This window comes from Uloborus diversus, unplaced genomic scaffold, assembly GCF_026930045.1.
Source record: "Uloborus diversus isolate 005 unplaced genomic scaffold, Udiv.v.3.1 scaffold_284, whole genome shotgun sequence".
Classification (NCBI taxonomy): Eukaryota; Metazoa; Arthropoda; class Arachnida; order Araneae; family Uloboridae; genus Uloborus; species Uloborus diversus.
In genome coordinates this window covers 95,563-198,967 of record NW_026558444.1, presented here as the reverse complement: position 1 = coordinate 198,967, position 103,405 = coordinate 95,563, and the positions used below count along the sequence as shown (strand labels likewise).

At 33.3% G+C, this 103,405-nt stretch overlaps 1 protein-coding gene across 1 annotated transcript; it reads right to left on the bottom strand.

Moving 5' to 3' along the window:
- Nucleotides 1-4,981: 4,981 nt before the first annotated feature.
- On the bottom strand, nucleotides 4,982-77,221 carry LOC129233245 (electroneutral sodium bicarbonate exchanger 1-like; the record flags this gene model as incomplete). The annotated part of the gene is given in 17 exon segments (XM_054867298.1): nucleotides 4,982-5,158; nucleotides 8,566-8,634; nucleotides 10,135-10,207; nucleotides 10,318-10,496; nucleotides 16,766-16,933; nucleotides 17,129-17,242; nucleotides 23,930-24,220; nucleotides 26,715-26,855; nucleotides 26,858-26,894; nucleotides 43,492-43,625; nucleotides 44,310-44,484; nucleotides 46,822-46,919; nucleotides 48,413-48,559; nucleotides 50,263-50,508; nucleotides 52,729-52,889; nucleotides 69,433-69,687; nucleotides 77,191-77,221. Coding segments are annotated over 17 exon segments (2,496 nt in total), but the record flags the coding sequence as incomplete, so codon positions are not given.
- Between the last annotated feature and the right edge of the window lie 26,184 nt (nucleotides 77,222-103,405).

Sequence of the window (103,405 nt, the reverse complement as noted above, 5' to 3'; positions counted from 1 at the left end):
ACAGAAGAAGGGGTATGCATTTTGAAAAATGCACGCAATTTGTCACAAGCCTGGTTAAAAGTCATAGACTCCAAGCAACTGGGATTGGTCGCAAAAAAATACAAGGCAGAGCCAGAAAGTTTTGACTTTAAAAACATAAGAGTCGTGGGATCATCCCAACCGTTTAAATTCTGCAAGTCCTTAATTTGTGATATAAAAAATTCAACAGTTTCTGGCTCGCCTGAATATGAGGGAATGGGGAAGTTAAAATTCCTACTCGCCACAGCACCTTGAGGTGACTCATTGGCCATATTCACACCTTGGGGTGGGTCGGTTTGAGTACTATCAGTTGACATGGCAACAAATGTGCCGTCTTTTACTTTAGCACAAAAATCAATGAGCATCTAATATAATTTTCACTTAATTCACACGGTGCAATCATGAGAAACAAAAATTTTTAAATGCAAATATTGTTGAAAGCACATGCACACATGAGAATAAATGCAACTAATAAAATAAAAATTGACATCAAATTTTTGAACTAAATTAAAAAAAAAAATTAATATATCCCCCCATTAACATCACAGAAATACAAAGAGCCATATGAAAAAAACAACAAAAGTGCATATGCATTCAACTTCAGAAAAAAAAAAAGGCATTCAAGACCTGGTCAAAAACGGCGCCATTTTGTCGTGATGCGCGCGATTAATTTTGTCAAATTATACGAAAACCAAAGAGAAAGCGATTTTAGGCCGTGGAAGTGGAAGCATCGCTGCCGCGCATAACCTCAGACCAACGACTGCCTTGAATGCCCAAGAACAAAAATTTAAAAGAGACTTACCCGGGGGTGGTGTGTTAGTTGACGATAGGAAGCACAAAAATAATTACCATACATTCTTTATTCAACGTTACTTCAAAGCAGACATGAAGATAGGCACTAGGCGTGGTGATCACCAGAACATTTCACTTAGTATAAAAAAAACAAATGTGAGGAATACAGACTTAAGAGTTCATGAATGGAGCTGGGTTTTGTTGCTAAGTTCGTTAACGATCAAAAAAAGGTAGAGTTCTCGCGGAGGGTGGTGGAATATTTAAATTGAAATGGAAGAAGGACGTACAGTTCGCTATGAATATGGTGGGATGTTATCGAGGGATGGCTTTTGATAAAAAACATGTCCGTTGCAGGCCGATGTACGTTGAGACGAAAATGGTGCAGGCTGTAATCACCATGGTGACAACGTTGAGCTCGTCACACGCTTAAAAAGGAATCAGGATACATTCAAGGTAATTGCGGATCCATGCCGTCACCTCATGGTATGTAGATCATCGAAGAAGTAGTTACATTAAGGGGACGATTCAGGTGCACTCTGCGTGCCGCCATCGGACGCCATCATTCAAACAGGTGATGGATCATCAATGCACTCATCTTCAGCTGCGACGAAGTACGGTCTTGATTAATATATTTTAAACATATATAAAAAAATGAAACGTTCACCTCATGTTGAGGTTATTAACGATTTTGCGGCGAGCAACGGCCGTCCCCAGACGCCGTGCACCGATATTTCATTATCGCCATCGTAGAACAAAAACCGGAGCCGCAGAAAATTGCGACCGAGCGGACAGAGAGCAGCAATTAGAGTGAAGTGGGGTGGAAAAATGAATCGGCAAATGAGCGATCAGATCCGGGTACGCGGTGATGCGCGGGAACCAATGAGTGCGTTTGGCGCCCAAACAACGAAGGGAAGGGGACGCTACGCCATTTTAATGGCCGACAAGAAGATGCAAAAAATCGGATCGACGCTTGAAAAATTGACAAAAAGCTAAACGATGGGAAAAGTGAATAAGTCATATTTTGATATCGTAAAGTGTGCGAAATTTAACGGGGGAACGCGGGGAAAACGTGGAATGCACAAGAAAATAAAAAAACAACAAAATGGGGGAAGAAAATGATTAAAATGACCGAAAACATGGGAAAAATGTAAATGGGTAAAAAAATGTGATATGCATTATCACACTTTCTTTTACAGAGGAGAATTGAAATAGTGAAAATGAATCACCATGACAAATTTGATTCAAGGTTTTTAGTTGTAACTAAATTTAAAAGGAAACACTTTCCGCAATAATTTTAGTAAAGAATAACATGCAAAGTGCATTACCAACAGTGTATCATAAATTATATTACTAACAAAATGAAATATGATTAAAAACAACCAATTTATTGGTAATTTTACTTTCATTTAGTTGTAAAATACAGTTTTCAAAGTTGAACATCTTAAATTGTTTTTTTAACAACATTTTGAGTACTATCTTTTAAATACATTTAAATCCAGATTCAGTAAAACTTTTGTTTCAGCAGGACTTTCGTAATCCTCGATTCATATTACATAGAAACATAGCTAGATAATTAGAACATAGCTCGATATAATTTTACTTTCATTTAGTTGTAAAAGACATTTTTCAAAATTGAACACATTAAATTATCTTTTTAACAACATTTTGAGTACTATCTTTTAAACGCATTCAAATCCAGCTTCAGCAAATACACTGCTCGACATTGAAAATGCAACACCCAGAAGGAGTGGTCAGAAAGTGATGAAATTTGGAAAAAAAGACAGAGACAGCAAGGAAAAATAAATGATCTTAATTTCAAAATGATAGGCAGAATACAGAGCGAGAACGGAGTCGGCTCAGTAGGATCACCGCAGACAGCGATACACGAAGAAACACGCCTAGGCATAGAGTCAATAAGGGTGCGGATGGTGTCCAGAGGGATGGCTCTTCATTCCCTTTTAACCATTTGCCACAGTTCCTCTTCTGAACAGGCAGGGACAGAGTCTAAACGGCGTCCAATCACATCCCACTCATGTTGGATTGGTGACAGGTCAGGAGAGTATGGTGGCCAGGGAAGCATCTGTGTGCCTTGGAGAGCATGTTGGCAGCAGCGAGCACTGTGTGGTCGGGCGTTATCCTGCTGAAAAATTGCATTAGGTAGCCCTTGAAGGTAAGGGATTGCCACCGGCCGCAGCATGCGGGATTCATCTGAGAACACGACATTTTGCCATTCTGTCATCCACGTCGCTCTAGTCTGGCATCATACTAAACGTTGCTGTCTATGTTGTGGGGTCAATGGCAGTCTTCTTAGCGGACGCCATGATTGCAGACTACGTGCGACCAAACGACGGGAAATGGTTCTGGTTGACACAAAAACATCCAGGGTATCTTGCACCTGCTGCAGAATCGAGAAACAAGTGACTTGTGAGTCTGCTACAGCTTGTTGGTTGATGCATCGATCAACGCGTTCTGACGTCACTCTGGCTGCCCCTGCACCCTCAATCTTGCCACATTTCATTGTTCCAACCATCTTCGGCACAGTCAATGCACTGCGTTCACATCCATGTGGGTATCAGCTGTGATTTGACGTACAGACCAACCTCCCCTTCTCAGTCCGATCACCATACCCCTCGTAAAATCGTCTATCTGCTGGAAGTGCCTTCGTTGATGGCGGTCTGGCATTCTCTCGTGTTACACGTTATCCTCCAAGACAAAAACAAAATTTCTTCGATAATTCTCCAATCAGAAATAACGACACGAATATTGCCCATTCTGCAAGTTCCTTCCCTTATATCTTACTTCATGTGGGTCGGAGAGCTGCGCATTTCACATCATTTACATAACTCAGTTATGTTAGTCTACTCTAAAATTTGCATAAATTTCTGAACACTCCTTCTTGGTGTTGCATTTTCAATGTCAAGCAGTGTATTTTGTTTCAGCAGGACTTTCGTAATCCTCAACTCATATTAGATAGCAACATAGCTAGATAATATAGACGCACACACACACGCCATGGGTGGATACATTTGATGCTGTGCAGATACATTTGATATAGATAGTGCCTGATAATTTTGAATCAAGGGGGTCTAGAAATTCAAAATAAAAAAAACGATTTTTTTCCCTTTCATATTCCCAGAGTTTAGACCTTTAAGAATAAGTTTCTAAGAGGATTTATGGAAATTCAAATTGTTTTTGGAGTTACAGTTAATTTTGTTGAAATAAACTCTTTTGCTGAAATGAGACTGCAATTTTTAAAAGCATTTTTCTCGAAACTAGTTTCTTCAATACGGTTGACAAGATATCTCTAGTTCTAATACACCAATTTACTTGAAATTTGGTAGACTTTCTTAGTACTATCAAAATTGTCCATATGTAGGGGTTTTGAAATTTTAAATTTTTATTATTTTTAAAAAAATACCAAAGTTCAAAAAAGGAGCCAGAAAATAAACTTTTGTTTTCAAAAAGATGCCATTTTGTGAAAAAAATTTTTTTTTTCAAATCGGCTACGTCCAGACAATTCTACATCCTTGTTTAGAAATAATTAACCTTGACTTTATGTTTCAGATCACCTGGAGGATTGGAATCACGTTAACCAGGAGAACCTCCCTTTTTTAGAGTCTCACTTTGCCAGCCTCCTCCAACTACAATTTTGAATTTTTTTTCAACTATTATGCATTTTTATACTTTTAAAGTGTTAATAAAAAACTGATAAAAATGGATAGTGAAATTAGCTGCTGTTTTTTTTCTATTACGCCTGTAAAATCACCTTAAAATTAAGCCTCTAGACTAGAATACCCCTTAACATAACTATTAAACAATGAAAATGTAGATAAAGTAATGAAAAAGTTCACATTTAGCTTTAAAGGACACCTTTACATGTTTGAAGGCAAAAGACACTCTTATTAGAAATTTTGCCCACCCACTGTATACTGATTTCTATGCCTGCAGATACTTTTGAGCTGTGTGTGCAGATAATTTATATGTTTATCTTTTACTATGCATAAGGACAATGTCTATATTTGTAACATCAGAATAAAAGAATTTTCATTTTATTGGTCCCTTGGACTTCATTAAAATAGGATTCAATTCACTCTTAACCCTTAAAGAAAAATTCAGTTTAACATTTATAAATATGATTAAGAAAAGCATAATGTTGTTTAAAAGAACTTACCATTAGAGGAAATCCAATGGATGTTGGTTTATAAGACTTAATAACCCATAAGATAATCAAGCATGTTAACTGAACAGCAGTAAACAAATGGACGCGTAGAGTTGGCACGCTGCGCAAAAATACATGATCTGGTTGATACTTTTGTGGCATAAAAATGATCAACATTCTGTCGAAGAACTAAAGAAAATATAAAAAAATTAGCAAAACAGCACAAATATTTCAAACTTTACAATTCATTCAAGCACTAGAATAGCCAGCATTTTCTCCAGGGTGGGAGAGGGGAGTGGGAGTGAGCAATACAGTTTATACATTAACTAGGACTACCCGCACGGCTCTGCTCATGCTATAAAACTAAATAAAAAAAACTCTTAGAGCAAGTGTAAATTTCTCTTTCCACTCCGAAATAAAAAGAAAGATCCTGTTCCGTTAGTTAAAATGTGCACATATAATTTTTTCTGAGCTCCAAACATAGTCCATAAAGTAATTTTAAGAAAAATCCTGATAAAAAGATTACACCTGTCCGTCAAAATTCTCTCGAAAGAATTTTTTTTTCATTAATTTATTGGAATAATTTTGTTAACTATATCACTCATTAAGCCTCATTCATTATGCAATGGGGGCCTTCATGGCATTGTGGTAGAACTTCGCTTCCAATGCCGGTAAATGTGACTCCGATAACCTCAGATGCTCTGAGTGGTGTATTTCCTTTCTTTACACTGAAAATCTTTCTCATGTTGTCTATGTGTGAATAAATAAAAAAGTCCAAAATCTCGCTGCAATTCCCCTCAATCCTTCCATGGTTATTAACCTAAAAGGCACTATTTTCTCTATTGTAATTAAAATAGCAGGACTGTGGACATTACCGTATGCAATGGATCGCTGTAAAATAAAATCCCAACAAAACATGAATGTGAAAAGGAGCCAAGTTCGATCAAAATGAGGTACTGGGTAGACGGTGTCACCGATAAAATAATTCAGCTCTAAACGGGTACCAAGTTCCATAGCTGTTCCTCAGAAGTTGGATTGTCCCATGTTTTCCAATTCATTCAGAAGACAATTTTTTTATTTTCTTTGTTTGTGGATTTTAAACTTCCGTCAAGTTTTGATCGTCAAAAAACAATTTCCAAAAAATGGGCCCACTCCAATTATACAGTAACTTGGCAAGTTTAAATCTGGGATGAAAGAAAGTAAAAAATTGTTTTCAAAATGAATTGAAGAACATGGGGCAATCCGATTTCCATGAGGAACTGCTATGGAACTTGTTATCCGTTGAGATCTGAATCTTGTCGGTTACACCGTCTACCCAGAACCTCATTTCGATCGAACTTGGCTACTTTTCACACTGATATTTTGTTTGGATATCATTAAGTTTCGAAAACTAAATCATAGTAATGTTCTTCTTTACAATTAAATTTAAAAGCGTGTACAAATACAACTTCCATCCCCTCCTGCTTTTTCGATGGAGTGGTTTCTTTTCATTAGTAATTTCGAAAATATTTCGATAACTGGGGGGTTTGGCGCTATCGTCAATTATGGGCTATAATCGTTTGCTTCTGTAACTATCAGCAAGACCATAGCCGAAATGCATTAGCCCTTTGTCTTTGGCGGCCACAAATTTGGCGATAACTGGGAAAATTGCTAAGTCTCCTAGTTTTCAAACTCTTCCCACAATTTCTACATTGTCCGGGGGAATTATCATAACCTAGATCGTAAAATATGCAGAATTCGCGAAAACATTTCCCCACTGCTTAATAATTCCGTGGCGCCAAGTTTGTGGACCTTTAAGAAATTAAAATGAAGCGAAGCTAAAACACCGTAACCATAGCAATGTAAAACAAAACATCAGCAATTTTAATGGAGATTAAATTTATTCGAAGTTTATTTTTAATGGCTTGTAACTTTTTTTCCTTTGGAGATAGAAGGTTATTTTTTCGACCATAGGTCTAGATATTTCTGGAGTAAAAAATGTCGCATTTTCCAACGGTGTCAAAAAGAAAATTGTGGGACAATTCTTTCACTTTTTATTGATAAATTTAATGAAGAAAGTATTGCTAAAATTTCAGCTAAGCCTAAAAAAGTTCGAGCTAAAAACGCAAATGAATGTTAATGTAATGAAGTTAGAGCATTGAAACAAACTGCTTAGAACCCGAAAATTCTACGCTTTTCCACGATATAAAATATTAATATGTGCAAGCAATTTTCACCCCTTTTAATAGCCAATAATAGGCAATTTACGTGAAATTTGGGCCTAAATTGAAATGAAAAAAGAACTATTTATCGGATTTTTTCGAACTATAGCCTATGTTACTCAGTAAGAAAGCACCTTTCATATAGTGAAAGAATTTTTCAAATAGGTGCAGAGGTTCCGGAGATTACCTCGAACATATAAACACACAAATATCCGCCCTCTCTCTTTATAATATTAGTAAAGATTTTTAACAATTTAGGATTGGCAATATAGATTAAAACCAATGATTTCAGGGGAGGGGAACCACCAAAGCTCCCTACTGTACTGTACCCTAGCAACCAAGTTCAGATCATTAATAGGGTGAAGTTGGAACCCTATAACATATTGCAAGTCTGATTCAGAGAATATTCTTTTACTTAATGTACCAGACAGTAAAATATTTATAAAATAATGATACTTGAAATTATTTGTGCTTATAAATATAGGTTGTCATTGTTTTAAGACACTTTATATACAAATTATGAAATTAAAAGTTAGGATACATACATGAAGATCTTTTTTTAAAGCTAAATTTAGGTTAAATGAATGAAAATAAGCATTTGAATGATAAAGGTCACTAGGACATCAATGTTTGTGAATTGGCATATTTTTTTGCTTCAGCTGTACAGAGTGGTCTGAAAGTGAACTCCTCCCCTCCCCCCCCTTTAAAAAAATGTTCTACATTATATTAAATGCAGTGTTTGTTATACAAAGACTACTTTGAAGTCAGTCATTATACATCAGTAGAACACCATCCATATCATAACACAGCTGAATTTTGCTCTATGTTCTCGCAGATGTTTTGCGGCTAAACAACTCTGAGTCCCCGAAATTTCACAAAACATCTGCGAGAACATGGTCCAGAATTAACCTGTTCCACGACTTGGATGGTGAACAGAAACCCAAAACATGGATTTGTGTATGTGTGACAAGCACAACCTCGGTGTAAGAGCTTTTTTTTTTTCTGCATTGTGTGCATAATACATTTTATAGTTTTTAATTCCAAATTCAGAAAATTAAACAACTTTAATAAGGGAAATTTTAGTCATGCTTTTGTTTATCAAACATTTTTCACTGAATTTTTGAATTTCTTACAAAGTTTGCTTTCATTTTGAAGTAGCTAGTAAACTAAAGGCTTGTTTTTATTGGTAAAAAGCATGAAAATGATTTTAAAAACAAAACTGCAAGAAAAGTTATGAGCAAAAAATAAATAAAATTAAATACAAATAAATAAAGCAGTTGAAAATATAAGTCATATACTAGATACATAAAAATGCATATTATTTTAACAATAGTTTTCAGTTTGTATGGGAAAGCTAGGCATCCACTAAAACAAAACTTATAGCAAATCACATACCTGTGAGCCTTGGAGTGAAGAAGCTCCCATGTATAAGAAGACTCCATATAAAACAGGCATTGGAATATACTAAATTATAAAAATCATCATATGAACCCAAAATATAATTAAATACCTAATTACAAATTACATAGAGGACAAAAAGAATTTTTTTTTTTCAAACGCCTTTTATGCCCAAAGGCATACGTTTGATCCTGGCTCAAGTTGGTGGATTTTCATGAGGCAGAAAATTGACAATGTCTTTGTTGTAAAATTATGCAGCATCTAAAAGATCCCTCGAGTACTGATTTGGTTTGAAGTGCTCTTTGCAAAATAAAATTCTTAATGCAGTTTCGCACCAAACGAGGGGAAAACAGCATCAAAATTCTTGTGGTAATGGCATCAGCCCATAGCGGTGCCATATCAAAGAGTCGATGTTTTTTTGGGTGATTATTAGAACTGCAAAAGGTAGTGCCTCTAACACAGCTACATCAGAAAGAAAAAAACGCTGTTTGAATTCCATTACGACAAAATTCCTGTTACAACTAGCCGCCTGGGGCACACCTGCCTCGACCTTGCCTCCAACGGCGGCTCGCACAATACGCCTCTGGTGGGTTAGTGTACAACTCTGTTCTTCCGAAATACTAAAGTACAGCGCCTTCGGCGATGTACTTCCTTTGGCTTCTCTTAGCAAAAGAGACTTAAATGACACACAGTTTCGGTATACAAATTACATTCTTCCAAAGGAAAAGATAAAAAAATATTGCATCAAGAAACACATAGCCTACGTTGGTACATCAATTAACAGTGTATTAATTTGTTTCATGGCACAGCTATAGAATCATTTGATTCTGAACTATTCAATAACTTCCACTTTAAACAGAGAAAAAGAAAAACCTTCACTCTGTGAGTAACTTGCGCTTGGCTGTTTACCAAATTGATGGGAAATATTATGGGAGAAGCGATCTGAAAGCAGGGAAAATTGTTCCGAAGAAGAACCGCCAGGGTTCATTAGGGGTTAGGGTTTTAATCGTTTTTAATTAATATATCTGCTAATTGAAGTCTCATAGATATGCTCCAAGAAACTTATAAATTTATCGATACCTGGTTCGATGCTGTTTTTTGTCCTTCACCAGAAGTAGCGATGATATAGATAGATAGCCACATACAACAACTTTTATATATAAAGATGAACAAAATTTGTGGTACCTTGAAGTTTTGTAACAGTCTTTAACCGTATCATTTGTACGTCATTAAGAAATCTGTAACACCATTGCAAAATAGTTCTTATACACATCTGTTACTCCCAAATAGTATACTGTCTGCCCACGATTGCATGGAATTGGCTAACGGCCAGTTTAAACAAGTTTATCTGAACGAGGGAAAAAAGGAAAAATTTAATGATCATGTTTCGTTTATGTCAACATGTCTCTGTTTAATTTAAAGGCTAACAAACATCTGCAAAAACAGTAGATGCGTTCATTTCCACCTCTAAACTGGATAATAACCTCCGCCTCCCTTTTCCATCTCAACAGTGGTTAGACAATATCAAAGTAATCAGTATGAACAAATTAACACAAAAAAATATACCTGAAGGACAGAAGTAAATAGAACTGACAAGCCCACTAAAGCAAAGATGCAAATTTGTGTAACTCTCTGTTCTCTGAAAAAGAAAAAAAAAATAAAACGCATGAAGCAAGACAGTGAGTTAAAAGCCATTTAGTGACCTGATAGTCAGTACATGATAAACGTAAGCCTGAAAAAGCACAATACCTGACGCCTAAAAACTGAGGTTTTTCTCCAGGTGCTGAACATTCCGATTCCATGCGAAGAGAATTGACATGGGTCATTGCAAGAACAGTAGCTGCCACGAACCAAGGAAGACCCAATACAGAACATATAACAATCAGTAAAGCAAGAACAAACAAATCCAAGTGATAGCCACAACCTTTCTGAAAGTAAAATAAAACAAGATTGACAAGATTATAAAAGCAAATTTTCAAACATTTAATCAATGATTATAATTTCTGAAATACATCTATAGGCAAGGCAAGTACATTTAGAGATGATATGAATCTGTATGCATACGAGAAAGGATACCTGTTGGCTCAAGCCCCGATTTTTAAAGGGAATTCAAATTCAGATTTCAACAATACTTGAACATTAAATTTTTTTTTTGTAAATATATGTATTTCAGAAGTAAACCAAATGAAAGCAGGGTTGGCAAAAACCCGGGTTTTTTTAAAAAAGCCCATGGACCCAGGGTTTTTTGGGTTTTTTTAAATAAAACCCAAATAAACCCAACTAAAGCTGGGTTTTTTAAAAGAAATGTGGGTTTTTTGTCTTTTTTTAGGGAAAATGTAGGGTACTTGTAGCATATTGTAGCGTAAGTATATGAACAAAGCACAAGAATTGTCTTGGGATAAAAAAAGCTGGAAAACTAGTTAAAATTCAGCGTTTTCTGAAGAATAGTATAAAAGCCGACAAAACCGAAGAAAGTTTCAGATTTTTTAGTTTCCATGATGACCAACAGTTAAGGCAAAATTACTTCTTGAGTGATAAAATCTATTGTTTGTTTTTAATTACTACTTTTTTTTTTTTTTTGCATTTTACTTTATTGTATTTCATTTTTTTTATGCAAAACTACTGTAGAACCTCAAGTAGTTTAAATCCCTATTTACTGAATTCCAGCTTAATCAAGACATTTCTTGGAATTTTATGTTGCCTGTTTTTCTATTTCTGTGTACAGAGTAAGAAATATTAAACTTTTTTGTAAGATAATGAAAATACTGTACATCCTATTCTGTTTTCTGTCCGACCATTTGTAAAACCTGTTAATTTCTAAAAAAAAAACATAACTTGTTAATTCGAAATTTGTGACGTGTCGGGTTGCAGAAAATAATTCACACGAAAGCCTTTTGGCTAGAGTAGTTTCCTCTGTACAATCTACAAATATGGAGAAAACCAGACGTGACAGGACTTAGTGAAGATAATTTGAGTTATTTATTGACCAGTTAAAGATAAAAGGTAAATATATATTTTTTAAATCTTTGAAGTATTTTTAATGCAGTTAAGAGTTAAGAAATACTATTAAAGTTCAAAATTCATTTTTTATGTCCATTGTTTGTGGTGAAGAACAAATAAAATAGAAGTTTAAATTGTAAAAGTATTTAAATTAATTACTTTTTTAAAAAACTTCTCAAAAAATTTTAAAAAAAACCCAAAAGTAGGCTAAATAATGGGTTTTTTAAATGGGTTTTTTCAAAAAAACCCATTGGGTCCAACCCAATTGGGTCCAATCCGGCCAACCCTGAATGAAAGTGTAAGAAAATGTACACTGCAAAGGTAAAACTTTAGTAAGTATAAGAACCATATTTAAAATGAAGAATAATTGACTGGAACTAATTAGGGCACAGCACGAGTTATGTCAAAAAGGAAGGGCGTTTAGTCAGTGTTTAAAAACTCATCACAACACACACACCATCAATCCAGCTTTAATTAGAAGAAATTTTCTGTTTTAGTTTCGGTTATTAGCAGGGCATGATTACCGAGAAGAAAGACTAAGCCATGGCCCTAGGGCCTGTTTTTTTTAGGGAGGCCAAAAAGCCAAATTTTTTGAGTTCTAGTCTCTTATTTAAGAAAGAAAAAGAAAATTTAAGATTTTCTCCTTTATTTATTTCCTTTTTCTTCTGCTTACTTAAGATCCGAGATTCTCTGCACTCCAACATCTATTTTGAGTGTGTATGAGAGCATCTGAAGTTGGCTCTCTTAGTTTCCTTCAAATGTTTGCGTTTTTAAGGTTTGATGGCAGAGAACCTCGAAAAAGTATGTGACCTAGGGCCCTACAATGTCTTAAACGAGCCCTGTCTATCAGAAGCACATTTCTCAGGTGAGAAAAAAAACCATTCTAATTTTAGAACCAGAGCTAGATAATGTAGACGCACGCGCGCACGCCGTGCGCGGATACATTCGCCGCGGAGTTGCACGTCGTCCGATAATCGTAAAAGTTCTTAAATAAAAGATAAAGATTAGATCAATTTGAAACGAATAAAAAGTAAAGGTAGTTTCTTTACTTCTAATTCGTTTTGAATTGATAATGATGTTATTTATTTAGATTGTAAAAATTATTACAAGTTGTATATGGTACACCCGCACGTTTGCTGTCCGTATACATTCGCTGCGTGTACGCGCATCTCGCGATAATCGTTTAAATTCTTACTGCTTATTTCTAGATTGTTTTAAACTGATATTTTTAAATTAATTTGTAAAAGTTATAAATAGATAGTATACACGCAAGCGCATAAGGTGGATGCATTCGCCGTTGTGCGGATACATTCGTTGCGAGCACGCGCATCTCGCGACAACCATTCAGGTTCTCCTTCTTTACTTCTAATTTGTTTAAAATTAATATTGCTAGTATAAACGTAGTAATCAAAGCTAGATAATATAGACTGCTAAAAGAAGCTTAGTTTTAAAATATTGAAATTTAGCTTAGGTCTTCGCATCCATAGGCTCACATAATCGGAAAGAAAATTACTTCCTTGTAACCTCAAAGCATATACCTGCAAGTATTTATTTCTTATGATTAAAATTTTTTTTTTTTTGGAATCCAGACCCCCCCCCCCTCTTTTTCCTCTCCCCCTTTTTTTTGTATGTGATAGACAATGATTAGCTTGCAGATACCTTTGAGTTGCGTGCGCAGATACTTTATATTTTTATCTGAATCTGTTTAGAACCACCATTGACTGGATGGTTGCTAGGCACTCAAAGAAGATTAACAAAACCTACTCTGCATGGAAAAAATAAATAAATAGTTATTGTAATAAGATAAACTTTTTGTTTACATAATTAAGAGATTTCCATAATTTAATTCTAAAGATCACTTTATAGCTTTATTATTGCAGAGGCAAGTTCAGAAGATGCCTAAGAGCCCCGAGCTGTTAAGAGCCTTCCTGTTTGCAAATACAGTAAAATCTGTAAAGTTGACCACCTTTGTAAGTTAACCACCTGTCTAAGTTGACCACTTTTGTCGGGAACAGAATTAGTCCTATCTTACATAATGAAGGAAAACCACTGTAACTTGACAACCTCTCTATCTTGACCACTAATTAGTGATGTGGATCGGGTAAATACCCAGCGGGTAGGTAAATATTTTTTGGGTATTTACCCAGGTATTTACCCAAGGCCTGGGTAAATACCCAAAAAAACTGGGTATTTTATAAAAAATGCAAAAAAGTGAATGAAAATTTTTTTTAAAAATCTAAATATGAAAAAATTGGTAAAACTGATATATACATATGTATTACACAGTTTATAATTTTTATTGAAAGACTTGATGAAATCTTGAAAGAAACATATCGTGAACCAAAGAATCTTTCTTTTCAATGTCATAATTGGAGAAGTATAAGCAATTCATTATGAACTTCAGGATTTCAAAATCACAATCTATTTTAGTCATATCCAAAATGAAAAAAAAAAAAAAAGGAAGCATGAGGGATGTTTGGAAGAATAAACTGAGAAGTTATTAAGACACTATGGTGTTATTTATTTTACTGATATATAAGTGATAACATGGAAAATATAGAAACGGTTTACACATTAATAAGCAAAAAAAAAAAAAAAAAGCAAAATTTTCTTTTCTGTTGCCTTGCTCATTTGCATTTGCTTCCCTGTAGGGTGGGAAGGTAAATATTTTCTTGGGTATTTATCCGAAGACAGGGTAAATCCCCTAGTAATTGCGCATTTTGCAAAAAAATTTTAGGTAGTATTAAAAGGTGAATATTTTCTTTTTTAAACATAAACCCTAAAATAAAAGATTAAAAATTTTAAATGTTTATGTATATTATGTGTGTGTATATATATATATGTGTGATACAGAATACACCTGAACAATTGAACTAAGTTTGGAGGAAATTTCTGCATAAGATATAGGTAAATAAATAGTAATAATAAATTGAGCGACACTTCGTTACATTTTGATGTCATGCAGGGACATATTACTGGGTTATAAAAGACTAGGACCTTAAAAAATGATGTTTGCTTTTTTTTGTAACCAGTTAAGCTTTTTTCTTCTTGTAGAATGACTTTTTATATCTGAAATTTGGCTATCAACATTGATTAGACATATCCAACACATTTAATGTGAATATCATATTAGATTGCTAAGCTGTTTCGCACAATAATTCTTTAAATATGTGATCAAAATACAATTTTTGGGCAAAACTTTATTGTTTTGTATATGGTTCATTGTATATATACATAATGGAATACATACAGAAAAGTATTTTAGTTGAATATAAATTTTTGAAATAAATACACGGGTATTTACCCATTTTGGGTATTTACCCGGGTATATACCCTGGGTATTTACCCCTAAAAATAAATACTCTGGTATTTTACATCACTACCACTAATATACACCAGCTTTGGTTTGGAGTATTGTAAAAAACCTTTTCTAAGTTGACCACAAGGCAAAAGCATTAGATTGTACTAAAAGTTTCATCAGTTATGTCTCAAATAAGTAACCAGACATTTTTGAAAAACCTGTGAAGATTTATGTTTCCATCGAAAACCATTGGGCTAATGTTAAACCCCAGAAAGTGCGCCAAACTTCAATAAGGAGTTATTTTGTTGAAAAATAGATTACCATAGTTACAAATGTAAAAGAAAAAATCAAATTAACAATTTGAGTCACTTTTGATTTGTTATGAATTTATAGGAATTGTTAATATCAAGCAAGTAGTTTTTCCTAAGCAATGAGGCTTTCTTTTTTTTGATCAAGTCACAGAATTTTTAAATTTGTATAATACTTTACACGTCATTCTGGTAAATATTCTCTAAAAATATTTAAACATTTTTCTTATTGTTTTAAAGTAATGTTAAGCAATGAAAGTGAGTTTAAAATATTCCAATTAGTTAAAAAAATGAATTCATAGGACAAGAAATGACAAAAAAAAAAAAAAAAAAAAAGAAAGAAAAAGAAAAAAAAAAAGTTTTGTTACTACCCTCTATAAATTGACCACCTGTCTAAGTTGACCACCAAAGTACTGCACCACAAGTGGTCAATTTACACAGGTTTCACTGTATCTGCATTTGAGGCAACGCTCTATTGCTGCTTAATTTCACAAATAAGACCAACAATCTGACAAACAAACCCCAGTTTCAGCTTCCCCGTTTCTGATTTTACAAGTTTCTTGTCAAAAATTGAAAATTTCTGTAACACTAATTCGAGTTGATGCACTGCTATTTAAAATATAAAATGTTCATAAAACATACCTTGAAAACTAGTTCTATTTAAAAAATAACATTTCTTTAACATTTTTAGATGATAAAATAAGTCCCATACCCCCGGAGATTTTTTGAATTTTGTACCTTGAAAATGCCATTTTACATATTTTCTGTGCCACACAAACCAGTAACATGTGACAAGGCGTTTTCAAGACAAAAGAATATAAAAATTGGTTTATAAATTTTCTGGTTCAATTATACCATGCCACTTGTCTTACGGGACATTTTCACAGTTCTATTTTGTGGTGAGACATGCAGTGGACATATATTGTTTGTGGCTGTAAATATAAAACCAACTTTTGAAGTTCACCGAACTTCAAAATATTCCATTCTCGTACTTGACGTGTCATCACAGCAGTCCTCTCAAATCCTGAAAAGGCAAGTTTAAGCGTACGAGAACATCTTTTAGTATAGTAATTAGAGTCTTTGCCTTGATATTGGAGTTTAAAATAAGTCTACAAATTCCTCAAACACTTCAATTATCACTGACACTCTTCAAGTGAAAAGAAACTAATCCTCCAGTAAAGCACTCCCGACTCTCCCTAAGAAAAGACACACACAAATTATTGGGGGTTCCGAGCTCACCCCCCCTCAAGCCCCTTGGACATGGAGTCTGTGCTACTGTTGTGATGTGTTATCTATCTATAGGTTTGAACACATTGGCTGTCATATGAGAGAACCTTGAGAAATTCTTGATATTCCTCTAGAACCCCCTCCATTATCTCTTTAGGTGATTGCTGAAAGCTGAATTTTGCTTCAGCTACTGGTCTCTTTTTAAGACTTTGTTTGGGGTTAGGTAAAATAGACCTATGGTCACAGTGCTTAGTTATGATCTTTCATTTTATTGCCTTTGTATCAATAGTGAGGAAAATCAATAACATTTTCTAATATTAAAACTGAATGAAACGTAATCAAGAAATACAATAATGCTTACTTTCAATTTATTTTCCCGCCTATTAATAATTACAGCTGTGATTTGTTGATCCATAAAAATCAAAATAGTGGCTAAAAGTGCCGGTAAAATTGCACCAATTGCGGTCCACCAAGGATTCTTTTCTCCAAAAAATGGAATAAGCCATCCTCGTCCAGTATTCCACGTTGGCTGAAATAGGTAAATAAAGATGTCAAACAAATTTAGAAACTTTTTGAATACTTAATACAATATTAGTAAAAACAAACATTAAATTCTATAGGAATTCAATTTAAAAATTGGAAGGAGATTTTAATTTAAATTTAAATTCTAATAAGTTTTTCAATTTACGTTCAAGCAAAGGTGCATTTAGGTATGTGTACTTACTTGAAATTTAGCTGGAACTTGTAACTTTGGTGTAGGGAGGCCAACGCTTGCATCAACAACTGTCATTAAAAGGATGGATATTACCACTGCAAAATCGCTTATAGTGCTTCGTATCTACAATCAAAACTTTAATTAATATTATGAGAGAAAAATAACAAATAAATAAAATGAAGCAATGAATTACTATTTGTTCTAAAATACAACTTAAAAAATTAAATTGTCCAAATTAATTAATTAATTTGGACAATTTAATTTTTTAAATTGTCCAAAAATTCTTTGAAAAAAATATTTAATTCCAATTGATAAAATTGATCGAACAACTTTATGGTTTGGGCAAATAGCAGAAAACTTTATTAAAATATAATGTTACAGAATAAATATATTAAGTCTATAAATTAAAATCTGATTTTGGTCTTTTAAGTAGCTAATATTGCTTAGCAAGAAATTTTTGAGCCATGGTTGCAAAATATGCTTTCATGTAATATTTTTGCAATAAGAAATAAACCAATACCTATAAGATGAGAAGTAAAAGATAACATTGCAAAGTTTAAATGCAAATTTGCAGAAAACTGCAGACAAGTGTTTTGGGGTTACAAGGAACTTCTTTATCAATGCAAAAGGGTGCTTAAGAATGATAAGACAGCTGAGAAAAAAATCTGCAAATTAGAGAATTTTAATATTGTTATACAGTTGGATCCCGACTTACGTGAGGGATGCATTCCAAGACTTCTCGCTTTAGTCGAAATTTCATGTTGTGGAAAAGTGCTGTGTATATGATTTTTTTTAATTAACATACTCAATCATTTTCGACATTTTTAAACGGTTTTTGAACTGTTTTAGGAAATTTTTTTAACTATATATTACCGTTTGTTACATAAAGAGCCGAGTTTTTACCGTTTTTTAAAATTTTAAGCTGCATTATTCAACATAAAATACGGTTACAATGCACAAAATCAATGATTAATGGGAGAGAGAGACATAAAAATAAAACTACGCTGCATACAGTATTGTAGTAATTGTAAAGCACTGCACTGTAAGAGTATACAGTAGATACAATAAGTTATTTTTAACTTTAAAATTAAAGATGATTTATGCTGCGCAGTCTGATCGTCATTCTAATATATTTTTTAATACAGTAGCTTTGTATTTACTTTTATAACATTTACATCTATGGTAACACCATTCTTTCAGGGTCTCTATAATCTAAAATAGAAGAGCAGATTCCAATTTCATATTGTGCATTTTGCTTAAACACCACTCTGCATGTTTCATATTAAAACTTAAGGTCTGAACTGATACGGATTGCCTTCTCTTGATTTTTAATTATCCATATGAGAGATTCACTTATTCCTTTCGACTTACTTTCTAGTTGTTCAAGCGTATCAAGAATATTTACCTTTCCTTAAATTATCACAAACCTTCGATTTTTGTTTCCATCTTCAAACTTTAGATGAAACAGCGTGTCTAGGTGCCACAATATTTCATCAGCTTTCATATTTAGAATAAATGAATGAAAAATATGAGGAATGGTGATACACTAATAAAGCTATGTTGTGCGGTGTGTTGGAACTTGCACAGTCAGTGATGCTGAAAGGATGAAAGTACATTCACGAAGTCAATGTTTAGTAGTCAATAACAAGGCCAAAACTTAGCATCATGATTCCTTTCCAAATATTTTCATGTTGAGAGCTAGAAATTCGTTTTAGCTCTAAAACTTCTGCTCGTGTAAAACTTGCGTTATAGCCATTTCGCGTAAGTCGGTTCGCATTGTGTAGTGGTAGTCGACTGCATTATCTTTTACTCCTGTTCTAGTTCATAATAATTAGATATCACAAATTGTCAATAATTTAATCAAACTTTGATTATTGCTAGTGCTGTAGTTGGGGGGGGGGGGACAACTGTTTCCTGAAATATTTGCTTCGTTATTGTAAAAATAATGCAAATTCAATGTGAATTGGTTTCAAATCATTCTTTTAAAAATGAAGGTCTGCTTTGAAAATAAAAGCTGGCTAAGTAGTCTTAACTGACCTTTTTTTTGCCCTAACAAAAATTTATCAATCATGACAGCTACCCAATAAAAGGATGAATTTTCCTAAACATTTTTTTCCCTAACTACCGCTTTGTGTCAAGCTTGAGCAATGACCAGTCTTTCTATTTAATGTAAACAAAACATCAAAAAGCACATAGAAACATTTCTATACATAATATCTTTAATTGTGAGGTCGTGTTTGCAAATTGATTATACAAAACCATACCTCCTCATGAGCTTGCATAAAATTTGGAAGAACAATTATTCCCAATAGGAAAATCACAAGAGGTACCATTTTATGATTTAGTTTGCATTTGCTTGATTTCATATCATCCAATACTTGAATTACTTATTCCATACATCTTCAATAATCCCCATATATTGACTTTCCTTGCATCGATTATTAGAGTACATCGTCGGCACCACGCTAAACTAACAAATAAAAAATCCCGTTTTTCAAATTTGACGTCCATCATAGTAATCAAAAAGGACTACTGGCTATAACTACTTCAAATAATAGTTTTTTTACTCTTAAAGTTATCTATAAACGCTAAAACACTGAAATTAACTATACGTGTCAGGAAAGAATTTTAATTATATTCAGTGTTTTGGCTCTCCTGAAAAGAGCCAATTTTCATATTTATTAGCTTAATATGGTACCAACAATATTGCGTTTTTCCTTTGCCCCCCCCTCCCAAAAAAAAAAGTTTAACCGTATCTGTTTAGATGTGAGCTTACTTCAGGGTTCATATTCACTTCAGATTAAAAAATTCCACGACTTTTCCAAGACTGTTTCATGACTTCATAAAAAAAAATTTCATGACCTTGTTACACGAAGAGAATAGTACTATTTAATGTCAAACTCTCCAATTTTCGGAAATAGGCATTTAGCAAAACTTTTTCTAAATGCTACTACCTCATCGAAGCGCTTACTTGTGCTTATGATTGAAAAAACGTCAGTGCACACTGTAGAAACTAATTATAAACTGTTCTTATTTGTCTTTAACATATGAATTTAAGTGAAGTAAAAATACAGAGAATGCAATATACTGATGTTTAAATGTCTAATGAATAGGGTAGAATAGTAATGAATGGAACAAAGTTTGCATGAGTCATTAAAGCTTTGAATAATAAATTTACTTTTTGAAATATTGCCCTTAGGTGTCAACAGTGCATCTAACCATCCATGTAACTAGACAGTATTTTTGTTCTTTAAAGTAAAGCAATGTTTTTCAGTAAATTCATTTATCTAAACCAGATATTTTAGCTGGCCCACATGGGAATCCATTTTGCAAGTCGTAGGCTGGGCACCACTATTTTAGAGTATTAGAATTCCCCTATTTCAATGTTCTATCCCCAGACAAAAGTATTGATTTTCTAAAGCCTTCAACAAATTAAGATAAGCTCTAATTAATTTATAAATGATTTTCTTAAGAGTGGTTTAAATGAACTCAGATGCAATTGAATTACTTTCTGAGTGAGTGAGGCAAAATCAAGAACATGTAATTCTACCACTATAGAATATAAAATATATGAGTGACTTATATTAAAATATATATAAAGGGTATAATAATATATAAAAAGTGCTGAAAATAATGGTAAATTCAGAACTAGTAATATCCCAGTAGTAAAATCAAATTACAAAAAAAAAGGTGGGGCGACTGTTACAGATGCAACAGACTGTTACAAATGCAGCAAATGCAACAGGATTCCAAAACTCAGATTTATTTTTGGAATCATTCAATTTTTCAGTAATAATATCTTTTACAAGCAATACTTTTAAATCACTCAATGTTTTTACTGCTCTTTTAGCTACTGTTGCTTTCTTACTGATCAACAAATTTTTCCATGACTTGTAAAAAAAAAAAAATCCATGACTTTTAATCATAATATTAATTTTCCATGACTTTTCCAGGTCTGAAATTTGTTTATTTTTTCCCCATGACTTTCCAGGATTTCCATGACTCGTACAAACTCTGTTACTTATAAGAAGATAACACATTGTATTTCTAAGAAAAAATTATTTATCTTTTCTTTTTTGGTAATCTATAAAACAGGAGTGTTAGCAACTTCTCTGAATCTACTGCAACTCAAGTTAATATTATTTGAATTACCATTTCATTAAAAACCAATTTAAATATTTTTAAATTTCTTTCTGCATTAAAAAAACAAACAATGGGCCAATACTAAAAAAAAAAAAAGAAATTTTTCCAGGCTTTTCTTTTGGTTTAGTACACTCATACTTTCTGAAAAAAATTGTTTCAAACTGTTATTTCTGGGATGTAATGCTTTTTTTTTACTTGAAAAAAAACAACGTAAAACAACAATTCTTAGACTATTACACAAGGTCCAAACTTTTACAAACTAGTAAAATTTAAAGACTTTTCTGAATTTTCCTAGTTGCTGATCCCTTTGATTAAAAAAATAACAAAACATTTAATAAAATAATTAATTTCATAATTCAGCACTCACTGTTCTACTTAAGGGACCTTTAGGACAGTCTCACCAGACTTACCACCCTATAACCAGATTTCATGACAGTAAGTGCAATATTCTGCACATAGCAAGCACACTATACAGACACAGCCTTGTATAACATTTAAAAAAGTTATGTCTGGCTAATGCTATGATTTAAAAAGCTTTTTATGGGTCATTCCATGTCAAGTGATCTAAAATTTGGGAAATTTTTTCCCTCACACTTTTGTATTTCTTTGAAATTTGGCTCATCGATTGTACCCTTCAAGGTAATCAAAAGTCCAAATTTTTAGATTTTTATCTCTATTATTTTTTTATTTATGACACTTTGATCTTTCGAAAAACCCTCTTTTTTTCATGAATGCTTGAACATAAAATGGACGATAACTCAGCACCAAATATAGATAGAAAGATTTAGTACGAAGCATTTTAAAGTACATTAGTTGCTGTTTAATGGGATATGCAACATGACTAATTTCAAAAAAAAAAAAATAATAATAATAATAATAATAATAATTTCTAAAAAATGAAATTTAAATTTTAAATTTAAATTTCTCAGAAAAGGTATAATGAATTTAAAAAAAAAAAACTCTCAAAAATTTGTGCGTACTTTACCTTTATTTGTGCAAAGTTTCAAGTTGGGATCTCAATGGGATCATATTTTTATGAATTTTTAAATAAAATTTCACTTATAAAAAATAATGACATTTTTCAGATTCTAATTAGTTAAATATGGGGTTCTCTTACTGGGGATGGACTAGTAAGTAATTGATCATGACTATGCTTGAAATGAGCTGACATGAATTTGTAGATTGGTAAGCCCCCCCCCCCCCCACCACTTTTAATATTTTTTTTATCAAAACTTTTCAAAATGCAAAATAAATAAATAAATAAATAAAAAATCAAAATAAATAGTAAACTTATTAAAAGTTGGTAAATGTTCTTCTCTAAAGCAAGAAAAGGCCCACCCCCTCTCCTCCCCGCACCACCACTTTCATTTTTTTTTCAAAACTATTTTTAAAATGTAAAAAATAAATGAATAAAATAAAACAAAATGAATAGAAAACATATTAAAAGCTGGTAAATGTTCTTCTTTAAAGCAAGACAAAGTACATTGCTCCCCCTCCCCCACCCAGCCACACATATGATTAACACTATACTAATATCACGCCTCACCTGATACTTTTTTTTTCAGACCAAGTGTTTCTTTTTCAATCCGACCTTTACAAAGTGTACTTGATTAATTCAATATCTGATAAGGAAGTTATGATTCATTTTATCCCCTACCCCAGCACCAACTTTCAATTTTTGAGGGAGGAAAGAAATAGTTTGCCCCAAGATCATAGCAAAATAGGAGTGTTTCCCTCCCCCTCCCTCACGTTGTTCCATTCTTTTTACACTAAACTAAAAATAAATCTAAGTATCAGATCATATGTCTGTCGGCATAAAACTAACTGTCTTTCTACAACATTTGGAGTGCAGCTGAAAGAAAAGATACAAATGAGTGGTTCTATTTGTCTGTTAAAGTTTTACTGACTTATAGTTTTTATGACCCCTCCCCCATTTATAAGCCTTAGTCAATACTGATGTTTAGCAGCGTGCGTCCCAGTTTGTTATGATTAGAACTCTTGGAGGGGGGGGGGGGTGGTACTAATCTACAAATTCATGTCAGCTCATTTCAAGCATAGTCATGATAAATTACTACTTACTAGACCATCCCTAGTAAGAGAACCCCAAATTTAACTAGTTAGACATGTCATTATTTCATAAGTCAAATTCTATTAAAATTTATAAAAGTATGATCCCATTGAGATCCCAACTTGAAACTTTGCACAAATAAACATAAAATACACACAAATTTTTGAGAATTAAAAAAAAAAAAATCATTATACCTTTTCTGAGAAATTTAAATTTAAAATTTAAATTTCTTTTTTTTTTAATTAAAACTTTTCTGAAATTAGTCATGTTGCATATCCCATTAAACAGCAACTAATGTACTTTAAAATGCTTTTTACCAAATTTTTCTATCTATATTTGATGCTGAGTTATCGTTCATTTTATGTTCAAGCATCCATGATAAAAAGAGGGTTTTTCGAAAAATCAAAGAGTCATAAATAAAAAAATAATAGAGATAAAAATCTAAAAATTTGGACTTTGATTACCTCAAAGGGTACAATTGATAAGCCAAATTTCAAAGAAATACAAAAAGGTGAGGGAAAAAACTTTGGATCACTTAACATGGAATGACCCTTATACATTTCTTGCTTTTATAGTTTAAAAATTTTACATTGACTAACCTTTGATGGGAAAAATGGAGTGAACTTGAATTCTTTCAAGAAGACGGATATTGAAAATGTGGAGGCATACAAAATTATGGAAAATAAGTAGACATCAGGATAAGGAGGTATACAGCCAGGTCCAGTCAATGTCCCATTGAAAGAACTACACATTGAGCTATTGTACGAACTGAAGACATTCAATGTGGATTCATCCAAATCTGTGCTATTGATTGGTGTACATACACATGTGCCAGGGAAATCTTGAACTGATGGAGAACTTAACGGATAATAATGGCCAATAGCCAATACCTGTAAAAATAGTACATGGAAAGTTGGAAATACCTCATAAGTTAAGATTTCATAAACTCAATATGTTTCAAAATAATATTTTGTATTCACACAATCTCACATGCATTGAAAAAGTTCACTTTGAGAGCATGTAATATTTGTATTGCAACTGCCAAGTATTCTCTATCAATAACTGGTAACAGGCTTAGTCAGAAATTTATTTGTAGCAATGTTGTGCAAAGAGTTCAAATCCCTCATAATAAAATGTTAATTCAAAATAATTTAAAGAATAAATTGTTATTTTTCACCTAAAATCATTTTGAGCTTTTGATAATTAAAGTTTGCTTTTGTTTTAACAAAAGTGACATTTCACTCAATTAAAGTAATGCAATTTAGAATTTGCCTTGAATGCTATTACCCAATACAGAGTGCTTATCAAAACTCCAATAAACTGAACTTTCAATTATACGAACACCACATCTATCTCAATTTTGTAAAGAAAAACATTAGTGCATTCCTTAGTTATGGCATAAAAAAAAGCCATGTTGTGAACTTTACATTGGGACAAAATACTGTGAAATGGCCCTGTCTCCAAATCCATTTCGATCAGTTTTGTCCTGAAAGTTGTATGTATGTGTATGCGATATCAAAGTACAAGTACTTTGCACACTACAAAATGTTAAGTCACAAAAGGGTAAAATTTCATAAACACCAGTTTTCACTTTTCTTGTTGACTGCAATCAGATATTCCAAAAAGGATTTCTATTTGTACTTTGTATCAAAACAATACTAGTTTGAAATCTTTTTTTGTATTAATCCCTAGTAGTCAATGAATATTTCAAACTATCTGACAAGTGTTGTTGACATTCACATCTAAATACCTTATTATTTTTTTGTAGTAAGGTAAATATTATGCAGTAGCAAACTATTTTGATTTTCAGATTTTAATGCAACTCATTTTTTTAGCTATTTTTCCTTCACAAAAAAACCTGAAAATAAAAATAAAGCACTTTGAATTAAACATAAGCTCCAGATTTTGAGACTCGGATTTTCAAGCATCTATTGCAATAATAAAAACATTCTATGATAAGAACTGGTATGGTTCACAGCAATATCAAGGGAATAAATGCTTGGCAAAAAGGGAGTGAAATCAAGACAGAGACAAGAATTTCTGTTTCTCATACACAATATTTTACTCCATACAGTAAAACATTCCTCTACACATATTTTCAATGAACAGTAAATATACACATCACGCTGCTCCAAGAAAGTAACCAAACCGAAAGAAAGTAACCAAGAAAGTGCTCCAAATTGGTAAACTTCATGTCTGGCAGCTTGGAACATCTCAATCTCTAATACAAAAAGTAGGGTAAAACACTTACAGTTAACACTTACAAATAAAAATAAATTATCAAGAGAACACACAGGTACTCCCCCCCTCCCCCCCCCCCCCAAAAAAAAGAAGTTAAAAAATGCTGAAAGGTAAACATTAAATTTAAATACCATTTTTTAAAATAATTTTTGTACAATTTAAAAATTTTCTTAGTTTTTTTTCTTTTATATAAGTGTTAGGTAACTACTACTGCAGGTGTCAACAACTGGTGGTTTACCTTAATTAAAACTTTTAATTAATGTTTCCTTAATAAAATTGCACAACATTTTTATGAGAGTTAATAATACAACTTACATGCTCCAAAAACATTTAAAATATGTTTTCACATAAAGTTTTAAAATTATTATAAATTTTAAATGTATACTTTCTCAAGTTACCAAAAACATAATTGTTAATCATTATATGGATATGGAAATATCATTCAACATGCAAAATTACTTGCTTATTAAACTGACAACTTCAAAAAAGTTATATTTGAAACACCTCCTGTTATTATTGTTGCTTTTATTGTGTATTAACAGGGCACTCATACATAGGATAAGCAAGAGAGCAGATTTCTTCACAGCACTCTGCTTTTAGACAAGTGCAATGAATATTTTTTTAAGGCATAAAAATATTGCTTCCATTAACATTCAAGTCTAACCTCTTCGTCGTCCACAAAGCGTCTAGCGCATTATTTATAAAATTTCACAGACAATCGAGGATGGTAAAAGGGTTAAACAACTTTATTTTCAATAACTTTGAATACTTATTTACAGCAGTGTAACTTTAGTGAAAGCAACCAAGTAACCAACAAGTTAATTTTTTCAATTATACATTCTGAAAAGAGTTTACAAAAATAAATAAAAAATAAAGAAACAAAAAATAAAGTAAAATATTTGCTAAAAAACAGTTAGTAATTCAAAGAAATTTTAGTTGAACTATGCTTAGAAAAGCCTCTGATTCAGTCTAATAATTCAAATTTCTTAAAACTAAACAAAAATAACAAAACTAACACTGACCATTTAAAGAATGATATTTACATTACATTCAAGAAATCATAAATAATAATGCATTCATCAGTAGATGTTTTTTTTCATTAATAATACTTGTAAAGTGTCGATAATTAAATAGAAAGCTTACCTTTTCAACTGATTTATAAATAAATATTAGAGAAATTAAAGTAGCAAAATTTTCTTCTGTGAAACGAGTAATATAACAAACTAATGCACTAGCATCGAAAGCAACCAGGACTATCAAAATAAATGCGGTCCACAAAGCCACATCCACAACCGAAGAGGCAAATATTCAAGATCATTTTCTCTAAAGTAGGGAGAAAAAAATTTAATGTTTCAAACTGAATGCATTTTTCTTATCAATATTATTATATTTTTACAAAATAAAAAATCCTCACATGTCACAATCTAACCCAATCAATGCTGAAACGGATCAGAATTTACAGTATGATTCATGAACAAAGACTGCTTAGTAGTCTTAAGGACTGTTTATTTTCCGTTGCCAAAATTTTTCTTTTATGTGATTGTGGCCAGGTAAAATAAACAACCCTACAGGCAAAGAAGCAGTTTCCCTTTGAATTAGAGATGGGAAGCCATTCTTTTTAATGACCCTGTTCATCAGATAATCTTTTATTTTTTTAATCTGTACACTGAACTTGTTCATTTGAACGACTTCGTTCATTCAAAAACGTTTTTGTTCAGTGTTCGGCTCAACTATCCGTAACTTGGGTCCCAGGGACCCATTAATGAAATAGATTTGGGTCCTTTGGTGGAAAAAATGAGTCCCTTAAATTTTAAACAGAAAATCTTAGCATATAATTGAATAATATACAACTATTTATACTTAGGGAAAAGAAACTATCCACATAGTTATTTAAAAAAGGTATGAAATAAACTAAATTGGTTAATTTTGCCCTTTTTTTCTGTGATTATCATATTTTCAAATAATACACTTGCAAGACTTAGTTATTTGAGAAACTATTTAGTCAGTTATAATGAGGTAAACTCAAAATTTACTTTTAAGTTGGATTTTTACCATGAAATAAAAAACAAATGCCTTTGATTGATCAAGCAGAAAGCACTCCCTTAACCTTTGCTTTCATGAACATTTTTCTAGGTGAAAAAAAAAAAAACAAACAGCCCCCCCCCCCCCCCCCCCCCCCCCCCCGTCCATGAATTATCATTGGCGGTTTCATAGAAATAGAAAAAAATCGCAAGCGAATTAACCCAACTCAAAAAATCGCGATCGCAAAAACGAAACATTTTCTCACATGAGTATGAAAATTGCTCATTTGCAACCTTAAATTAGAAAATTTGACTTCATTTTGACTCTCTCAAAATATCTGTGTTGGCTTTCGTGCTATTTTAAAAATCTCGCCATTTTAAAAATGGTGCGATCGATTAATACGTGACTTTTGCAAGTCCAAATAAAAATAGCCCATCAGAAATAGGTGAATTACTAGAAAGTGAACAAGGTTAAAGTGCTTTTGTATAAAATTCATATTCATAAGCAATTTAACAAGAAAAATGTGAAGTTCAGAACTTTGTGTTTTGCGCGATCGGGAAAATGTTCACCATTTTTTTTTTCACCCCTCCTTTTATTGAGGATGCAAGATAATGATTTTTAAAAGTAATTCTGGTTACATGAACGTAGAATAGATAAGCTTTTACTACTCAGTTGTCCTGTATTAATCCTGAAGATTGCATTGAAACCACTCTTACTTTTGATCTTTATTGTTGTTTTTAGGAATTTCCCCAAGATAAAAGTTGAGGGAGAACTTATTCTTAGAATACAGTACAATGGGCTATTTATGAACATGCAATATTTTGCTCCTTGAGCTCTGCCCAGGAGGTCACTGTAAGCTCCAGTCTTATCACTAAAATTCCATTGACTGGTCAACAGTAGAGGTATGTTTGAATAGCTGATAAAGAGATAGGGTCATTTTAATCCTTTTCTGTTGATTCTCCTGGTTATTGAAGCTTAAAAGCATTCACAGATAGATCTTCAGCTTTTTCCACAATTTTTTTCTGGTTTTTATCTTTTGGGTGTTCTGGGTCCCTAAAACCTGAATTTTCGCGGAAGTTGCGTCCCTTTCCCGCAATTTTGCGTAAAAAACCCCCTATAGCGCGTAAACGCGAACCCTGTTGTTGATATTGCTCCGAGAGTTACTCACATACATTGAAAATGTTTCACTGGTTTTGTAATTATTCTTTTAAGTAAAAGTTACTAAAGCTACCAACAGGGCCGGATTACTAAATAGGCAATGTAGGCAGTTGCCTAGGGGCCCCGAGGTTCTCAGGGGTCCCGGAGAAATCTTAAAGTTGAAAATATGTAAGAAAAAAAGTTCTTTTTGACCAAAAAAAAAAAAAAAAAGAAGAAAGAAAAGAAAAAGTTTTTAAAAAAATGAGGCTTCCTTCCTTTTTTTTCCTCTCTATCTCATCTTTTACTGCTGTCAAACAGGAAATATTTTATGCATGTGGGATCCGGGGCACACACAACAGCAATGGGGCCCCTACCAAAAGGTTTTGTTATTCATTTTTCAAAGGTCATGGAGACCATGGCCTTTTGTTTTAGCTGATAAAGGGCTGACAGTGGCAGATTTTCCATACCTCAATCGTTACATATGGGAGGTTCCCCACAACATAAGGACCCCAAGAAGGAATTAAAATAGAACATGAAAAAAGTATTTACGTTATACAAGTTGCCAAAAAGAAAATGGGTAGATCCGTCATTGTGGCCCAACGGCATCCAGATCATTAAATATTGGCTAACATTAACTACATAACTCAGTGGTGTAACTACGTAACGTAAGACACCGCACCACGGAGGGGGGGGGGGAGTCAGGAGGAGCCCGAAAATTGTTGAGCTTTGTTTTCATTTAGTTTTGTAAAAATTTTCCAAAAATCAAACTTAGTTTAAATATTTTTTTGCTGGGGCCCCTAAAACCCAAAAACTTATTGATCCAGGGCCCCAAGTATGATATTGGGGCCACAGGTCAAACACTTTTTCGGTGCCCTCTTGTAGTCAAACAATACAATTTTTTCCATTTGCTAGAAAAGTTTTAGCCAATTGGAGCCCCTAAATAGCAGGGGCTTTGCGAAGGCCTAGTACGCCTGTTCAGTAAACAAGCCCTAAGTAGAGAGAAGAGGGCCCACAGTCCAACTTCCATGTGCAAAAACCAAACTTTGGCTTGGCGATTTCCTAGGCCACCAGCCATGGACAGAAGTGAAAATCCCTGAAAGAAAAGGAAAAAGTCCTGGCCGTATCGAAGCCCGGAAAAAGCAGCCAAGAGAAGTTTTTCGGTGGATCTGGATTGGAGAAGGAGAGGGGGATCGAAGTTGGAAGGGCCCCGAAAATGTTTGAGCTTTGTTTTCAATTTTATTACATTTTTCCGTAAATCAAACTTAGTTTCAAATGCTTATATTAGTTCTAGGGACCCCTAGAGCCCCAGAACCTTGACGACCAAGGGCTCCCAATTAAGATATCGGGGGCCCAAAGCCTTAAAATTTTTCGGGGCCCTCTTGTAGCTAAACATTAGTTGTTTTTTTTCATTTGCTAAAACAGTTTTAGCCATTTTGGGGCTTCAAATAGCAGAGGTCGTGGTCTAATTTTCCTATTCAGTAAACAGACCCTGATTGAAGAGAAGGGGGGCCCACTGCCATACTTCCGTACGTGAAAACCAAACCTTGGCTCATTGCAAAAAGTATCATATTGCCCTCCCTAGACCACCTGACACAGGGAGAAGAGAAAATCCCTGAAAGAAAAGGAAAATCCTGAAAAGGGGTAAGATCTGGGATGGAGCCAAAGTTATCAGCTGTATGCCCCAGTTTCCTACTCGTTACACTTTATTAAGAGAAATCTCGCAAATAGCTATGCTCGCGGAAATTTGTCAAGGACCCAATTAACGAGTGATAGGGGCCCAAACTTAGCAAATTTCATCAATTTATTGTAATTTTCAAAATTTCATGCATCGGGGGGGGGGGGGGGGAGTTGTCAGTAACGCAATTTTTCGTGCGTCTCTGATAGTCATAATAAAATATAACCAATTCTAACAAATAAGTTTTTGTTTTAAAACCTTAAATTACTTCTGGGCATTTTTTTTTAAAGAGGAGTGTTTTGCTTGAATAAGTTACTGCTAAATCTCTATTGTTTATCAAAAACGTAGTTGAAGATTATGCACCTGTGATCAAGTAAACTTACTGAATCTCTTATACATAAAATATTATGTACATAGAAATTTTCAGTTACATCTACAATTGATTTGCCACAAAACAATTAATAGCCGCGAAAGACTATTAATTGTTTATTTTTTTATTTAGCAGCGTATTAGAAATTTTCTTAATTCTGATACAGTGAAAATCTGGCCGAATGTACAACCCTTAAGCACAAACACCCCTTATCCTGACGCAGACACAGCTTTTCTTGTAAAAAGCTCTTTTTAAAATATTTTAGCAAACCTCTCTGGTTTCTCTTTGAAAAAAAAAGAAAGGAAAGAAAAAGACAAGGGAATCAGAAAATCCTTTGCTTCCACCATATTTAGCTGCAGGTTGTTCAACACAAAGGAAAGAAACCATAGTTAACATTTCAGCTCCTGGGAACCCAGGGGCGGATCCAGACTATGGATTTGGGAGGGGAACTTTTTCAGCAGTTTATGTTTATGGGGGGAGGTGGGTATGAAATTACTCATTAAAAAAGAACTGTAGAAATTGAGTTTTACAACTCATCCTTAACGCTTCTTATATAAAATCTTAACGCTTCTTATATAAAAAATTTTTACTTTACAAATTTTGCAAGTATAATTTTCAGAAAATATTTGTAAAAAACTGTTATTTTCATTGTTATATTTATATATTTTTTAATTCTAAAATTTTCGCCGATTAAGGGGGTCTGGGGGTTCTGCCCCGGAAAAATTTTGAAATTAAAACCCTAAGAATGCAGTTTTAGACGGCATCTGATGATGTTACGGGGAAGAAAAGTTCGAGGGGCTTTCTGCGAAAATTTTTAGAAACTGAAGCTTTAAAAACGCGATTATAGGCGATATTTGTTGATGGTAAGGTAAAAGACGGGACTTTTGAGGGCTGCCTCAGATCGATTTTTTTTTTTTTTTTTTTGTAAAATAGATCGAAATCGATGACCCCACCACCCAATTTTTCAAAATTGAAGTTCCTAAAGCGCAGGTACAGACTAATTTTGATGATGTTACGAGCAGTGGGGTTCTGGGGCTCTTACCAAAAAATGTTTCGAAATTGAAGTCCTAGGAAACTAAGTTTTTAAGCGATATTCATTGACGAAGGATTTAAATGCTCTCCCCCCTAAAATTTTTCGAAATTGTAATTTTTTCATTTTTAGATTTCTTACGAGAGCATTCGGGCCCCTGTCCGGAAATTTTTCGTAATTGATGTCATAAAAACGTGACTGCAGACCATATTTGGTAACATTATGGTTTGGGCAATTTTTCAAATTTGAAGCTTCAAAAAAGCAATATTACACGACTCTCGATGTCTTTAGAATACGAGGTGTTAGGTAGTTATCCCCTGGAATTTTTTCAAAATTCAAGCCCCGAAAACGAGATTTGAGACACTATTTAAAGGTTTCGGCGGGGAAAAGGGGGCTTCCCAATTATGAAGACTTTCTTATTTTGAGACCGACTAGGAAAAAGAAAAAAAATGGTGGGGATGCAATTAACTGATCAATAAACTGCCATGATTGAAAATTTTTATTTCAAGGTTCTTTTCAAAAGGAATTTAGATTTTTTCGCGACATTCTTTTTTTCAACTTATTAAAAGAATTTTGTTTTTCCAAGGTCTGTTCTATTATTCTCTTTAATTGTAAGAAATGCTTTTGAGAAACATTCTAGTCAGCATTCTGGGGTGGTCTCTCACAATTTAGAACTGAAGAGTTAAAAAAACGTTTTTGATGTTCATTTAGTGAGACATAATTCGCCATTCCTAGCAAAGTGCCTTCTTTAAAAAAATAAAAAGTAAATTAAAATAATAATAATAACTTTTTCAATTTTTATGTAGTGTTACAGAATGTGCTGCTCCATAGCAAAGTGCCGCCCGGGGCGAGTGCCCCCTTTGCCCCCCCCCCTACGTTACGCCACTGTCTCTCACCCCCTCTGGTTGCGCTACTGAATTGTAGAAGCTTTAAATTTTTTTGATGAACTCTACACCAAATGAATACAAAAGACAGTTTAAACAAGTTTGTGTTGAAAAAGACTTATTTTGAAAGATTACTGGAAAACAGATGCAAAAAGCAAGTACGAAAATTTGGGAGACTGGAAATAACCCTAAAGTGGATAAATTGAACTACTACTCGGAAGCTGTACTGCGCCATATCAATGAGCCTTTTAGTACGATGAAAAATATTTACTTAGTCCCCAAACTCGAATTTTTATATGAACTTCTCATAGTCTTATACTCCCTATGACGGAAGCATTTAATTTTTATATTTCTCTATAACTGTCTTTACATTCCTGCATGCCGGATCTTCGATTTTTCAGAACCGGAGCAAAAGCTAAATACTGACACCCTTTATCCACCTTCGTTGAAATTTTATATCGAGGTTCAACGAGAAAACAACAGAAATAGTGTAAATTTGCATCTTCCTAGAAGTTGCCTCTTGGCAACTGGGGGGGGGGGGAGGGGGTTGCAAAGGGTATTGACTATGTAAAAAAGGTAAGTCAAGGGCTTGTTGCTGCCTAGATCCGGCAGTGCGATTCCTGTTTTCACACAATTAGGCACGAATTCATTTATTAAGCAATTCCTGTTTTTCTGTATCAAAGTATGTATCAAATACTGAAAACAAAGTGTGTCAACAATAGGATGTTCTCGTTTTAGTTTAGTCTCAACTCCTACCCAATGTCTTTTTTTTATTAAAAAAAAATGTGCATTCGTTTTATTAATCTAATTTTGTTGCATTATAATAGGGGACTAGATGGTATTGTTATCACTTATTAAATGTTTCTCCTAGGATGAATTCCCTCCAAGCTATGTTAACAAACAGAAAAAATTAATCTTTAAAATGTCAACTACTGGTGGTTCTACCTTACCATGTTTTCTGAACAGGTTTTTGGTTTACTTGGGATTTTGTGCTTTGGAAAAGGACATTTCCCAGTTCCCCTCTTTGGATCCGCTTTTGCAATTCTCTCCTCGCTTTTCACCGCGCCTTGCTCCAAGTTCAATTTCTATAAAACAGAAGTATTTTCCTGCACTCTGTTCTAAAAGTTTTTAGGTACATATGAGATTTGGGGGGGGGAGAGGACATTCCTCCAGTTCCCCTCGGTGAATCCGCTTCTGCTATTGTCTAATTGCTTTTCCTGGAGCCTTTCGTCAAGTTCTGAAAAAACAGTAAAAAAAATTCATGTACGTTGTTTTTTGAACAATTTTAGGATCACTTGGGATTTTTTTTTTTTTTTTTTTGAGGGAAGAGGAGAACATTCCCCAGTTCCCCTCCTTGGATCCGCTTTTGCAATTCTCTCTTAGCTTTTTCTTGTGCTTTTCTTCAAGTTCGAGCTCTATAAAACAGAAGAATTTTGCTGCACTCTATTGTGAAAATGTTTAGGTACACGTGGGGGGAGGGGAACATTCCCCCACGGATCCGTCATCCGCCTATTGCCTATCGTTTTTCCTGGAGCCTATTTTCAAGTTCAAGTTCTATCAAACAATATCTTCCTATTCTCTGTTCTAAAACCTTTTAGGTACACATGATATGTTGGGGGAGGGGAGCATTCCTCCAATTCCCCTCCGTGGATCCGCTTCTGCTGTTTTCTAATCGCTTTTCCTGGAGCTTTGCTTCAAGTTCAAGTTCTATAAAATAGAAGAATTTTCCTGCACTCTTGTGAAAATTTTTAGGTATATATGGGATTTGGGTGGGGGGCATTCCCTCAGTTCCTCTCCGTGGATCTGCTTCTGCTGTTGTCTAATTGCTTTTCCTAATACCTTAGTTCACGTTCTAAAAAACGGAAAAAAATGTCTGTACTCCTGTTTTCTGAACTGTTTTAGGTACACTTGGGATTTTTTTTTGAGGGGGGGGGGAGGGGGACATTCCCACAGTTCTCCTATTTGAATCTGCTTTTGCAATTCTCTCCTCGCTTTTCCTGACGCTTTTCTTGAAGTTCAAGTTTGAAAAAATGAAAGAATTGTGCTGTACTCTGTTCTGAAAATTTTTAGATATACTTGGGATTTTGGAGGGGGAACGTTCCCCCAGTTCCCCTCCCGTGTTTCCACGCCTGTGGGAACCCGATTTCTGATTCCAAGAAATGCAGCTGTTAGCAGGACTGCAGTATTTTAAGGTCCTGGCTGTTATTCGTGGGCATTTTTTGGAATGGCTACTAATAAGTGAACACTTCACTTTGCCGAAATTTTTGATCTCCCCAGAGTATAATAAACTGCCTTCCAATCCTACCGCCTTTACAACTATGGTCCTGCCTTTACAATAGAGGTTGAACAGGCGACTCTGGTGGTTGTAGTCTAAAAAAGCATGGGCGGTTCATCAAAGAGCTTGAACACATGTATTTGCGGAAGGGCGCGTTGTGTCCCCTTAGGTTAGGCACTTGCCGAAATTCGAAGCGGATTTTTTTTTTTTGGAAGAACACTTTATGAGAAAATGTTCTCTGGTCCACTTATTATTTACACCCTTTTTCTATAGGAGCTCTTGGTTAGACGCCTGCAAACCATTTCTTTTATTTTTATCATTTCCGCACCACTTTTTCCCAGAATGAAAGGTGGTGTTTTTAAGAAGAAAGGTTTTTCACTCTAACAAATTCCTGGTCCTCTTCAGTTTTTATATATGCAGGGTAACCAAACTTTAAAGTGGAGTTCTTGTATAAAGCTAGTTTTTGAGTTGATATTTTGTACCAGTATTGAAGTGTTTATTTTTTGCTTTAAAAATGAAGCATCAAAGCACAACGATATTGAAATACTTTCTAAGAAGCAAAAAGTTTCCTATGAGAAAGGTAAGAAAACAATTATGTACTGATTAAAAAAATAATTATAAAAACAAGCAAGAATTCGTTTTATATATTATTCATTTCTGCTGCAGGCATATTATTTGTAACAAGATATTAATTTTTTACCGAAATTAACTTAATTAGCTATCAGACGTGGGTAGAAATAGTTTTGGGGAGGATCATGAAAAGGTCAAAAATGTAACCTCCTCCATATAATGTTTTGTTAAACAGTTTTTGTGAGGTTCCTTTAAAATGTTTTAAAATAAGTCTTGAAGCCGATTAATCTGCTTTAAAGTACATAATTTTTATGTTCTAATTTACTTCAAATGTGGTGGTAAAATATATTTTTTAGCATTTTAAACCACTTAAATCTTAAATAATTTCACCAAAACGGTATAATAATGCTCTGTATTACTTTGAAAGATCGTAATTAAAACAAGAGGGTGTTAAAACAGAAAAATCAAAATTTTCCATCAAAGAAGTATTAATGAAGAAATTATGACATTTTGTGCCTTTGAATTCAAAATATATGTTTTATGTGTGTGTGTTTTTCATTTTTTAGTTTTTACTTATGTTCTGAAGAAGTAACTTAAAATTTTATAATGTAGTTAAGTTATTTTCATCTCTTCGGGAGGGAAACGGTCCTCCCCCCCCTCAAATCCGCTACAGTTAATAATAATGGTATAAATGGTTTAGAAATATTTTACTGAGTAATGCTGTATACATCTTTTTCTCTAGCTCTAAAATGAAAAGTAAATATAAATACATTTTAGTTACTGTATTAATTGTTAATAAACTTTATTGGTAATACTTAAAATTGTAGTCAGAATCTAAAACTATAAGCTTTAAAATAAGGGGTAAGTTATGAAATTTGACAAAGGAATAAGGAATATTTTGCGTGGTGACAGAAATACAGGCTAGAGAAATAATATATGAGATTATGTATAAAATACATGTGTGAGGGGGCCCCAACACTTCTAATGCCTATGGGCCCCGAAATCCTTAATCCGGATCTGGCTACCAATAGAAAGAAAATATACGAATAAAAATTTAATCAAAATATATTTTATTGGGTTTAGATGTATAAAGCAGTTATAAATCATTTTGCAAGCTATTTCTCCCTAACCAAATTTTAAGACATCTGTTAAACATGCCAAAAGTCTCCTATTCGTGTTTCTGCTCGGTCTAAAATATGATGATTAGATTGGATTCAATAAAAAAAATAATAATAATAAAATTAATAAGAGGTCAAAAAAATTTGCAAAATTGATCTTCCAAAAACAAATCACCAAATACAAATACAAAAGTGACGACCAGCAACAGGCTCTGGGCCCAGCTAGACTGGTCCTAGACAATTTACAATCCCCAGTGAAGATCAATGGCCCCCGTAAAACTATCTACTCCCGTGCACATTACCACCTCTTCCGGTAAGCTGTTCTAAGGTTCCACTACCCTGCTATAATGATAATTTTTCCTAATATCCATGTTAGCCTGAGATTTAAATAGCTTAAAACAATGACCCCTTGTCCTGTTTTCAGTACTAAACTTCAGCCCCGTAATATCTTTCATTTTAATGAATTTAAACAACTGAATCATGTCCTCTCGGTCTCTTCTTTGCTCAAGACTGTACATTTTTAGCCTTCTAAGCCTGGAATCATAGTCTAAATGAGAAATACCATTGGATAAAACATTTTGAAGGTGAAAATAAACAAAAAATGACTTTGAATGAGTAAAAAGAAAGTAATATCAAAAGACATAAAAAAAATAAATAAGTAAAAACAAGAAATCACATGAGAGAAATAGAGAGTTATAAAATAAAAATCTTTAAAAAAAAAAAAAAAAAAAACAGCTGTTATCTTTTGGACACCTTCCTTTATGAAGGACACATCTCTACTTTGAATTAGCAGTTTGTTTGAAAGTTGAAAGATAGTTATGGATTTCTTATAGTTGATTGAGCTGTTTTATATCCGTGCAGAATTAAGAGTGTTTGTGGGTTCTCCCTCGAAAAGTTTTTTTGTTAGGAACGCATTTTTAGACACCCTTTGGTGGTTAATAGGTGGAAAGGAGGTTTGAAGGAACCTCTCTGGAAAATCTTTGAAATTTAAAGGTATATTATCGAAAATACAATTCTTTGCCATCTTTTTTGGATTGAAGGAAGAGGATGAGATTTAGGAATTTTGCCTAGTTATTTTTTGATATCAAAAACTCAATTTTAGAGATCTGTAATGATGCTAAAAATGAGCGGTTTCAGGGCTTTCCTCCAGAAAAACTTTTTGAATCGAAGTCCTGAAAACACAGTTGTAGGCTGCATTTGATGACGTAGCAGAAAACAGAGTTTAGAATTTTTTTCTCAGGAATGCTTCGAAGTTAATAGTTCCAAACACACAGTTTTAGTCGATCTTTGAATGATCTTGAAAGATGAGGAAAGAAAGACTTGGGCATCCTCTCCGGAAATTTTTTCCTCTCGCGAAAGTGCAGTCCTGAAAATGCAGTTGTAAGCCATCTTTTATAACATTGGGGAAAGGAACGGGGTTTGGAACTTTGCACCAGAGTTCGAAATTGGAGTCTTGAAAATGTGACTGTTGGCCATCTTTGGTAGCATTAAGGGAAGGGATGAGGTCAAGAGCTGTTCCACAACTTTTGAATATTGAAGCATCAAACACGGAATGTTAGAGGATCTTCATTGATGTTAGGGGAAGTGCTTGGGGGCTCTGCCAAGAAAATTTTTTGGAATAGAAGTCCTAAAAACACAATGGATGGCCCTCTTTAAAGACATTAGGCGAAAGCATGATGTTCAAAACACTCTCCCGTTTATACATTGATATTAAAGTTCCAAAAACAAAGTTTAAAATCCTTTTGTAATGTTAGGAAGAGGTGAGGTTTTAGTTTTTCTGCGGAAGTTTTTTGAAACTGGAGTAATTGTAGGGTGACTTTGATAATATTAGGTAAAGGAATGAGATTCAAAGAATCTCACCGGCGATTTTTTCGAAATTGAAGCTCCAAATATTCAAAATTTTTGACAATCTTCAATGACAATGGAGAGAGGGGGCTCAGGGGCTCCCCCCTGGAAAATTTTTGGAATTAAAGTCTTAAAAATATAGTTGTAGACTATTTTTTGAGGGAGGGAGGTTTGTTGGTCTTCTCCCAGAAATATTTTGAATTTACAATCCTTTTTTTCGGGGAGGGGGGGGGGAATGCCCCCCTTCCGTGAATCCGCGACTGCTATAATCAGGGGAGTGCACAAAATTTTGGGACCAGTCACAAATGACTTTTAAGGGTTCGCCCGCAATGTTTATTAATCGTAATTTGTCGTATAATCGTAAGTAAAAGAACAACTATGGATAATTTGTTTTCTTCCATTTACAGTTTAGATTTTTGGGAATCTTACTGCATCTGGAAAAATTCTACTTTATTAGTGAATGATTTGTCGAGCACGACCCCTTTCCTTACAGTTTGGAAACCCTTCCTTTAATAAAACATTTTTTTGGTCTATGACATTTTTCCTAAGCACAGATGTCCTTGCTGTTTTCTGTTGACGTCACACTTCCGGTTCCGGCCACTTCCAGTCTATTTACTCACGCTCCTGACTTTTTCTCATTCATTTGTCCGGTGTTTGTCTTTGTGTTACATCGTTCTTTTATGCACTGATGAAGGGTTTGGTTTATAGCCCCAAAACAGCTGCTTGGAGAGATTTTTAACTTTTTTTAATTGATTTTATTTGTACATGTATATACGTCGTCATATAGTTTTACTTATTTCATTGTACAAAGTTTTCGACTGCTTCTTTTGCATACTAACTTGTTTAAATGAAATTATTGAGTTAAATTGATATTTAAGCTATTAATATGGGATGAATACTTTTAAAAAATATGGAAGTTTCATGTATTTATTTTTAAAATTGCATTTTAGAAATTATAGGTGACACTCAATCTATATAGACAAAAATGGATGTATGTTTGTGTGTGTGTTTTTGTCAGGGTTGTTTGGTTTAAGCCATGATTTAAACACAGTGGTTTTTTAAGAAAACCATGCGTTTTTTTTTTTTTTTTTTTTCAAAAATTGTTTTTTTTTTTTTTTTTTAAACCTTCATCGTTTTCCCCAAAATATTTTCATGAATTTTACATATGATTGCAAAGGGTAAAATCTAATTGATGCAAAGCAACTAGCAAAGCTTTATAAATAAATTACAGTAAATTTAGAAACTTATATTTTTCAAGCTAAATTTAGCAGGTTTGTTAAATAGCTTTTCTTTTCTTTTCCTTGTTTTAAAAATTAATGCAGCTTTCCTATTAGGTACATAAATATACAAGGGATACCAAATAAGTTTTTCTAAAATTACATGGAAAAAAAATCTAAGTAGTTCTTTTTTTATTTATTCAATTATTAATATTTTTCAGTCTTTTGCATTTTAAAATAGTCCGAAAAGCATATTTCAACCAAAACTTATTTACTACCTAATTTGCTTGATTACTTAAGATTTATTGAAACAGATTATGTACCATTGAAGCGATGCATTGTGTATATGAATCTAAACGCTAGAATATTTAAATGACAAGAGAAAAAAAATAACTAAAGAAGTCCAAGAACTAAGCATTAACTACGCATAAATTCTGCTTATACCTGCATTCCCGATAGACGATGCAGTCGGAGCAAGAAAAGAAAATAGATGAAATTACGAAAACATAAAATATTCATGTAACTTGGTGCTCTTGTTGAAAAAAAATTAATGCCAAATTTTCACCTTTCAAAGAACTTTTTTTATCCCAATATAATAAAAGAAGTCTCATTTATGAATGGTGGAAGAATCAATAAACATTATTTTTTATAACAGTCTTCATTATTAAAATATGTTAAAAAAGTATTTTCATACTGAGGCTTTTAATTATTTTTTTTTTCTTTGGTTTAAAAAAAATTGTATTCCTAAATGTATTAAAACAGGAGAAATAATGTCTTTAACCAAAAACATAATGATTTTCTTAAAACCTACTTGTCTTGTTTCTATAATTGTTGTCACTGATACATTAAGTAAATAAATTACATGATTTGTAGCTCTTTTTTAAAGCTTTAAACAAAATATGCGTTGATCTTTTGATTTTTAAAATTCTGTAATGTAAATCAGACTTGTGATTCAATTGTAGATACTGCAAAATACTTTCCATGTTTAAGAATGTATGATGTTAACTTTACTTTTATTTTTTTATTTATCGTAGATAGCTATGATTATGAGGAAATTAATTTACAAGAATTTAGTCTTGGTTATTTGTAATAGTTAATAATGTCTGAACTATCACAGTAAATTAATTCTTTGATTATTTATACCAAGGCCCATTTAGGTATTGTATTTTTTTTAAATAGTTACAATAAGATTTTCAAACAATATTCTCCTATAGAAAACTTTACATATGATGAAAGGAAATTACGAGATTTTATTTATAATTATTTAATAATTACAAAAATATTAGGTAAGAATATGAATATTAAACATTCCTTAACAAATGATTGATAAAATATTTATGATTTTCTTAAATAAAATAGTTTTTCTTACAAATAGTGAAAAAAACCAAATAAACCCGGTTTAAAACCAAAAAAAAATTTTTTTTAATGTTTTTTTACCAACCCTGGTTTGTGTGTAGGTGTTCCTTATACAAATCTCCAGTTTTAGTTGGATTTCTTCCAAATTTCGCACAGAGGTAAATTGATGCTCAGGAATTCATATAGGCTGGTTTTGGGAATTAAAAAAAGATCCAAATATGTTTCAGTTTATTTTTTAACCATAAAATTGATCTTTTCTACTTGAACAAATTGCTGTATAGTTATAAAATCAGTCTGAATGAAAAGTCTGTAAAAAAAGTCCCATATGAAGTTTCTTCAAAGATTAACTGTAATTGTTAAATTTGTGAACGTTGATTCCAAGTAAAAGAAAATGATTAGCAACTTAGAATTATCAGGGGATATTTTAAATGCAATCAACAAGAAAAGTATTCTCAACTTTGGCCATTAATGCTGATTCCCAACTAGCATAGAGCATGTTTGGCAAGAAAGCCGAAGGAAAAAGAAATGCTGCTGTACAGCTTTTTTTAAATTGCATCCTGCAAAGCAGGGAAGCATTGTGGTCTCCAACGGTTCTACTCATTTGACATGCTTACTATTGGTAATTCCATAGCAGTAACGATAACATGAAATTATTGATCACTATTTTTCACATGAACAGCAAAGAAAATACCAAAATTAGTTAGGTATTAATTATTTATTCATTATCCATGTACAATCTTCAACAATTTAATGTTGTATAATCCTTAAATCAATATGCATGTTTTCTTTATACTATTCCATGATTTATGTCCGGTCTTTACCCAATTCAGTTCAACTAAGCTAAATTGCTCCAAGGTATCAAAGAACAGGGGTAAGAAAAACGAATATAGCAAATAAATTGCAAAATAATCATTTTTCTGCATAGTAGCGTAGCTGGAAATTATCTTTCAAGGGGGGAAGGGGGGGGGCATGGCGTTTATTACATGCACATAAACTACCATACTAGGATTATTAATGTGTGCTAACGGTTTTTAAATAGTTCGTTCCAAAAGTTTGCGTCTACCTACTTCCATTTTTAATGTTTTACGTAACTTAAAATAATAACTGTAATGTAGTCGGTTGACTCATTCCCACCTCTCTTGACGACTGTGTTTCTAAAAATATAAATTTCGATGTTCTCTATGGAAGAGAACTCTGTCTATAGAGCAACAAACTTAAATACGTTCTCTCTCTATCTGCATCAGTGTGAGGTATGTACAACATTTACCGCAAATACAAAGGTTTTAAAAATTTGAAATAGAACTTAAATCTGGACAAATTTCAAATCGTTACAAGACATTTATATTACTGTCTAACTGTTATTTTTACCTACGAAAATAGAAATTTGACGTCAATATAGGAAAATAAAATATAACTGATGTGTCTCTTTTTAGGCAAGTTACAGTTATCCAATTTTACTCTATGACACGGCATTAAATCACCATGGAAAGAACAAGCAAATACATTTTGCAAAGCTATTTATACTAAGCAAACTTTTTCTGCAAAATATGCCTGCCTGAAAACATACAAAATAACCTAAGACTTGATACCTTCATTCAAAAAACACGGCAAAAAAAAAAAAAAAAAAAATGGTAAAACGTTTATTAACTACCCTGACTAAATTCTTTATTTTCTGTACGGTGGACTGTCTATTTAGCTTTTGGACATTGAGGATTTTGAATCAATTTGAAAATATTGTAACTGTGTCCAAGAAGACTATTTTGTATATATTTGTGCCTAATAGTAGGAATTGACTTTCATTTTTTTGTAAGTTCATGACTCTTTCTAAGGAGACATTCAATGATTTATATCAGAATAAAATGTATGTGAAAAGTACTGTTGCATTTTTTGATGTCTTGGAGAAAGCAAAACCTATTTTTTCGGCAAATGCTTAATTTTCTGTGTTATTTAAAGTCTTTTGAAGATTTGAGCCCAGAGAGCAGTGTGAATGCAATTTTTTATGCTCATTTGGATAGAATTCATTCATTTAATAATCCAAAAGATATGTTGCATTAAAAAGCACCCGGGCAACGCCGGGGAGTAAGCTAGTATTACCAACAAAACACATGACATATTATAAAAAATGATAGGCAGAAACAATGAGTAGTAGATACTTGAGGCCACTCTTTGAGCAGCAACAATATGATTCTAAAATGGATGAAGGAAAAACAAAATTTCTAACTAGTTCAAGATGAGTTTGAAACACATTTAAGAAGAATTTAGGATGGAAGTCATGAAATCTCACTTGGTCTAGCATTTTATTTCAGAAACTAGATTGTTTTTACTTAACAAATAAAAGTTTTCAGTTTAAAATTTTACTATTTCATTAATGGATAAACATTAGCACTTACAATAAAAATATAAAATTGTATATTTAATTACTTGCAGAAGTCATAAAGTATTGTTTCAAAAACAAGTACAGGACCAGTGCTTCCTAAGATTGTCAACGGCTGGCCACTAAATAAGCCATATAAAATGCCACAGATTGCACCAGACAAGAGACTTTCCATGGCAGCCTGGAATGAAAAATACTTTAATACCTTACTTGAATTTAATCAAAAAATACAGTATAACCTCGATTTAATGATTGTCAAGGGACTGGAAAACATTATTGTTAGATCAAGGATATAGTTAAATTTAGGAGCATAGACATTCAATGCAGTAAGATCCAGACCAGTGAAATGCATCACTAAATTGAGGAAATCGTTAAATCGGGTATGGTTACATGGAAGTGATAATGTACAATAAAAATTGTTTCACTAGCAAAATAAATGATGGGTTAAAAATTGAAATTTATTGAAGCAAAATTTTGCCCTTTTGAAAAGGTAAGAAAAATATTTGAGTGCTGATCAAGCAAACACAAATTAAACCACAATTTATAAAACAAATATTTTTTTTTAATTATGAGTTTTTAAACTAAATTTTTGTAAGAAAACTCACAAGAGACTATGTAATAATTAAGAGTTATGAAAAAATTATACATCCAAAGGACATCATACTGAATGAATACAAATTAAATGACTTGTACATTATTAATCACACACAATAGTATTTGAAAATTTTCACAAAAATTGTTTGAATAATCAAAAACAAGTAAAATAACTTTTACATTTTTTACAATCAATGACTTTCAAAATTAAGATATTGCAATGATCTAGGCAAGCAACTGAAATTTGTTCACATTATTCATGTGCACTTACTATTCTGTCTTCAGTTGCATCACCCAACAAGCCACCAAATGTAATAATAGGCGTTAAGCAAGCAAAATATAAGAAAAATATTGAAGCTAGAGATTGAATAGCAAAAGCATCTTTGAAGTCGGTCCAATACCAGGGTGTTTTTCTTTTTACATCATTTATAAGGCCACCAAATAATCTGTAAAAAAAAAATAATAATAATAATAATGACTCCCATTAAAAAATAGTTTTATAACTGCACCACATTGCACTAATGAATAGGACATCAATAATGTATTTTTGCAGCTAAACTTGAAGCAAAAGCTGCTTAGAAAAGACTAAGAATCTGCAGCTGGCAAATCTCTTGCATATATTAAAGCGAATTAGTTTTTGAATAGAAAAATATTGAAGCATATTTTGCAATGAAAATTTAAAAATAAAATTTCCAGTTTCTCTAATTAAATATATGTTTATAATAATTTTATAAATTAATATACTGTAAGCAGAATATAATTGAATTTCTATTGGTGCTAATATTGTTTCTTGAATGATGGACAACAATCTCTACTAGCGACCAACCTCCATTAAGGATTACTTTCTTCAGGAAAGAATAGTGGTCGCTCTAGAGAGCTAATTTCACCGTACCTAGAAGCAAAGGGGTGTAAATGCCAAAATTAAAAATTTGGAGATAATTAGTACAAATTGAAGGAGAAGCTCTCATCTGTTTCACAGCAAGATATGACATTAGCAGACCTGGTTCGGAACAACTTTTCAATGAAAATCTACTCAGAGCTTGAACTTTGCACAAGTTTAACTCACAACCACTTACCAACATAGGAAGTCCACTTACATATTTTTGCTTCTCACTGCCGCAAATGTGCTTTTGATATGTAGCTATAGAAATTTTACAAACATTATGCAAAAGAAAATTTAAATTCTTAAGAGGAAGAGAAACTCCCAAGTTTCATGAACAGAGAGGAAAATTCAACTTTACATTTTTTTCTTGGCCGCAATTAAACTCGCATACAGCCGAACTCACTTATAATGAAACCTGATTTGATGAGAACTCTGATTTGAGAAGAAAACCACATCTACTTGGTCCCTGCACAAATTCCGTACATAGAGAGCAATTTTATCTTTGTGAATTATATACATTTCTATTGATTTCCACTTTTCTTAATCAATTTTTTTTTTCTTGGAAAAATTCCTTCAATAGTCAAATTCTGAAGTCAACTAAAAGTTCAGAATGAGTCACAAATCCTGAGAACAAGTGATGGCAACCTTTATTTTACTCTGTGGAGTACAGGAATGTTTGAAAGCTACGTACCCCTTCCTAGCTATCATAGATATTATAGCTGAAATTCAAGCAAAATCATATGAAAAAAAAATGAAAGCAACAATGATAATGACAAATATTGATAATTTTAAGCTGAACCATACCCAGCATACTCAACAGTTTTTAAGTGCCATTTTTTTTTCTTTTCTTTTTTTACAGACAAGTCAGAGGTGCAAATAATGTTGTTTTTAAAGCCATGAGAAGTCACAGAAAAATAATAAATCACAAGAGAGATAAAAAAGACACTTCAAAGAAAATTAACGAAATTCCTCTGAATAATACAGAAATTGGAAAAAAAAAAGAGGTAATTAGGTGTCAATTTTATGTTTTTTTTTTTGCACATACAAACTCTTGGATATAACGCAATAATACCCGGGTCCTTTCACGCTCCTTACATGCGAGTTTGACTGTACCAGTGATTTTAAAGCTGTGGTGGCCTGATCGGTAATGTGTCGAACTCGTAAATGAAGGGTTTTTGGGTCCGACAGCAGCCGGTTGAAGATCTTTCGTGTTCGTTAATGGTGACTGGAGCATGCTAAATGTATGGTGGTTGCAAAGTCCTCTAAGTGAATCAGTACCTCTGAGGGTGTTGGACCAGAGATTGTTCAGTTTTTGGTCTGGATAAAAAAATAGAGCTGTCTTTAGGGCACCATCCAACTGGTTGAACCACAAATAGTGACAAGTACGAGAGACTCTGGAGTGTGAGAGGAAAAAAAAACGTAAACTGGTAATTTTACAAAAACTCTGGTTAAAGATAGGCAATTTCAGAATACTTAGAGCATTGACCACTTGCTTAATGCAGAGAATTCTGTTCAACTTTAGTTTCCAAAAATATTCAATAGTTGCCATGAAACAGAAATTTTTTTATTCACTTCACACATTTCATTTCAGAACAGTTGGCAACCCCACAGTTAGGTGGCAGGTTTGAATGTAGATAAATTGTATGGGGTCAAAAAAATTTTATGCATTGTCTATAGCCTCAGTTTACTATGCATAAACAGCAATTTTGATAGTTAATAACATTTTTTTGATATATTTTTACAGAAAACCTTGTTCTATAGAGAATATTATTACGGAAAAAACAATAAACGCTTCAACTATTAAACTCATGACAATTTTAAAGAATAAGCTTTCTTTCAATATGCCAGATATACATTTTATTAAATTAGGAGAAGAGTTTTTTTTTAAATTCATTTTTACCTCCCAGTCCTCTTCAAACCACTTTCTTCCCTTTCTTTTTCTTCTTCTTCTTCTTCATCAATTTTTACTTCTTGAGTTTCAGTCTTTTTCCTTGCCTCCTGCAAAATTGATACTAAATGAGACAAATTGTACTCATTTTTATCTGATCACGCACATGAATGTATAATTGTGTACATATATTGTAGAAAATTATTAATGTTAGCCATAATTTTTTAGCGCACATTTTTATGCATTTAAAAATAACAGCAAAATGTTTAACATGATTTTTTCATAATATAGAGTGAGCATAAAAAACTATTTCTGGTTTTTAAAGCAATTTCCATTTATTTTTACTTACTTATCGTCCATTCTCCAGAATTATCATCAATAACAGGAAACACTGCATATGTAGAACTACTGAGTACCTGCACCAGCCAATACCATTATTTTTTTTAAAATAACTTTTATTTAGTACCTGCTACCTCATTTGAATTTGATCAGTATGTAAAATCAAACAAATAACTCTTATTTTTCTCAACTGTTTCAAATAAATTTTAGTTTTATGCCAACATTTTATTCTGCCATGAGTGTTCAACTGCATCCAAACAGAAAATGTTTCAGTTTCACTTTTAAGTTTCTAAAAACTGTGACTGAGTTATGTTAATGACAAGGAACAGAACTGATGCAAAAATATTAATCAGAAATAACTTTATTATTCACAAGAATGCTTTGTTAAAAGTCATAATTCGTTTGAAGCAACACAAAATTTAAGTGACAAGTTATTTTAATTTTAATTACATTTCTAACAAATTTACTAGTAATTTGTAGAAGGATTTGATTGCGTGTAAAGTATACAAATGTATTAATTTCAGAAGAAAAAAAAACAATCTTTTTTTTTTTTTGAAAGTCTTTAGTAAGGTTGAGCACTTTACAACTATGCTCAATCTATTTGCATTTGAGAGACATTTTAAGCACCTTTTTGCTTTTTATGTCCTGAAATTTTAACCTTGGCAATTAATTATCACATATTCGAATATAAGGAACCATTATGTATGAAACTATGATGTATGAATAAGAAACTATGAAGTTGTATGAAGTATCAACTTCCTAAACAGTTTTCTTATGTTAAAAAAACAATGACTAGTACATGTTGCGGGCGTGACTGTAGCGCTACACCTGTAACATGTACAAACAAATCACTATTTTTCAAAGAAAAAAATTTTTTTTTAGAAAAATGTTACTTCATATTACAATGGTTCCCTATAATCGAATATATCACAACTTGAAGCCAACGTTCAAAATTCTGGAAATTAAGCACAAAGTGTCGCACTAATGGAAATAGATTAAACAAATACTAAACTTCATTGTCTGTAAGTTATGATTTTTTTTAGGATGGGGATCTAAACTAAATGCTGATCTAAATTTATTTAAAATAATTTTTTACTTGAAAAAGTATTCATGCATTTTATTTGATAAAAGTACATACAGACTATAAAGTGCAATAAAACTGCAAACAAAAGACTGAAAATTACAATTAAAATTACTGTCAATCTAAACATTTACTTGGAATTCATATTAAATATTTTTTCTTTTGTAATGATTAGTCACTTACTTGTGATGGTAACTGTTGAGGTGGTTCTATTCTTATACTTGGATCCCAGGCCCCAGGCGGTAGGACTGTAACAGCATCTAAGAATTCGTCTACACCAGCAAGCAAATCTTGCCTGCTTTTCGCTTTGTAGGCAACATCGTGGAATACCTGCACAAAACACAGAAAGATTCACAACTTTTCGCAGAAAATATTTTAATTGAAAATGTTATACTACAACATGACATTCCGATATAAATGAGAAAAATACTTTAAATGAGTTTGAAACTTACTGAAAATACTTAAACAAACTGATGAGTTTTCTTTTAAAGAGAATTATATAACACACATACAAGAAAAAAGCAATGCATATCTACAATGGTTTAAGAAATTAATTGACCAAATCTGAAAATTCTCTTATCTCCAGAACAGCTGGATTGATTTTAATGAGATTTGGTATGTACATACATTGAAATACAAAACAAATAACCATCCAAAACTTAAAATACACACACATGATCATAAATAACACTCGTCAAAGTCGAATGGTATGAAACAGTGGTTGCAAAAGTGAGCAAAAAAAAAAAAAAATGGGTTAGTCTGGGGTATGGTCCCCTCTAACCGACATAAAGGCCTTGCAGTGTGACTTCTTACTTAAAATAAAGCAGTTTACGGGATCCTGGGGCAATCGTTTCCACTTGTTCAACGATGCTGTTCTCAGGCTATGGATGGTCCCTGTAGAGGTGTTGCGAGTTGCTATTGAACTCACGAGAGCGTCCCAGACATGTTCTATAGCATTTGAGTCTAGAGATCTGCTTGGTCAATTCCTTCAGTGAATATCCTCCACTTCAGAAAATTCGTTGACCAGAAGAGCTCTATGTGGCCTTGTGTTAACATCCAATAAAATTAACTCAGGGCTAACAGTGCCCCTCAAGAGGTGAGTATATTGGTCCAAGACCACATCCCTATTCCTCGCAACTGTCACAGAGCTTCTGTCAAAGACATGGAAGGGTGTGCAGCCATCCAACATGATGCCTGCCCAGACCGTCAAACCTCCTCCTCCATAATGATCGATTGGAGGGCAAGTAGCGGGTCCTGGTTCAACTAAACCGACTAGTCTTAGAAGCAGGAACCCACTACCTGCCCTCCAATGTCATCGAAATCGAACAATATGGCGTTGGTGGTTTGACGGTCAGGGCAAGCATCAAGCTGGATGGCTGCACACCCCTTCATGTCTTTGACAGAGGATCTGTGACAGTTGCAAGGTATGGGGATGTGGTCTTGGAGCCCTATGCTCACCTCGAGGGGTGCTGTTATTTCTGAGTTAATTTTAATAGATGTTAACACAAGGCCACATTGTGCTCTTCTAGTCGGCAATTTCTGGAAAGGGAGGATATTCACTGTATAAATTAGCCAAGCATATATCTTGACTCCAATCCTATAGAGCATGTCTGGGATGCTCTCGGGAGCGCAATAGCAACTTGCAACACCCCCTACGGGGAACATTCATAGTCTAAGAACAGCGTTGCTGAACGAGTGGAAACAATTGCCCCAGGATCCCATAAACTGCTTCATTTCAAGTATGGAGTCACACTGCAAGGCCTATATATCTGTTAAAGGGAAACATATCACCCTACTAACCCATTTTTTTGTTCAGTTTTGCAACCGCTCTTAATACTATTCGACTCTAACAAGTTTTATTTATGATCAAGCATGCATATTCCAAATTTCGGATGGTTATTTGTTTTGTATTGTTTCAATGTATGTACAAATCAAATTTCATTAAAATTGGTCCAGTAGTTCTGGAGATAATTAACCCCAAATCTGAAAATTCTCTTAATTTCTTACACCAGTTGTATTTGAAAATCATTTACCTCATCAGACATGAGAGTTGCCATAGCACGACCGATCTCATGATAGCGACCCAAGTTTCCCGAAGGACCCAATAGAATGAACAGGAAGCGAGTAGGCACGGGCACTTCAGTCAGGTCTCCAAGATTTGTTGCTTGACTAAGACGAACAAAGGCAATAACTGCACGATCTAAGAAGTCCACTTCACCAACCAAGATGTTGGAAGCTTCAGCACCAGGTGGAATTTTTTTCATAAAGGCTTGGTTTAGCTGAAATAAAATGTTTTAAATTTTTATTTCAAAAGTGGAATCAAGATCACAAAAACTAATCAACTATAGACATTTTACTCAACATATAATAAAATATTTAGCTTATAAAAAATTCATACAAGTCTTGCGGGTTTTTGAGCAAAGTTTGGACTAGTATAAAAATTATCAATGTATCCATTTTTCATTACTGGTTACAATACAATGAGAAAATCCTTTTCTGCCACTGAAGCAGTTGTTCAAACGAAAAGATTCCATTTGACGTCTTCTCGGCTTCAATTGATATGGCACCCAATGAACTTGGTTTCGAATCATTCCAAACATTTCCAAACATTTTGAAACTCTTGCTTGATCAACTCTTAATGATTCAGCAAATTCAGCTAGAGTTTGACATGAGTATTCATGAAGAAATGCTTCAGATTTTCAGTCTTCAAACTGTTTCGGTGCATCAGAGTGTTCTTTATCTTCAAGATCAAAATCATTGCTTTAAGAGCATCTAAACCAATCTCAACAAGCTGTTTCAAACGAACCATGATCACTGTAAATCATTGCAAAATTTCTGAGAACTTCAACTGCAGACTCTTTTTAAATGAAATAATGCAGTAAAATTTCCCGCAAACACTTTTTTCGGCACAAAATTTGACATATTTAAGCAATGAAAAATTAATTTTCACTAAGTTACCGCCCTATAGCCAGGGCTAAGGCAAGAATACATAAAATACACCGCCAGCTCAGTCATTCCATCCGAGGACTGCAATTTCGTGCTCATTAGCACTCATTAGCCCGGAGTAGGAAGTGTCTGACTAAGCCGCGGGTGTATTTTATGTAATGAAAAATTAAGTTATTCGCACTTCCACGAAATAACATACATTAAACTTGAAGCTTGCTCATACTAATCGTATTCAGCTACATCATTATCATAAACTAACCCAATCAGCTCTGTAAGTGCCAGCTGTTGGAAAACAGCGAAAACTTATTCAACTATCAAAAACAAAATGGAATCTTAGGAAAGATGGGGGGGAGGGGGAGCGTTTGAAAATTCTTACTGACCCTGACATGGGAGGAGGTCAAAAATTACCAAAATCATCCTTACGTAATTAAAGAATGGCCTTGACACTATTCAGGCTATGTAAAAGAAACAAAATACAGCAAAGAAAAAACTTTTATTTGCACAAGGTTAGACCATTTGCTTCTTTCTTGACTCTTGGTCTTCCAGTAATCAGCATATGACAATTTCAAGAAGAAATAATTAATTTTTAGATTATTTTTTCTTTTAGTTTTGAATATGCCATAGAAGTTATTACTTCGTCATGTTTTTAATTTCATTAAAATTGTATGTTAAATCAATACTTTTTTTTTGCATCGTATTATCCACAGATTATACACCGTCGCGGATTTTTCAAAGATTTTTTTACAATAATTGATGTTAAAATTTTTCTTTGATAAAAATTTGATTATAAATTGCTACCTGTGAATCAACAATGACCAAAATAGAGTTAAAATACAGAACAAATTATATAAAATTTTATGTATTCAAAAAAAAATTCTGTAATGTAATAAAAAGGATTGAAGAATTATTTATCGATTTGATTTAGTAAAACTTGGTACAATTCTGAAAGATGAAACTATTAAACATAAGAAATCATTACGGTACCATTGTTTTCGCACAGTACAATATTTACATTAATTTGTGTTTTACTATTATTTAAGTATACTGGGTGATCCAAAAGTCAGGATCAACTTTTGAAATGAATAATTCGAAAACGAATGAAGATAAAAAGATGTGGTTTGCCCTGAACGAATCAAAAAGAAGTGTGGCAACGTAACAAAAATAGTTCTGGTTTAGACCAACAGATGGCGCTACACCTTTTTATTTCTCCGTAATTCTTATAATACAGTTTAACTAAACTGGTTTTCTCAACTATCGACAACATTTCGATTGCATATTAGCTTTGACTACCATTACCTGATGCCATTACTCCTTTTCATATCGTTTGTTGCTTTACATGATCCTAGATCAGAAATATGAAAGCGCCATCTGTTAGTCATCAACAGAACTATTTTAGGTTCTTTGCCAGCCTTTTCCATCTGTTTAGTAAAAACTGCTTCTTTTATTTTTTTTTCGTTTTTGAATTATTCATTTTTGAGTTGGTCCTGAATTTTGAATCACCCGGTATACAGATTATGAGCTATCAATAATTTAGAAAGGTAAGTTTTTCATACTCTATGCTGTAAATCAGCTGAACTGGTAGAATTCCCACCAGATACATCGGCAAGATTATGAGAATTGTGTCCAGAGTGGGAATTACTACTTCCAAGGTTTAATGAGGAACAGCTAGGGCTTTTTACAATAGTATCTTGTCCCGTTGTATTTGGTGCACTACCTATAAAAAATAATTAATGAAGCTAGATAGTAAATAACATTCTAACTGCTTCAGCAGTCAATTATAAACAATCAAAATAACAAATAAAACATTCAAGAAAAGTGCCGCTATTAATGTAAAAATGACTAAAGGTACAAAATCATTCATAGAAAAAAAAAAGAATACAACACATGCATATAGGCAATTTTAAAAACTCAATGACATGTTTGAATTTTTAAATCAAGAAGCAAAATTGGCAATTTTTTACTTCAAGTAATTCAGTTCAAGAAATATTTAAATTTCTCTATATCTTTATATTTACTTGTTTCTTTTTCTTTTTTTATTTGAAAATACTTTGAATTAGAACAAAACAAAAATTCCAAAGAATAAATTTAAACCTGTAGGAATTCTGTTTCAATGATATCAGAAGCAATTCTGATGTCATGATGAGAAAACGCATAAAATCCCTTAAATATTTCTATTAGCTTCAACTATGTTAATTGTTTTATGAGACTTAAAAGTTGGTTGTGACATATGAGACAGTGTGGTGCAAAGGTACGAAAGTGGACATTTTCAAGTTTTGAGTAAAACTCGTTTAAAGTTGCGGGGCTCGGTAGCTTTCATTGCATTTTCCCCCCTAAATCATGCTGTATAGCAGCACCTACCAGGACTGTTAGTAATATATCTTGCCCCAAGATAGAAGAGGGATTCACCTACCATTTGCAATGTTAATCTCCAAATTTTTAATTTTGTCACTTACATCCCTTTGCTTCTCACTGCCTCATAAAATATTTTAACTATACCAGAGAAAGGGATTATGCTTTCTGGTTAGCTTAATTGATTCTCATGTGTGCTGATTAACAGTGTGTCTGAAAAGAATTTCCTTTTCTTCATATATTCATGATTTTGATCAAAATTTATAAAAAATCAACAATTTGGAATTTAAAAATTCTTGCTTTTATAATTTGTTCATTCGCTGTGCATTTTATAGTAAGGCTCTGAATGGAGTATGAAACATAGCTGAAAATTTATTTTATTGAATTCATGAATGAATTTTTACTTATTTAATTAATTTTTATGAGATAAATCATATTTTTGGAATACACTTCTACACTTCACCTTTCTTTACTGAAAAAGTATGTAAGACACTTTCAAATTTACTCATTATGAAAATTGATCAAAGTTTCATTAGCTTTCCAATGTTCTATTTTTAGCACTCTCCCTTCTATGCTCTGTTTTGGATGACTTTTAATTTTTAAAGAAAATTCCAGGCATTTTGAATAAAAAATCCTTTTTTCTTTCCTTGTGAAAGATTTTTCCATTGAAAAACGCAAAGCAAACATTAAACATGTGAAAACTAACACGTTTTTTCACACATAGATGAAGCTGATCAAGCATTTTGGATGGCAGTACCAATCTTCTCTTTATGCAGCATGAATTCCTTCATTATGCATAAGATGAGCATTTCAAACATTACCTCAAGTAATCTGAATTTGAGCTATTTGAAATAGCATTCATATTTTTTAAATTAATACTCCTTTTTAAAGCATATTTTCCCAGCTCAAAACTTATTTAAAAATGTTATTGCAAAGAAAATAAAATTTAACTTTCTTTTCTCTACAGATAAAGAAAGATAGTACATTTTTCGTTCTTAAGAAGGAAACAAACACACATAAAACATTTTCAGAAGAAAATGTTCTAAAATTTTAACCCTTCTTTTTCCATTTATTAAAGGAAGGAAAAAATATTTTTGCTTTATAGAAAAAAAATATTCTATGAGGATGTCTAAAAGGTAGCGAGTAACAAAAACTGATGGCACTTATTCACTGATCTTTATTTTGAATTGTTTACTTAGCATATCATTTTGGAAACAATACAGCAACATTTATTAGGAGACTATTTAAAAAATAGTAAAATGTTTAATGATTTATATTAATGGTTCTAAGGTTGAAAAAATACAGTTGGGAAAAGAAAGTCAGATACTGCAGATTAGACAAAAACTTAGTAATTGGAGGAAAGAGGAATGAAAGCTTAAGTTCTGATACTTCAAAGTAATATAGATTTTGATTTAAAAAAAAAAACATTTAGAAAGATATTTAATACATTTAGTGTTACATAGTAAGTATGCTTAGCATTAGTAAAAATTAGAATTCAATATTAAAAAGCAGCATAGAACTTTTACTCCAAGTTATTATTTTTTGATGTAGTGGATTTATTTTTAAACATAATAAAATTATTAAAATATCAAGTGCTACATAATTTAAAACTTTTTACGACTAAATTGAATTAAATAAACAGAGCCATAACATTTATATAAGATTTATAATTAATCCAAGGAAATAGAAAAGGGAATAAAATGTCAGCTGGAGAAATACTAACATTGTATCTAACACTACGAAATTGCATGCTTTAAAAAAAGTAAAAAAAACTTGAACCTTTACGTTACCAGGGAGGCCAAGGTATTTAGCAAAATTTGGTTTTGCCTCTCCAGCTATTGTAGGATTGATGGGTGTAGTTGGAGGAGAAGATGAACCTGCATCTTTATCTAATTGTGCTGCAATGATGCAACAAAACAACTAAGTATTACAAGAAATTGTAAAATTTCCCAAAACTATTCTACACATAGTTTCCTGTGGTTTATCCCAGGATGCCATGCCGACTTCTATTAGCGGTGAGAACCAACAATGAGAAAAGTTCATTTTGCTATATAGTCTTTTATATTAGATGACCATGCAACTACACTACAAAAAAGGCTACAGGAAAAAATCACCTGCAGCTTTTCATTGAAAAGGATAAATGATCCTCCAAATACCTACTTGGCATGTGATGAGCAAGCAACAAATTTGCTATCTAATGATGCATGCAACTAATACTATAATAAAAAAGCACAGAGCTCAGTAAAATGCTAAAAATAAAATTATCAAGCACCGAAGATGAGTGAAAAATTTTCAAAACTTCAAGCAAATTTTAAAAAATAAATAAAAATACAAAAAAGTTTTATTTGTAATAACTGGAATGTGAGGAGTGAGGCTTGGATATTTTGAAAAGGCAATTTTTTGTACTCATAATATTATGACATAAGAGAAGATTTCTGATAAAATAAATGAGAAAGTTTTAGTAGTTGGTATGGACTGTTTAAGGCAGAGCAACTTATAAAGAAACCAGTATGTGGGGAAGGAGACATTATACAGTTTAAGCATGCACATGAGAAAAAGTTTTTTCAAGAAATATTTTTTTTTCTTAAGTATAAAACGCTCAAATCAGACAAGACTCAGTAAATATTTTATTCATTAACACATACATTTAATGAAATATATTTTCAATATTTTACAATTGACTTCTTAAGCAGTTAACAATTCATCTAGCTCCATGGTCAACCTGCAATTAAAAATACGAAATTAAGAAATTAGTGATAAAATAAAATTCTTGCAATTTTAAAAGTTTGCAAACAAATCTTGACATATAACAGAAAATCATCTGCATCTTTTAGCAAGAAATTATACCCATTTATTCTAGTCTTCACTGAGCCAAGCGATGAATGTAAAAAATAATAACTGCATATGCTTGAAAGTATAATCCAAGCTTGAAAGCTTTCAAAATGTAATTGAAACACTTACAGAAACGTTTTAAAAATTTGGAATTAAAAAGCCCTAGTCTGGAACATTTATATAGGATGCATTGCTTGAAAAAAAAAAAACCCCAGCTATATAACAAATTCCTAATTATCCACTTTGCAGTTAATCTGTCTTGACCATTTTCAATATTATTTGCTTTTTCTTCCTTTCTTTCTTTTCTTTTCTTTTTTTTTTTTTTTGCAATAATGATTTACTGAATGTAGAAAAATGCAACATTTTCTAACAAGTGCAAAATCTATTTTTAGACATGCCTATTTCTTTCTTTTCTCTCCCTTCCAATGTCATCAAACCTTTCAAGGTAAACCAAACTAGTTAGACCCAAATGCTTACATCTGCTCTCCTTACGTGTGCAACTGAGTGTCTAGATCAGTTTGCTTGAAAAAGTTCCTCTCCCCTCCTCTACATGTTTTTAGCATAACCGAACCTTATATATTTTAATTGGCCTGTTGATTCATTTTGCTGTGCATGTATATCATCCGTTTGCAGCAATGAATAATTATTTTTTAGCTTTTACATACTTTTTTACACACTGTTATCATTTTTACTTTCTTCTATATCTAATATACAGTCGAGTCCCGACTTACCCGAGGGATATGTTCCAAGACTCCTCCCGTAAGTCGAAATTTTGCGTTGTGCAAAAATATATGTATAAAAAACTTTTAGATGTAAACCAAATCTTTTAGACACTTATAAACACCCTTCAAACTGCTTTAAAGCTGTTTCTTACATATAAAACTGAACTTTTACTGCATTTAAAAAACTGTTTTATTCAACATTAAATACTATAGATGCACAAAATGAATGATCAATGGGAGGGAAAGACATAAAATAAAACAACATGGCGTGCATAGTATTTAGTAATAATAAAATGCTGCACATTAGAGTTCTAAGAAATAAACACCCTTCAAACTGCTTTAAAGCTGTTTCTTACATATAAAACTGAACTTTTACTGTATTTAAAAAACTGTTTTATTCAACATTAAATACTATAGATGCACAAAATGAATGATCAATGGGAGGGAAAGACATAAAATAAAACAACACGGTGTGCATAGTATTTAGTAATAATAAAATGCTGCACATTAGAGTTCTAAGAAAGATATAGAAGAAAGTTTCGTGATGGCCACAACATACTAGTTTAGCTACAGTTTAGATGCCGGAGTCTCTCATTGGTTTCTTACACAATTGTATGTACAAGTACAGTATAACCCCAATTTAACGATTGTCAAGGGACTGGAAAAAGTTATTGCTAAATCAAGGATATCGTTAAATCGAGGAGCATGGACATTTAATGCAATCAAATCCGACCAGTGAAATCTGAAATGTATTATTAAACTGAGGAAATCGTTAAATCAAAGTTATATAGTATTATTTTATACACAAAATTCGTTCATACATGGTAACCGTGAAATCCTATTCCAAGGATATAATCCAGAATTTACTGTATAACATTTATTTCATTTTAAGCATCTCATTCCTAGTTAATTTTGACCAAATTATTGGAAGTACAGTAGACTAAGCGTTTAGTGTACTCATTTCTACTGACAGAAACTCCAAACAAAATTTTCAAACGTAGTAAATAGAAAGGAAAATTTGATACGAAAACTCACAGAAAAGAGGGTATTTTAATAAATAACATATGATTGTGAACATTACAAAAAAAAAAAAAAAAAAAAATTCATCATTGCTTTTAAAACATATCTTGTTTTCTTGCATTTAAATCTTTTGAAGAACTTCAATAATTTTTTCACTTGTATCTGATGATTAATGTGAGCACAGTAGTAAAAGTTTCATTTAAGGTCTTTTCTATACGGTAGACATGGTAATGACAAAAGTGTAAAATATGTTTAGAATTTTCAATTTCTTCTCTATTTTCTTCTTGGATATTAAGAGGATTTTATTTTTGAACCCCATCAAGTGAAAGAAAAATATTTTAGCCACAGTATTTTTAAGAGCTTGTATGCACCAACCTACTTATCTAAATATGACTAAATTTCAGATAAAAGAACATTTTCAATTGAGTACTAGTAAATAAATCTTAGGGAAGTTGAAATCAATTGCATATTGGTAATTAATCTGATGGTTGAAAGAACAAGCTGCCAGAAGCAGAGACACTGCACTTGCTTTGGGGAGGTCACTGTGAAAAAATATCCTTATTCGGTAAATTTGGACACAGTATTGTAATAATGTTTTTTTTTTTCATTAATTAATTTATTATTATTTATTTATTTATTTTTGATGATGCCTACTGTCTCTTGTCATAAGATGTAGGTATATGTGCAATGTGCATGCTCGTATTTTATCATTTGGTAAAAGTCAGAGTTTCATTCAGAAATTAAGAATTTACATCCTCTCAAAAATCTATGCTTGTGACATACCTGGCCAGAAGAATCAATATTCTACAAAGCTTTTGAGAACATTCAAATAATGAATTTACATCACACATTAAAAATACTGTGAAGTACCGTTTATAAGTTTCTCTTTTATATGTTTTTATCAATTATACATTTTTTAAATTGGTACCTGCAGAGTTTAATATGTATTAAAGTATACCTATATTACTTTTTTTTCATTTACATCCTTTTTTCATACAACCCCTTTAAAAACATATAAACGGTGCTTTGCTGTACTGTGAAAATGATGAGCTGTACTGCAGTAAATTATGTAACATGCAAAATTGCTATGGACAAAACTGTTGAAACAGTTTCCTGAGATTTTGCCCTAAGTTTCCCTTAACATTGCATTTCTCCCTTTTTTTTAGACTCAGAAACAGTTTCCTGAGATTTTTCCCTAAGTTTCCCTTAACATTGCATTTCTCCCTTTTTTTTATTTATTCTTTTTAAAGAAGGGACAGGAAATTGGTTTCAAGGGAATGACCATCAAGACAAGATATGAAAACGAAAAAAGAGAGGGAAATATTTCAAATATGAGGGGGAATTGCAAACTTTCGGTACAATGAAATATCTTTTACTAATACTCTATGCCATTAAAATATTGATTAAATATATTACTTACTTCAGTTAAATAATTTCTTCTCTTTCATGATTCAAGTTGATTCTTCTCCTTTATTACTTTTATTCTGAAAGGTTAAATCCAGAATGCAAGTCATGCATCAGCATTACAAGACTGAATTTAATCCCACAAAAGTTTACTAAGAAAAACACGTTTAAACTAAAAGGCAAAACAAAAAATAGGGATGCAATAGCAGTAAGCAGACAGCAAAAAAATGAAAATTTGATGCTCTAATACTAAACATGCATTTTTGATTAATATTTGATTAGTAACTCTGTTTATGGTTTAAATGCCAAAAGGTGATTTTGAGTTAATTACACCATGAGAGCTGGCAATATGCATCCGAGGAAACACCACCACATAGCCAACAGCAGCACTGAAATGTTAAAAGCATTACAATTTAAAAGACTTCAGAAAAAAGAATACAGTGGATTACAAAAGCCTTTCTTTTTCTTTCTTTTTTAACTTTTAATAGATAAAACACAGATCGGGATAATACAAAGCATTTTATCAGCAATTTATTAGCTCCAAAAACTGAACTGTTTAGTTAAAAGTAAATTTAAAAGATAAATAAAAATGCATAAAAATATAAAAGAACAAAATTTAAAACATTAAAATAGACTGTGAAAGTGATTTTTTTTCTTTTCAGAAAATTATTTTACAAAAAAATCAAATTTTCGTTCAAATTTTCGTTCAATGTCACAGAAATTGAAGTTCAGACAATGCATCAAAAATTTCAAAAACAAAAGTGAATGGGACCACAAAATTCAATGTGTTTCACTAAATAACATTGTTACTTGACACAAAATACAAATAAAACAGAAATCTACATGATTACAATTTTTTCAGGCTATGTTTGGAGCACAATATATATGAACTGTAATGCATATACATATACAACAGAATGCAGATGTAAGAAAGAATTACATCGATTTTCATGTATAAAGAGTGTGTTTTGAAAATAAATTTATTTTCATATTAATCAAATTATTTTCTTTCAAAGTAAATATTTACATTAGAAGATTCGACAAGGATAACAATATATACAGCACATGATTTAATCAGGTAAAAATAATCTTCACAATAAATTGTATAATTAATAATTGGCATTTAAAATGTTCAACAATACTTTACATTTATAAGTTTATTTTAAATCCTTGTTATATTATAGAATTTAGTTTTTTTCTTTACACTTACCAGACAATAAAACAAAAATATATAGAAATAAATGAACAAACCCCGAGGAAAAGAATTAAAACTCACTTATTTCACCAATGACATAATGTAAATATCTTTTTCCAAATGTATATTTTGTCCAAGCGATGATGATTAACATGCCCCATTAAATCTGAAGTAAGTCTCATGTTACTACAAACCATAACTTTTTAAAAGAGTCAAGATATCTTTAAAATGATATCCAACAGAAACATCCGAAGTAGAATGTTATTAGTATGAACTAGTTTAGCAAGAATGGTTCCAAGCACAGATGGGAAGTGCCCGTTTTTGGCAGTATTTTTTAAACTGGAAGCCTGTTAGTAATGCTCTGCTGCTAAACTTGAGAACAAAAAGGAGGAAAACGTCACTGTAAATTGTTAGTTGAAATTTTTCTGTTAGAAATGACATAAAGCTGCAACTTTGAAAATCAAATTCCTTGTAGTTAAAATGCTGATCAGTAAAAGGTATTTATTATACATATATCGAAACATAGTTAAAATCAAACAAAATGCCAAACTAATTTTGGGCCTAAATTTTGACATAAATTTAGGCTAAAAATTTGGCGAAAGAGACTGATTAGAAAAACAGAAAATTCTCTAAAATTTTCACCAAAAAAAACTATAGTTTTCAAAATTAATAGAAAATCTGCAAGAAAAACCCAACGCCAAATTGGGAACTCATTGTCTTGTGAGTTGTTAATAAATTTTCAATAAACTTAAGTGTATACGCTGCATATTTAAAATATAAGCACTTTCATAGTATATTTTATAAAATTATTACTGGGTCATCTCACGTCAAAACGCCTAATGCCATGTGCCGTCATATCTCCGATTTTGTCCATTACTTTTGTATGAATAGATATCTATGAGATGAGCTCAAATTATTATTATTATTATTATTATTTTGAATAAAAATTACACTTTGAAGAATTTTTTCAAAAATTCGATTTTTGATCATTTTTTGGAGTCACTGTTTTGGCATGAATTAAGAAAATCTCTCTAATTTCTTTATTTTTCAACAAATTAAGCTGAATTTGGTATCAATTTCAAGTTAATACTTTTTGCTTACATTGTGAACTACAGAAAGTATTCTGTGAATAGATGGTTGTTGCCACTCTTTATTTAAAGTCAGTTTTTATGCTTTTTCAATTGGGAGATTAAATAAGCCATATCTCCGGAGTACCTACAGTAGTGTGCGAATCAATGTAAACACGACAAAAATTACACAATTTTGTTTTTGTCTCGTAATTGGTAACACTTTTAAGTCAACACAGCCGCCATTTTGTTTTGTCAATGTGTCAGTAAGTTAGTGGTACGACATATCACGCTACGGATGCCGTGTTTTTTTTTTTTTTGTGTGTGCAAAATATTGGTTTTTGTGACGTTAATCTGCACAGACGCATTATAACTTGCTTTTGAAAATGGATATTGCTCCAATAAAGTGAACTAAGATCATTACTTTGCATGAACACACATCCATGACTCAAAGAGACATTGCAAGGAGTGTAATGTGAGTTTGGGAGCTGTGAATAAAATTTTAAAGTAAAAAAGAGATACTGGGACGATTGAGGTTAACAGAAAAGGAAAATGTGGGAGAAAAAGAAAAACATCAAGGGATGAAGCTTTTCTGATAAGGGAAAATAAATTAAACCCTAGGAAAACCAGCCAGGAACTTCAGCAAGATTTAGCACACGCTGGAGTTGTTTACGATTTAACCGTAAGAAAACGTCTTATTGAAGGTGGAAGAATATCAATTAGACCTCAAAAGAAGCAGGGTCATTCCATGTCAGTTCAACCACACCCCAACACCCGCCATCTCAGATTCCAATGAAACTTTGTATACTTCTACTTTTCATAGTCCTAAGTAACCTCCTAAAGTATTTCTTCTCTATTAAAAATAGTTTTTATTTTTTGGCCCTTCAAAGTTTTGCGATTTTGCGTTAGTTATCATTTACAGTTCTCTGAGAATGAACAGCAGCTGTTTGCAAAAAAAATTATTTCTCAATAACTAAAGATAAAAAAAATTGGAAAATTTTTATATTATATATTAAGATTTCAAGTGTTTCAGAAAAAAATATGTCAAAAATCTAATTTATATTCAGCAATTAAAAAAAATTAACGAACTGAAAATTTTTAAATTTTTTCAATACAAAAATGATAGTCAAAATTTTAAAATTTTGGCATGAGGGTCTAAATTAAAATAATTTATACATATATTTTTAATGATCATTAACATGTGTGCTAACATATAAAATGAAAATCTTTAGGGGACTTTGAGGGATTCTGCCCCTGCCCTGCCCCCTATTTTGATAAATGAAAAAAAAAGAGTTGATCACACTATTACAAACTAAGTTAATAATTGCATTAAAAAAAATTTAAATATTGAAATACATTGGTGTTTGAACTTAAATGTAAACATTTAAATACTCAAAATTTTTTTGAATTGTAAATAATTAAATTAATTAATAATAAACGATAAAAATAAGATATCACGAAATTCGAAATTTTCCTACAACAATTTATGCATACTAAAAATTATTGTTCAACTTAGGGCAACACAGAAATTAAAACTTTTCATCTAATTCAAATTTATACAAAGTATTAAAAATCCTATAAATACCAGCTCAGAGCTTTTAACTTGATTCATTAATCTAATGCAATATCAAACTGAAACTTAGATTTGGTTTAACATAGCAATTTATTGGGTATGAGTTTAAAATGGTTACCATTGCTCAAAATGTTTATAATTAAGATTTTGCAACACTCTCATTTGACCCTAAAAGTGTGTTTTGTTATCTTGAGTGTTTCTATGATCATAAATGGATCCTAATAACCTCGCATTTGTACAAATGACAGGTATTTTTATTTTACACTTCACTAGTAATTTTTTCAGATGTTTTGTTTTCTTTTTAATATACTTGCCTGTTGCCTTCCTAACTTTATGGTTGCTTTACTAGCTCCCAAAAAGGAACAGCTGGTATTAGATGACAGCTGATCAGCAAGCTGTATGGTTTACTTTTATAGTTAGTTGTTTATATTATAACTGTGAGATTAGTAAATGCTTTTTATTTAAAATACACTTTCTTTTTCTTGATTCCTCTTTCAACTGCTGCATTAGTTTTATCAAGGGCAGTATGTTCTTTTAAGCCACTTTTTATTTCCTACAAATGATTTATAAACATTATATATATTCCAGTTTAAATACAGTGAAACTTCAGTAACTGGACACACTGATAATCCAAGTAACTCGACATTTATTTTTCTTAGGGTCTGCCCAATGCTAACTTCAATGGCCAAAAACCTTTCTAACTTGACACACATTTTGCTAGAACCCCTATAAATTAACATCCTATTGCTATTCTAGTTCAATTCATTCTTTCATATTGACCTTTTCTCAAAATTTTAGAAAAGTTCTTTCAGATAATTCTATCTTTTATCCAGGGGAGTCAGCAACCACTGTGCTGTTAGTGCAATTCTGATAGGGTAGGATAAAATGTACCCCCATGAGAGGGGATTGCTGCCCCCCTCCGGGGAGTAGAAGGGTTCCCCGCCTGTAGAGAAAGAAGGCACCATTACTTATTTTCTAAACAAGTGTGAGTAGGACTTTTTTTTTTTTTTAGCAGACCTGACTAACAAGAAGTTTTTATCTCTTTTCAACAATTATGTATTCATTCCCCACAAGATATTCAAATCTATTATTGATTTTATTATGTTTTTTCAAAGAAAGAAAACAAAAAGAATAGAAAATTCATTTACTGGAATTAATTTTCATAATGTGAATGTAAAGCATTAATAAGTATAAGTGATACAGACAGAAAAGTTTTAGGAATTAAAATTTTGGAACCCCAGTAAGTTGAGGAAAAGTTGCGAGTTATGTCATTAAGCTGGGGGGGGGGGGGGATCTGGATAAAAAAAAAATCCATGCAAATAATCATTTATTTTCCAATTGTAATTAAAAAATATAAAAATCCATTGAATATGAGAGGTGCATAAATACTAATTTATTTCTTCATTTGCTGTAGAGGAGGGGGAAAGGTAATTTACTTTATTTAGAACATATTATTACTAAATAATTAGGCCATTAATTTTCAAGGGGTGTTAAATGCAATTTGAAGAAATTAAAAGGATGAATTTGTCGTTGTACAGCAGTAAAACTATAATGGAAAAACAGTTCCACAATAGCAATTTTTCTCAAACGTAAGGGGGGGGGGGGCAGCGGATCCTGAAAGTACTAGTAACTGCATGATTATGAATTGTTGTTAAGACTTTACTTTTGTTTTAACTTGTCTGGACTAAAATGCAGTAATCTGTATGCAGATATTGTTACTGCAACTTTTTAATTTCATGATATCTTATTTTCAGAATGCCTATATTTTAAACAATTTTTAACTATTTCAAATAAAAAAATTGCTTTAATATTAAATTTATATGTTTGAGTTCAATATTTAACACACTTTATATTTAAATTTTTTAAATAATTGCTGGGAACTCTTATTTCAAAGACATGGACCTTTTCTCCATGATGCTTACATTGTTTCTAGGGGAGAGGGGACAGAATCCCTAAAAGACCCATAACTTTTTTTATAGGAAAAGATAGGGCACATACTCATGATCATTTTTTCTTTAAATCATGATTTTTAAAACTAACCCTGATGTTAAAAATTTAGAATTTCAACAATGTTTTTTTTTTTGACAAAAAAAAAATCAAAATGTTTAACTTTCTGATTTTAAAATATTCTTTGCATAAACTAAGATTATTATAATATTTTTTATAAAATATTCAAAGTCTTAACATTTTTTATGAAAATTTTCAAAAAGGTAATATCATTAGTTGCTGAGAAACCTTTTTTTTCTTAGCTGAACAACAGCACAGTTAGTGCCTTTGAAAATGATAAAAAAATTCAGAATCGAAAAATTTCAGAAGTCTATAAAATTAAAATACATCGATATTGAAACAAAAGAAACTAAGGGGTTGCTTTTAACTACAAAATAAGGAAGTATACCAAGTTTCATCAAAATCTAGATGGTAGGTGTTAAAATCTCATTTTTGTGGTTGATTTGACAAATTTTAAACTATTTCAAATAAAATAGAAACTTAAATATTATTTTTTTTATGTTTGAGTTTCATATTCAACACACTGTATATTTGAATTTTTGCCATAATTGTTGACAATTCTGTTTTTAAGAATATGGAAGAGATTGTATGATGTTTTACACTTTTTTTCCAGAATGTAGGGAGGGGAGGGGGGCAGAATCCCTTAAAGTCCCCTAATGCTTTTCATTGCATAAGTTAGAGTACATATTCATGATCATTTTTTTAAAAAATAATGATTTTTAAAGCTGACCCTTTTGTTGAAATTCAGATTTTTGGCAACACCTTTTTTTGAAAACAAAATTCAAAATTTTCAATTTTCTAATTTTTTAAAAAAATTTTGTGCAAACTAAGATTAGTAAAATATTTTTTATCAATATGTTCAAAGTCTTTCTATTTTGTGTAAAAAAATTCAAAAAGATAATAGCATTAGTTACCAAGAAATAATTTTTTTCATAAACAACAACATCTCAGTTTGAGTGTCTCAAAAATGACAAAAAATGTAAAATCGCCAAATTTCAAAAGGCTATAAAATTAAAACGCATTGATACTTAAAGAAAAAAAATTAGGGGGTTGCTTTGTAACCATAAAGGGATGAAGTATACCAAGTTTGATCAAATTCCGAGACGGTGGCTGTTAAAATCCCATTTTTGTGGTTGATTTGACGTGGAATGACCCAGCAGTTACTGACAGCTGCTATGATGAAAAAGCGATTTGCTTGGGCAAAAAAATGTTAGCTGGACTGTTGATGACTGGAGGAAAGTTTTATTTTCAGATGAGGGCAATTTTTTGGTACAAGGGCAACGATCTCGTTACGTCAGAAATGTCAACGAAAAACTCACAGCGGCACATGTTGATCAAACAGTTAAATATCCGTCAAAGGAGATGTTTTGTGGCTGTTTTTCTTATAAAGGTACCGGATGCCTTGTGCCAATCAAAGGTATGATGAATTCCCAAAAATATAGAGACTTGTTAGACCAGAGATTGAAAGTGGAACTACAAAAAGTTGATGTAAGCAATAAAGCAATTTTTCAGCAAGACTCTGCTCCGTGTCATGTGTCCAAGATCATGCGGAAATTTTTGAAAGAAAAAAAAATTTCATGCCTAGAATGGCCAGGAAATTCACCGGCTATTAATCCTATAGAAAATTTGTGGGCTATAGTGAAAGCCGACTTTGCAAAATTGATTGCACCTCACAAACAAAATTGATAGAAGCTGTTATCCAGATATGATTTCGAGATCAGCAAATATCAGAAAACTGTAAGAAACTTGTTATTCCATGCCAAAATGTGTTCAAGATATGGTTAAGGTCAAGGGAGGACACATTTCATATTAAAATAATAAATATGTAATATTTTTTTGATTAAAGAAATATATAAATGATAAATGCGTTTTTTCATTTGTGTTCACATTAATTCGCACACTACTGTACTATGATCTGCATCAAATTTTTTTTCAGCATATTTAAATCATTCTCTTGCTATGTAAAAAAAAATAGTAGGGTGTTTTTTGTGGTTTCGAAATACAAAAATAAAGTGTTTTGCAGAATCTATTGCTTTAAATCCCTTTAAAGTTTAAAAAAGGCCAAAAACTTTTGAGAATAATCAATACTGGACTATTGATACAAATCAAAGGATAAAAATTGATTTGTATCAATAGTTAATCGCTAAGAAGTTGTTCAATTCGGAAAAGAATTGTGAAAAACCTTTGTTTCAGAGTTTAGAAAAAAAAAACTTTTGATTGAAAGTGTACTAAATATTAAGAGAATAATAAATTAAAGAATAGTGTAAAAAATATTTCTAATGGCATTATTTTGCATTTTTTTCAACATTAAGAGATGTAAAAAAAAGAATAATTACTATTGAAAAGTTTTTATAGCGTAAACTTGTTTGGATTACATAACACCTGACAGTGATCTGCCACTCTTAAAACACTCACGCAATATGCATCATTCTTCTTTCCCTTTGAAAGTGAATCGACACATAGCTTTTGACAATTCTTGAATGTGACATGAAAGGCGTGCTTGTGCAGACTGTATTTAATTAAAAAATTTACTATTTCCTTTGTATCAAAAGGTGAAAAAATCAAAGTTTCTATCAATAAGTTTCAAAAAGATTTTAAAATAGACTTCAATCAGCAAAAATAATCTTCTTCAGAGAAATCTAGAATTACGCTGCATGAGTATTGTAAGTGTGGAAGATTATTGTCAGGTGTAACGTAATCCAAACAAGGTTACGCTATGAAAACTTTTCAATAGTAAATTTTTTTTTTAATGTCGAAAAAAAAAGCAAAATAATGTCATTAAAAGTATTTTCTACACTATTCTTCAAATTATTATTTTTAAATATTTAGTACACTTTCAATCATAAGTTGTTTTTTTTTTTTGTGAACCTTGAAACTGAGGTTTTTGCACAACTCTTTTCAAAAGTAAACAACTTTTTAGTGATTAACTATTGATACAAATCAATTTTTATCTTTTGACAGTCCAATATTAATTATTCTGAAAAGTTTTTGGGCATTTTTAGGCTTAAAAAGGATTTAAAGCAATAGAAAACTTGTATTTTCAGCAAAACGCACTTTATTTTTTAATTTCAAAACAACAAAAAACACCCTTCTACTTTTTTCTACATAGCAAGAGAGTGATTTAAATATGCTAAAAAAAATGATGCAGATCATAGTAGGTACTCAAGAAGAAATGACTTATTTAATCTCCCAAATGAAAAAGCATAAAAACCGACTTAAGATAAAGAGTGGCAAAACCCAACTATTCACAGAATACTTTCTATCGTTCACACTGAAAGCGAAAAGTATTAGCTTGAAATTGATACCAAATTCAGCTTAATTGGCTGAAAAATAAAGAAATTAGAGAGACTTTCTAAATTCATGCCAAAACTGCGACTCCGAAAAATTATCAAAAATCAAATTTTTGAAAAAAAAAATCTCCAAAATGTAATTTTCATTCAAAAAATCTAAAAAAAATAATTTGAGTTTATCTCATAGATACTTATTTGTAAAAAAATAACAGAGAAAATCGGAGGCATGATGACACGCCCGACTATTTAATTTAGGCGATTTGATGTGAAATGATCCTACTTGCTTTCTTATTGAAATTTTTTAAGAACAAAAAAAATTAAATAAAAATTCCAAGTTAATATTTATCAAAATAAAGTCTGGCTAAAACTTGGAATTTGGGTAATATTTTCAAAATCTTGCTAATTTGTTGGCCAGTAATTTCAAATCCCTAGCGTGGGCCCAGTATTAAAGTTGAATTTCAAGGCTGTATGATACATTTTTAAAAAGTTCATTTTATATCAGCGATGAATGTTTGATATGAATTTAAAGGGTACAAATTTAAAAATTTAGTTTAAAGGAAATCACATTTTATAAAAGTAAATTAAATTGCAGAAAAAAAAAATAGTTGGGCATTATTTGTTACCTTTCAGAACAGAATTACATCCTTGCATTTTGAAGTTTGACACCTTTTTATTCTACAAAATTTTTCTGTTATTTATAACCAAAATAAAAATCTTAAGGCTTTCAAAACACATAATAAAAACGTATTTCTCAGATAAAAACACGTAACTGGCAACAATTTTCAAAGTCATACTTACTACTAGAACCAAACATGCTCTTGCTAGAATTCCGTCCAATATCAGCAAGGGATCGAATAAGGGGTAACCGAGAGCCTTTGTCCACTTTGTCATGCCTTCGCTCATGTTGATGACGATGCCTGCGAAGAAGGGCTTCTTTTATCCTATCTCGGGCTTCCAATTGCAAATGACCAGCATTGACAATATTTTCCAAGACAAGATCTGCCAGCAATATGAAAACAAAGCATGCACATAAATTTATGGTAAAATGGAAATCTATTAAGTTAATACACTGAGGAGAGTAGTGAATGAAAATGAAACGATGGATAAAAGCAGGGCTTGAAATTAACAGTAGTCTGCTGGCCCGGGATCACAAAAACATCTATTGAACCAGCATAATATAAATGTAGTGGTCCATGGTACCAGTAAATTTAATTCTTTCCAAAAATAGTAAACATAAGTTTTTTTTTTTTAATCTATGGAAAGTTTGCTTTTATTTGCAACATTTTGATTTTCTTTGCAAAAGATAAATTTTAAAAAAATCCACAGCGTACCTGAGACTGAAACACTAAAAGTTAGCACAAACCAAAGAAATTTTGCAGTTCCTGGTCCATTGGACTAGTGTCATATTTTCCTAAATTTCCACCCCTCAATAAAAAGATTATTAGAACATCAGTTAAAAGCCAAAGAGCAGAAAAGAAAGAAGATATTTTGAAAAGTGATGGTTCAACTGCCAAATTTTAGTCTTTATTGGGTCATCATGGCCTTGCCATTTTTAGGATTTCCCGTTTTAATTTTTTCACTTATGTATTATTATTAAATTATTAATCATTAGCTCATACGCATGGGGTCATGCATTTACAACTGCTTTTGAGTTGTAGCCAAGATAAATGGCATAGAGCGATAAATGGTACTAAGTTCGAACAAATCACTTTTAATAGGCTGTCAACATTTGACAATAAAAGCCACCAATTTGTCATGGCACAATTTCCCAATATGCAGAGTAGGCAGCTGCCTAGGGTGGCAAAATTTTCATGGGTGGAAAATTTTGCTTTAATCATGTATTTATTTTCTATTTTTTAAGTTATTACTCTTGAAGTGAACTAATAGCATTCTTTCATTTTCCATTGTGACATCATTTTGTTCTAATTTAATGTTGTTTACTTTCAATCATCTTATGAAAATGAAATATCTTTCAAGCATGGTAATAGATGTGTGTAAAATAATAAATGTGAATTCGAAAAGCGGTGTCGATTGAAGAAAAGCAAGTGTCATTGCATTTGGCGAGAAGCTGAAACAAGATTGGAGTTTGACTAAGATTTTTAGTGCCATAATAAAGTTTATTCAATTATGGTTTCTTCAGTGATTGACGTGTATTTTCTCTTCTACATTATAATATTAAAACACTTATCTGTTAATAGTATTAAGTCTGGGCCGCAAATGAAAATGAGTGACGAGAGAAAAAGGCTGAATGATTTTAAATGAAGAAAACATGATCTTAGTTAAAAACCGATGAACAAAAAGGAGTCTTCAAAAGATTTTTAATAAATGATACATCTTTTTCAAATGGGCAGTTTTCAAAAGCAAAATCTTTGGACTTTTTGGAATGTATTCCAGTAACAATTTACAAGTCAAATACCATCGAACAATGAGAAGTGGTAAGAAATGTAAAGTGACTGAATGTAATAACACGAAGGAAATGATTTAAATCGTTGATTCATAGATGAAAACAATTCTCAATTTGCCAAATGATAAAATATGAGCATGCACGAATATCATACATTCATAACACCTAATGGCAAAGAATGTTAAGCATCATTAAAAAACAATTTTAAAAATTTTTAAACAGAAAAAAAAAATTCAATGTTGCAACTTGGTCTCCAAATTTTCCAAAAATGGAAATTTTCGGGAGGTCACAGTGACTTTCCATTGGGACACCCCTGAATATAAATGCCATCATTTCTTCATAAACCTGATAGTTTAAATTTTGGGGACACTATTTTTTGCGTTTTTTTAATCACAGAAATTTTGTATCTTTTTTTGAAAGGGAGGTGCGGCAGATTTTAGATCTGCCTAAGGGCGACGTGGAGTTAAATTCGGCACTGCTTTTTGTTGTCATGCATCAGTTGATATAGAGAGTTTGATGTTGTTCCAGGGGTGGAAGCTGAAAAAATTACCAAGATATTTTATTTTATTTATTCTTGTGCAAGGGAGTATGTGTCTAAAATTTAGTTTTTCAGTAAATAAATGAAAATGATACTTCATACTCAAAAAAAAAAAAAAAAAAGGGAGGGAAAAAAAAATACTTCTTCTCCATGAAAAAAGTTCCAAAACTGAAAATAAGTATAGACATGCAGAAGAGTTATGACGCTTACTTGAACTGACTACACTGTATAACACAATTTTTCTAAATTAATAATTGTTACTTGTTTTGAATTATTTATTCAATTCTAACCAAAATTGTCAAAAAATATGGGTGTCTAACAAGTCATGTTTATCATTTTCATGCACATGTGTTTATACAGTAACCCCTCGTTACATCACGCTTTTCGGGGGACAAAGAAAAGCGTGATATATCCAAGGTTATTAAAAACAGTTATACATCCAACATACAAGTAAATTAGCATTCACTGTTTTTGACATGATCTTCAAATGGTTTTGATGTAATTCGCAATGTACTATCACACATATTAAAATTTATACAACACTAAAATTTAAGTAAATTTCAGTGTCAGAAAGGTACAAACATCAAATAACGAATGAAGGTGATCTTTCTTAGCTACCGCCAGTTAAGAGAGAACATTCCAATACACTCTTATTCTCCAGTGGCGCCGACTCCATGGGGCTTGAGGGGGCCCGAGCCCCCTCAAAAATATTTTTGAGGGGGCAGAGCCCCCCCAATAAATCAAGAAAATTATAAGTTACATTATGCTTTCTAAACTCATAAATTTATCTTTTATTTTCCTTGTTTGAAGATAGTTTACCTTGTAAAATATATTCAGTAATGAGTTAAAACAAATAATTATTACGGTTGTGTAAGCAGGTTAACTGAAAATGAGTGGTGCGGATGATGATAGTGTTACAGTGCTGCGAGTACTGTAAAAATTTGTCCCAGTGCGCGAACTTACGGGTCAAGGCTGTTGCCGGTGGGCAGCGCTGCGGCGTGCTCACCTAAGTGTTGCTGATCTGGAAAAATATATATATGAGAGTTTGATTTGTATATAAAATGGGAGGCGTGATAGTTTTGAATACTTTTGGGAATCGTGTTTAAAAGAAAACCTTCACAAAATGATGATCCTTCCCTTCCTCGGAATCGACGTGTACCAAAGAAGTATGAAAACAATGAAGGCAGCTTACCGCACACTTTCAAAATCCCAAAGGAAAATATTTGACTCGCGCTACTTATGCGAAATAGCTATAACACGATTTTTTCTCCAGTATTCAGACCTAACGCGAATTCCTCACCGCAACACGAAAATTCTCAGAAGGGAATCGTGGTGTGTTCGTATCAGCTTTGTTATTGGCTACTAAAAAATTTTTTTTCATGAATGGATCTTTATCCTTTTAGCATCGCTGAGAGTAGAAGTTCCCTTTTCATTTTAAATGCGAAAGTTAATGAAATATAATGACACCTAAGAGCGCTGTTTCATCTAAAGTTTGTGAAGATAAAAAGAGAAAGTTTCATGACAATTAAAGAAAAGCTAGAGCTTCTTGAAAAGCTGATGGTCAACTAAAAAATGCGTTGAAGGTAGCACGAGAATTAGGTATGAGTGATTCTTCCGTACATACAATTACAAGTCAAGAAAAGGAAATCCGTAAAAATTCACCGACTAGTGTCTTGCAAACATTTATGAAAATGGAAACTGCTCATGTATTGTGTACGAATATCATTAATTGATCGACTGTACAGTACAACTAAAGATGCATTTGCTTTTTTACTATATACTGTGTCTACCGTATACCGGTTTATTTTTTCTTTCTTTCCCATTAATCATTGATTTTGTACATAGTAGCAGTATTTTATGTTGAATAAAACGTTTTTTTTAAATACAAGTAAACATTCAGTTCTTTATGTAAGAGACAGTAATGTACAGTTAGTTAAGAGATGGTTTTTAACAGTTTGAGGGGGTGTTTACAAGTGTCTAAAATAATTGGGTACGTTTATAAAAAAATTTACACATACCCTTTTCCACAACGCGAAAATTCAACCCCACGCAAGAGGTCTTGGAATGCATCCCTCGCGTAAGACGGGAGTTGACTGTACTACAAGGCAATATACATTGAGGTTTGTAAAATGGTGCAATTTTGCATTATTGGGCGATTTACATCAACTGGACGCACACAGGTCATTGCAGTTGAACAAGAGTGCTTGCTTTTATTAAACAAGAGGTGAAAGAGAAGAGAACATTTTGAAAAATCAACTGAGTTTTTCAAAAATGACCTAGACATTGAGAGACTGCGTTTATACTTGAATATGTTAGCCGATATCACTAATGTAAAAACAACTGGTCTTAAAAAGCATGCGTAAATTAAATTTCCTTTTTACAAAAATACTGTGTGTGTTTGTATTTATTTCTTCCGTTTTTCGAAGCCAAAAAATATGTGTCGGGCTTGTCGAGTTTTCGAGGTTCTAATGTTAATTATATGATTTTAAAAAAACTTTAAAACTCACTATTTTTCATCTCAAATTTAGAAAATTTCCTGCGGCATGCCCCCTTTCCCCCGATATTTTTTAAGTCGGCGTCTCTGGCAGTGCCCTTCAATGCAAGTCAAGCGCCTTACCTTTTCCATGCCTAGCTGACCATGCACTGCATGACTCCCCATAAAATAGAACAAAAAAATGTCTCTTACTAAGACAAGTGACATGATCTAGTTGAACCAGAAAAATTTGTATACCAATTTTTGGATTGTTTTACTTTGAAAACGCCATGCCACATACTGTTTGTTTTTAAATTATACACACCAGAAAATATGTAAATTGGCATTTTCAAGGCACAACAATCGACCTTTATTTGGGGGGGGGGGAACCTCCATGGGATTACATAACCCCCTAAACCCCCGGTGATGACTGGGCCAGCCCCCCCCAATGATTTTTGCAAGTCGGCGCCCCTGCAATGCATCATAGGGGTATTATTTCTAATCTAGTTGAAATATAACTCGGGAATTTCCGTCGAATTCAGTCATCGAATAGCAGACATGACAGCAAAAGGCTCCAAACTTAAAATTTATTACTGGATTTTACCCATCTGTTCGTTTTCAAAAATATATAACATCAGCATGCTCATAGTTCTGGGGAAATAGTTGTTAACAGACGTATTTAGAGATACTTTAGAGATGCTTGAAAACAAGTGATTTTGTTTGCAATTGGTTTTGCTACGTGAACTTGCTACTCTGTTTGTGAAGTTATAATCGTGTTGGTAATTTTTATGATTTAATAACTTTCTGCTGTTATGGCTCGATGGTTGAAAACTGGTAGTTTGGTTGAGCGACAAATGGACAAGCAGTCAATCGATCAACCCTCAACATCAGCAGTAACTTTCGAATCAACACAGGATATTGAAATAGATAGCTGTAATGAACTGCCGCGTCCCCCCGACTAAACAGAAAAGTGAACTAGGGGAGAAAAAAGGAAAAAAGCGAAAATATGACAGTGACTATTTACAAATGGGCTTTTTTTTTACTGGAGAAGAGTCTGAACCTAGACCGCTTTGTCTTCTCTGCAACGAAGTTCTAGCGAACAGCAGTTTGAAACCGTCACTTCTGAGAAGACACCTCGAAACAAAGCATCCGACACACAAGGACAAACCTATCGAATATTTTAAAAGAAAATTGGAATATAATAAAAAGTGTAGCGTCTCTACGTTCCTGTTAGAATCCAACGAAGATAGTAAAATGGCCCTTGAAGCTTCATATCGAGTCAGTTATAGAATTGCAAAATCTGGACAGTCACATACAATTGCAGAAAATTTAATTGGACCGTGTGCTAAAGATATTGCTAAGTGTATGCTGGGAGAAAAGTCAGCAAAAAAAAAATTGACCTGGTTCCGCTATCAAACAACACAGTATCACGCAGAATTACTGATTTGGCAAGTAATGTGGAGAAAGAACTTGTGAATAGAATAAAAGAGAATAATTTTGCGATCCAGCTTGATGAGTCGACTGATGTAGCAAACGCTGCAATATTACTTGTCTATGTTAGGTATATTTTTAACGATACAATTAAAGAAGATGTACTATTTGCAAAACCTTTGAAAACCAACACAACTGGAGAAGCAATTTTCGAACTGGTCAACAGTTACTTTGAAGAAAATGGAATAGATTGGTCTTTGTGTGTGGGTGTGTGCACGGATGGTGCAAAATCAATGACAGGAAAATTTGTTGGCTTTGTGGTGCGAGTAAAGAAGATCAACGAGAAAATTGAATGGACTCATTGCTGCATTCATGGACCAGCATTAGCATGTAAGCGTATTCCCGCAGAATTATCCGCTACTTTGAATGATGCGGTAAAAATTGTAAATTTCATAAAATCACGTGCCACAAACTGCCGTCTATTTCACGCGCTTTGTGAGGAATTGCGAAGCCTTCATGTTACTTTACTTCTTCACACAGAAGTTAGATGGCTTTCCCGTGGCAAAATTTTGACACGCTTATTCGAATTGAAGTCAGAAGTCCAAGCATTTTTTGTTGATCATCCATTTCACTTGTCCACTTGCATATTTGATCCTCTTTGGATGCAAAGGCTTGCATATTTAGCTGACATCTTTTCAAAATTAAATGAATTAAATCTATCCTTGCAAGGTGCAGTTGTTAATATTTTCGTTGTATATGATAAAATTGAAGCTATGGTAAAAAAATTGAATTTCTGGATCCGATGCCTGGAAATGGGTGAGTTTTCTTGTTTCACTTCTCTTAGTAGTTTTTTATCAGAAAACTCAATGAAACTTGATGAAAGCGTTAAAAGAAATGTATGTGAACATCTGCAACATCTTGAACTAACTTTTGACGAGTATTTTCCTAATAGGCGTAACGTCCCTCTCTCAAACAACTGGATACGCAATCCTTCTGAAGGAAATCCATGCTTAGAGAACACCCTGACATTACCTGAAAAGGAAATGCTCATCGAGTTATCCTGTGATAATTCATTGAAAACTACCTTTAAAGAGCTCTCGTCAATTGACTTCTGGCTCAGTGTAAGAAATGACTATACCGTTTTGTCCAAAAAAGCAATTCGAAGTTTATTACCATTTTGTACAACATATGTGTGCGAGAAAGGATTTTCCTCCTATACTTATCTCAAAGATAAATACCGAAGCAGATTGAATGCAGAACCTGATTTAAGACTCAAACTGTCAGACATTGAACCAAACTTTCAGTTTCTTTGTTCCGTCAAACAGCCACAAATATCGCATTAAGGATTTTTTCCCCAATTTAAAGTATGCTTTAAAAAAATGGTTTATAAAACTTCTTGTTTATAATTTTTCTTGTAGATGTACTTTTAACTTTTTATTAATGTTTGCACTTAATGATATTTTACAATTATATTTTTGTTTATTGCAATCAAATGCTGCAAAAAATGGAAAGCAAACATGCTGTTTTTTTATTGTTTCTTACATGTTACTGATTTCAACATCAGGGGGGTTCGCGAACTATTTTGCCTGTTCCAAGGGGTTCGCAAAGAGAAAAAGGTTGGGAACCGCTGTCCTACACCAATCACGCACTGTACTGTCACTCATAAATCTTTCACCGTATATACTCGTTTCATTCTACGGTGAATCTCACACTTGGCGGGAGATTCTATCATGGTAGCCATGTTTATGTGTCGCTGGATAAACTGGTAATGGCGTCGGATGCCCGAAAACGAGTGAGGTTGTAGTGGGAGAGTTGCGCAGTCGACTGCCGCGCATTGCTGGCCTATGCTGTTGGCATCAAATATTATTTTATTTTTTTCTCGGTCCACAGCCGATAATTTAAAGAAAATAATTTAAAGTTAAATGTACCTACTTTAAGCCCAGTCTGGTAAAAGTAGAACTAGTCAACTAGTTGGTGCTGACACTTCAATCGACAATTCCCCCACGCCATAATCAATGGCGACTGTTTACTGAAACCATCGAAGATTGCATGTCTCAATGTGTCGATTCAGAAAAAGTTGAGTTGTCACCTGATTGATTCGAATTAATTCCACTTGTTGACCGCACGTGCTATGGAGAGGAGTACGAATATTCGCGGCAGTGGAATAAACAAATGAGTGATGGTTGAAGTAGAAGTTAGTGTGGTGACGTCATCGAGACATGGAATCTCATTGGCTGATGAAACATATATAATGTGGTGAGTGGCAGCACTCGCGACGGCAGTCTCTCTTCTCTCAACGATCCCCAGTTGTTGTTTTTGATCGTGAAGCCTAGTTCGGCTCACGTGTGGGGGGGGGGGGGGTTTCCCCGCGATGCTAGCGGGGTTTTTTTGTGGTGTGTGAATCTAAATCTTCCAAGTCCTGGAATTAGTATGAGTCCAGGTGAAGAAACACTTGTGTTGTGTCCGGCCAATTAATATTGCCGGGGAAGTGAGTTCCTATGTGTCTACCTGAGATGTTCACCGATCTACGAACTGTCTAATGTTGCCTTTCCATTACGGACGTTCCTGAAGTGTGATCCGGGGGACTTTTTTGTTTCTTCAAGTGGATCCTTCGGACTGGCCTGCGACTACATTGACAGATTGGTGACATTTTTCCTTTATTTACTGGAACCACTTTTGTTATGATATTTTTGGGGTGTTATTTTATGGGGATGTTATAAAACAGTTCTAGTCATATTTAATAAATGTATTTTTCTGAAACATGTTTTTTGCTTGTCTCCAACTTGACATTACACGGCCAGTTAATGTTGGCTTAGTTTAAATATTTTAACCTTTGGATTTTAAACTTAACTTTAATTATGCCAACATATGCCGCTCTCCCTGCCATCTAGCGGCACGATCGGAAGTTGAAAAAAAAACAGCCCTCGTAGAAACTGGAGATTGAAATAAGATTTTGAAGAACCATGCATAAGTAGGGGAAAGTTGAGAGGAATGGGACAAGGCTACTTCAGGAGATACAACTTTTACATCACGAAAAATTAATCCTTTCTTTTTTTAGTACAGTAGACCCTCATTTTACGCGGGGGTTATGCTCCACAGAAATGCCACATAAATCAAAACCGCGTAAATTGTGACCTAATCCTAGTGTTGAAATAGGGGTTTGGTTCCGTAGATAACAAAATACTTCACTCTAGTGATGATTAATTGTTTAATATAGGGTTTTGGTTTCGTAGATAACAAAATACTTCATTCTAAAGACGACTAATTGTTTAAAAAAATTTAATGTGTACTTATATCGACTTTTATGTACAACATGCATAAAGAAAACATAAATTAACTTTGTGTCCTGTTTATAAAGAGGAGCTATCTATGATAGTCTTTTGGCAATCATTAAAGATTTTTCTCAGTAATTCTTTGCAGATCATTAACGCATCCATGATCACTTGCGACATTTCCATGATAGAATCTTCCTTCACTAACAAATCAGAAAGATCATTTCTGTTGCTAGGAATGGCTCAACATTTTCAATGTGAACGTTTTTGGTTGTGCATCACCGACGTCGGTATCGTCGTTGGTTTTGTCCTCCTTTGTCACTCCTGAAAGCTCTTCTTCCAGCGAGTTCTGAACAGTGTGAGTTTAATAACTTTGCTTCTGGCAAGAGATCTAGAACCAATCGCATAAAATGTCTGAAGTCAAGCTCGATTATTTGCACGCCAAAATGCAGTTGATTACGCGTAACCTGCAATCTTCAGGAGTTTGGATTTTGAAAGAGGGGAAAATTTTCTCTGTTTTTATTGCCGCATCCGCGTAAAACCGAAACTCATCAGCATAAAATAAGATAAAGGTGTCAAATCTTAAACCGCTAATAATCAAAACCACGTAAAAAAAAAAACCCGCTTAAAACGAGGGTCTACTGTAATATACAATAATATTGGGATGCAACTATGTTTGATTCATTTTGTTGTATTTAATTGCTTCTATAGGAAAAATAAGACCAGAATGTAATTAACATTTTCTTAGTACATTAATGATCAATATAAAGTCATTTTGTATTAATTATGTGATTAATGAAATAATATTTTACTATTAACAAATACTGCAATAAAATTGGAATGTAATTGAATTATGTAATGATTCTGTTGCATCATAGGTACAATTTTATGTATTAAACATATAGAAAATCAGCCTCTTCATTTTGTCCAGTTTCGCCCATCTTTTCTGGCGTCCCAGACTTTTAGCAAGAAAGTGGACAAAATACCAACCCTGGTTTGGTCATAACGTTCTTAATATGGGTTTTCACTGTTATATTAGAATTGGCAACATATGTTAGACCCATGGGTTCTCCCCCCCCCCCCCCCCCCCACCTTTGCCGCATCCCTGAGAGTTTTTTCTTTCTTAGGCACCATTTTAAGTTTTCAATGATAGCGAAATCTACATACCTTTTGAGACGAGAATCAAAATAAAGGAGAAGAATTATTTACAAATCTTAAATAGTTATTTTCAACGGAGATTCTTTACATATACATAGCTTTTTTTTTTAAATCTTGGTATGCAGGATGTTTCAAAAATGAATCTCATGCACTCAAACTAAATTCATCCCCCCCCCTCCCTCTCTTGTGCTTTTGTTCCATATTGTTTTTTATGCTACAAAGTATAAATTTTGATTAGATTAATAGTTTGTTTTGAATGTTTTTAATGAATGTGTTTTAATCTAGAGCGTGTCTTCGTTTTAACCTGTGTGACCTCTATTTTCGCAACTGTTAGTTCTAGATGCACACTTTCACTTGCAAAAATGATCAAAATAATGTGCTGAGTTAAGATATTGAAAGTTTGAAGCAATAAAAGCAATTAGGTGAAAATGTACAAAATCTAACTTGAGTAAAAATGACAACAACGTGCATAAAGTACAAATAAAGTAGTAAAATACAGTTCAAAACTCAGCAAACGGCTGTTTCGGGGCTGTCATTGCAAGCCCCTTCAACAAAGGGGCTTGCATATGACAGCCCTGAAACAGCCGTTTGCTGAGTTTTTAACTCTTATTTTACTACTTAATTTGTACTTTATGCACCTTGTTGTCATTTTTACTCATTCCATAGTACAAAGTTTTCAACTGCTTTTTTACAATATCTAACTTTATATACGTACCCTAGGTGCTTTTACTTATGTTTGTTTAGAGACATAACCTCCATTGAAAAATAATTTCAACACAAACAAGTTGAAACATTTGCGACCAAAACTCAAGGAGATATTGGAGTTCGAAATTTTAAGGGACTGTGCCAAAGATGAGTTTGGAACTTATGGCCTTTTCCAGAAGAATGGCAGGTTGTCGAAGTAAAAAAAGACCAAATGCATAAATTTTTCATTGTCATTGAAAAATAAGCAATGTCATGCTATGAACATAAAAACACTCAACAAATGTTTGTACAGTTTGAAAAAAAACACTTTACACATACATTTAATTTCAAACCCTAGTTAACTGCTATATTTTCCCCCAAAAGGTGTTATTGACTACGAGTGTAAGATAGTGCAAGTCACTAATATGATATCTCTGGGAATATTTGTTGCACTGATGTCAAACCTTTTGTGTTCGAATGGTTTTTCAATGTAAATTATTTTATTAAACGTAAATTAATGTACTGGAGTCGGTGTTCAAGTTTGATTTCATATTTTCTCACTAATTTTCTTTTCTTTTTTCCGAAACTTTCAATATATTAACCCTTATCCTGACCATTTTTGCAATTGAAGTATGCACCTAGGATTAACTATTGCAAAAATAGAGGTCTTGCAGTTTAAACGGGGATACCCTGTATATTTTTGTATGAAAAGTAATTGCTTTAAGAAATTTTAAATATCACTTTTAGATGATGAACAAAGTCTTTCGTCAAAGGACAAGATAAACTCGCCAATCATTGTGAGAGTCAACAAGCAAAAAGTTTATGACGAGGATGACGATTATGATGAAACTTCATGAAATTATTTTTCTGTGATATGTTTCTGAACAAAATAAAATTTTATTTCATATCAAAATTATGTTTGATGTTTTCTTTGTTCTTTAATGGTGCTGTTTGATGGTTTCTCACCATTTACAGACCTAGTGCATTCTCAAAGCCAGCGATAGGCAACCTAAAGTAACTGCCCATCTTAGGGGGTTGCGAGAATCCTTGCTGCACCCTGCAACTAGCAGGGCTCATAGTCCTCCTATATATCTCCTATATTTTCACAATTTCAAATATTCTCCTATGTTTCCTATATTTTCTCACTAACTCCTATATTTTTTTTCATTGGATGTTAAGTGCTACCCAAAAATCCAAAAACCTTTGATCCATTTTTTCCCTTCTTTCTTTCCTGCACTGTGCACTCTTACATCTTTAATGTTGGCATATGTACTAAACTTCTGTTTAATTATTTTTATGAAATGTACAAAATATAGATGGTTTTACTTGCAACTTTTAACTTGTTTTCAATTAATGAGTTTATTTGGTAATTTTAATAGTATATATAACATGTTAAATATTTTGAAAGCTTTTAATTTTGTCACATATAATCTTATTCTTATATGTAGTATAAATAACCGGTTGTAGCTCAAAGGATTGTTTTTGAAAATGCATTTTTAGATTTTAGAAACAATTTAACTTAGAGTACTTTAAATGTTTGAAAAATCGGTCTTCATTTCAGGATTTTTTTTTTTTTTTTTTGCTCATTTTTTTAGCTACTCGGTTACGGGTACAAATTTGGAGAGGATAATGGATGGTTCTATGCTCTACTTGGGCTCTTCTAACTCCCCCTTTCATTTGACAGATTAGGTCAAATACACCCTTTATACAATATATGTGTACATATACATATACACACATTAACTGTAAGTTATGGAGTGAGCACCTGGTAATTAAATCAGCCACTTATGAATTCCTCAAAAACAAAACGAAATCCAGTTTTAAGATTAAAAAATTGCAGAATATTTGAATCAAACATTCCCTTAATTATGTCCCTTGATGTCCCTTAAATGAATCAAGTGCATGAGACTAACACCATTTCTCTCTCTCTCTCTCTCTCTCTCTCTCCAAAAAATGTGATGCATTAGAGCAGTCAATTTTTTTCTTTGCCTTTTTTTAAGTAAAATTAGTTTTTTTTCTGTAAATAGTGAAACGAAGGGGAGGGAATGCACACTTTTTGTAACGATTTTCTCATGATGTGTCCAACAGAACCAGTGAGATGAGAGAGATATGGAGTTGACTTTTCATTGGTAATGTTAGCATTGAAGCAATGAGTTACCCATTCCGAGGACTATGGGTAGATTTATGACATTGAAAAAAGAATGTCCAAATTAATTATTATCTAGTTTTAGCAATCAATGAGAGATGCATTTTTTGAAGCACGTAAGTTAAAATCTGAATTTTGTAATTGCTTTTTCATTCTGTTTTGTGATAATTTTTTAAAAATAATCAAAGAATGGATATTTTGAGTGTGCGGTATACTTCTACTAATATATCGTTTGACCAGAGTTTAATAAAATTCTCTGAAATTGTATGTGGATTCCTCGCTAAAAAAAAGAAAAACACGCACACATAATTTTGCTTAATTGAATCAAAATTGTCTTAAACAAACATGATTCATATAAGCAACTGCGAGTACAAAAATTCATTTGCTCGCACATCTGTGACTCTTCACATTGCTATAACTTGATGCACTATAGAATTGTATTGATACTGGCGCTCTTTTTTTTTTTACAGTGCTCCAAACACATTAGATGCTATACTTTTTCGAAATTCCTATATGTTTTTCTACCAAACTCCTTTATTTTCCCTTTAAAACTCCTATATATTTTGCTATCAACCTCCTATATTTTTCCTTTTAAACTCCTATATTTTTTTTCCACTTGCTATGAGCCTTGAACTAATAACAACTCATTCAAAACAATGTTTTTCTACTTGAAAAATTTGAAAAGCATTCACAACAAGTTTTATTTCAAAATCGACTGTAATTTCCATGGACATTTATCAAGATCAAGAGGCCAGAAGACTCTTTTCTTGAAAATTTAAAATTGTTGCACTTCCAACTATCATCATATATATAATAGCCAATGATCGAGTAAAACTGACGTCATCAGCAATGAAACAAATCATGCCATGGCATGATAATTTTATAATAATTTTTGGTAATGTTTAACATGCAGGGAAATGCTCTATTTTGACACGGCTGAACTGGATCCGGTAACTTAACTGTTTTACTGGTAAGACTGTGCTTTAAGGAGGATGAAGAAACAAAAAAAAAGGGTCAACAATGAACGCTATCAACTGGAGTTTAGGGTTAATCCACTGAAGATAGGATTAATCCACTGGAGATAGGGTTAAAATGTCAACTTTCAAAATATCACCAAACTTGCAATTGCTTCGTTCAAATGTAGAAGCAATTTTCATCCGTCACACCTTGACGGGCAACTTTCTAGTTACAAGAGTTTGAAAAAATTCAAATAACTTTAGAACATCAAGAAGTAGGCCTTAATGTTTCTTCCATAAAATAATGTTTATTAATGGTACCCTGCCAAAAAAAAAATCAGCAACATTGGTCCAGAAGTGTTGCGATTGGCTGAAAATGGCCTCAAGATCGACCGTTGCTCCAAGCACTGTTATCCATTCTTTCATGTGGCACCACTATCAGTGGAAAGCCATTACCATGAGAATTTGGACACCCAGTTTCCCCTATTAGAAGAAAGCACCTATGCTCTCTTTGATGCAAAAACTGTTCTTGGAATTTAATTTTGCTCGGAGTATTAAAAGCCAAACAAATACTCAAGAGATCTTTTGCTGCATAGTTATATGAGGCAATGGCCAAAGGGATGTTCTTGGACTTGATTCTTTGGACTTCGATTCTAAGCATACTTTCATTGATTTTTTTTTTTTTTTTTTTTCTAAATCATGCTGTATCGCGGCACCATGTCTTTCCACAAAACGGAGGAGAGATTCTTCTATTGTTTGTACTGGTTATCTCCATTTTTTTTAATTTTGGCACTTACATACCTTTGCTTCTCGCTGCCACATATGACTTGGATACTGTCGATTTTCCGCAACTTGAAAATCTACAGACTGGAGCTAGGTTTGAGTCTGGATTTTGGTATAAGAGGCCATTTATTAATTACATAAAGGTCTCGAGGGGGAGGGGTGGAAAAATCTCTACATATCCTTACTTAAGGAGGAGGGAGGGGTCTGACCCATTCTTGTGTAATATTTTCCAAGTCGATATTTTATATTAGAAATCGCTCGGTCAAGTGGTTTGGAAGGGATCATATTTCATTTGCTTCTGAGAGGTAAAAAAACGTATTAGGATGAGCTCTTTTTTTTTTCAAAGAATGAATAATGTAAAATATAAAAAAAGAATTGCACTGTGTATAGCATGTCTTATTCTTAATTAGTATTGCATCATATACAAAAAATATTTCTCGAAAAAACATTCAGTCTAGATTCCTTTTAGCAAATATTTCTTTGCACAAAAAGGTTTTTAAAAAAAATTAATTAATAGCGAATTTAATTTTGATTCCAGTGATGTTAGATTCGCTATTTATTATTTTGAAAAAAGAAATGGAATCTTATGTAAGATAGGGGGAGGGGTTTGAAAAATCTTACTTAACCTTACATGAAGGGAGGGGGCCAAAAATTGCCAAAATCATCCTTACGTAGTTAATGAATGGCCCCTAACTTTTGTACCACTCTTTGATTACTGACTGCATAAAAAAACTGTATTGTATTGTTTTTTTCATATTATTTATGATTCAAAATTAAAGAGGGTGAGAAAGAGTTTTGTTTGCAACTGTTATTCTCATAAAATAGCAATGGAACTTATTTTCTATGGGTAACTCGAGCATAATCATAACGTGCACGGTATAAAGATGGTGCGCACAATTGAGGGGTCCGGACCCCACCCATAGTTCTGATATATTATTCGATTCATTATGATTCTATATATTTTAAATGTAAAATAATTCCAAACAAAGGAAACTAATATCAGTTCCAATAAGTGAAAAAACAAAATCCTGCAGTTAAAAGATTTTTAAAAATTGTGCACTTTCACTATAACATTGCACAAGCGAGAGGTCTTTCTCGGCTTTGAAAAGGCTGAAAACATACTTAAGGGGTACTATGTACAATGATCGTCAGGGCCCGATTACCGCAGAGGCCGTCTAGGCCTGGGGCCCCATCTTCCTAAGGGGCCTCAAGTTAAAGAATTATGCTTAGCATTACAACAACTAGGCAAAAAATGCATATATTTTTTAATTATATAAAAAAAACTTTTTAGTTGGAAATGAACTTACTTATAGGATAATTTTTATTACTTCTACCAGTAGCAAGTTTACCATGTCACAATTATGAGATGCCTAGAATTGCGTGAATGCACGTTATAAATGATTTACATAATTCTGTGATAGAGAAAGGGTCCCCAAAAACCCGTCTTCAAGGGGCCTCGAAATTATTGTGGGCCTAGGGCCTCACTTTTAGTTAGTCGGGCCCTGATGATCGTTTATAGGTTCTTGTACTGCTAAATTCAAACAATGTCACCATTACAGACAGGAATTTATGAATAAAATCGAAAAAAGAAATAGAAAACAAGATTTTATTTTACGATATTTGTAAGCCTATCCAGGCAGACTGGTTACTATAAATGAATACACTGTAATAATCATGTTTTTAGTTTTGTAATTAGAGGATAAAATTAGATTTTTCTTATTCTTCAGGCTTGGTTTCTTATACTTGAATTTGCTTCGCTGTTTTCACTCTTGAATGATGAGAAAAGTAAATTCATAAATTCTTGTGCTTTCCTGTAATTTAACTAAGTATCTGTTAATAATATGTTTTTCATTAATTAATATTACTTATTTATTTAATAATTTCTTTTTTTTTTCTATTTTTTGTTCTCGATTAATCGATCAAATCAAGTGAATGTGTTTAACATCATATTAGAGTATGATGTGAAAATGGGACTTTTAACTCTGGGCGGTCATTCCAAGCTCGTCAGCTTGCGAGATCGAGATTCTCGCTCACGTGATCGATTGTGACGTAGAAGTGTCACAAAGTAGTATTCTAATCTACTCGAAGTTAGCTTGCGGCTAGGTTCGAGTAGATTAGAATACTACTTTGCGACACTTCTACGTCACAATCGATCACGTGAGCGAGAATCTCGATCTCGCAAGCTGACGAGCTTGGAATGACCGCCCTGGACTCTCCCCTTGCAAGATGGGGTTGTTTCCTTCAGTCAAAAGTAGTACTTTTTGTCACTGAAATTGATAGCAAAAAAAAAAAAAAAACATGGACCCAGAAAATACTTTCATTTTCCCAACAGTTATTTTTTAATTATTTTTTTTATATGTAGGATTTTGGAAAGAAGGCGTGGTCTTGATGACGTCATAAATGATGCACTTTGGCGCATCTTTCTACAACATTTCCACGTTATGATAAACAAAAAGCGAATTGAAATTGCGCTCTACGCTTGCTAGCAACCATATTGTTACCAACACATGTGAGTGAAGAAGCGAATTAAATATTTTGCTCTGTGAATGGCAACACTGAATGGCATTTCATCATTTGTGATGTCATCGGCAGAAGCGTAAAGAATGAAAGCGAAACCGATTTAAGTAATTTTTTTTAAATACAAAATTTAAACAAATTATTTAAAAAATAGTCAGATCCTATGTTTTTCAGCATGCTCTTTCAGAAAAAAAATACTTTTAAAATTTTGAAAACAACCCCATTCCTGTGCGCGCCTCTGTATAAAGCAAAACCAAATGAGGGAACAACAGACAAATGAAATTTTTAAATGAAAGCAAAATTGTTTCAAGCCCTTTTGATGGACAACTCGAATAGCCAAAAAACCTATGAACAAAAGTATAGGCTACATCATGGTCCCACTATATGGCGCTGGCGCATAACGGGCCTTGACAATTTATGACTTTTGTGTGTTAAACCGATGCAGCTCATGCATCGACCAAACAATGTCAACGTTTCAAAGTATTTATTTTTGATTGGACGTCGCCAATTTTGACCGCAAGAAGTGCTGAACGGAACGCCATCATCCACCAATCAAAGGCAACGTAATAAAAACAGGTTCTCTGTAGCGCCCTCTTTGTTGCTATGAGTTCCTGCACCCACCAATCAAAGCCAACGTAATGGAAACATGAGTTCCCTGTAACTAGCGCCCTCTTTGTTGGCATGAGTTTCAGCGATTGCCACGGCCTATGAGAATTAAGTGGGGCCATGACTAGATCTGAAAGGTCAATGGCCAGAAGGCTCTTTTGCCTCTCACCACTGGCGAATGTTTATTAAACACTAGCTGTACCCGACGCGCGTTGCTACGCCAACAAAAAAATACATCATTACACTGAGTTTCATGACAATCGGTTGAACGGGGCAGAAGTTGCTACTCTGCAGTGCCACCTGGTAACGAGTGGCTTCAATGAGCATGCTATGCACCTTCTCCGTGGAAAAATACATATATATAGCAATTTTCATAATAATCGGTCCAGGTATCAAGTGAAGCCGTGACTATACTCAAATTTTGTACTCACGCAGTTTGCAAGATCAATCCATCGCTAAAAATATCAAATAGAAAAAGTTTTAAATCCCCCCGTTGCATGAAAAGCCATAAAACAATAAAGAAAGAATTTATTTGTTCAAACTCAAGAAAAATGGCAACAGCTAACTTCTTATCAATGAGATCTTTCACTCGAATTCATTTCTGCAGCCGATCATTTTATTCGTATTTATCCAATGGATTGTGACTTAAATTGGAATAAAAAAGGAACTATCGATCGGATTTTTTTCGAACTGGTCTATAAACGTTCCCAGTACCAAAAATAACAAACGGTGAAAGTTGCAGCCAAATCTGCCGGGTAGTTTTTGAGTTCATGGATGACATACAGACAAACATTCATTTTTACTTTCTTCTATATCTAATATATAGAAGAAAGTATTGGATTCGTGCAAATTTTCGAATTTCGAATTTTGACGGATTCGAACGTTTTGAGGTGTGCTGAGTCCATTTCGACTATTTTTGGAAAATGTCTGTTTGTCTGTGTGTGTGTATGTGTGTATGTATGTGTATGTGTGTGTGTGTGTCACGTCTGTGTGTGACCAGTTTTTTGTGGCCGCTCTACAGCAAAAACTGCCGCATGAAATCGAACGAAATTTGGTACACATATGTGCCCCTATGTGAACTTGTGCCCATTGGTTTTTGGCGCAAATTCCTCCAAGGGGGGTGGAGCAATGGGACGTTTTTTGAGTTACGCGTGCTTGCTATTCCTCAGGAAGTAACTGGCGGAATCAAACAAAATTTGGTCCATATGTTGCCATTAACAGGAGCAGGTGCTGATTCAATTTTGGTGTCAATAACTCAAAGGGGGGTTGAGCTATAGAACGTTTTTTTGTCGTCAATTGTGACTGCTGTATCTCAAGAAATAATGAACGGAATGAAAGAAAAATTTATCGACAAGTAGCCCTTAGTGGGTATAAGAGCTGATTTTATTTTGGTGTCAACAGCTAAAAAGGGGGTAGCGCAATCGCCCGTTCTTTTTTTCCATTGTGAGTGCCCTATCTCAAGAAGCAATGCTACGTTCTGGTTGAAATTTGGAATATATGTTAATCCATATGTAAACAGGCTTTGGTTCAATTTTGACGCCAATCGCTCGAAGAGGTGTTGATTTTTTTTTTTTTTTTTTTTTTTTTTGCGAATAAAAATAGCTTTATTAATGCAACAACTAGCCTGCGTGCCCGGCGTTGCACGGGCTACTTAAAAAATGAAAGAGATGTCCAATTGATGTTTTTGTATTACTCTGACATCAGTTTCTAAAGCGCTAAGAAGTAAATAAATACGCGTAATGCAAGGTTTGTAAAACACCAGTAGAGCATATTTTTGTCAAAATTCTCTTTAACGTTAATCATATTTATCAATGATACAAGTTATGAGTATTTTCAATTAGCACAAAAGATGAAAATATATGCATTATCAACTATAATTTCTGGTCACTTTAAACTGAATTAAATCTGATAGACTATATCTGAAATATTTATGTACAATTACGATCATCTTTTTACATAAAATGACACACACATTTTGATTGATTATGTGAAACTAAAGCACCAAGACTAAATAAATACCAATAAGCATTAATTAAATACCAAGTCATCAGATTCCAAGATAGCTTTAGTTAAAATCCTTAAAAACAATTTTTTTGTTCAACTCTGTTTCACTTAAAGAAATCCAAACAATCTTAATTTAACATGTTCTTTTAACGATACAAACTGTATTTCAAAAATAGAAACAGGAAAGAAAAAGAAAGTTATTGCAATTCGAAAACTCACCCATGTAACGGGAAAAAGTTCAACAAAATAAACATAATTAGTTGCACATCCTAAATGTATCAAAATATGAGGCCGGTGAATGATAAACTTACACTACAATCAATAAACATAGCTAAAGAAACAACTTTTATATGAGGAAAAGAGTTAAGAACGTTGAATGTAAAAAATAGAAAAAGGACAGACGATAAAATAAAGGCTATATCCGAATAGAGCAACCAATTTTAAACTAATTTGAAATGAAATTCTGGATGGAAACGTTGTTTTAAGATTTGGACAGCAGCCAAAAAAATCTCTTTTAAAACAATTATTAGAATTTTATTTGCTCATACGCAAAATGGCAACAGGAAAGAAATAAAAATTCCTGAATAACGTTATGTTAATTAACGTTTTAATTAATATCTCCGCTAATTAAAGTCGTACAATTACGAGATTGGTTCTATTGTTTTCTTTGGAAAATTTCGAATTGATCGGTATCTCGTTCGACTCTCGATTCGCAGCGGTTCTCGAGGAGATCGATCTTCAGACAGACAGACGGACGCGAACAGATTTTAATATTATAGTGGATAAGAAAGATAAATCGTAATAGATTGTCGTCTGCGTATTTCTCGTGATTTTAATTGTATGGAAATGATCGGAAATATTATCTCAATGATTTAAAATTTTTAACTGTTGCCATCTTATGTTTGTTAACAAATAAAATATTTGTAATTCATTCAAGCAAGGCTTTTAAAATAACTTTCAATTTTCGCTCTTTGCTTTGCTCTTGCAATAATTCAGACATTGGGATGGTCGTCAAGTTTTTGCATGTGTAATTTTGTTTTTGTTGGGAATATTGCTTCCTCGTCAAGCATGGGGAGGGATCAGAAAAAAAAAGAAAAATATAGAAGAAAGTTTCGTGATGACCACAACATACTAGTTATATATATAGATTATTGGTTTGAGAAAAAAAAATCAAAAACTCTGTTCTAAAAGGTAACTAGCTGAGGGGAGAGGGGGTATCGATGGGGATCCAAGCTTTCCCTTAAAATCATAAATGACAATAATTTTTGAATATAATTTTGACTAGGCATTTCCTTGCAAATTAACCATGGAAACTTTATGAAGACACAAGATACATCTGTCAATTCTCGATAGCTTGAGTCTACTGCGACCGATGAAAAACTTCGAACTATGGGGAGTTCAACTTACCATGAGTTTCCGTTTCCAGCAGTTCAGAAAGACCTACCTAGTATATTCTAATTTCCATACTATCTACTAATAAAGTTACAGAATGTTTAAATTATTTTTTGAAAATTTCCCCCTAAAAGCATTCAGAACAAAAACAAAGGATATTTTTTTTATCGTACAGTTGAACTCCCTTAATACGATCACGTTTAATACGAAAACACGGGTAAAACAAACATTTTGTTTATTAAGTTTAGTTTGTTACCTAATTATATTCAAAACTTTACGCATAATATGTACACTAAATTGAAAGTCTCGGCAAAGACGAACAAAAATTTCTGACTTCTTTACTTAAAATGTTCATGGCTGAATACTGCAATTTTCTTTTATAGAAATTATACATCATTTTGTTACGCAGTAAAAGTCCAGCTGTGTAAAGAGAAGGAAATATTAAATATTTTACATGAAAATAAAGCCCATACATTTGTTTACCAGTGGACACTTCAATTTACTCGGAGATAAAACTGTTCATCTTCATTGTGGATTACAACCTATTCCACGATTGTCGATTAGTCTTTTCATTTCCTTTTTCAATATTTTCCAAAAACATAAGAAATTAGCGATTTTTTTTTTCTGAATGTACTAATAGTTAGATTACAATGTGTGTGTTAGTAGTAATGTTTTTTAAATATAGCTAAGCATTACTTCGTTTTTTTTTTTTTTTGAGCAATCACGATTGCTTATTGTTCTTACTTGACTGTTTTGATTTTATTTTCCCACCGCCACCCTCCGCACCATCACCGTCGACCGGTTCCTCACGATGCTGCTCGCATAGCGAAAGCCGTCTCCAGGTTGCGTCCATGTCCTACACACACTCGCATACGTACACAACTACGCACGCACACACACAAACACATACACACGCATACACCTACACAAACACACATACACAACTACCCACACATTCATGCCTGCATACAAACACAAACACATATGCCTACACACACATACACATACCCCCCCCCCCCACACACACATTCATATACACAACTACCCACACACTTATGACAGCACACAGACACAAACACACATGCCTACACACACATACGCATACGCCCTGCACACAAACACACATACCCCCCACACACAAACACGCACGTCTACATACACACACTCGTGATTGCGAAAAACATAATTTGAATTCAAGATGTCAAAATTCAATTTTTTTTTTCTTTTTACTGCATTACTCATTCATGGTTGTTACGAACAACGGCTAATATACGAACAAATTCGTGAATTTTTGACACTTCGTATTCACCGAGTTCAACTGTAATTCATTTTGTTAAAGATAAACCCTCATTTTACGTTGCAAAATTTGTAATTCCAGAGCTCGAATACGCTACCTTGCGGTGATTAACACTACTGACGAAAAAAGTAAAACATTCTTATTCCACGTGCTTTCTTTGGGGTAAATTACAGGCTTCAGACAGTTTATGGTGTAATGTAATTTCAGAGGAATAGAAAAGAAAGCTTCCCACAAACACGGTGAAAAATTTGTCATTCACTAAGCTTCAAAGCAAGTTATAAATCACGGAATTTGTTTGTTTTACCTTTTTCATCCACCATTAGACAGTGGCCGCAGCGCCCTCTATAGTTCATTGGAGTTAATAACAAGGGTAAAAGTAGTCATAATATTTTTAAAATTCCTAATATTTTGAATTTTGTCTTGTCCTAAAAATTTCAGTATTTCACCCTGCATTTTACTCAAAAGAGGAAGTTCCATTGAAATAGATTAAAACTTTTTCTACCCGTCTTGTTCACTTATTGTTTGCATCTTGAAATTTCTTCGAATGATTATTATAAAATAAGGAAATGTCGGAATTGTGCAAAAGCTTTTTTGTTCAGTTTATATGTATTTGCTAATTATGCAGAAACTCACTAGAATAATTTGCATCTATTTTTCATTGAGATTTTTTTTTATATCTCTCCCCCCCCCCCCCCGTAGCAGAATAAGGTGCAGTCCTAGCAAACATTAATAAAAACTAAGCATATGTTCCAAAGATTGATGTTTACTTTAGTTTATATTTGATATTTATTGTCCTAAAATTTTGTCGAAATTGTGTCTTATTTTTAAAAAAAATTCCCTCTCCGACCCCTGCAAGAAACAGTTTTGTGATTCGTAAAATAATCCTCTTTTCTTTTCATAAATGTTTCTTTTTCAGCGCAATTTCTTTTTTACAAACTTTTCACGGCAAACTTAGATGTTTTAATTACATTTTATAAAGTCGAATTATGAGATTTCCTTTCGTTTTGTTTGTTGCACATTTTAATTTAATAAGAGATACGAATTTTTTTCTGACCGCTGATTTAGAAAGGATTTTCCAGTATGCCGTAGGGTCCCCCCCCCCCTTTTCTCAAACGATAACTTTTTATTTTCGTTTTCTTTTTGCTGTACTTGCAATGCGAATTTTAATTTAAAAAAAAAATCAACGCGGTGCAGAATGATCATTTTATATAAATTGCGTTGCGCATTTGAGTAAATTCTTTTTTCTACGGGAGAGCGGGATTTTTCTTTTGTTCCAGATATGTATTTCCTAATTACGTTCTTTTTCTGCACAGGAAAGCGAGAGAGCAGAATTATTATTTAATTGCTTTCGTTGGAAAGATTGGATCACTAATCGATCGGAGTTTGCGTCGCTTGCTAATGGCTGAGTTATAATAGCATGGTCGTTAGCGAGTTTGGCGATAAACAATGGAGTTGCGGGATTATTTTACACTAGGGGCCCGCCCCGAACTTGTTCGAGTAGAAAAATTACTTGTCTTAAATAAATATTGTGCAGATAGTTTTGTTATAAAATATCATGATATACAACATTTTTTTTTTTTCGATTTTTTGAGGTTTTGAAATACATTTATTCACTTCATTTCCTAATCAATAGAGACCAACCTTTACTTAACCGTGAACAATATAATCTTCCCATATAAAACGTTGCACTGCGCATAATTGCACGTTTGACCCTCAGTTTTGATGATGGTGATGGCATGAGAAATTTTCATTGGAAATTGCAATAACTTATATTGGAAATGGAAACGTTCAAGGACCATGAGATTTCGAGGATTATTGCTGACTGACCTGCTGCTGGTCCAGTCAGAAGAATAGTCTAAATCATATTAGCACATATTGATTTCACTTGGGGTTTAGTTCTAGGGAAGATTTCGATAATTGGGAATCTGGCGATCTTTCTTCACTGGAGTCAATTTTTGACTCCAGCGCGTGCACGAGAGATATTTTTCTTTTCAAATCTAAACAAAGAGACCGAAAACATCTATTCATCTAGGGTTACTATAAATCAGCAGGGTTACCAAAATAAAATTATTTACGCCAAATATGAGACGGCCACGCCAGATTCCCAATTATCGAAATATCCCCCAGTTCCATTGCATACATAAGACAAATTAAAGTTTCGCAACGAAATTATTGTAATACCGCCTTCAATTTTACTAGAATGAATATGGGCTTTTAAAAGTTATGTGGCAGACCTTTTGAAGACGCTTTCCAAATGTCCTATCTTTTTTCTTGTGAAACGTACGGAATCTTTCCGAAGGCAGACATTCAAAGTAGTTTAAATCTGAAGTGGTCAGTTTTTAAACCACCAAGTAAACTTGTTGCAATTTAGTTTAAAAAAACCGCACACACAAGTTCAGTCAGCCTGTTGATTTTGGTTAAATTTATTAAACTTTTTTCAGTTCAACCGGGAATGCCGATAAACATTAATTTGCGTTCTGATATCATAGGCGAGTTGCTGATCGGTTAGTATTTTGGTTGCGTGATTAGAAACTTACTCATTCAGTAGGTTGTACTATCTGGCTTTCACGAGAAAAGCTCCCGCCGTCAAGTCTGAGCCCCTCTACAGCCATAGAAACGGACTTCGTTCATTTTCTGCAAGGGTTAGCGGGAAGGCTTTTCGGCGCCATTTCGCCACTCGTCTGCTCGCCTTTGTGCAGTCGTACGGGTTTTTCCAACATTAAGCTTCCCTTGGAAAAATGAGACGCGCCTCGTTGCTATAGCAGTAGACAGGCGCAGACATTTCGGCGGGGGCTTTTCTCGTGATGGTCGGACAGTAATCATGTATCAATCTTGTCCGGAACATATAAACATACAAGAAAACCTCTCTCTCTCTATAATATTAGTATAGATGTCACTGCAAGTTTGTGCTTTTCATACAGAGAAGAAATTTTTTGAATAGGTGCAGTGGTTCTGGAGGCTACCCGGAACGTATAAACATACAAAATAAACCCTCTCTCTTTATAAAATTAGTATACATAAAATACCTCAAAGGGTAGCCCGATGTGCATGCAAAGTTACAACTTTTAGAAACACGGATTAATATCGACTGTCGGCATTACTTGAATCCAAAAACTAATTTTCTCCAAGCGAATCCCAGTTATAATTCATTTGAACAAATTTTGATGCATTAACATTCTGCAACTCCAAAAAAAAAAAAGGTCTGCAAAGTCTAAGGCTAATAGAATGCTATATACCTTAGCCTCTGCAGCCTCAAATACAGGAAAAGCCGTCGGCGATACTTATACCGGAATAGTGATTTTGTTAAGCAGTCACGATTGCTTATTGTTCTCATTTGATTGTTTTTGGCGTCCTATCATTTTACTTTCCCCCCGTCACTCTCCGCACCATCACCGTCAACCGGCTCCTCCGATGCTGCTCCTCTAGCGAAAGCCGTCTCCAGGTTGCATCCATGTCCTACACACACGCGCATACATACACAACTACACACACACACAAACACATACACACACAAACATACAGACACCTACACATACACACACATAAAACATACACACACATTCATACACACAACTACCCACACACTTATGCCAGCACACAGACTCAAACACACACGCCTACATAGACACACTCGTGATTGCGAAAAACATAATTTGAATTCAAGGTGTCAAAATTCAAATTTTTTTTTCTTTGGCTTGTTTCCATCCCTTAGCCTTCAGTTCAAAGGGAATCAACTATTCTAGTATTACAAGTGCAGCACAATCAGCGATTGTGTTATATAAGAGTAGAGCAGTACGAAGCATAAACTGGTAGCGAAGGTAAACTATTGGTTTAAAAGACTAGTATAAGTACATATATGCATAATTTATAGCCTATGTCACTCAGTAAGAATGCCCCTTTCATACAGTGAAAGAATGCTTCAAATAGCTGCAAGGGTTCCGGAGATTACCTCGAACATATAAACATTAAAAAAAAATCCGCCCTCTCTCTTTATAATATTACTAGTGGTACCCGCACGGCTTTGCCCGTAATAGAAAATTAAAAGGTCTTTTGGTTCGCCTGTATATTTACAAATAATGTATGGTGAATTTTCTCGCCAATTGGCTTGTGCCCATGTTACGGTTCCACGTTATGATAATTTCGTAATTTACTCGTCCATCTTATGATATTTTTGTTCTTAAAATTGGAATAGAAAAAGAACCACATCGAATTTTCGAAAAATCGCTTCGAGGTGCGGTACAATCTACCCCTATGGTACAAAACTGTGCCAAATTTCATGAAAATCGGCCGAACGGTCTAGGCGCTATGCGCGTCACACAGATCCTGACAGACAGAGGGACATTAAGCTTTATTATTAGTAAGTAAAGATAAAGATAAAGAGTATAGATTTGAGAGCTACTGTTGATGTAATTTAAATTTTGTGTTCATTTGGTGAAATATTTTAACCTGCAAAGGACTGTCTTTAGGTTTTTTTAAAAGGTGTTTACGCATTTTTGTGAAAGAAAACTAATTTTTTTACCTCAGAAAGGAGGGGAGGGGACAGGATTTCCTTCTGTTCAAGGGACAATTTTATTCTCTTTTTCCTTTACTCAAAACGACAGCTTTTCGACAGCTAAATTATTTTTCATGCGGGGAACTGGGGAGCGGGATTTCCCTTTCGTTCTAGATATTGTTTTAAATAACGTGGTTTTTTCTGCTGGGGGAGGAGAAAGAGCGGGACTTTTTTGTTTGAACGTTCGGTTCACGTCGAAAATCGTAGTCGCTTGGCGATAAAAAAAATCGATCTGCAAGACATTTTTACGTTTCAAAGCAACTGTGAATTTTCAATTTCATGTTTTGTCGAATTATTTTAAATTTAAAAGAAACTTTATGCTTTTTTAAAGAGTATATACGCGTTTTAGTAAAGAAAAATGTTTATTTTACATCAGAGGGGGTTTTGGATTTTTATTTATCCAACGGACTTCTTTTAAATGCACAGCACGGGCATCGCCGTGTAGGTACTGTTAGTTATGCAAAATATAATTGAAAAAAAAAAAAAACCTCTCATATTTTTGTGTGCGGTGTTTTTTTTTTTTTTTTTTTTTGAGCAATCACGAGTGCTTATTCTTCTTATTTGACTGTTTTTGACGTTCCTATCATTTTATTTTCCCACCGCCACCCTCCGCACCATCACCGTCGACGGGCTCCTCACGATGCTGCTCCTATAGCGAAAGCCGTCTCCAGGTTACATCCATGTCCTACACACACGCACACACACACACAAACACATACACACACGCATACATACAGACATCCACACATACACACACAAAACATCAAAACATACACACACGCATACATACAGACATCCACACATACACACACAAAACATCAAAACATACACACACAAAACATACACACACATACACACAACTACCCACACATTCATGCCTGCAAACAGACACAAGCACAAATGCCTATACACACATACACATACCCCCCCACCCCACACACAAACATTCATACACACAACTACCCACACACTTATACCAGCATACAGACACAAACACACATGCCTACACACACATACACATAACCCGTACACACAAACACATACTCCCACACACAAACACATACTCCCCACACACAAACACACACGCCTACATACACACACTCGTGATTGCGAAAAACATAATTTGAATTCAAGATGTCAACATTCAAATTAATTTTTTTTTCTTTCTTTCTTTTACAATTTCTAATTTCGGTTTCATTATGATGCTCCATTACCCCCCCCCCCTCACCCCGAAAAAGGAGCTCAGCTACTGCTATAATCATGATGCAGCCCGACACTATAGAACTCTGATTTTAGTTGTGTGGCCCTCAGACACTTAGTAGTTGGAAACCCCTGCTTTAAATGAACGGGACTTCCAGATTCAACTTGAAACAGTGAAGACATTTTTTACTCGTATTTACTCACTCTACAACTTTGAAGGTTGCTTCAGACATTTCCTACGTCGGGGGAAAAAAAGTTTTTAAAGCGGTCTCTCAAAATGTGTCCGATTACCAAATACCTGTTAGTTGAAACTTCGCAGTTTTGGATTAATATTTGAAACGTACTTCGACAAGAGCGTACTCGGCAGAACATGCTGTTTGCAGTTCGCAGATGCTAGAGATTACGTAAGGAGAAGAAGCTTGCACAAACTGAAATTGACACATAAGTCCAGATAATTCGTTTACTTTTTCGATACTTGAAGTTACTACCCAAGCTGCGTAAACACATTGCTCAAATACATAGAAACATGCGAAGGACTTTTCTCAAAGGGCTAGCTTATGGATCGTTTGGCGAAAGGAACTTTGACAGTTGAGAATTCTCTTGAAAAAGCAAGGGCTACCAGAAGCGATATCCTGATATTTTTCTGTTATCGGAATCGCATCAGCCGCCAAAGTCGTCATTCGGCTGTCTCCAAATGATGACGACTTTGCGATATTTGAATTTGCTCCCTATTTACAGAGCTTATAATCTTTTCTTTATCTTTACTAATAATAAAGCTGAAAGTCTCTCTGTCCGGAGGATGTCTGGATGTCTGTGACGCGCATAGCGCCTAAACCGTTCGGCCGATTTTAATGAAATTTGGCACAAAATTAGTATGTAGCATGGGAGTGTGCACCTCGAAGCGATTTTTTGAAAATTCGATGTGGTTCTTTTTCTATTCCAATTTTAAGAAAAACAAATCATAAGATGGACGAGTAAATTACGAAATTATCATAACGTGGAACCGTAACATGGGCACAAGTCAATTGGCGAGATACGAAATTATCATAACGTGGAATCGTAAGATGGGTACAAGCCAACTGCCGAGAAAATTCACCATACATTATTTGTAAAATATACAGGCGAACCAATAGACCTTTTGATTTTTCTATTACGGGCAAAGCCGTGAGGGTATCACTAGTGCTTTTATAAAGCTGTTTCGTTTACATCGGCCAACACAAATAAACCCAATGTCGACGGTGTTACTTTTTGTCCAGGGGTACCCACCTCTTCTAGGAGCAAGGGAGCAACCCCCCCCTTTGTAGATATCACAAAGACACCCCGAAACAAGAGCTCCCCAAATGAGAAAAATACCCCTCAAAACACCTCCCAACTAAAAATTTTCAATGGCGCAGTCTGCGCCATGACCTCCCCCCCCCCCCCAGGTGGGCACCCCTGCATTTGTTATCAACATAGGGTAATCAATCATGAAACCGGCGATGTTGCGACCTTTGATCATTGGGACAATGGTCTAAGGTTGCTACAGCTAGCTATTAAACATTAACCGCATACTAAGCTGCATATACATATGAAGCTACATCAGCTACGCTTTCTAACTAAGACTTTTTAAAAAATAAATCATTCATTACTCATTACAATTATTCTGCTTGTTGCAATTTGAAGCAAAGTAGATTGGTAAAAATTGCACAGCCAAATTTTCGATTTTTCCTTTTTGGGGAGATCTTGAAACTGACGCCTTTACCAGTACCTTCCCTTAAGTTTTTATGTCGAATTTCAACGAATAAATAGATAAATAATGCGAATTTACCCGCCCCCCCCCCCCCCAAAAAAAAATCCAATGTTTCCAATTGGAACAAATGCTTCGGCTGGCTCCCAACTACACCAGGCACTGGGAAACAAATTGGTTTGAAACATTTTTTTTTTAATGATTTAAACAAACCTTTGAAATTTTTGTGTGCTTAATAAGCAAAATACTCACTGTAGCTGCGTTCACAACAAACTTTTCGACCTGTTAAATCCCCACTCTGGCTCCACAAAAAACCGATTGAAAAATTCCCCGTTTCCATGTAAAAAGAGGTTCTCCCATTATACCAGAGAAAGCGGTTTTTACCCAGCAGCCTTAGCGGCTAGTAGACGAACTTGTTTCGCGTAATGCATTCCGGGTAAAAACACCGCTTTCACTCTAGAAGCTAGCAGGATTAGAAAGATTCCACATAAAAACCCCGCAAATAACCGGAATGCGGTGAAAAGCAGGTTTTTTCTGGGGTCGAAAGTGTCCATGGAAACGGCCCTTGTGAGTATTCATTTTATGCAGGGTTTCAAGTTCTACTTGTCTTCAACATTTGCATGAGCATTGTCAAAAGACGTTTTTTAGATATTGTTGCATTAATGAATGCATAATTTAAATATTATTGCATTGCTTTTATCTTTACTAATAATAACGCTGAAAGTCTGTGTCTGGATGTCTGTTTCGCCCATAGCGCCTAGACCGTTGGGCCAATTTTCATGAAATTTGGCACAAAATTAGTTCGTAGCATAGGGGGTGATCACCTCAAAGCGATTTCGTTCTTTTTCTATGATTTTATTTTTACCACCATTGGTGGATTTAATTCCTCTGCACCGAGCGAATTACCATAACATGAACGAGTAAATTACCATGAAATGAACGAGCAAATCATCATAACATGGACGAGCAAATAGCAATTGCAAATTGGCGAGAAAATTCACTATCCATTATTTGTAAATATACACTTCACTTCACATCCGAGGGTCCCCTGTTCCTATCACAATATACAGGCGAACCAAATGACCTTTTAATTTTCTACTAAGGGCAAAGCCGTGCCGGCCGCTAGTTACCAATAAATCTTTATTACGCTGTGACTAAGGCTCTCACGCACGATCGGGGCCCGATTAACCTCTGAAGTTAGGGAAAGCTACGTCTCATTTCAGTCTCCCACGCCCCACACACACCTTTTGTTTCCAGTACATATTTTCTAAACTCCCTAATGCTATGGGTATTATATCCAAAAACGGCCAAGCACACTTCCAATTAAAGTTGTCGAAGTAAAAAAGACCGTTGAACACCGTGTGCTTCTTATCGTTATATTCATAAAAAAAACGAGATTGTTTCCGATAACAAAATATTTGGCTAAGAGTTTAAAATTGGTTTTCAAAATAATTAAAGGAACAGCATGATTCATTATTTCGTCAAAAAATTCCTAACTACCAAGTCCTGATGCTGATATACACCCTCACACAAGATAAGAACACCTTCACCGTCCTGATTAACTGAGCCAACTGAGTTCTTAAGATTAAGTTCCTAATTTTTTTCTTCTATTTACAATTATACAACAATTCAACCAAAAATGTTAAATCTATATTTATCTCCAAGTAAGACTTAATTTCAAAACGTTTCGAGCTTATTTATCATTGATTTTGCGACGAAAAGCGTAAGCTTTTTGTTTTTCACACGACCAAGAAAATTCCTGCCGGAAGCGGTCCCATTTAATCCAGCTAACCAGAGAATTTGGCGAACAATTTTAAGTGAAAATTAAATGTAAAATGTTTCATTTAACTCTGTAGAAACTTTTACATCACTCAAATGTGTGTGTTTTTCATAATTTTTTTAACTTTAAATCTCCGATCACGCTTTGTCAACTTTGCCTGTTGACCTTTTATTGCCTTGTTTTAGGTCCGATTCTTTTCTTTAACGCATTTTATCAATCACTTTGCTATAGAATGGAATAAATTATCTAATTTAGAGACATTTCTAACCAATTTACCGCTACTGTCTACTGTGAGGAAAAAAATTTCAAATTTCGAATGGTGTTTGTTGTATTTTACGAATACCAGAAATTTCAAAGTGATAAGCGCAATATTAAGGAATAAATAAACAAAAAATTAAAGCCAAATGACATTTAAGGGTCAACACAAGGCAAAAAGAAATGATTTAAAAAAAAAAGACATATGATAATTTTAATCATTAATTTATTCGAAAATACTTGAGCGTACGATGACTTTTGTGACGCGTTATTTTCTCTGTATCTTCGTTTTTTGACCCATTTCAAAAAGAAGATCCATCAATATTTTGAAAAAACTACTGGGTTATATTTAAAATGACATAAGAATGATGTGAAAAAAATATTGGACGTCATATTCGAATTCAGTTTCGCGTTATTTTGGTTTTACTAAAAAAGTTCAAAGTGTACGAACACTTTCAGGAGCCACTGTAAATTGCAGACTTAACTGTTATTGGGAAATGACAGCTAGAGTATACTTTTTATGTGAAAACAATTACAGAGCAATTGGTCTTTTATTTTTTGAGAAATCCGTAAAAATGTGAATTTTTGAAAGTTTCCCAACTTTTGGTCATATAGTGTAGGTGTTATGTGGTCTCTTGGGTGCAAGCGCGCCGCAGACTTCCTGCCACGCTCCGCCTATCCTGCCGGTGGCCTAAAACTATGTCGAGGTGACTAATTCTTTCAAACAAGAATCTTTCAGAAACCATGTTACACTGAATTTTCCTATATACTCTAAGAAGAAGTTCGTCTGGCGACGCCGGAAAAAAAAAAATAATTAATTTGAATTTTGTCATTTTGAATTCAAATTATGTTTTTCGCAATCACGAGTATGAGTTTGTATGAGTGTGTGTGAGGGGGGGGGTATGTGTATGTGTGTAGGCATGTGTGTTTGTGTCTGTGTGCAGTCATGAGTGTGTGGGTAGTTGTGTGTATGAGTGTTTGTGTGCGTGGTGGCGGGGTATGTGTATGTAAGCATATGTGTTTGTGTCTGTGTGCAGGCATGAATGTGTGGGCAGTTGTGTGTATTTGTGTGTATGTGTAGGTGTCTGTATGCATGCGTGTGTGTATGTGTTTGTGTATGTGTGTAGGGGTATGTGTGTGTATGGTGGCGTTTGTGTATGTGTTGGTGCGTGTATATATGCGTGTGTGTGTTGGATATGGACGCAACCTGGAGACGGTTTTCGCTAGAGGAGCAGCATCGTGAGGCCGGCCGACGCGACGGGTGGTGCTGGCAGAGGGTGGCGCCGCGCCCGCCGGTGGGAAAAACGATAGCACGCCAAAAAACAGTCAAATAAAAGCAATAAGCAATCGTGATTGCTCAAAAAAAAAAATCTGGCTCCTAAAATTTGGGAATTTTTGTCCCACAAATCGACTAGTTCTTAAAGCACATCACACTGAATTTTCTTTTCAACTACAGGAAATAATTTTACCTGATGACTAAAAATTTCTCGCGGTCTCAAAGAGTTTTCAATTTTTATCGGACCCTGTTGCTGCGAAAGTCTGTAATGTAGTAAACGTCGACGCTAGTCAGCATTTGGGCAGCCAGAGGGGGTTGTTC